Source organism: Cantharellus anzutake (assembly GCF_015039405.1).
Source record: "Cantharellus anzutake strain C23 chromosome Unknown EI90scaffold_80, whole genome shotgun sequence".
Lineage (NCBI taxonomy): Eukaryota > Fungi > Basidiomycota > Agaricomycetes > Cantharellales > Hydnaceae > Cantharellus > Cantharellus anzutake.
Genome location: NW_024067030.1, coordinates 1 through 137,557, shown reverse-complemented (window position 1 = coordinate 137,557; position 137,557 = coordinate 1). Strand labels below are relative to the sequence as shown.

The following is a 137,557-nucleotide window of genomic DNA, read 5'->3' as shown; positions in this document are numbered from 1 at the left end:
TCATGGTTCATGCCCCGTTTCTATATATAGTTGGGTAACTGCTCATGGCAGATTCCACAACTCGTCTGAAAGCGGCTATTGATGTCTTGGCAGACTCCCCCCCTCCTCGATCGGTTTATTATTCGATCTCTGAACTGCCGAGATTTCGGGATTTCTACAGGAAAAGGTGCCATCCAGACTGAAATGTGGGAGAACCAATGCTTTCGTCGTTTTCGTCTGAGATACGAACTACGAGGTTCACTTCAAACTTGAACGCCGCACGTCTGGCATCGCACCATTGGTAAAGAAAGGAACAAACATAAGCAGCCATCGTGGGCCAGCCTTCTCCTTTTTCCCAATCGGCGAAACTCCACAGACATTGTGCCCCTACCCTTCAGCGAAATATTCCCCGGCTGTTTCGCACGACGTCCCAGATACATCGACGGCTTACCGTCGGTGAACTCAGCCCCCTTCCGCCAGCAGTCTTCAGGAATGTCGCTCCATAGATGGTCATCGTCTTAATCCCCTCCGCTCGTGATTCCAACGTTGATCTATATAAGATTCTTCTCAGCCGTGTGCATCATTGCTTGCTGATGTCGTTCCTCTGAGGAATCGGGCCCAAAGTCTTCAAACAACATTTTGATGACGTACCTCTCAGCATCCCAATATCGCTTAACGACGTCGGCAATATCTTGCTAAATCAAAGATCTCGATCGATCATCGTGCTGAGTCAAAGTATCTCATCGTGATTGCCAACCAGCTTAGCGGGTGGAATCCTATGTATACAGTCTAGCGCCGAGCGGAATGCTGTGTAGCCATTATAAGGGGGTCAAAGTCGATCTGCTGCAGCGCAATTCTTCGCTGGCGGGTAGGCTGCAAATCTCTAACCCACGTTCAAAGATGCGAGCTTCGCGGGATTTCGTTTGGATTAGCAGTTGACCTATGACCGAAGGTCAACGACTCAGTACAGCAGTCACCCAAGATGACACGGGCTAATTAGACGGTAACAAGAAGTGAGCGGCAGAAAAGTAGACAGTTTATTGTTTGGGCTCGTAGCTCTCCAAAGGACACTGCGAGTGTCACTTCAGGTTCTAGTCCAAAGACTTGTAATATTTTGTCTCAAAAGAATATACATTTGCCTACCTTCCGATGCGACCCCAAGCTTTGGCGTTTGTTCATGAGGTCGTACACAAAGTTTTAAATCCCTTGGGAAACGAGTCGCTTCTAATAGTAAAAGGTCAGCAGGTACGTCTTGATTGAGTCATGTCACTAGATCATTGTTTCCTTCGTTTCCTGTGTTCCTTTCTTTTTCGGGTTCGCAAAACTCACATTCCGCGTTGTGTTCAGAATCACTCATGTACGCTTGATTTCTAGCTGAAGTACCAATATGCAAGAACAAACGCTGCCAGTAATGAGGGGTGACCGCTCTACATTCTCCGTTCTCGCAGTGGCGGTTGTACATATGTGCTGGTAAGCTGTATAACTGGCGCGAACCTACCACATAACTACCATGCTTTGTTTCTTAAACACCGTATACTTTTACCCTATTGGGATCTTCGCTTGTTGTACTTTATCTCAGTTTTCGCTGTAAATGATCCAAGTGATGTCGCTCCACATTAGGACCATAGATGAGACGCAGGGCTCCAGCCTCCACAGGGTATAGAGGATATAGGACTAGATTGAAATTGATAATGTACAATATCCGCTATCGGTTGGTACGCCCAATAGCCTTTGCAGTTTTTGCACCTTCAAGTTTGGGCAGTTTGAGCTCGCCTGTCCGTGAAGGTGGTTCCAAGAATCCGGCTTCGATCAGCCACGAGAGGTATTTGCCCATTAAAGCGTTATCAACTCCTTTTGGATCGCTGGGGTACCCAGCCGCTTTCCACAGCGCCAATGTATTTGTATCGTTGAGGTCTGGTCCTTTCGTGCTAGTGGGGAGGTCATCCAGGACAAAGTGAAGAAGTGGGAATAAAGCATTGTCTTGGGCTTCTAACACGTGCTGCTCCAATCTGCGACGCCATATGATGTATTCGCTCCGCTCAACCTTGTACCCATACAGGGCGAGTGAGCCCAGAACAGCGTTGAATCGGAGAGGAGGGCGAGCAGTGATATGAAAGACGTTGGCTCTACGATTGGCAGGAAGAACGAGCGCGGAGAGCGCGGTAGTTCGTGCGACATTGTCGACTGGTACCATGTTCACGGTGTTATTGATGTCTGGAATGAGGCCAAGCTGGATACAACCCTTCATAAGCCGCCAGATGAAATCGTCGGTATTGGTAACTATACGAAATGATGTTCAATGCTGACTGAGGACATATCATACATCAAACGTGCCTGCTGTTTCCGAGTCTCCGACAACATATCCTGGTCGAACAATGTTTACGGAGAGTCCACGCCTTGCAGCTTCCATGAGAAGTCTCTCTGCTACCCATTTGGATTGACCGTAGCCCACTTTAAGGCCCGTTCGAGCGCCCTCAAGGTCATCGTCTTCAGGGACACCAGGCGTTGCTGTATTTGCAAGCTCATCTGACAAACGAACAAAGTGTTGAACATCGATTGCCGATGTCGACGAGACAAACGAGACAAGTTTTTCTTTTCCAGTCGAAGCGAGTTCAATAATTGCCAGGGTGGAGAGGACATTCGCAGGACGTAGTTTGTGGTATGGGTAGATCCAGTGAACCTAGGTCGTAACTGTCAACGCGCCGCCAAGTTCGGACTTCTGAATACCCACCAAAGCACCATTATGTAGGAGGACATCAGTGGTATCGGCCACATTCTTCCAATCCCCCTCGCCAAGTCCCAATCGTTCTGAATCAAGATCCCCAGTAACGACTTGAAGCTTCCCGCTTGTGACCCATTTCTCGTCCCATACCCCACGATCGCTGCTGCTCTGTCGAATCCTACGCAGCGCATGCTCGCGTGTATTTGCACGTACCAAACAAATCACCTTCGCCACCTTTTCTCGCTCCATCAAGTCACGGAGGACGAACGCGCCAAGGAAACCAGTAGCTCCCGTGAGGAAGACCGAGACTGTACTGGGGAGGGTGGACAAAGATTGATACGATTGAGCAAGTCTATGAAGCAATAGGTCCAGATCAGCGCCATAGTTCGCCAAGGCAGTCCTCTCGTTGTCAGGTCGTCTGAAGGGCGTCGCGGCCCCAGATGAAGACCCATTGGGTTGTGCAAAACTGAAATCCGATTGGCGCAGCGAATCGATCTCGCAGGCTTGTCCCCTAATTGTAGGCTTCTCAAAAACCAAGCCCAGCGGCGCATCCACAACAAACGTTTTCCGAAGCTCGAAAATAAGTCGTGTTGCAAGTATCGAATGACCGCCGAGGTCGAAGAAACTTTCGTCCAGCGGAATGGAAGTGGGTGGAGATTTCAACAACTTGGACCATATTTCGTGAACGGTGTTCTCTGTCGGGGTCAGCTTGCGCGCGCTGCCAGCTGGAGATGTCTGAGCAGCAACCGCCTCAATGGTATCGGGGAACGGAAGAGCAGGTTTGTCGATTTTACCATTTGGATTTAATGGCATTCGACGAAGGGGGACGAATACTGAGGAATCCCTAGGGTAATAAGAATCAATCAATCGGAAAAGAGAGGACACTTGCCAGAAGGAATGCTGTAGACTGGGAGCTTCTTCTTGAGATGTTCACGGATGTCCTTGATGAGCTTTCTATATGGTCGGAAGGGCTGGATAAGACCACTTTGGACACCGTCAGCGTCTTCTGCTTCGCTCATCAATTCTCTCAACCCCTTGATATTCAAAGGCACAAAATAGCTGACAAGAACTTTCTCCTCGTCTTTGTCACGTCGAACCAGCGTCACGTTCTCGCGAACGAACGGGTGTTGGCTAAGATGGGTATCGATCTCCCCAAGTTCGATTCGGAAGCCACGAATCTTGACTTGATCGTCCGCCCGTCCGGTACACTCAACAAGACCATTTGGGTAGTATCTGCCAAGGTCTCCCGTTCTATACATTCGGTCGCGTATGCCCTTCCAATGTCTTGCTTCGGGTCCGGGTGGAGTCCCCTCCGTAGGACTCCTAATTGTATCCCTCCAACGAGAGGTGTCGCTCTGCGTGAACCAGTTCGTCACAAACTTTTGGGAGGTAGATTCTGCATCCAAATACCCTTCAGCTAGCCCGCCCGAGCGGACGTAAATCTCGCCGACCTCCCCTACCGCACAAGGCACATTACGGTCGTTACGATTAACAACGAGGAGTTGGACGTCAATCATGCCTTGCCCAGCAGGCATAATGTCCTTTTGAGTTGTCAGAAAAGTGCCATCTTCGGAGACGCTCGGTATTTCGAAATACGACACGGCTCGCTGGGTCTCGGTCGTTCCATACATATTAATGATGCGCACGTTACTCGCGAGACTCTGGAGACGATGACAATCTCGCTTGGTCAGAACATCACCAACAAAGAATGCGTGTCGAAGCGCTGGAATTTTGCGTGTCGCTTGTGCAGACAACAGTTGACCCATAGCTGGAGTTAGATGAGTCACTGTCACTCCGCTGTCGGCCATCCATTCCGCAAGACGGCCAGGGAAACCAATATCATCAGTTGTTGGTACATGCAACTCAGCACCAAAGAACAAAGGCGTGAACACTATCCGGGTGGATATAAGGAATATGCGGCTGTGGTAAATGAATAAACATACTATCTCGCTGAATCGGATCGTGGGCTATGCCACTTAGCATTGTGAACTTGGAGTCCGGGCCTAGACTGAATCTCTCCCCCATCCACGGGAAGAAATGAGTCAGGCTGTAGTGACGTCCTTTGACACCTTTGGGTATTCCTGTACTTCCGCTGGTGAAGGATAGCGTCCCAACGCTGTCAGGCCCAAGAATGACGGAGGGATCGACATCTGCGAGGTTTCGAGTTGACTGCAGCACATCGGCTAGTCCCTCGGATAATGAACCTCCCAGAATCTCCAAGTTCGGCGAAAATTCCAAGGCTGGAACTTCAACTTTAATCTCCAACTCCTCCGTCACAAATCGCCGAACTGAAGGATTGATTATCCCGGCACCTTTGAGGACAATAAGACCACGAGGTTTCGCTACGCGGAGGTAGATGGTTTGGCGTGATGGTGGATACGCAGGATCTAGGAGAGATTCAGTTCAAAATCCTTGATCCACCTCGTATCATCCATACCTATGACCGAGAAGGTGGCTCCGGCCTTCAATATGGCTATGACGGCAACCATCATCTCCGCGCTTCTGTAGGCATAAACCATAACCACATCTTCTCGCGTCACGCCTTCTTTTATTAAGTGGTGTGCCAGAATGTTTGACGCATGCAAAATATGCTGATATGTGTACACGGTACGCTGAAGTGGCGTATGGGCCAAGGCTGTTGTGATGTACTGGATGACACAGGTCTTGTCTGGATGCCTTCGGGCATTTCTAGAAAAGACATCGGTAATGGCACCTTTCCAACCACACCAGTTGAGGTCACCCGCAGGGTCGGGGAGTAATGTTTTTTGCACAGGCGTGAGTAAAGGGATGGATCCTACGGGGTTGAGAGGATCCTTCGCCACTGTACGAAGGAGCACAGACAATTGATCGAAGAGGAATGATATTCGGTCAGGAGTGAAAAGCAAAGAGTTGTACGCCGCTCGCAGTGAAATTGATGGTATTATGGATGAGTGCGAATTGGAAGGGGGACGGGTAATGATGATAGTAAGATCGGAAGTCACTTCGGTGGATTGAATGAAGGTCGACTGGTGCTCATCAGTATCATCGAAGAAGCGCACACGAAAGAGAGGCGCGGTGCCCTCCTTATCTGCAGAGAGTGCCTCAACAATACTCTCATAAGGCACTGAGTCGGCTTCTGCTTCCCTTTCGACGGCCTGAATTTTTCGGACGACCGCCCAGAAGGGATCGGTTGGCTCAATTGACCCACGAAGTAAGAGTGGATTGGGGGACTGGGCCGAAGAGGAGCCGATCAACAGATCGCTGTCTCCGGTATAGCGATGTAAAAGCACGAAAAATGCAGAAAGCAGTAGATGGAATGGCGTCGGCCGAATAAAGACGTCACCCGATTGTTCTTCGTGTTCATCCTCGTACAGCGCTAATTTGAGCAGGCCTATGGCACTTGCTTCATCCAGCTCCTTGGTTTGTACAGCTTCTATGAGTTTATGCGAAAGTGGACGGGGATAATCAGTGGGTAGCGCGATGGACGGGAGGTTCTGCAGTCGCGCAATGACCCGTGATAGCCGCGCCGAAATATCATCAGTCATTAGCGTTATAGTAGTTCCTGGGCAGTTTCTGTGGCCAAATATTTCGAGAGTGGCCGAAAAATGTGTTTACACAAGAAACCAAGCTGCGTCATTCTAAAGCACTGCCACCAATTCACCCTTTGGATCTATGACCATCGTGCTCTTGCCCACGCTGAAGCAGCCTCTATAGATAGATGCCCACTCCTTGCACACTTACAACGTTTGGGGAGTCTTTTCAGCTACTCCGTGTCTTTTTGTGGCCTCTGTATCCTCCACAACTGGTAGGGAGCTCTTGGTATTTTCTGTTTCGATGACCCACTGCATGGATACATCAATATCAATGATCCATGCGCCTGCGCCCAATGAGAAATCGATGTCGGATTTCTTGAGCCTGAATATCACAGTCTTCGCTTCCTGAAGAGACCCATCTTGGGTCCATTGGGGCATGTGGAATGTCGGAATGAACCAAAACCAACCCATCGGAACCTCATGTTGTCATGCATGAGTGGCCAGTTGGAAGGGGAAAGATGTTGATTTACCTGTCCCATATAAAGTTTGACCCGCAGTTCCCGACTTGCGTCAACTATGAACCCCTCGTCACTGACAGGTTTTTGGGAAAGACTTGCCCCTGTGGCATCTGAAATTGTCGATGTGGAATCATCAGTAGCATTGTCATAAGGACCTTCGTCTCGATTGTCGCTTTTCTCCCTCGAGTTCCTTTCAAGTTTCTTGGCCACTTCCACCCATTTGGACCAGGAAATGGGACGCAATGCATAAGCAAACGTTCGTACATCCTGTCAAAACCGGTCATTTAGGCGATAATTATGGGCCTTTGATGTACCTTCTCTCTCTCCTCGATGACGTCGCTTTTGGAAAGCAATCCAAACCGCCCGAAGCGACAGACCATCTTATCGTTATCCCACTTCGCATCGTCAAAAATTGAGCTAACACTTCGTTCCGCTTTGCTATCATCTGGGAGTGACTCCGTGCCTGGTTTCCGCCTGCCTATGTTGGCATCGCTTCTGGTGTACCTTTCCCATTTTTCTAACGTCTCGACGAAATGGTCATCGTAGCGAGTAACAGATACCCAAACATCGCCTCCACCCTTCTCAATCCCGCGCAGCTGCATAAATGGGTATTGGCAAGATTATATTCATCATAATTTCTTACAGCTCACTTTCTCATTCATGGTCTTTTCCAGCACCTTGCTGATAACCTTCACAGCAGTTGTTTTCATGCCTCCTAGATCCTCCATCCGAACGCGGATGGACTCTATCCGGACGTTCTGGGGAGTGCGGCACACGAACGTGGAGTCTTTACTCGGTGGTGCATCATTTGCGTACGTTTTTGTCCAAAACCCAGCAGGACCCGCATTCGACAGCATCTGGGACCAATAGAACAGGAAACGGCGTTGTGAAGGTATTGTCACGCCACGATGGGGCTTCTTATTTGGTAAGTCCCGAGGCCTCATTCGACGAGAGGAGTGAAGAGCGAGTACATTGTCGAAATAAGATGTGCTTGCGGATGCTTCATGCGGTTGCTTCGTGGGGTTTCAGAAGCGGGATTGGAAGGTAGCATTGGATCGGAAGGACTCACTAGCGGTCTCGGTGAAGATGCTAATTTAACAGCGCCCAGAAACGGATGGGGTAAATCATGACTGCTTGTCTGAACATGGTCGTTGCCATCCGCCCCCATCGTGGTCCTTTCTACTCCTTGGGATGGAATACTAAGCGGACTGATGGCGGTTGCCTCTGAAGGCGAGTTAATTTGATTAGACTTCTGCACAGAGAGAACACTGTAGTCATCGTCACTGAGTTCTGCCACCGTCTCCATCATTTCCTCAGCACGTAGCTTTGACCACTCTTGTTTTGACATGCTTCTCTCTAAACGAGGTGCCTTCGGAGGCTCCCCTAGCGAAAGGAGATAGGCACATGCAAGGGTTCCTGAACGTCCCTTCCCAGCTACCACGGGATAATGGTATTACTAGACATGCACGAGGCCCGGTATTTACTGTACCTTTACAATGCAGAACGACTACTCGTTTAGCATCACCTTCAAGCCAAACATCCATTTCTCGGGTGGCAAGAGCCATGATGGCAAGAGGAGGAGCATGGTGATCGGGGAATCTAACAACATCTCAATACTTTGCGACCTGTCCAATACGGGATACCATAACTGACGGGTATCGTGATACGTGACCTCTGAAAAATTCTGCAGGATACGAGTTCTCCTGAATCGGGCAGCTGCGAAGGTGTTTCAATTGTAAAAATATCAAAAGGGACTTCCACCGACGCTTACAAATTGAAAACCCAGTAGTCATGGCCATGTCTATGTTCTATAAATTTACGGGCGTCGTGCCTGTTGTTTCGGTAAAAGGCTTCCATGCCCTGAGCTGGTGGTCTGGGATCGGTGAAACATGATTAATTTCCAGTGTATGATGCGTATACCAGGGAACCCCATCACGATGACTCGGTCCTTAGAGGCAGTTGTTTTAGCTCAACGAAAGAATGCAGTGTTTCCCAAGCTCACAGTGACGTAGACAAGATCAAGCTCAATCTTGAGTTCTGCGGTGGGTGTATCCAAGTCGCATCATCGACTGCTGCCAGTGCTCTCAATATCACCACATACTTACCTTCGTCTTCAAATCGCGCTTTGGTGCCCGAGACTAGACGTCGTGCCCACCTCGGCATCCTTGTTGATACTCCCTTGTTGGCCGGGCCTGCGTGACGCTGTGACAGGTTGTCGGTTGATCTATATATATAGTTGGAATCAACCCCTGCCATTGAGTCCGCACCGGGCCGAGGCAGTCTGAACATAGAATCCCTTTCGAGAGATGGGTACCGCCTCGTAATGCAAATGTTGTGGACTGCATTTCACTAGTTTGTGCCCGGTTTGACTTGCTTGAATTTCGCGGGAATCTCAGGTAATCTCTCTATTTATGAAGGCTACTCCACAATTTCTTGCGAGGATACTTTGGGCCTAAACGCAATGAATGAACCGACGGCGCTCGTCGAGTACTGAATCATCACGAAAGTGAAGTCCGGTGAGGAGACACTTCCAGTGGTTTAAAAGGGAATGCACATTGATGGGGGTTCATACAACCGATTGAGTATATATACGATCACACTCGCAGTATGTGGCACGTTGAACATCGACAGCCCGTCTGGAGAAAAAGTCAGTGAAGACGTTTAAGCTGTTATCAAATGAACAAGAGAGGAGACGTAGGATGTAATGATTCCATTGCTCAGAAATACGCATCACAGTGAGGCTGAAAAGATAAGAACCCATTGTGAGTGAGCTCTCGATTAATGCGAGGAGCGATAGCATTGAGCAGGTTAGATGCGTTGGAACCATTGCGGCGGTACAACAAACCATCTTTCAAGGGAACAGGGAATACTTAGTGTTAGAAGTTGCAGCCCAACGCCACTGGTGGTCAAGGGAGTCACCCGGGCCGGACATTCACGCTTTGGGAAGGGGAGGGGCGCTTTGAGGCACAAACGGCGGCAACCTCTTAGACTCTTTGTCTTTGCGCTTTTGTTTTCAACTTGTTGTTTACCATTTATGTTTCACCTCAGTGGCGTAGAGTCATTACAAGATGTATATAAGGACCGGACTTGCGCTAGCAGCTGATACCTCACTAATTGAGGTATCGCGCTGCGCAGTTATCACACTTAGATCGCTCAGGTCAAAATGGAGTATTTAAACGGACGGTGGGCAGTGTGTGAACGCCCGCAGCTGCTCTTCCATGACCGTGGCAACGTCGATATTGGGCAGCTCCAGAATAGGTACACAGAGATACAACCAAGCTCGGTCTGCTCCTGCGAGATGTCAGTTCCTCGTGACCGAAGTGTGGGAACAAGAAAAGTCGCCTCATTAATTTGTCCTTGACGCGCGCGAATGGAGGTAGGTGAGGGTTTTGAACTACCTTAGTCAATGATTTGATTCTGAAGTAGCAGAAGGGGGGGATAGGCGTGTCCCTTCGGGCCCCTTTAGCGTATACAGTTAAGCATCGAGAGGGTGAGCCGACGGACCCCGAAAAATTGCAGGAATGGCAGAAGGAGCGCATTGAACGAAGGCTAAAGGATGAATATCAGTCCTCATTGAAGCGGCTGGGAGAATTGGGAAGTTGTTTATTTTCCTCAAGTCTCATGTTTGCCTGATGTGCATTCTCGCATGCAGATTCATGCGAGCATGGACTCAACGGCCAGGGTAGCAGACGTGCACGTCCAAGGCAACACCCGGACCCGTTCTTCATTCCTTGGTTATATTATAAATCCTCATTTGAAGAATACTACCTCGACACCAAAACCCGAAACCCTGGAAGACGTACTCAATCGTGTGCACCGAATTTCCGACACCTTAGAGAGGACAGACATTTTCCACAGCGTCAGAGTGACCCTAGAACGTAGTCGCTCCCCTTTAGCCGGGTCCAATGATGTAGATGTCACGTACAACGTCCGTGATAGACCGCGGATGTTCCTCAAAGGCTCGACGGAGACTGGGAATGGGGAAGGGAGCGCTGTGGGTGTTGGTGTGAACTCAGTTTATGCTGCTTCCTGATATTTCTCTTCACTTTCCGATGCATCTTCCTGTGTCATTCTAGACTGCAATGCCCGCATGCGCAATGCTTTCGGGGGTGCAGAGACATTGGAAGGCTCGATATCATATGGAACGCGAACACGCCAGGCTTTCCAAGTGCGGTTGGAGGCCCCTATTACTCCTACTCTGATGACAGAGGGGAGCTCAGCGCATTTAAGTTCGAACGGGACCAAACCTCATTTGCCAGTTCTCATGAGGGTGTAACTGGGTTTAAAGCTACATTAAGGGTAAGTACGATGCTCCTGTGGTCTGAAGAATATTCATATGCAAGGTGCTGCTTTATACATAGAGACCCACGGCTCTTGGTTTACACGAGTTATCCTATGAATTTTCCCGTCGGAGAATTAAAAATCTCACACCAGCTGCATCGATTAGGCAATTGCCATCTCCTGTACCCTTGACCTCATTGGGATCTGACCAATTTTTGACCAGTGTTCGTGAAGCTGCAGGGCCAACAGTAAAATCTTCCATATCACACATTCTCGTTCGGGACACAAGAGATGGCACAATAGCTAGTCCTGTGGGATCCTTCCTCAAGTGGACATCAGTACGTCTATCACTGCGTGGTTGACTTGACGATGTTAAGGAGTATTACGGAGCACAGGAGTTGGCTGGCGTTGGGGGTGGCGACGCATCGTTTGTGAAGACTGAAGTAGAAACCCACGTTTCGAGGCCACTTCCGTTCGTCTCGGGAACGGTGGGTGCCAATGTTAATTCTTTATCCTCGGGCAGCACTGAGGACATACTTTGTTGCCAGACAGTATCATTCGGTCTCCGCTCAGGGATTCTCGTGCCAACATTTGGGCGTAAATCACTGTTTTGTGATCGATTTTATTTGGGTGGTCCAACAAGCGTGCGAATGTTCAAGCAGAATGGACTTGGTCTTAAGGATAGAGGTAGGGCTTCATTCCGGAATGGGGTGTTTCATGATCTAATTCTAGGTTAACAGCCGACTCGTTGGGAGGGGAACTTTTCTGGTCTGCCGGGCTGAGCTTCATTAGTGATATTCCCCGAAAATCTCACTGGCCACTCAAATCGCATATTTTCTTCAACGCCGGTCGCCTTGACATGTTAGATCGATATCGAGGTGAGCTTCCATTGTAAAAATTTACGGAATTGATTTTGAGGGTTATCGTAGCGACCGATGCGGCCCTGCTGCGAGAATTCTTTGCAAGACCTTCAGTGTCAGCTGGAGTCGGTTTGATTTACCGGTTTGATCCCATACGATTGGAAGTCAACTTTGGCGTGCCATTGGTTGCTGCGAAGAGTGATTGGGCACGGAAAGGCGTCCAAGTTGGAATAGGATTGGAATTTTTATAGTGCATAGTCTGGATTTATCGCCTGATAGTATAGGTCCATACTTATTACAGATCACCCTTTTACAGATCACCCCGCGTAGTCGGTGCCTAATAAACAATTCCCCCCGGTGTTTGCGATTAGATGCTACTGGCGGCAAATATCCTGTTAAGCAGCGTTTGTTGACAATTGACGGTAGCTCACTTTCTGTTTGGCCAATGGTTATCGCGCCCGACATACCACTTCGCCTCCAAGATTCATTGCTACTGCTTCCCTCGCTTCCACCCATTGTCTATCTCCAACCTTTACGACGCCAATTTCACCCATCCCCAGGGGTTTGATGAAATTACTTCGTTCCCGCTGACCAGCCGCCGTATACCATGAGGATCCATAAATATACGTTTCGAAGGAGTGCTAACAAGAGACATAGATGAAAGGACAGGCCGGTCGCCACGATACTTCAGGAACGCCCAGATGCGACGATGCGGTTCTGTGACGAATGCCCATTCGGATGGAGAAGGCTCTGATGCAGTCCCCCTTGTAATAGATGACAGAAAGCCTATATATGAGCGATCACTGATTGTTCGTATTGATGGCTTCGGTGAATGCAAACCTTCGCGCAAGAGTATGCTCAGGATTGCTAGATTTTGGGTGGTGTGTGGGACAGCAATCTTAGCGCGCCGCATGCGGAAACCATTTTGGATTTGGGAGCACAGATCATGAGGGAGAGGCATTTTTAGCTCACGCTTTACCGCGTGCCGACGGCGATGTCCCACTATGCAATATACTGTGGAGGCTGCTTTGGCTTATGCCTGCTCTCAACTCACTCTGAGCACATGACTGCGGGAAAATATCCTTGTCTCTCACGTGGCAAATTTCTCGCGTTACAGGCCGACTACTTACTCTTATTCCCACTTCCTACCGCCGATTCCAAAATTGGCCATTTTGATTTCATTGAAAGAGATCTAGGACCAACCACCCCCGTGGACACGCGCCGAGAGTGCCATACACCTCTCCTATGTGTCATTACTTCACTTTATTTTCCTTCGTATCTTCCCAACCTCGATGCATCATCCACACATAGATATCAGATCCTCATCTCTGTCTCTCAAACAGCCCTCACCCGTGTCACCATGTGCCGATACATACTCTAAAATGGAATCCATTCATCCACCCATGCTCCTACATGGTCCCTGTTGGCCCGTTGCCCGTTGCGCCACTTCCACACCCCGGTATTTAACCCCCTCAGAGACATGGCAAAGAGAATTACTTGTGTTGCTCACCACTTTTTTTCGTTGTAAATAATTTAACCGTGGAGCGCAGCTACGAAGTCATAGAGGCTGGGGTGCTGCCTACAGCCCAGCAATCGCTGAATTTAATATTCCATAAGCGGATATATCCTCATGCACGAAATTCACGTTAAGAGGCAGCGAAGAACGAAAAGTAAATAGACATCAGGCCATCGGGTTGGTGGTGTACAACCGGCTGTGACGTCATTGCCAATCCCCACACAACGGCAATGATTCTTTTCCCTTGGCCTATTGCTTTGGAAGGGTCCTACAATCATTTGGGTTTGGTGGCTCAAAACTGAGACTCCGGAAAACATTGAAAGTCAAAACGTATGCGGTGTATCAGTACAGTATATCATCAAATTAGGGAGTCTGTATGCGTAGCCATGATACTGGAAATGACATCTGACAACATGCCTGAAGCGCGCCGCTCTCTGCCCTCGGAACCTGCAGTCAATTCCACAATTAATTAACAGAAAGAAATCCACTTAACAGACTACCCCTGAATGCTCCACAATAAAGATACAGAGATACAGAAGGGCCCCTCTTGGAACTATACTAATCGAGCAACCATCGCCATTCGTTCAAAATCGGCGAGGGAGACAGACTTGTCGGCAGACGTAGAAAAGGCGTCCAACATTTCAACAATCTGGTCATCTCTGTGTTAGGAAGCGGGGAGAACAGCAGGCTGGACGCACCTCCTCTGCTTTAAGCTTCTCATCGAGAAGCTCAGCGACGCGCTTAATGTCTTTAATCATGATTCTCTTCTTTGACAACTCATCCGAATCAACAGGAATGTCAGGAAAGAAGAGTCCAAAAGCTTTCCGGGCTTCCCCTTTTTGTCGAGCCGTCATGGGCTCCGAAGTGCCATCGGAGGAGGCGGAAGATGCTCTACGTGCGTGCCTGCGCGTCTTCCTTCGGGATTTGACTGAGGCCAAGAGGTCTGCCTCATAATCCGAATCGTCCTGTGCTACCTCATCCTCATCCTCTTCGTCCTCAATTAAAAAATCCCCATCTTTCTCGTCGCCTGCAATCGACTCGTCGGGCTGATCATCTTCGGCATCTCCGTCGTCTTCAAGTATGAAACCGCCACCATCATCCGATTCCCCAGCCATATCTACATCAGAGGCCTGACTGGGGCTTTGTTCGTGGGCGATAAGTAGCACAGCACAAACCTCGCGCCAGTCGTCGAGTTTCACACCGTGTTCCCCATTAGAGGAGTCTCCCCATCCGAAGGCGGCACTTCTGAAGGTGGCTAAGACATCTTCATCATCTGGCGGCAGGTCAAGTCTCTGCAGCTACAATGGGCGTTAGCTTAGCTATCGTAGTTAGTCACTCAGAATTACCGACCGCAGTTGGGATATCAGTGAGTCGAATGTACGGAGCTGGGGGCTTTACATCCGTACCGTTCTCGTGAGATTCTGTTCTGGATGAAGTAGGGTCATCAATGAGAAAACCTGCAGCCTCGTCTGCGTCTAGGAGGAAACCTCCTGCTTCCTCGTCAGGCATCGCCCTCATAGGAATATTTTGGGTTGTTTTGCGGCGCTTATATGGACGACCAGATTCCTCAGAGTCGTCAGACACGCGCTTATCCCTAGGCTACCACGCGTCAACAGTTGTGAATTTGAGCGCCAAAAGGACATGAGTCACCGTCGCATTTATTGCCTCGTCGAATACGCGATCGATTCGTTTCCTGAGTCTATGGGATAGTTGACTGTACTCTGAAGCCATCCCAAGCCCTCTGAACAGCGAGCGTGCCGTCCAAAGCGTTTGGAGTCAGTGTGTTTGTTTACATCACGTGTGACTATTTGTTGTTGTTTGTGTCAGGGAATAAAACTGGCTGTTGTTGCCTCCGCCGTTCAAGCCCACCATTTGTGTGTCCGACACCGACGACTGCTGTCTGCCACAGTCATCTAAGCGCCCCCTTTATATCATCTATATCCAGTATTACAGATTACCATGCAATCGGCAAGTCCTATCCTTATAAGAATCCGGCTTTGGCTCATGGGAACTGAACGGGCAGCGTCGAACACGCGCCAGTCGGCTTGTGGACGCAGAGGCTGTATCGTCGACACGCAGTGGCATCGCTCGTAGTGCCGCAACTAAACCTCGTACTGGTGCTGGCCTGTCAGGGACAGCCCATCCTAACATCGCCAAACCGTCACTAAGGAGCGCGTCATCCAAAGATACGAAGGAGGTTGTCCAAAAAGATGTTGAAAAGCCATCAACAACCGCATCTGCTCCTGCACCCTCTAAGCGAAAGCGAGAGGTCTCCGGCGATCCTACCGCGAAGAATGGCAAAACAAAACCAACGATTGTGACAGACAAGGAAAACCATTTACAAAAACATCCTACAGCCTATGTTGAAATCCCATCTCATTCTTCCAAAACACGTTCATCCTCTGCTATTTCTGCTCCTCCAGACCGCAAAATTGCTGCTTCTTCGACTACCGCTGGTCGCAGTAGAATACGGGTTTTAAAGGACGGGGTCAAGGATGAGAAAATTGACGAGCATCCTGATGAGGATGGTGCAATGATCATCGAGAAGGAAATAACTCAAGAGCGTGCTGCTCGTGGTAGTTCTTCGCGTATTCCTATGCCTGGTCACCCATCGGGGACAACCTCACGACGTGTCACAACATCAAAGCGCGTGGTCTCGACCTCACATCTTCGTCGTCCCGTTAAACTAGAAGAGCCAGAAGTAGAAGCTGTTGGGCGTATTGCCAAGAAACGCCGGACATCATCCGTTGGTCCCGATGATGCGGACCAGCCTCGACAAGGCCGTAGCTCATTGGAAGAGTCTGCACTTGCAAAGGAGACTGCTGCCATAGAGGAAGTCAAGTGGGAAGATCTTGACAAGGAGGACGAAGGGGATCCACTCATGGTTTCGGAGTATGTTGTGGACATCTTCCAGTACCTCTTGCAACTAGAGCAACAAACGATGCCCAACCCGAATTATATCGATACACAGAGAGACCTCGCTTGGAAGATGCGAGGCATCCTTATGGATTGGCTTATTCAAGTCCACGGCCGTTTTCGCCTTCTCCCTGAAACACTTTTTCTCGCCGTAAATATTGTCGACCGGTTCCTCAGCGCCAGGACTGTTTCCCTTGTTCGACTGCAGCTTGTTGGGATTACTGCTATCTTCATAGCAGCCAAGTACGAAGAAATCATGGCCCCTTCCCTCCACAACTTTATCTATTGTTCTGACTCTACGTATGAGGAGAAGGATATAATTGAGGCGGAAAAGTATATCCTGAAATCCCTAGACTGGAATCTCAGCTACCCCAACCCTATTCACTTCCTTCGACGAGCAAGCAAGGCAGATAATTATGACCTTCAAGTCCGCACGGTCGCCAAGTATCTGATCGAGATCTCTTGCGTAGACTGGCGTCTTCTGCCTTATCCTCCAAGCGCTATTGCCGCAGCTGGCATGTGGCTCGCGCGATTAATACTAGAGAAAGAAGAATGGGTATGTTCCTGCTTGTTGTATGCTATGACCTGTGCTCATTCCATTCCCAGACCCCCAATCTGGAGCATTATTCCGGCTATTCTGAAGAGGCACTTCTCCCAGGGGCCCAAATAATGCTAGCATACCTTCTTCGCGCTGTTCGACACGAATCTTTCTACAAGAAGTATGCAGCGAAGAAGTATATGAAGGTCAGCGCATACGTTCGGGACTGGGCATGGGCAAAGTTCGGCGCACATGAAGTGGACTATGACGAAGAGGGGGAAGCGCTGACAGGGATAGAGCCACACAAGAATATCGTCCCACAACCGGCATCGGTAACTCTCTTCGACGTTCTGCCTCGCCTGCGTGAGGAAGCAAGATTACGGAAAGAGGCTGAGAAAGCGGCGGAAGATGAGTTGGGTGTACTTCATGAAGAGGATGAAGAGTAGATTCGTTCTCTGTCGCCTCTCGTCCGCTTGACGCTATCCATCATTCTACCTGGGTCTTTGCTTTCAATTCACTCCCGATGCCCCCCTCCCCCATATACCCTCACCACTAACATCGCTCATGTTCATCAGCACTGAACCGAAAACCGTTTCACATGTCCTCTGGACTCTCAGCAGTTATGATATCTTATTCTTCCAACATCACAACACACACTACCTTTCCGCACAAAGTACTGCGATTCCAAGCGTTCATGTTTCGTTAAACCAATTCGTTTGTCTGAGTCCTTGCAAACACGATGTGTGATTCATTGCATCCCGGCTTCCCTAGGAGACGTCGTGGCCTTTCCCTTCATAAATTTTGTCGCATAACCTTCACCTTTATGATTCCGTTATCTTATTTCCTTAATTTTTCTTTTCTGTAGTGTTTCGACATGGTTATGAACGCCTCCAAACATTTGACGGACTAATGCAATCCCATTGGTTGGAACGAACGATTACCCGATTATGGCCAGGACGAGCAGAACTTAATACACATAAATGAGTTGATGGTCCAGATGAGCGATCATAGCGATTCGATAATTTCGCGGCACCAGGGATTGGCTTCAATTCTAGGCCTGTATTGATCGAAGATAGCACGCAATTGCTGAAGTTGCGCTGCGTTTTCATCGCCTTCAATAGCCTCACTCATGACGACGTCTTCGCCAGTTTGACCGGATTTTTGAGCTGTCCACGTCCGGAAGACCTCTTCAACAAGCTTGGCGCCCTCCTCCATTTCTTGACGCGAGTACTTGCTTGGTTCGAAGTGGGTGGTTTCTACAAGATCGCATTGAGCCGGCCTTTCGTGATCAGCATCGTAATTATACGTACCTCCGAAATCTTCTAATTCTTCTGCCTTGCGCTTCGCTAACTAGAAGGGAAGAGGGTCAAGAAAACACTGTGACAGGATGTAATGCCCAACCAACCTTCACCACATTTTCTGGGAAATTCGCCAATTCGGCAACGTGAATACCGAAACTTTGGTCGCAGACTCCTGGGGTACCAGTCAGGCCGAGACGTCCAAATATACACGGACAACGCACCTGGCTCCACCTTGTATAGGAGTGTGATGTCACGATCATGCTTGCTTTTAGCGCTGTCTCGGGCAGTGACGTGAGCTACAACGTGTAGATTTTGAACCTGAGGTGCTTCTTGAGCTAGGGCAGTGAGCTCGTGGAAGTGTGTGGCAAAAAGGCATAATGCATGTATTTCTGTGGTAATGTGCCTGTGATGCGTGTCAGCGGTGTAATTCAATATAAATCGATCAAGTGGACTAACTCCGATATCGCCCAAGCAAGACCAAACCCATCGTATGTGGAAGTCCCCCTGCCGAGTTCATCGATAATAATCAGAGAGTCCTGAGTAGCAGACTGTCATGGGTAGGATCGTCAGCTTCAGCACTCTATCGAGGAGAATAAGAAACACCTTCAAGATCGTAGCAGTTTCAAGCATTTCTGCCATGAAGGTGGATACACCTTTAAGTTGACTGTCGCCGGCCCCGACACGGCATAAAATCGAATCGAACACAGGTAGCTGTGCCTCTTCGCATGGCACGAAACACCCTATTTGTGCCATTAATGCGACCACTCCCACCTAGCTCAAAAGTTAGTACGAATATAATGCTGGGGGCTCCGCTTACCTGACGGATATAGGTTGACTTCCCTCCCATGTTTGGCCCAGTAATGATTAAGAAATCGCTTTTCCCTGAAATTGGGGTAAGCAAAATCCGACTATACGAGAAAATGAAAGCGAACCTTTCATCAGCGAGACATCATTCGGAATGAAACTAATCTCATCTTGTACTTCAAGACAAGGATGTCGGGCCTCCTTGAGGATGAGATCGCCTCCACCTAAAGCGTGTATATGTCCACTTTAATGACTACCGACAGTGAGTGGAAGTCACGTAGCTGACGCTTACCTTTATCCAGTACTGTAGGCTTGACATAGGGTGTCGGCGCAGACACGGATGCTTCCGCCATGCTATGAAAGTCCGATTGTTTGACAGCCTGCTCAACAATCCCACTTTACGTACCTGGCAATACAGTCTAGATCTGCCAAAAGATCATCTAGAGCTTCCAGAACAGGTGTGTATGTCGCTATACACATCAAAAAAGGGATTAACCTCGTGTTGAGTGAAGCAATGACGCAGGTCACTGACCAGCAATGCTGACAACTTCTTTAACAAGGCTGCTTTGCTCTTTCTGATACTCCTCACTGTAATCTCGGAACGATGATGCCACTTCTTTCATGGTTTTCGTTGTGAAGAAGGTCCCGGACTTTTGAGTGGTTAATTCGATATAGTTGCGATTGTTGTGGATTGCCTTGGCATCCTATAGAGGCCGGCCAATGCTGTTACAAGCCTAGTACGGGAAGGGGATAAAGCGAAACTCACTCCTTTCGACAGTCGGAAACAATAGCCCCAAGTTGGATTGTTCTCTAAATGCAGCTTCTTGTCAAGGTCGAGGTCCAAATCTTTCCCAACCCGTCGATGTTCCTTATCTAGGGCATCTCGAGCATTGGAAAGATGCTCGGTTAATTCTTGCAATCGCGCATTATATTCAGGCTTGATGACATAGTTGTGGCGATCAAGTTCCTCTAAATCAATGGTCTGCTCGACCATATCAGCATATCTCCCCAGCGTCTCCACATGTTCCTAATTGTGATATGTTATCAATACAGGGTGTAGCGTAGCGAGATGTCTGAAATGACCTTAAATTTCGTTGTATACCGTCCATCAATGAGTTCACGCCTGGCTGAATCGCAGGTTATAGCCCGGAGATTCTCTACGAGCCCATTGAGCTGGAAATGGCGAGCTGAGATGGGCCCAAGCATGGGAAAAAGAACACGCACCTTGAGTATTGCTTGGTATACTCGCACGACATCCTCCAACGAAGCAATAGATCGTTGAAATCGCTTGGTCAGGCGGCGCATGTCGGGCATAGGCTTTAAGAAGTCATCCTAGATTATCATTTCATGAGCTTCATCAAAAAAGGGGAAAGGCCACAAACTACACACCCGCAAGATGTGTCGCGAGTTGTTGTCCTGCACCAAAACTTCTACCAGGTCCTGACGTTTGACTGCAAACGCCATGACATTCATATGGCCATTGTCACTATTTGCCAATACGAGTGCTTACCCACCAATCTCATGAAGGTTTACAAGGGGCTGCTTGAGCCACTGGCCAAGAAGGCGAACACCCTGAGCAGTTTTACACCGATTCAATATACCGAAAAGAGTCATGTTCTTGCTCTGCCCCACTTCATGGGTGCTCGGCATGAGGTTGAGCGCGCGCAAAGCAGATGCATCCAAGCGCATATACTGAGATAGGTCGTGCCTCACCAGGGCGTACTGTGCATGATTTGAATCGTCGTGAGTGAGAGAGAGGTATGAGATGAGGGCCGCCGTGGCGCCCATTGCAACTTTTAAATCAAACTCAGCTAAAAGGGAATATCAGCTCCCTTCTCCCAAAATGCGAGAAACTCTATTACGTCGGGTAGCAGCAGAAGTTTCCCCTTTGAGTAGCCGGTTGAGATCCTGTTCAATGTTGTGAGTGGCAAATTCGGCTGTGGATATAGTCAGACGAAGAACAATGGATAGAAGCAGTTGTAGCAAACATGATTTTCTCTCGGTCATCACAATGCTGCAACGGTCTAATATAACACGCAGTTTCCCTAATTCTATGTCTTTCTCTTTTGGATCGGACTGGATCAAACACTCCTTCACTCCAAGTTGGATGAGGAGTGACTATGAGAAGTTGTTGGTTAGCTCACGATATAATGATGCAATGCCAAGCACCTACTTCGGTATTGGACAACAAATCATTGTCGACATACTCTGACACGCCAATTTGTCTCACGGTGGCATCCGCGAAAGCGACTCCGACATTATTAAGATTATCCTTCTTCGAGAGCTTGATCGACATGATGACGGGTGCGGACAGAATATCAGAATTAGCGAATAATAATTCTTCGACGTCTTGAAGATTTCCCGGGGAAGCCTATTCGACAGCAGAGATGCGGCAGTGGATCAAAATAATGCGAGGCACTGGCTGTACCTTCTTAGAGAGATCGAACTTCCCACTTTTCTTGCCACCTTCAGTAGTCCAAATTTCGATCTTGAGCTGTTTTGCGGTTAGTCCCTCGCGCAAAAACGACTTTGCTGCTGCCTGTGTCAGGTTTACGGTAGGGAGGGAGTCTGGTTGCCTTCCCCAGTACTTTATGACCGAATGAGTTCGGAACACATGAGTAGCAACATAAATTGCGTCCGGGCCATGCACGGTGTAGTAATCTCCCGACTGGAAATACACAGTTATGATGCGCCCAGTTTCAAGAGAGCCAAAAAATATTTGCCTGCCGCTCGAACAAACGTATGGTGTCCTCCCCTTTCTATGATGTTGCACTCATTAGAAAAGGCAAAAACACGCCAATAATCGCTTACTGAAGGTAATTTCTTGTAAAATGACACAAAACCAAGTTCGCTGGCGTCTTGAAGCGATTGTCACCAACCGTGAGCATATCAGCTCTCACAAAGAGTGCGGCCCACCTCCATTCTCCGCCTTCTCTTTGACTTGGTACATGTTGAGCAAGTGATGCGTGAAGCACGTCGCGTGAATTCGCGAATTCTGAATTCAAATGAGCCGGAAGCAAAGCGTGTACCCAAAGCCCTCGGTCGGTCTCGAGGCCCATTAATGTCCTGGCTCATGATGGCACATCTGTGGTTATTTGGCTTATCGCTCGCTTCTGCCTCTTTTGCTAGATCGATCTCAGCCGAAGGGAGATGGATAAAGGTCGCCCAGCACGGGGTGGATTCTCCGTCGTTCCCTCCATGTGCCCGGCAGTCCTATCTGGGTGCCTATGGACATCCCCTCCGACACGTCTTCGCAACAAGGCAGATGAAATGCCTCGATGAAGCGCAAGCAGACCTCGTAGCATACATAGAACCAAAAGACGAACCATTCACCCTCATATGGCTTCAGGATTCTGGAGTCGATGTCTCCATACGCCAAGCTTCTCCTTTGGAGGAATGGCTGTCAGACCCTGGTCTATACATTTGGACCAGGGCTCAGCTCCTCAAAATGCATGCTGGATTACACGATGAAACTCAGCATCCCATTGGGTCCGTTGGTCTGGATGTCGGCATCCGGTTGGAATGGTTTGCCCAGACACACGGGATTCTGTCCATAGACAATAATTTAATGGGCTACCTCGATACTCTCATTCCTCCATATGTCTCTGCAGTCGGCATGACTTCTCCTTTCAGCGAGGACGAGACTGGTCCATTCTTACCTGTTCCTCAGGCCTCGATCGAGCGTGTGCGAGCTCTGATTGAGGGCCTGAGGTTCAACCCTGATGTCGCCTCCATCCTTTCGACCCTTTCGGTCAAGGACATGACCGCGGACATCATGCATTTGACAGGGGAAGATGGTGGTGGAATTCTAACGCGGCATAGCTTCTCCGAAGGTGCATTGGTCGCTGCGGACTGGATTCAGAAGCAATTCGAAGAAACTGGTGCGATATGCCATCAGAAGTCCTTCCTGGTGGGATTTTCACCTAACATCATATGGTAAGCCTCTCCAGTTGATGTGGCAGATGTATTCCTACTGATTGTTACAACTCCCATGTAGCCGTTACGAGGGCACTGGAAACGGTACATCGCTCGTGCTCCTTTCCGCTCACTATGACTCTCGCGGCAGCTACGGTAGCACCCGTGCTCCAGGAGCCAACGACGATGGCAGCGGTGTAACACATCTTTTGGCTATTGCGAAGGCCATTAAATCGAACAAGATCAAGTTTAAATCCCCCGTCGAACTGGTCGCATTTTCCGGAGAAGAGCAAGGCCTCTTTGGTAGTCAAGCATATGCCAGTTAGTTGATTTTTTGGTTGTGATGACGGACGGAGGCGCTGACAATGTGCTGGCCTTTCAAGAGGAACTTCGTGAGCAGGGCGCAGATATCACACTGATGATTCAGGCGGATATGCTTGCGTATCACTCTCCAACTGAACCCATGCAGCTTGGTCTACCCGAATTGTACGTTCCCGCCGATCACAACACTTATGATCGTCTTTAACATTACTCTCAGCATCGGACTGCCGGAGGCGGCGTGGTTGTTATCCAACGTGTCGAAAATTTATAGTCCTGAATTGACAGTCGGGGTTACTAGTGTAAGCCGTGCATTCGGATATCTGGTAGGGGATCTAATATTGTGTATGTTGTCGTAGGCATGCTGTAGTGATCATCAATCATTCCACTTGGAGGGCTTCCCAGCCACTCAAGTGTTTGAGCGTGCTGGTCCAATTCTTGATCCCATGTATCACAATTCGGGTAAGTGCGTTGTACCTTTTTTTCTGGGTTTGAAGCCATCACTATTGACAGGTGATTTGAGTAAACGGGAAGGTTATGATCTCCAGCAAGTCAGGTCTATTGCCAAAGTTACGGTATGTAATGCTACTACTGGCTCTCGGCGATGAAGCACTTACGATCGATTTCACAATCACTGTTAGTTTTCAAGCGTCTTAGAAGCTGCAGGATTCGTCATCGATTCTTAAAGTACCGAAATCCCTCAGTGGGAGCTATAATCTATTTAATGTTCTCGCTACGGTACAAAGAATTTTGTCTGTTGAAGCCACAATAATTATAATTAATCAGCGAGCGTAAAGCGTCACACGTCAGCCTCACCTTAAAGCTGAGTGAGGACGAAAAGGTTTCTGTACTACAATGTAAAGGTCTCTATATAATATTACGAAGCCATAGAGTGCCTAGTAAAGGTCAAGACGCTGGTGGCACAGAATGTGAACGAATAGATATAAAAAATCAAGCCCCTAGAGGCTTTTCCGTGCCATTGAGTTTCAAACAACCGAGAAGATGAAGAAAATGACCTAGTAACTCAACTCGCTACCTAATCTGCGCACCAAAATATGACGAACACTGACGTTTTCTAGTCGCAAAGCTTGATTATCGGCATCAGCCGATCGTGAAGAGCAATGTTTCCTTCACTCCTCACACTCCCACCGTCCTCCATTGAGGTTCTGGATGCAGAAGAAGAGGTGCATAGAAATATGGCCACCTCAGGATGATTCCTGACGCTCGTAACGACAGGTCTTCAACTTGTATTCTTCCAGATTTTCCTCCACTCTGGGTTCTGCCGGTTTGGGAAGCTATGACTCGTTGCATGATGAGATATCTGTTAGGATTGACCTAAGGGCTTCGCCTCCCAAGGGGCTTCTTGAAACTCCCTCGCGAACGCCGAAGCTTAAATCCCGATCGGAAAACAGGCAAATGCATGTTTGCTTGAGACAAGACATCACAAGTCTTCGGACCAGAAGAGGTGATACTGGTAGCGTCCTTTGGAGAGCAAGGTAGCTTGAGCAATACACATGCCCGACGCGCCCCCTTACCGCGCATTTTCTTGTAGCATTGAACTTGCTCGTGTCATCTTGAGTGACTGCTATTGTCCGGTGATTGAAGGTAGCCGCTCATTTATCAATCCCACGAAGTTCCGTGAGGCACGCGTCCTGGAACTTGGGTCAGGGATTGGACTTCTTGGTTGCCTATTCGCCCCGCTAGTGAAGCATTACATTGTAACGGACTTGCCGGAAATGTTACCTCTCATTCAAAAAAACATGGACGAAAACGTGCCGAAAACTGATTCAAACCCTCCCCAAACCCGCGCACACAGACCAAAAAATCGACAACCTTTGGATGCTCAGGTCCCATCAGCGCCTAACTATAGTATTGCTGCCCTTGATTGGACAGACGTGGCAACCTCTGCACCGAGCAGCACCGCGCGGAAGCTCGTTCGCACTTCTGTCCTAGGATCTCCGTCGGAGCACATTGGCCTGATCATTGCCGTTGACACCCTTTACAATACGTCACTCGTATCTCCATTTCTTGCCACACTGGAAGAGTTTGCCAATGGACCCAGTACCAAGGCGGAGGGGGGCGTGCGAGAAAGCACAGCTGTCCTTGTTGTGTGTGAGCTCAGGGATGAGGACGTCATTCGTGTTTTCCTGGAAGGGTGGCTTTCACTCGGCGGTTGGAAGGTATGGCGGGTTGGTGATCATGCATCGCCAGATGCACGAGATACAAACAATGCTACCCTCGGATATGGGATTCCCTCAGAGGCTTTTTTCGATGGTCCCTTCGTTGCTTGGTTGGGCTGGAAAGCCTAGTTGTTACGTGTCTACTTATCGCGGAAGGTTTTAGGACCCTCACGATGAGCGATTTTTGGTCCCAGTGTAGACGTACCTCTGCTGCGAATGAGTCATCACACGCTGAATCATTTAGGTTGAACCGAGCTCCATGCTTCCGCCGATGGAGCTCATCAATTACAGAAGACCAAAGGGAGCAGAGCCATTGGTGCACTATCCAATGACCCCAATTGACTGCTATCATTGCGACGTTTATAGGCTAAACAACCGCTGGCGCTAGACATTACGCTAGTTTTCTTCGGCGGCCTAGCCTAATGAGTCATGATGACACACTTTGACTGAAGATCATGAAGCCGTGTATCATTGCCAATATATCCTTAGTCAGAGAAGACAGGAATTGTGACAGCTATGTTGTAAACGTCACTTCTGGACTTTGAGATCGATATATCGGAGGAACGGGTAATGATTCAGTGTGGCCGGAGCGAATCCCACGTAGATTTGTCGTTTGCCGTCAACAGAGTAATAAGTGGGGTTCGATCGGGGCGATACCAGGCATGAGTTAACGTTCCCGGGGACTCCGCTGCTAGCAGAAAGAACTCGATCATATCAAGTTCCAAAGGTGCGTCATCAATGTGCCCGAGGCGTGGTGCAGAACGACGGAGAAAATGTTTTGCCACCCTAGCTCCGAATAACATAGGGCGCATAGCGATAGTACTCCGAGAGTTTCCAATTTACACGGTCTTCCCCTAACTCCCCCAAGTTACCGATCAGCCGGAAGCAATGCAGTTGCGGCTGATTGGCTGGGGAGTCTGGTCTTCCCACGACGTACCCCCTCTAGAGATTAATCGTTTTGCTTGATCACGTTGACATTATATCCGAATGCCATTAAAGACGTTAGGACGAGATCCTGAAAGGGATAAAGGAGAATAATGCAATTCAGGAATTTTCATTTAAATTTTTTGAGTGGCGCATCTCAAATGAGCGATTCCGAGTGGAAGCTACCAGGTTGAGGAGCTTTGCAGTCACAGCTCACAGGTATCCATTGCCGTCGCCAACCTTTCCGTGGAACTCTTCTCTCGGTCCCAGAGTACAACCGTAGACTCTCTTCTGATAAGCCAGAGGTTCAAAATAAGAAGGTCATCTTATATGGTATTGGTATTGGCCTACATTGATATTATTCAGATTGGAGATATACAGGCTGATGGGTTCATATTAGTGCCCCTGTCACCCCCTTTGTCTTCTTAAACGCTGGTCTGAACGTCAAGGTCAATCGCAACACCATCCTCCCTTCGGCATCTTTTGCTCGCACAACGGATGGCACTGTCGTGGGTGTCGCAGGTACATCACCATCTTCTGGCATGACAAACACCCTACGAGCAGTTAAGAGTCGAGATAGAACGGAAGAGCCTCGGCCAGCCGAAGATGTAGTGGCTAAGCTAACGAACCACCGCGTACATGAGCATGCGGGGTCCCAAACTACCAATCGTCCAGGAAAAATATAATTCGTTTGCAGTTCTGATCAGGCGCCCACACCATACAAACCCCCACCAGAGCAACCGCGCCTCCTTGGCAGCGTGTTTCATTTTTACGGACCCCAGGTCTTCTACGATACCCCACAACCAATGCGCCCAACGCCAGGACGCACATGTTGTGTATGAGACGGCCAGCGAGAAGCCGCATGACGAAGATTATCCATTACAATTATGTAATTACTGGACCAATAAGAGGAAACATAGCGCCGGAGAAGAAAAGGCACTGGAACAAACATTATGGATGCACATGATGCCAGCAACGTCCAACAAACAAAGTCCAAGGAAAGAGGTATGTGCGATCAGATCTCAGGAGCGTCCATTCAAATAATCGAACAGGCGTGCAGGACCAAGGGGAAACGAAGTAAAATGGAATGTCTCGATCGAAATGCGCTCGCTCAAAGTCAAAAGGTATGCATATATCATGATACGAAGTCATAGAGGTTGGAGTCCTGCCTAATATCATGAAGGGCTGCAACTAAGTCCGATTTTCAAGTGCTCGGAAACCGCAGCCTCTTTAGCAACGAATCCCCCGGGCACGGAGTGGAGATGGCCATACGGACGACATGATAGATTCCTCCTATATGATGCAGTCAATAATAAAAGTATCAAACCTGAAGAATGCCAACAAATCGCTGTACTTCTTCGTATGTTTGTCAATGACATCGGAGTCGTCGTTTATAGAGAGCGACGCTGACTCTGCTCCATGAAATATCGTTTTTCCTGGTGGCGGCTTTGGTTAGCTTGAGTTGGGCGAGGTGGACCCTCGTAAGATTCCAAAGGATGGACGGGGCACTTTGGGTGCTCGTACATGGAACGAGACGGGGAGGAGTGGGGATGAGGGGGGATGAGGGTCGAGGTAGTCGGGGAACATGGCTGATTCCATCCCGTCATAATCTGCGGACCATTTGGCGTCTCGAACATGGTGAGCGTAGGACCCGGAGGCCCCCCGGGGGCAGGTATGTAGTCTCTTTTGCGGCGGTTCTGGAGGGGGGTGTTGGGGAGTGCGAATTGGGAGAAGGGTATGCTTGGCCCAAGTGGAGAGTGAGGGTCGTCATACAACATGGGAAGATACGGTGCTGTTGGTCTGATACGACCAAGAACGGACGCCGCTTCAGAGGAGCGTTGACGAATATATTGTTCTGCTGGCGGCTGCAGGGAGTCTGCGCGGTGATACTGGCTAGAGGACGCGGGTGCGCCCCATGAGCGATGCGCCTCACCATGAAGATGGTATTTCCCATCCGCATCTAAATCAGAGCGTTGTTGAGAACGAGGCAGTCCCGCGACATCTAACGCGCCTAATTCAAAACGTTGCAAATCAGTCACTCCACTCTGCCCATCGGTTCCGTAACTATCGTCTCCGGGAATGAGGCTATGGAGGAATGGCAGGGGCGAGAGTTGAGGGGGAAGGTTAATTCCTGAATCCTGCCCGGTAATGTGATCGCTAGCTGGATGAGAAACCACTACTTGCTGCGCCCCATGAAAAAATTCATGCTCTATTTGCGAGAAGAGCTCATGCACGTCGGGAGGCGACTGTCCCCCGTCACGTTGATAGGACCTCCCCACAGTCCAAGGTCGAATCAACGTCATGACCTTTGCTTCTGCACGAGCATCCTGAACGAGTAGTTGAATACCGCCAGCAGGAACCTGCTTTTACTTGCCAAACTTACAAGCCAATGGGGCTTCTCCTGTCCGTAGCCCTCCGGGCAGTGAAGTCGAAGTCTCTCACAATCAGCACAAGGCCCATCAAATAGGGGTGGTTTGCAGCGCTGAAGATGTGACAAGATTTTAAGTTACGGACATGAATATTGGCATAATAACCACCTTGCGGCGAAGCCTGCACAAGAGACAGCCGCTCCAGCCCCTCGTCACCCTGGTTTGCTTCACTTGAATCATGGTTGAGAACTCGACTGAGGTAAAAATCCGGGGAGCTGAGAAAGAAGGGAAAGAAGGTTGAAAAGGGATTCTGAAAAGCTTAAGTAAAAACAAATTAGGAACACGGCCGCGCGGCAGATCAAGCTAACAATTATTCAAAGCAGAGAAAGTATAAAACCGACCTTATGGGAGATGCGGCCTTAATGCTTCTGGGTAATTATGTAAAGGCATGGCACTCCAAATGATTCCTCTAGGCGCGTCGTTTGTGCACTAGATTCGACTCTGCTGCCCCGACTATGGAGATACTGCGCAGAGAATTTAAGGAATCTTCGGATCGGGTGATAATGGGAGGCTGAGGTCAGTTGACTCATATTCAAACAATGGAAGTCATCCAGAATAGCTGTACCAAAGCTGTGTATATGCTATGCATATGCTGTGCGTGCGTGTTTCGCAATCATTTTTCCTAGTTGAATGGGGAGTATGTCAACAAGAAACTGACGTTGGTATGGCAGCGATGGTCTCTGAACTGGCCTCAGAAACGAGCAACGCAGATTTAGATGCCAGCGGAGCGTAGTGCAGCCACTAGTATCGTCGAAGCCTTGAGCTGAACTTTCTGATCACGAAGATGACTCGTATCACGTTTTCTTGATTATTTCCCTTTCCCCGTATCTGAATTTGGCTTGTAATTCTTTCTAGGGGATGAGTGCTGCGACTCCTATCTTCAATCCAATGAATCACTTTGCCGGTGCTTGGGAACTTGCGCCTGATGGTCCGATGAAATCCCGAAATCCTGTCTTATGCCACTCGCAGCTACGTGCGGGGTCTATAAATTCGGGAAAACTGCCGTGTCTAGAGCCAAAGGCGGTTAGACACAAGAGTGGACCTCTCGAACAATTGTTAGCCCAAGCAAAAATCCGTGGCAGACCAGGATGCAATTTGCCCACAATTGACTACAGGGGTTGCGCTAGAAGGCGTAATGAAAAAACTCCCTTAAGTCAAAGGCGTGCCTATGATCATATTTGATTCCCCGGACACCCAACACTTGGTTGCAGTACCGAATGAGAATCAAACTTATCTCGCGGCTGCCAAAACACTTTTAGGGCATTCTCAATACAAAAAGCATGAAACGACGAGGGATCTGGCGCGAGACTACAACTCATCGCGGGGGGTCGGGAGCGTCCGAAAGTACATCTCAGTGCCTGTATATGTGGAGAACTTGAGAGGCATCGCAACCCATTTCCCGAAAAAATTGCAAGTTGATATATATTACCAAAAAAGGCAACCCATTCTATTCGCGCGGCTGGCGTTTGTGGCCACCGTGCTTATCGCACTCTATCACCTGAACGGCCCGGGCATCCAACTCACCCTCCCAAACCTGTAGTTTTGTGCAATGACGAATGGTCTACTATGACAGTCTTAGCCGGTTATCGCTCGCGGTCAAGTTAAGTAGATGCCTTCTTGAGCAATGCCGGGCCATCTCAGTTCTGTACATGGCCCCAAATTTGAAAGCATCCGTCTAGGAGTCATGGGACCCCCTGCTTCAGCTTCTACTCTTGGAATGACCCCCAACTCTCTTGTTCGGATCGCACAAAGTGAACGGCGATTGCGATTGCATGCGCAAATCTCCCATATACGTTTGCCCCATGGTTTTGTACACCTCCGTTGATGTGCAACCGTTACGTATTCATGAATTTCGATATCGGTTGTGGAACCAAGGCAATTCCCACTTCCACTTAGAATAGTCCATGTGGGCAGTTCCGGTGACCGGTTCGTCTGGGGAGGGGTGCCACGAGACACACCAGTGAACTGACTTACCTCCCCGCAATGGTTGTCTGGGCCGATAACGGTCCTTTGCACTTTTGTAGAATTCAACTATTCGCATAATGGTGCACTGTGCGACTTAGAGACCCGCCCCTGCATCAGGAAAGAGGAAACACCATCATTCAATTGGGCGCTTTCTTATGCAGTCGCCGACCGGAACTGTAAAGCTGGGATCTTCCTGGAGAACCAATTATTGGATTTTCCTATAGTGTAATGGCATGAGCATGAGCAGGGTCTGCCTTATTTACAGCATTATCAGGCCCACCGATGGAAAATCGACATCAGCACGATCCCCATGTCATGGCTTTGCGTTCTCCTGCCCGTAACCGAAGGAACTTAGCAACTGGCTGCAGTGGAATCACGATAAAGTGCATATTTCGTGGACTAGGCTCGGAGTTAGTCGAGACGTATGCACCTCACAATTCTCGCCCTCACTGGCTCAACTCGAGGTTTGCCTTTAACCTGAGGGGAGCATTTATAGACCTTAGTTGTTAGTCGAAGGAGTCCGCAGGAGCCTGTAGACGGCACTCCGCGGTATAGCTGTTGGAATCCGGGGGCGAGAATGTGATATCAATCACGAGGATCAGGTACGCTGTGGATTTAAGGAAATTTCCCCACTTCATTTATCTCTTCAGCGCCGAGGAACACTCGCTGACCACTATCATTACTTTCAAAATTCCTCGGCGCCGTCTTGCAATGCATCGCGAGTCTTCGACGACCCAACATCTTTTTCGCACTGAAGGCGCCAGAAAGAGCTTTCTCTCAGAATATAAAATGTCATCGTAATGTAGCGCATCGTTACTCATTTTGAAGACGGTCCACGCTAGTTGCCGTGAGTCTGCCTACCCACTACATGCCTTCCCGTCAAGATCAAGTGAGTCGATCTTTTTGGAAAATGCTCTTATCAAACCACAATTTTTTACTATCATCATCGCGAGGTTTATAGGTTAAACAGCCGCGTTGCCACTGGTGCTGGACTGAATAATTGACTGCACCGTGGAATTGCCGTGGAATTAAGTAAGTACATAATCCCACTAAGTAGGACTCAGGAATATGATTGATCGAGTCCGCGCACTGCATAATGAATCAATTTCCAATATAGGCTCGAGCGTCATCAGGGGACATCATGACCCTGTTGCAAAATGATCTTACTTATGTAAGCCTCATTTCTTGTGGAACGGCAATCACGTCCAACCCAGGACCCATAGTCTTGTCAACGGCAGAAGCGTCGATCAGGGACAATAATGATTGGACCAACCGGTTCCACGGGATCCGGGAGTTGCCGGCGGCTGTCAACCAATTCAATTGTGTTAAATTTCAATTCAATCCAAGACCGGTTGTGGATGACTTTCCTGCTAACGAGAAAGCAAAATTCGCTACTGGAGTACAGGACATTGCTTCGCCATTGTATCCCAAATAAAAGCAGGGTCGATACCTTTGCTTATTGCGCAGTTCATAACCAAGACTGCCATTTCTCCAGTGATGCCAGTACTTCATGTTAGGCCTCGACTCGGAGATTGGTGCGTTGGAATTGTTAGGACCGAATGACAGTCCCGGGATTTGGAACTCGGGCGGGCAATGGGTTTCACTTCTCACATTATAGTCATCTGTTACTGCTGGAGAAGCTTCCTCGCAGAAATCTTGACCACGAGAGGGTTGGAGGACTTACGGAAATAACAAATTGATGAGGGTGTTGAAATTCCAACATTCGGCCCGTCACCCGCAACGTGAAATTCCTTTGTGGTAAGCAGACAGTGGTCGACAAGAGAGAGTGGCATTGGTGCGCGAAGTAAGGTTGGGGCGTCCAGTACGTGCTTTTACCTATTTTCACATTTTCTCTCTGTTCGGACTCGGAGCAACACCCCACTAATGCGCGACACTCGTGCACAAAGAGGGCAGATCCCTCAGATCTCTCTGAGGTGAGAAGTGATTTGTCAATAACGATCATTCATGTATTAATTGGCGTAGAATCTATACGCCATAGCTTTAATAGTTCAAGAGAGAGGGAAGAAGCCGCGTAAGTCATTATATTGGACCAATGAACGCTTTCAGATGAGTTGCTCTGCCGATTATGTCTTGATCAGTTCGTAGCCGTAAAGATGAAATACCACGACGACGTGAGTCCCCACCCCTCCCGGTGCCTTAGCGTTGCATCCAGATAACGTTATGATCCTCCGTTCAAGATTTCGAGGGGAAAGAAGGGTTAATAAGCGGTCCGGTGCAACCATGAATTTTCTAGATCCTTTCAGTGGCGCATCGGATCCCATGCCAGTAGCGATGCTGAACGCAGCGAAGGGCTGCCACGCACTATATAATTCTGCGGCTGAGGAAAGCTCTTTGTAGTCGCAACTTGGTATTCATTGCCGGCCATATCCGGCTTCACTGCAAGACTCCTCCTCTGTTAGGACCCAAGAATGCCTCTGCTTTTGAGTCTCGTCCCCTGGTAACCAGTAGTTCGAAATGGAAGGTCGCCTGATTTTTCCACTCATGTTACTACCGGATCTGTTCGAATTCATCTTCATCACCGCACCACAAGCCACAACCTCAACCTCCCTCTCTGTCGCCTCCTCCCCCTGTTCGCATGGTGGACTTGCGCTTCTGGACTGTTACACTTCCGTGGTGTTCACTGTGTGCTTCAAGCGTCACACATGGCCCAAAATCAGCAGGACTTAAAGTTGCTTAGGGCGCCACTGGGGTTGGTGCCAGGCCAAGGGGCAGTTGCTCGGCTTACCAGTCACTGCGTAGCTTGGACGATGTGGGGACTCGATCCATCGATCATTCAAATAAGACATCCACTCACTCGAGGGTCCCATTGGGCGCTTGTGAGAGACCACACCATGCTCACAAACTCCCTCACCAATCACACCTGAACCATCATACCTCGCCTGGCACCTTCCTTGACCTATTTCATCTCTTACGAACTTGCAATGCTGCACAAACAACGCGGCTAATTGTTAGCACGTTTTATGCCGACACAGCGACACCGACTTCATCAGTGACACACAAGTGATAACTGGATCAAGATGGGGAGAAACGTAGTGCTAGGTAGGAGGAGGTTTACAGAAGTCAGACAAGGGGTAAACAACAAGTCCTTTTTCCGGAACAAACATTATGAATGATGCGGTAGTGTCTAATGAGGACAAGGTCGTACACCACGCGGGACCAAACTTGACAAATGGCGATTAAAATCAGAAGGAAATGAGTCAGAACGTCCTGATGGGAATCACGGTGCATTGGGTGCATTGGTTCGAAGTCCAAAGGTGAGCGTGTTGCTGTGAGGGTATTACAAGAGTTGTGACTGAGTCCGATGCCCGGACATCTGGATGTCTTTGGCAGTAACCGCGGTTAGCTTCTGGGTACCGTGTGGGGATAGCCATTTGGAAATATAGATCCTTTTTGTATCGTATGCTGAAGCCATGGACAGAGAGGTGATCCTACATGATCAGGGCATCAAACAAGGGGGCTCGTCCACCGACAATATGCTGTACAGCCTCGCACCTTCCTCGTCGATGATATCGAAGAAGTCGTGGTTTAGGAATGATACTGACTTTGGTTGGGGAAGTATCGCATTTGCCGGCGGCTGAGGCTTCGGTTCGCCTGCGTTGAGGGTCCAGGGCCAGCTTGTCCTTCCCGGTAGGGTTCTGGGGCGTGGGCAACATGGTTGGGAGGATATGTGAGCCCAGAACCCGACGCGGGGGAACAAGGGTAAGAGGCGAAATAGGGCGAAATAGTCGACATACCGGGAGTGGGGCCCGGGACGCTTACTGGGGAAGGCGCGTGGCGGCGTCCTTGAAGGGGTGGCTGCAGGAGCATGAATTGCGGGGACGGCGTTCCTATTGCGAAGTTAGAACCGCTGTGCGACGTAGAAGTTAGTCCCATTGAATCAGATGATCTGATATTATCAGGAGGGAGTGCCGCTTCAAAGGGGTGTTGTTGAACATAGTGTTCAGCCGGCGGCTGGAGGAAGGGGGGCGAGTGATGGTGTCGGGCCAAGGACACAGGTCAGTCAACGATCGCAGGCCCATGAGCTAACATCTTACCATCAGAACGGCGCCCCCATCCATGGCGAACCAAAGTGGAGCCGAGAAGAATCAGAGGCCCCTAGGACATCTAACGCGCCTAAATCAAGATGTAACATGCGAGTGGCTTCATTTTGTCCGTTGATTCTGTAATTATCGTCGACAGTAATGGGGGCACCGGTAGAGAATTGCGGTGACGGGAAGGCTGGCGCCAGTGAAATTGACCATGGAATGTGGTTAGTGCTGGGAGGAGAAACTGGTTGCTCTGGCGGTGCCATTTGTACACCTTCGAACTCCTGCTGCAGTCGCAAGAACAGGTCTTGCAGGTCGGGAGGCGATTGCTTTGTGGCACGCTGATACGATCGCCTCATCGTCCAGTCTCGAATGGTCGCCATGACCCTTTTTTTGGCACTTTCATCCTGAGAAAATAGCTGAGAACAGTAATGAATACCTGTTGCACTTTCTGCACTTACAAGCCAGACGGGCGTGCCGGGCCCATAGCACTGTGAACAGTGCAGTTGAAGTCGCCCACACTCACTACAAGGCCTGCCGGATTGGGGTTCGGGGCACCGCTGAACGTGTAACGAGGGTATGAGTCAAGACATGAGTATTGACACGAATTAGCCACCTTCCGCCGAATTTTGCACAATAGACAACCGTTCTTATCCGTCGTCACTCTGGTCCGATTGCTCCGAGCCATGATTGTGCCAACTGGAATGGGATACGACTTATGTAGGGAAAGAGAAGGAGAATGGATCAAGAGTGAGTTGAGAGGCGGTGCGCCCAAATGGAATTATATGGGATTCAACACCCGCGCGGCGGGCCAAATACTCATCCAAGTAGATTACGATCTAGAGGAGGGTAACCCCCCCACGTCGGAGACGTGGCCTAAATGCTTCCAGACAACTGACCATGTAAAAGTATGGCAATCTGGATGGCTTGTTTGAGCGGTATCATTTGCACACTAAGTTTGTAACAACTACGGAAGCATTAGCTATCGAAACCATGAAGCCCTTTGGATAAGTGGATGAGTACGCCTAAGGTCACGTTCTATATTCTAGTCATTCACAGCCTTGCCTTACAGGATTTCATGATTATCCGCCCTAGCTTAGGGGGATGTAATAACAGGAGGGTGGCCTCGGCGACAAGCAGCGCCGCCAATATAAGCGTTAACAGGAGTGTGGTGGAGTCGCTTGTAACGTCGAAACGAGGGTGAATTTCCTGATTGCAAGAGTCACGCCAGAGTTCTTTATTCTTTTCATCTTTTCCGCCTCCGGATCTGGCTCTGGGGTCTTTTGGGGGGAAATGAGAGTAGCTCGTAGTTTCAGCCTAATGAATTGATTTGCTGCTGCTTGAGGACTTACGCCGTGTTCCCAATGAAATTCCGAGATTCCTGTCTCATGTTACTCTCAGTCAACTGACGAGAATTTGTGCCCGCGAAGGCCGGATTCAAGCCTGTTAGAGACTAGACTGGCTCTCGAACAAAATATCAGCCTGAGCAAAAAATATCTCGCAGAAAGATGTAATGGGAGCGGCGAATTCACGCGCGTCGCTCACAACTAGCTACAGTGGTTGCACTAGCAGGCGCAGGTAAAACTGCCCCAAAATGGCGGCGCGCCCATGATAGCCTTTGATTCCCCGGACTGATCCAACACTCAGTTGCAGTTCCGAATGAGAATCAAACTCATGTTGCAGCCCCACCAGACACAACGTGGAGCGTTCGCCATGGAATGAGAGAATAGTGGAAAAATGACTACGATATCGCACAGACAATCGCGGTGGGTAGTTGCGGGTGTCCGAAGGGAATTCTCAGTCTTAGTAACTGGTAGTGCTGGTACTGGTATATGTAAATCAAGCCATCACGGTGTTGTAATTTCCAAATTGGTCGATCATTTCCATACATGGAAATGGATGTCAAAAAAGCTAAAGCGACTGTGCGCGCGCTTGCACCTAACAACGTGCTCAACGCACTCTATCACCTTAACAGCCTTCAGGTTCTACCAAGAACATCTGTGAGCGGTGGGGACGTCGACGGTACGCACAGCGTATACCTGAGTATCGCATATCGCTCGCGGTCACGTCAAATGGCATTTTCATAAATGCTGAGCCATTTCAATTCTCTACTGAAGGAAAAAACAGTCACCCAAAATTAAATTGGGGCACATAGCAGCCACAGGGGCCCTTCTTCGGCCTTTGAATGATTCCCGGTTCTCTGCCTATTCGGATCGCACGAAGAGAACAGCGACATATGCTTAGTGCAAATCTTTCCCATATTTCACCCCAGGGCTTCGTATTCCCTTCGTTTTCGGATCAGGGAATAAGTTCTGGTCCACTTCCGAGTGTGCACCGGCTATGACACGTTTGGGGGTGTTTGGACAGTGGGTAGCCTTGACGCCAGCCACACCCCTTCTCGGCTCATGGAATATGTGCAGCGGGAAACATCCCATGAACCAGTGGCGTAAAGTAATTTCACAGGGGCGAACCATTACGTGTTAGTGGATTTTGATATCAGTTGTGGAAGCAAGGCATATTTCCACATACACCCAGAATAGTCAAGACCACGGAGCAGCCCCAGTGATCAGTTCGGTTAGGGATGGGGGTCACCACGAGACCAAGAATTACATACCAGCAAACCCACTGGCCTGCACCAATGGCAACACTATCCCTTCGCACTTTTGCAGGAGTCAACTACCTGCGGAATGGTGCACTGTGCATCTTCAGCACCCACCACCGCGTCAGAGAAGAGAAAGCACCATCATCCGGTCGGTCGCTCTCAAATGCAGTCTCCGACTGAAACTAGAAAGCCTGGAAAAACAATCGCTGGGTCTTTCCGTAGTGCAACAAGACGACCTTCCCTCCAAATCTGCAAGCACTTGCTCATCAGCACTAGATGTCATGGTTTCGCGTTGAAAATGCCAAAGGAACCGAATGGCCACCGGGAATCACAGGAATAAACTTGTGCATATGTCATAGATCAGAAGTTGCTCGAGACGTTGGGCCTGATGGTAGACCAAGCGCTTCACCATTAGTCCCCTTGTACCTTTATTTTCCCCGTGGCCGAACTCCAGATTCTGATCTAAATCTTCGAGTTACAGCCTCAAAACAAATCTGTCCCAAGTACTACTGTAGGATGCAACAAATATGGCTGCGTGTATCTGGTCCGAGGGGTGCATTTCTGGACTTTGGTTATTGGCCCAGTGGCGGGGACTTGGCTGTGCGCTGACGAGGGGTCCTGTAGCTAGGCGGTGCCTCCGCAGCATTTGGGAATTGGACTAGATCGTGATAATAATCGTGAGCTTAAGTATGTAGGTAAACTCGCCAACTCATTTATCTTTCACGCCGCCAGCGCGCGCTGAGGGATATTCGCTTACGCTGCAACCAAAAATTTAAAAGATAAAATATGAGAAAGCTTTGGTGAGAAGATGGCTCAAATGCCCGGACCGCGATCTGGACCACAAGGCCGAACGTATGGGAGGCTAAATAAATCCAAGTACAAAAGCCCCCCCCCCACGCTCGGCCAACAAGGACTCGTACGGTGGGCGTGGGGAAACTGCAGCTCATGCGTCAGAGGGTCAGCAATCAATATTGGAAGTTCAGGCGGGCAGCTTGGCCAATCATTACCCTTCAAGCTTGACGTTGACGTGAGCATGCCTTGGAGGTGAGTGTTCGCGGACGTTCAGAAAGCGCGGCTCCAAGCCTGGACAACCAAGTGCCACTTAACATGAGAGCTTCGTTGCAAGTGTTGATAGATGCCAACATCCGCGATGACATGATCCGGTGCTCCGGTGTCACATCGAAGAAGGTTGGGACTGATCCACGAGCCCCCTGGGCGCGTACAGTTCTACTAAATAGGATTCCCCCCTGATCACTCCTTTCTACGAATATATGGTTGGTCACAAATTTGTGCTGTTGGTATCTTTCGGGGAGGGTCATTGTCATGCAGCTGGCCTAATCGATCATAGTGGACTCAGGGGTCATCAATGAATCGAATATATCACTATTTGCATCCAACGGGAATGAGAACCCCATAGCGACGGTTGAAGTGCATGCACCCTGACATGGCAGCCAGGTAGGTGCATGCATCTCCCCTCGCGATCGATTATGCATGGTGGTTGCACACTGGCATGGATCCAGTCTTAGATTCGTTTTGCGATTAATGTTGACAGATGAGTGAATGTCGGCCTACTATTGCGTGCAGGTTTCCGCAATACCTTTAATGGCCGGAGTCACCACCTGCACTGAATTCTGCTGCTTCGATGTCTGACTAGCTCTGCGATGAAATACCGACCAGTTGGCGTTCTGGTTCGGAGCGACATGCAAGGCAGTGGGCGTGCACCAGTGTGCTGGCCTGCCATGCTATGATATCAATATTATTTGCCGTGTCCTTGTATGCCTTTCTTTTATAATTCATTCCTGTGGTGGTGGAATTAACAGGGACAATTCAGGCACGAAGCGTAATATTTGCACTTCGCTGCGGGTAGCGGCCGGGACTTAGCTAGATCACAGCATTCCTGGATGATGCAATCAAGGCATCGTGAATCTCAAGCAGTGTATATGGCTGGAGACCGTGGTTCTAAGCAATAGCTGATGAAGAGATTATTATCTTCGGCACCTATGCTTGCTTCACATGATAAACGAGATGGCGGTGATCACCGGCGCCGCCCCCGTAGCGCCCATAGCCTTGTGATGCGCGCGTTCCCTTTGCGCGCGCATTGCTGCTTCAGCAGCCAGGTACACGCAGGCGCCCGGCGAGAAAGAGGCTTATTTCCGCGACAGCCCAGATATTAATCAAATGATTCTCACCTCCTATGTTGTGCCGCACTGGCTTCTAGCTACCAATCCTAAAAATACCTGACAGGTGTTAATTGCGACAGCGCACTCCTGTCTTTGATTGCTGCAACCGGACCGCCGGTCCATACCTCAAGACCCACCCGTGGGTGCGAATGAATCTTCTTTTCGTATCATGCCACTGCGCGCGCCTTGAAAGGCTGCAGGCAGGTTATCGATGGGGGAATGTCAGGAAAAGGATTTAGTCGTAATTTGTCATTTAGGTGGCTGCTTCCCACCTCCCGGAAGGGGAATATATAGACATCGAAGTTCTATGATGCTGAGTATTGATGCGGTGCACCACGGCGACACCTGTTCATGAGCTTTTTGCTGGCTTTCCGTACAAGATCCACAATTCAAGGTGGGACTCTTTCCAGGAGATTCTAGAAGTAATAGAAGCGGTAAGCGGATATCCTTCAATGCTGGCGGTATGAGTTGGCGAACTTACCTAAAGTCTACAACTCCACAATTGCTTTCGCGATCTACTTTCCACAGTACCAATACCGTAAATGCACCACCTGCACACACCTTCCAACCCTTTCATGGCGCGGGGCTGACATCAAGGTCCCTGGATGCTCTCAGATCAGATATGCGCAACCGAAATCCGTTCCATCAGTATTACTGGTCTGCGCCAAGGTGATTATGCTTGGAGGATGTAGCTCGCATGGCGATTTGTTCGGGGATTGAAACTCGATTTGAGCCACAGGAAGGGAGCCGTGAGGGTTATCGTGAAGCGGTTGGTTCATCGTCAGCTCCAGCGTCTTGAGCTATTCCTGATCTACGAAATACGTACATTGTCGTGATTTACCGGTGGCCAGTCGTCGAGTTCCTTTGCATAGTTCCAAGTAAAAAAAACTATGATGGGGGTCGTGTTGCTGACGCTCTTCCCGTTGATAAGCTTAGTGAATGCGGGCTTTCAGTCCTGATTAACAGGAGCTTCTAAGATGGGGGTCGTCCTGTCGCGCTGTGGAAAGGACCAGCGTTCCTTTCCCCGGTGATGCGCCCGGCTTCCTAGTTCCTGCCGGAGACTACATAAGAAAGCGATCGACTAGATGGTGGAGCCCCAAGCGCAGGGGCGGGCTCCCAAATGGCAGCGTTGTGAATGTGACTTACTCCCACGAACGTGGGAAGCGATGAAGCGATGGGTATTGCCGCCTGTTAGCCAATTGGAGGTTGGTAATGTGAGCTTCCTCCCAGCCGAGCCGCTCATCTCCGTAGCCCCTCTATACTAATCCAGGTGAGGGTGGAAATGTGCTGTATTTCTAATCCATTATTCCAGTTCACGTACACGTAACGTCACTACATTTCGCCTCCGAGTACTTATCCTTCAGGAACATTAATGATTCGTAGGGGTGCTTCTCGCTGCCCATGTCCCACGGGCCAAGAATGGCACAAAAAGAAGGGGATTTCGGCTGGTATCCGAACGACGAATGGTATGCTTTGTTAGGCCTTCCGAATTTCGATATCACGGATGAAGGGAAATACGAATTCGAACCCTGTGGCAATTATATGACACTATGGATAGAATGAAATCTCTGCTCTCTTTTCGCGACCCGAATGAGCAGAGAGCCTGGAACCACACAAGCCCAAAAGATCGAAGAGATGAGCCCCCTGTGACTGCTAGGTGGCAGGGGTCACCCGAATTTGGGTAGCTGTGCGATGGGCTATTTCCTCCGATCAGGAAATTGAAATGGCTTAGCATTTCCGAATTGCGCGGAATCGCGAGCGATACTCGGTTAACTTGAAGACCGTTGTGGGCGACGGATACCCATGGGCGTCGTTCAACGCTCTTTCCACTGGAAATGACATGTACGTGACGTCTGGGGAACTTGAAGACTCTCAAGAGGTGCAGTAAGCACGTAGCGCGAGCAACCGCTTTGAGATTGACACTTTTCCATAATAGATCGACCAATTTAAAATTACTTCATCGCAACCGTTCCTCACATATACTAGCACTGACAGTGAAATTTTTTTCACAGCTCCCCACCAACTTCGTTCGTTATTCCGTCGAATGCTCCTCCTCGCTTTTTTTCGCTATGATGTCTTTTTCCTTACGGAAAACGCTCCACATGTGTTTCGGTGGCCGCTTTATGAGTTTGACTCTCGTTCGGGGCTGCAGCTGGGTGTTGCTCAGTCTGGGGTGTCAAAGATTATCATGAAGGGGCTGCCACCTTGGGAGCAGTTTTCTACCGCGCTTGCCGATGCAAGCCTTGCAGACAAATTGTGAGCAATGGGCATGAATTCATCGCTGTTGTTTTTACCTGTCTGCGAGGTATTTCTGTTTGGGCTTACATTTTGTTCAAGAGCCCACTCTAGTTCCCAAAAGACTTGGCTCTAATTGGAGCAATTTCCCCCACGAGCCTGGACCGCCAGACTCTTCACTTAACTGTATAAGGCAGGAATTGTGATATTCCATTGGGAATACCGCGTGAGTGCTCAAGCACCAGCAGAACGATTCACTGAGTTGAATCCAGAAGTCACAAGCCTTTTCTTCCCCGCACAAAGGCTTCCTAGAGGGAGCCTGAGTGATCCTCGCAACGAGGAACTTCAGCCTCGCCTCGATATTACACACGGTTCTACTGGATGCCTCTTAAAACTCAGCTCGGCGGCGCTGCTTGACTCCGAGGTCAGTTTCTTTGTGGCAGTCTTTCACCGACATTGACCCCCCTTTACTTAATTGCAGGAGTGTTTCACAGAAGGCACCGCCCGGCTGTGCCCAGTGACCGTCCGAGCTTGAACGTGACCTGAATCGTGATTCATGAGAATCCGTGGTTATGCACCCAGTAATTGAAGGCCAAGGTCAAACCACCGCACGCACAGCACCTATCATCCATATAGCCTGAGTGGTGTCATGTCTTACATAGTAGTAAATTGGCCCAAAGCTTTGGGATCGTGTCTCATCTGTGGATTGCTTTCCCTCCCCTTGGTATAACTAACTGAGTATAATGTATCGAACTATTGCCGCCGGCTAGGCCCATATATGTCCCTTCAGACGCGCTCGTCTCAAAATCAGGTGTTCAACTTTTTACCCTCTCCCCGCATCGTCCCAAAACACGTCCCTCGACCACCATGATCCGGGGTCACGAAACTAGAAAGCGGACGAGAAGCAAGAGCGCCTGTCCACTTTGCCAAATTCGACGAAAAGTGCCACTTACTTTTCCCCTACACTCTCATTTTGTGGCTCACTTCTCTCCCTTTTCAGGGTTGCGTGCGAGCCGCAAGTGGTGGGCCCTGCAGCGAATGCTCAAAATTCAGGCTGTACTGTCCTGGGGACAGGCCACCCTGGCTTACCGTGAGTGGGGTAACAATTCTCGTCGGCTGTTCCTCAGCCATTAGTTCACTGGCAGCGGAATCATATCCAGGAGATTAAGAACATCACCAGCCCCTGGACTATGGAAAGGAAGTACCTGGATAAGACTGCATCGCCGCCCAACGTACAGCTGCTGCTATCACAAATGGAACAAAAACATCTGCTCGAACTAGCACAACGGGGAGAACAACAAGTAATGCCCCACCCCAACGACGTCCATGTTCCACAGACAACTATACCGATGCCGCCTATGCAATTTCGTCATTCTGATGTCCAGATTCCTGGTGATGATGATCGTGGGCCTGGTAATCGACGCCCGAGGGGCGGTAACGCTCAGTTTGCTTTAGGGACACCGGATGCCACGAGCGTCCCCCGTTCCTCTCGTGTGCCCTTTGGTTGGAGTATGGATGCGGCCCCGCCATTTGAAGATGAATTCTTTACCTCTGGTGAGGTCTAACTGCCAGCGCGCGGTTCACCGTTCTTGACTGACTAGACAACCCCTACATGTGTAGAACGGCCCTACCAACCGTTTTGGCAACCACCGGCTCCAGAAGCCCATGATCGACAACACGACCCTGAAGATCTCACTTCTGGAGGTGTGGAGCCATCGAACCCGTTCCCTCCTCATCCAGCCAGATCATACGGTGATCCCCAAATGGCTCCTGGATTAACGATGACATCCCTTAGCGCTCTCCCCTTACCTGCTCCCGGAAGCCACCAGCGCCATCATATACGCCACGCTGCTGCTCCGACAGAGTTTCAAGACCCCCCCGCCACAAATGGAATCCCAGGCCGCAGGGCTTTCAACCCACCTCCCGTGACGCAGCTGACCTGGCAATCCCCCTCTACGACCGCTCCTTTCCCTACTTGTCCTTTTTCTCCCGGCTCCACGCACACGCACCACTGGCACCAGTACCATTCTGTCCAGCCCCCGAGCCAAACAGCAACGTACAAGGAGGGTGAAGCTGGCCCTGGTCCTTCAACCCAAGCTAACCCCCGTCATCGGCGTCATGAACATTATCGTTATCTATGAACGTTACTACACTTTCATCATTGTCGAGGACATCCCTGATCTACTGTTTCGGTGGCTTCATCTCTATTTTACATTCGTTTGGCCGGTAGTCCCACTTTTTTCCGTACTCCAGTAAAGCTAACCGTAGTATACCGTCACTAAATCCTCGTTAGTTCTGGGCGCCCTGCATATCGAGCGTGACTCCGGCCCATGTAACTTCCCTTATTATGATTCCTGCTTCGGTTTTTGACTTAGGACTCCCAACGCGCCGCGATTCCTAACAGCCACTGCACTATTTTGATGAACGCTTCCCGATAGTGCGACTTGGTACGCTGTTGCGGCACTATCCATGATGATCTTTCATGGAAAAACTGTTCGGGGTTATGTTGTACACATTTTGTCCCACTACTTTCACTTATGTTACCCTTTCTTCATGTCCTCGGGCGCAATGAAACATCGGTATTCTTCAGCCTTTCAGCGGTAAAAACATTATGTAAAGTTTATAGGGGCTTCGAACGCCACTAGAGGTTGTCACATACCAGAGGTGGTGAGGGAACGACTTAGGGTCTGGTGTGGCCTGAGGACAGGGTGTAACCGTGCAATGATGCCGCATCGGCCTGGGATGGATGGGTTTGAACGATCGACGATCAAGACTCGACATTGCTCGAGATACGCCGCGATTACTGACTGCGTGGTCGTCTGGCTCTGGCCCGTCCATACTGTTTCTAGGAGAGATGTAAAGTTGCATTCATGCAGAAAACGCGGACGCAAAAGTGGGGTGCCTCTGACGGTGATGATCCGTTACGTGAACAAGAGAAAGGGGGTGGCTAAGAGCATGGAGTGGTGTTTGTACCAGCGCTGCCTGCATTGACGGCGCAGGAGGTTCGCGCAACATTATGAAAGCATCAGACCACCCTATCTCGGTGGCATGGGTGTGAGTTGGATTGGAAGAGGCATGCCCACCAGCAGAGGGTCATTTGAGGCAGGTGACTTTCCCCTTCGACGGAACCACTGACCTGCTGAGGAACGGGGAAAGCCGTGGTGCCCCTGGCCCGAACAGAGTAAAAGTCCCATAGAAGATGAGGTGGATACGGTAATGGTTGCATACTACCGATGACTACAAGGGGCATTCCATGAGATAGCTTCAATGGCACAGCGCCCCCGAAATGCTTCACTGCTTTTGGCATCCTTCAAGTTGCTTGGGATGTGCCACTTGAAAAAATCTAAGAAATGAAGGCTTCCCCGAGGTTGCACTGGAACGCTTATTTTCCTCCTCCCTTTACCCCTCTAAAATTCTAAAGCAAAAGTCGAGGCATCCGGATATAAAGCGAAGGTGAGCGTGGGAGGATGTAATGAATTGGAAGATGCTCCGGAAATTGTCGCCGTTTCTAGAATCCTATTTTCATGACTGCGTACTAGTCATAAGTAGTCCCAAACGATTATGGACCCTTTTGTCTGACGACCCTCCACTGGTGAATTTTAAGTTAAGTTTAAGTTTATCTGGAATACAGTCCTATAATCATTACTGCCTCGATCGATCTCCGCTTGTACTAATTCCGTGGTCTCGTGGCGGATGCCGCCCCAATGCATAATCCCGACGCCGCTCCCCGGGAAACTGGGCTCGGAATCCCAGGTGTGTCGTTTTGTGACGTATTTATTAAAATCCCGATGTCTCTTGGCACATAGCAGTTCATCAGTATGTATGTATCAGATTTTCTTTTCCGTGGGAAGTGGCCGAAGTGCTTTTAGTGCCAAAGGCGCCGCAAGCTCAGCTTGGCAAATTCCCAAAAAAAAAAAAAATTATTCACATCCGAAAACTTCAAAATCGCGCGAGGGAAGTCGGTGTCATGATAGGGCGCTTCCGTGGTGAGGTAGGCCGGGCTGGTGCCGCTTAACAATTTTTAGTCTAATCACATCTGCCCACGTTCAAAAACTGCAACTTCAAGCCCGGACTAGAATACATGACCTATCATTTATTGATAATGTCATTGTCGGATCGATTCGGATGAAGGTATGTGCTCTGGTGTACATGTTGGACTGGCGCTGATATCTTTTCGTCACACGAGCCGCCGCTGCAATACATGTCCGAACAGAACTTTCTCCTGATTTGCTCAACATCATTCGTTCCTTCCTGCAATTGGTTGGTCACGAGTTTGTGCTATTGGTAGGGGTTGCCAGTGATATATGCGCAACCGGGTTACAATTCGCGGGCTGAACCCCTACCACAACGCGCGCATGCGCGCCTAGAATTGTATCGCCCGAATCGCCCAATAGTACAGCAGCGGGTAATGGTATTCATGCACGCCAAACAAGCGGACCCGCCACAGCCCTTGTTCCTGCATGAGCCACCCGATTATGTCATCCATCATATTGTCTACCGTTTGCCACGTCCCATCGCATTGTCTCGCCCGTGCGTGAGACATGTGTTTTGACCCTTAGCCCAGAAAAAAAACTGTGTCGACGCGAAACAATATCGATGCATACATTGCTATAAGTACAACTCAGTAAAAATTTGGAAGAGGAACGCTCTCAGAAGAGTTTCCCCGCTTAGCAGATACCAAGGTCTACGTGCGAGGAATGTACCATCCCTAATGAAGCAACCCGATTTGACATTACTGTGATAACTCACCCCAGCACATTTGTCGCAGAAGTAGGATCGCTGACGTAATCTGTTCCGTCGTAGGCTGACGCGGAGATCCAAGGATGGAGAGGGATTGGAGGATGTGGTGGCGGAGGGCGGGATCTTCAACCAGAGTCTGACGAGCAATGGGAAATGAGCCCTGCCAGCTGCTGGAAGGGGTCGTCAGCGGGTGAAAGAAGTCTTGATTATGTCCGAGCGGGACGCCAGCTGGTTGCGGGCTGTAAAGAAGGGCGTCTCCCGGAGCCCGCCCCACAGGGAGGAATGAGAGCGGTGGGTTGCTAACAGATGTGACCTGGTGGTGATGCCCGCTAGAGCCTTCGTTGATACGGGGAACATCTGGGATGGAAGAAGCTTCGAAGTTGGAGTACGATGCGATAGAGCCAGGATTTGGTCCGAGGACTGAATGAGTGACTGAGCAGGACGCGATTGGGCTGTCTGGTTGCCCAAAGAACTGGACAACGCCAGGCGCAAACGTCGTACGTGAGTCGTTCTCAGAGGGACCAGGTGGAAGGGCGGACCGCAGCGGTTGCAGGGACGAGACAGACTCAGGGTCTAAGAAGGACGTATGCGAGGCGCCTGGCACAAGAGCAGAGAGAGCGCCGATCCCCACGAGTTGGCGGGGTCAATGATGTGTGGAAACTCGAATCCAGAACGAAGACTCACCCGTACCGGCTACCATGCCACTGGTTCGGGTGCGCGCAGGTGGCGGGTCAATCTGGTTCATCAGCGCTGTCCTGACCCAAGTGATGAACGCTTGGTTCTAGTGTCAGGCCAAAAGGATCAGTACACCAACGAAATCGAACATGCACACAGCGGCATGCCTTCGTCCATCCTGGCACTCTCTTGCCGTATCCTTGACATTTCCAGCCTTGCACGAGACAATTGCTACACAAGACTCCATCCTGCGCGGCCATTGGGCACACTGCGCGGGATATGCTAAGTTCAAGAAACTGAGAAGTGGTGTAGAAGTCTCACGTCTTCTGTTTATCCTGCACGGAAAGCATCCGCCGATGAAGGTGCGTCGTTTGGGAGGCATTTGAGGCACTCAGTGCGAACTAGAAAGCAACAGTGGGAAGTGTAGGCAGTCTGTGGATATCGAAATCGTTGTTGTATTGAGTGTCAGAAAAGGTATATGAATTATCTTCATAACTGAATGCCGTTCCCATGTAAAGCAATACGTCTCAAAGGCGCGCACGGAGACTCGTAAATGGTGCGCGTTGTCGGTGAAAAATGATAGACATCTTGGCCTGTCCAAGGGCCCATGGCTGTCATAGGGGAGTCAATTGCGCAGAACTTGACATGACTCGGAGTTTCGCAATCTCCCGCTCCAAGCGTGACTTGGAGCTCGTGACCGTTTTGAGTCATTGGAGAGAGCGCCAGAGCGAGACCGCGTGTTGTGTCTAGTGACTGCCACGGGCGCAATTATACCCGGATTCGATAGGTTTCCACTATACTCTCGAAAGTTACTAACGAGTAGTAGACGTTGACGGTAGACTATGTGGCGGCCCTTGAGGAGCATTCCTCGCTGATATCATGCACTTGTCCGGTCACCCAACGGTGTCGTTGTGCACTCGACGAAATCATCCTCACTCAGTGTTCCGATACACTAGGCCAAGTCACTGGTCATGATCGCTCTCAGTTTGGCGCCAACAGTGGATGTCAGACAATAGGTCACAGTGGCGAAGTCAAAGGCAACCACCTCGTAATGTGGAGGTGTGGAGAGGTGTATAACCCCATCCGTTTCTACGTCCAGGGTGAGGTGCCTCGGGCTCTGAGTTCTGAGATTGCTGGGGAAAAGTGATAGGAGGCAGGAGAACGCATAAGGTAAGAGATGGAACTCAGGAAGGGGACATGCCCCTTAGTTTACGCGGAGGGAAATCGAGCCCCATAGCGAGGGTTGAAGTGCATACCGGTCTACCTTGACTAACGAGGGTTGGTTGAGACAAAGGACGGGGAAAGGATCCGAAGGGAGATTTCGTGCGAGGCAAGGACTAGAGAAAGGGAGTTGGTTACTGATAGGTGGCGACATGTTGGATAAGTTGTGCAAAGTGGACACTTGCTTCCGAGCACTTCTCTCTCTCGAAATGAATACCCGGAAGTTTAGGAAATAATTGACCTTGAACCCTCAAAGCAAAGAAGCCATCCCATCTGTTGGTGTAGGTGTCCGCGCACTTCTCATGATTATGGTGGTTGCCCTGGCACACTGGTGCGGATCCAGGCCTAGATCCAGCTTACAATTGCCCTCATTGCGTCTATCTGCGAGATAGTGTTGTTTCGACTGACAATCTGTTCAAGAGCCCACTCTAATCTCCAATAGACCCGACCCTACGCTGAGCAACTACCTCCATGAGCCAAAATCGTCGAACTGTTCACTTGATACAGGACAAGATTTTCGATATTCCATTGAAAACGCAGCGCAAGTGCCATCACGTCAATCCATTAAGCCGAAGCTAAAGGTCAGTTTCTTCATGGCGGTTTTTCGCCATCATTGACCCCCTAACATGACTGCAAGAACACGGACGCTTGGTTGTGCCCTTTGACTACTTGAACTCACTTGAGGATTTGAATCAACGTGATCACCTGGCTGCAGAAAGTGTCATTTATTTTCCCCAACACTCTTCGCCGCCTCATCCCCAAGCACTGCCAGCGGCCATCATATGATGAAACCTGCATTGCATGTTCAAGATTCAAGCTTCTCTGTCTAGGACGAGCCAATTCCAGCGTTCCGTAAGTAGGGAAGGTTTAGATTCTGATCAACAGTTTCACTTCAGAAGAATCACGCCAATGAAGTTATGGATCTCATCAGGACCTGGACAAGTGCCAGGATGGTACTGAGTTGCCACCCTGAATATATGTTGTAAACTGAGGAAGCCTACTGCTAGCACCCCTGCGACTCGATCACATGGAGATCTTACACTAGCACGCGGTTCGGTTTGGCCACACCAAATGTTACGGGAATCCCTCATTCCTCTCGGATGCCCTTGGGTCGCAGTGGGCATGGGGGCCCTGCCATTCGAATGTGAACCCTTGCCTATGAGACATTCCCACATATGCAGAACGACTGTACCAACCTTTGGTAGCATCGGAATCCCATAGCGGACAGCATGGCCCTGAAGAAGTTTCCCGGAGGGGTAAGCCATCGAACCCCTCTTCTCGATACAATGACCCCTGAGTCATGGATGACTTCCTCCCCCGCTCCGTACCTACGCCGTCATATAGGCAATGCACCTACTCTGACGGAGCGTCAAAGCATGAGGCGGCGCGGTGAAACCAATGATGACAAGCGTGGCATCCATAGACCGCGACACTGTTTCCTGAGGGGAGTTCTTGAAGGCCCTGGTCCGGCATCGCCCTCGTATGTCACTGCGGTTGGGAGGCCGGATAGAGTGTTGCTTATGGTGTATGTGCGTGGAGCCGAATGGAGAGGAAGGAGAGTAGGAACGGGATCGTTGGTTCGACCGCGTCGCGAGTTGTGGAATAACAGCCGCGAGGCCAGCCATTTTCGGTTGCAGCCGAGGAAGGTGTACGCAATCGCTTGGCTCGCATTCCATTTCTTCATATATAATATATTCCGTCAAGAGTTTGCCTGTCAACAAACCCTGATCTTTGATTCCAGCACGTCGAATGTGATTACGACTTCCATGTAACTTCCTTATCCCAATTTGCAGACGCGGAACTTTTGAATCCAACGCGTGACGCGTGACCGGTTTGTTGGTTCAGTTGGAAGACACCGCTTCCGAGGTGCTTCGTGTCGCAATCCTTGACACTATTCCTGCGTTGATATCATCGGAGTGTTCTCCGCAAGACTCTCATTCATGGCCTTATGGTACAGGTAGTTGAATGAAATTAAACGTCAATGTTATATATTGAACAAACATAGGTTTCTCATCGACTCGTAGGCGAGTGCAGCCACGCACTTCGCTCGCAATTATCCACATGCACACTAGTGCAGATGCATCGAAAAACTGCCCAAGGGAAGCGGCCCCATGACCTTCGTTCCTGTCCCAACACCCTGTGGGCAGTTGCGAACGAGAATCAAACTCATGTTTCCTCTCACAGTGGGAAGTACATCGCAGTAAAAAAAAAAACACCGGGAAGCCCTGGTGAACGCGCGAGAAGCGAGCAGTACCTGTATGCTAAGAAGCATGAGATGAGCGCTGATAAGACCATGGTATTTCGCCAAACGGACAACTTGGAGAACTTACTCCAGGTATATGAACAAGGATCACGACGTACCTGTCTATCGATCGCACGACGATCCACCACCCGATGGGGGAAATTCTGGTGGCCTGTCTCTCAGGTAACCCTGAAGCATAGTATAGCACATGTGGCGGCTTGTGGAGTGCAGCCGATCGCAAAGTGAAAGAGAGTGGTGACTTTAGGATGGGGAACGGTGAAAGAAAAGTGCTCAGTCCCAAGTCTCCACTCGGGACAAACAAAAATAAACGATGCAGAAGGGAAATCGTCAGATGTTTTGGTCACATTAAACAACCCCTTCCTATCAATAGACCTCATTAACATCTCCCTGCGGTTGTAATGTGCACTTGAAGGTGGCTCAGAAGCTCTCTATCTGGTTGTGCCATCCATTTGAGCGCCGGGCGTTAAAATTGTGGATCTTAATGCTGCCGCCAGGAGATCGAATATGATGGGGCATCCAGCAACGTTGGGTTGGGTAAAACGACTGCATGGGATTAACATTCAAGACCTATGTACAAATTGCTCAAACTGGCGTGGCAGCAGAGGGACTTTGGCGGAGCTGTTGCCTGGGACTCATCGATGAACTCATTCCAGGATACCGGATTCGAATGATGGACGATCAGGCGCATTAACATAAATCTGTTTCTCGCATCCCCGGTGCATATAAATCACACCGAGTATGAGATACATGGATGCATCGGAGTGTGAAGGAGAAACAGTAGTTGCGAGGAGCGTGCAATTAATTATCGACAAGTTGTAGGTAAGAGCAAAGCTGAGCAGCTTAGCTCTAATAATGAAGGGGGCATCGCGACCCGAAAATTTAAGTTAGCCTTTCGATTGCCAAAGATGAATTAAGTAGGCTTCGATAACGCATTTACATTCAGGCAGAAAGCAATAAACAAGGTGACAAGAGATCATAGGTGGTCACCAGCACTCCTCCAAGTACCGAAAAAAATGAAGAAAAATCCGGCTTGATACAAGAATAGGCCATACTGGTATTATAAAAATATGCTGGAAATGTACAAGAAACTGTGCAAACCATATGTTGTCACCGATTCCGACATTCCAGTTATGGGCTAGCACCGCTGCGCGGCATGGGCCGAGGAGAAGCGTTCGGACGAGGCGAGGAAGGGAGTGATGGTCCAGGAAGCAATTGACTCCGAGCCCGTTCCGTGCGTATGTGTAAACCGCGAGTGGCAGCAACAGCAGCGGAGTGTGTCGTCCGCACCTTGGTTGGTGTGCCACTGATCAAATTTGTGATTTCGATGGAAGGTCTATAGGAGTTAGGGTTCGGAGTATCGGGGGACGAGGTTATGACCAGACCAGGCGCGTTGTCGGCGGGTTCGTCAATGTCATCGGAACCTAAAACGGATTGGGTGGCATCGGTTTCCGTGCCACTATCCTCTTGGATGATTGACTCTGGCTCCTCATCAGAGTCGCCTTCGTCCGCTGCTGTGGGGGGATTCAGAACGGAGCCCTGAGGAATAAGGATTGCAACACATACCAGTAAGAGTACGACCTGCTAAGCCAAGTAAGCGATCTGCGGAGCTTTCGGCGTAGTTCAGAGAATTACGCTTGCTTGGGTGAATCGCAGTAGACTGATCTCTCAGTCGTGGCACTACTTCTAAAGTTTCTAGTGGACCAGAAGGTTCATTGAACCCAGTCTCGACGAAGTCGCCATCAACGTTGAACACACGCTGAAACTCGGAGAGCATTAGAGAAAGCACGCCGGCTGGGACTTGGAGAGTTGGGCTTAGAATTATTCCCACGTTTCTCATAGTCATCCTATTCACTGTCGCATGTTGAACAATAAGAATAAGGTGTGCTATGACGGCCCGAAGAAGACAATAGTTTGGGAAAGGAAGCATAGCCACAAGCGTCTGCAAGTCGGCTATCTTTTCCTCCTCTTCCGCAAAATCTGCAGACGGGAAGAAGTTGAGCCTTTAGCGGAGCGTAATTTCAGACAACTATACCTACCGACGTTGCGGAGGAAGCGGAAGTGGAGTTGATGGGAGAGGATTGTTCCAGGTATCTCTCTGATATAGGTTTTGAGTAATCCGGAAATAGCATGAAGATCATAAAATTCGTCCTGGGTCATTAAATCAATGTCACCCTCTGCCGGCGAGGAGATTCGGAGATGAGTGAATGATGATTCATTACTTGTGTATAACTGACACAACACCCACCAGCATTAAAACGCTCTTTCAACGACTTCATGGCGGCTGAGCTGCCGCTCAGTCGATAGATACCTTCCTCTTGTTCGGCATGTTGGGCCTCAAGATACTGTATGCACCGGAAAGCAACAGCCGGAAGGTTTGCGATCTGGGACACGGCCAGGGCATCAGGAAGAACGACACCAAAAACGGCACGTGGAGCAACTTGAGGCTGCAACGACCCGTGTATACCCTTCGTCAGTCTTGTGAAAATGCCAGACTTGACTTTGCGTTCCCTCTCGTTATTTGTTTCGCCAGCAGCTGAGTCCTTTACACCAAAGCTATACCCTGGAGGTATGGGCATGCCGTTAGATGGCCCCGATATCGATATTACCTTTCCCTTAGAGCTAGTTGTGGTTGTGACGCCGCTGTCAAGAGACAGGTCTCTTGAACCACCAAGCGATGACTTGGAGCCAGACATGGCAGGGTTATAAGAGGCTACTCGAGGTCGTGGAGCGGATGGGTTCGGGCGGTTGTCAGCCATGTCAGGATAATGTCCCAGTTCTGAGCTTGCTCGTGGTATCTGCCCATTTTGGGAAAGATGGTCTAAGCTTGTTGGCATCGAACTCGAGAAAGGAACACTGCTGCCATTTCCTTTACCCATTATCTTCCGAACCACGGTATTGCTGTCAGGTACAGGCATAGCGGTAGCAGGGAGATCAACGCTAGAACCATTCCCCATTTCGCGGACATTATTCATGTCATCTCGTGAGGCGGCACGGCGGGCAGTGGGTTTCGCAGTGGGTAGGTCAGTAGGAGACACAACAGAAGAGCTCGTCGAACTGCGAGTTGTTGCAGGTCTTTGCATGAGGCCGGTATTGACAGACGTCGGTTGCGGCGCTGTGTTCAGCCGATCATCCTCCACGGCCACTGCCATAGACAGGGCATCGATCCAACATTCTCGATCTGTATCGCTTTCACCACACAAGACATGTCGGACAGAACTGCTGGACTGTTTCTTCCCCTCGATAATAAGGAATGCATGCCTAAACGCGTTATCGTCATCTGAAGGTATCCCTGAGCGCTGCTGCTGACGGCCGATCTGGGCGCCTCCCAGATAAATAGACCCAAGGTGTTGGCCACCGCGCTAAAAGACGTAAAACTTAGTGTGACGCTGCACTGAGTTATCACACTACCTACGCTTTCGTAATATTCAAGTGTGGCGCCTTGAAGGACGAAGTACCTTGTTTTCCAGCGCAGAAACCTGAAGAGAATCGCTTGGGATGTAAAGGAGCACTTGCATCTGAATCACTTACCCGCCGAAGTTCTTTCCACGCTTAGTGAGATAGCCTTCCTTGTGACCAAGAACGTGAACGGGAGCCCTCTCAGGTCGAACGATACCAGTGCTGAAAAACATGCAAATATCATCCTTCCTGCGAAAGCCGGCGCTAACCAGAGTTTGGAAATAGACCTCCAAGGCAGCCTGGATCGTACCAGTTGGAACATAAGTCTTCGTTTCGATAAGGAATATACCCACCTTCCTCTGGTCAACTTTGGCGGGAGCATTGTCTTTGAACAGTCTATTTTCTGGCAAAGCGCCCATTTTCTTACTCTGAGTCTTCCCTACAGCCGCCCGGATTCTCGCATCGAGTGTCAGCACGTCGCTGTAAAGCTTCTCAACTTTCCAGGGCTCTTTCCCCTTCGGTGCGACAAAAATGATGAATGACACGACCTCCTTCCCTCGGTCATTGGGTCGAATCGTGGATCCTTCTACCTTGATGACCGTGCTCCCCACTTCCTCAGGGAGGAGCTTGGCGGCCTTGTATTCGAACCGGTTCTGTTCGGGAGTAAGTGCTGGAGTTGGCTCAGGAGGTGATACCGGTACTTCGGGAACGGACTCCACGATCGGTGCTGCATTAGGGTATGTGTCAAGGGTATCTGAGGATGGCTGAGCTTTCACCGTGTCGATAACATTAGAGGGACCTGCAAGCCTCCCTAACTCATCAGCTTGGGGGTCTTGGGGATCGACTCGGGGGTGGCGTATCAGCTGATCATGGGAGAGATCGTTGGTTGGTTGAGATGAGGTGATCGTGGGTCTGGGAAACGGGATCAAGGTAGGACCTTCAACTCTGCTCTCAGTCTCCTCTTCAGGGTGTGAATCTAGTTTGCCGCTTCTCTGTCCAGTAATGCTTGTTGTTTGCTCTTGTTTCACACTAGATCCAAATCTAAAGAAAAAGTTGGGATAAGTTGATGACGTGGTCGGGGAAGCAGGCGTAAATGAAATATACCGCGTGGGTTCATCAGGGAAGGTAATTCGGCTCTCACGAGAGGGCCTTCTCCCACCATTATCAGGAGCGGTTAGCATAAGATTGATCGGAGTAGTAGCTGTAGGTACGCCTTTTCCCGAAGTTCCGGGGCCGAGAGGAGAGTGCACATCGCTAGGTGACTGGTTTGGTCTTGGTGTTGGTTCACTTGAGCTTTTTGAGGGCGTCAGTATAACAGGAACTGGAGGCCGGTCCGAAACCTCTGAGACCACTTGAGGAGGTGTCCTGGGAGGCTTAAGGTTCGTGCGGTCATTCTTTGCTGGGGGAGGAGCGGCAGTGGATTGAGGAAATAGTCTTAGTTCGGAGGGATTATTCTCTGCGGAGTCCCGGGTGGCAACGTCCGACGTAATTCGAGCAGGGGAACGGGAAGACGGGGCGAGAGCTGAGAGGGACTCTATTGGCTCTTCTTTGGTGGTAGACGAAGACGCTGAGGCATCTACGGAATTTGCAATTAGGGTTGTTGCTGGAACGTGGGCTGATGGATCGGCACCTGGATCGGACTGATGCTTTTCACCAGAGTCAGGCTTTTCGTTATCTTGTCGTGTGGCTAAGCTATCATCGCTGGACGCCCGATAGTCGGCAGGAAGTTGGCGGCGCTCATCTTTGAATCCCTCGAGTATGCTCAACAGTCGATCCCGTTCCGCACGAATGCGATCAAGATCTTTTTTAAACAATACGGCAGTAGACTTTGTCTTTTCGAGGTGCTTCCACAGCAAAGCATTCTCATTTTGGAGTGAATTACGCTCAGACACGAGCTTTTCAAGTGCCGTTTGATGAGAGCCATTTGCCACAGCAAGAGCGGACTCCACGGTGATTGCTTGCGAGGAAACTGTCCTATGGCTACTCGGTGATCCCTGAGCAGCAGCTAGGCTAGAGCTGCTGGCCTGTGCAGCGACAGTGCGCGTGGAGGGCGTAGATGCCATGTTCGTATATGTGCGATTGGCTTGTGGTGTGGACTGTTCGGCTGCACCTGAGCCACGCCTCCCCTCGGCTGGCGAGGCAGTAGAAGGGGGCATATGCAGGTAGTAAGCTGTAGCTGGAGACGAAGCGATGTGGACGCAAAGATGATCTGTCAAGGCTAATTACTTAATCCAAACGCGGATTAATGGCAACGTACAAACAATCTCTGCGATGCCCTTGATCTAACTGACACCTAAACACAAGTCAAAGCCGCGCCCGACGCGCAGGGGAATGGAAAGAATTTGGGGAGTCGCTCGTGAACGCTGTGGTTGTGCGAAGATGGCTTGAATTTGGATCCGAAAACGCGTTGCTGTTGGCGCGAACACAGTGACTGCCGCGCCTCCGATGTTCTAACCGCCGCCTTCTGCAGCGCTTAAGGATCACTCCGTAGTGAAGAGGCCAGTGTATGTCCGTTGCGTGCTGTTTCCGGGAAAGGCGTTTTCTTAAGGTCAAGGTTACTTGATTGTTGAGAGACCGAAGCTTTCTCCGAGGTCAGTTCGATCAGTTTTTTTGGCACTGTACATGTGTCTATATCCGAAAAGCTGTTGCTATCATCATGTTGGGCCTACTATCCAGTTGTTAATTCCTATCTCGGAACCCACTCTTCGCTCTGTCTCTGATTAATTTTTTATCATGGCTGGCATCAAACCCTGCAACTGTGGCTTAAATCTTTGGTCGCTGGTTACTGGCAAATTTTCAATGGATCTTCCTTGCATCAATACACACAATATTGATGTACATCCACACGATTGTAAACTCTCATATAGCGTCGTCTCCGGGCTGCACATGTGCAGTTGTCCTTCTCAAACGCTTTTATCCAGCTGCTGTAGATGTGTTGCCAAAAAATTTTTGGTGTGTTATTCTCTGAAATCTGGCCTTCACTTCTGGCATCATAGGGCTCTTGCGAAATGTACATAGTGGGTATACACGCGGATGACAGCCTAGGCAAGTTACCGGCCTCTACATATGACAGTCATAACTTGCATCTCCTTGCTCAAATCGCCATGACGACCTTCAAGACTTAACCTTGTGACGTCGATGATGGCAGTTCCTATGTTCAGTTTCTCATTGGTCAACGAGGTCTCTAGCTGTATTGTAGCGCAAGTTGTCCAAATTAGATTTGTTATATTGTTATATATACAATATAACATATATATCGTGATCTGCCTGGTTGCCAGAACGTGGTAGCAACGGAGGGCCTTCGGTTCAGACATTTTATCTGGAATCTGAGCTGTTTATGTCAACATAATCCATCTGCGGGGGCTCTTGATCAGTGCTTCGTGTCGGTCGATCTGCTCAGTATCTCCACAAGCTTCTCTGACGATGACTGGACTCAGGGCTCCATTAAGTCGATCGAATGTCTCTTCCTCTTTGGATGAGTGATTTAATGTTGCAGTGCAACATTAACCTGGAGATGTCGGTTGAGCAATGCATGTTGATCAACTAAACTTCGGTGGTGATGGCTCCATCCACCCCCCCAAACGTTGGTCTCAGGGCTCTTCATGCGTCCCCTGAGTCCTGTCAGGCCAAATCGAGGCTGTGCATGACCAACCCCTCAACGAGTCTACGCTCGCACTGATGTATCAAGTCATTCTGGCTAACTTCTGGGGCCTCAGGTCTTCATTGCAGTTTTCAAACAATTCAATGCATGCACCGATGATCTTTGCTACATTAATTGCTGCCTGCAACAAAACACCCTCTCGGCATACAGGTCTGCACAGCCGCATTGATCGATAAAGTCCACGCGGTTGCTGTCAGGCAGAATATTACATCTCCCCTGTTCCCTCCATCTGCAAAGGTACACTCGACAATTAAAGGCACTAGCGTTTAGGCCAAAGATTTCCGCAGCCTTTCCGCCGTCGGAAATATAAGCACCATGCAATCCCAGCTCTTTCTGCGATGGAAAATCGATGTCTGTTTATCCGATAGGAGAAATGTCGATGAAAGATTGATGCATGCTGCTGCTTACTAGTACTAGTAGGGGTGCGCGCATTCTTTCACGCGTTCTTGAGATGTAGGATGTAAGTGGCTTGCCGGCAGCTTGGTTCTCGGGCCTGGCCTCCTGTGGCATATGCACATATGCTTCGACCTTAGGCTTTGCGGAAGCTTTGACTCTGATGCGTACGTCATTGGAATGCGAGAAATAGTTCATTCTCGCTTCCGTGCGTGACCCGTTCATGTGGTGCCTCTTTGGAGTTAGGCGTCTTTCAGTCCGACCATCCGATATATGATTCCGCCCACCCTGAATGACCCCAGCTTCGAAGTAGAAGCCCTTTGCTTAGGGTGTCAACACATTGGTTCAATAGATCCTTAACCGCACCTTCCAGGCCGCTGGACTTGAACACGGTGGCGGGGACATTTGCAGCAAGATGAGCCCTTGCAGCATCTTATTTTACTTTCACTCGTCTTTCGCGGTTCTCTGCCACCCTGGATTCTCTGCTTCTGCACTCAGCAGTCTGGATGTTCAAATTATATCCCCTCGATTTATTTGGCCGTTCTGGAGTTTATTAGTCACCAGGCTTCGTAAGGCTGTTCCTGCACTGACAGACTTGAGGCACCCTGTTGCCGGCATTCCCGTGGCAGTTTTGGTTATTTTTATGTATTTCATTTGGCAGTCTAACGAAGACGACTTTTAAGTCATGCCTTAGTTGTATTGTGGCGGAGTTGACCGAATTTATCGTGTCTTGAACGCCACGCCTACGAGCTATCCCGCACCCCGCACCTGCCGCGGTTCGTGGTTCTTGTTCTAAATGAGAACCCTTGGTTCTTTTAGGGTTGATAAGAAGCAGCAATGGTCAGGCATTGTACTAGGTTCTGCTTCGCGTGGGGTAAGATTCTACATTAAAACCCTGACCGCTTTGTGCTCGCATGGTATAGAGAAGCTGCTTCCAATACTAATGCCATCACTGGATCAATATTGCTTAAATTGATCTCTCCAAATATCGTGGCCCACCGGAAATTCTACTGGTCAAGTGCGCTCCTGCGATTGTCCAAGGCTCTCAAACTAACATTAGGTCATTTTCACCGTCAGCTAGTTCTCCTTTGTTCACTCTCTTTTATCGGTTTTCTGTCCAAGCACGCTCACAGTCCTCCACAGTCCGGCTAATGGTAATTGGTGTGCTCTGGTCGATACTAACGAGCACCACCAACAAGATAACCCTGGGACTAGGTTTTATGGTTTGGAGCCTTGGCCTGCACGAGGCTCCGCCGCCGCCGCCGCAATGGGCCATAAAGGAGAAACGTCTGTACCTTTCCTCCCCATCCCTGGCATGTTATTCGCTCCTCAAGTTTTTAAAGTTCTGATCACTTTGAATGGCCCTTCTCTGTATCGATTGCGGGGGATTACAAGCGGGCTACATACAGGGTCCATGGGCCAATCAACTGCCGCCATTGCGAAGGATATTTGTGAGTGCCTCGTCCTGGGATTAAGCATATAATTACCACGAGCCCTGATTTTTCCATAAATTAATCATTTCTATACTTCCAACACACTGTTATAGTTGCACCTACGCCAATCACACAAGACCGTACGGGAAAGGCGCTACAGTGGGTGCCTCAACACCATCCGAGGACAATCAACCGGGGGGTTCAAACGCACACGCTCCAGATCAACTGACCGAGCAGTCAGGTAGAGGCTGCCACTGTTACGAATGAACCCCAACCGTCAAATGGCGTTAGCGTAAATTGTTGCAAGCGCCTCCGATTGCATAGGCATGTAGCCAATTTTCCCGCGAATCGGACATTTCCATCCTTCCAACGCGCCTATGTAAATCAAACAAGGCCCACACCCAACAAAGGCAGGGGCCCGGGCCCCGGGCTGGGCTGTGCGAAGCTGGAGGACAAATGGGGACGTTCATGGGCTGTGACTTCGCTTGTCGGGACATCCGTAATTTCACATCTATCGGATGCAGCAGTGTTCCGGAGGCTGGATTAGTCTGTTCGGTCATCAATCACGGGTTGCATACATCGATTGAAGAAAAACTCACCGAATCTGGATGGTTTGGAACCCTATAGCGCTATCTTCATGTTAGAATTCTCGTGATTTGTCGCAGCTCGTACATTGAAAGAAATCCTGTGCATGGCCCAACGATATCCTGTGCTTGTCCCTTATTAGGCGCGGTGAGTGACCCACATTCCTTATCGGAGAGGCACCACCTACTCTTATCTCTCATCGACTCTCTTGTAACGACAACAGTGTTACCACCACTTTTCACGTCTATACCTGATAGACACCAGCACAACCCCCCGAGCCAACTCAACCCGTGCCTCTTTGAGCGCTCGAGCATTCCCTGGTCACCATGCCCTCTCATACCCCTACCGCGCCCCGTAGGGGCACCGTAATGACGGAGGGCACCTTTCACGCTATGGCTGACGCCGAGAACCCCCCATCTTTGGCCGTCTCGGACGTCTATCAGGCACTGATCGATGAATCGGCAGGATTAGCTCCTCTAAGGGATGCTGAAGTATCCGAGGTTTTTTGTTACCTCCGCAATAGCGTAAGTTGGGGATGAATATCGAGTGGGGACCTCTGTATCACTGACGACATGATTAAGTCGAAAGGCCGTGAATACTATCTGATGTTAAACATGCGGCTACTTTCGTCATACAGCCAAGCACGTGGAGCGAGCACCGTCGTATGGGCCTGCGCTGAGAGGGCCCCGAGACGTAGTATTATTAGCGTCATTCCAAGGGGGTATGTGGTTTGGGACAACATCAAGTTCTCATATCATTTCGCGGCACTCTGGGAAGTGGACCGTGTCCCCGTCGTGATGCTCAACTGCAACAACGTCAAGTTCATTCATGCTGCCCATGTATTCAGCATTATCCATGATCACTCTCAGCGCTACCACCCAACAAGCTTTAACTGCTGGTGGTTTGCAGTAGGTGCATCCTCCCTTTCTGTCCTTGCGAGGAAACATCTGACTGGGTATACCATGCAGTTAGCATCAGCGCCCTACATCATTTGAGTCATAACAATTTGATCCAGTTCCCTGACGAGAATCACATCAACGCCGCTGCAAAATTAAAAGTCGTACGTGACACGAAGGAAGTAACGAAGCGAGTGATGCTCGAGTTCTTCTCCACGTGGAACGTTTGGAGCGCTACCGATCTCGGCAACGAAGCAACGTGGGAGCCTCGTCGTCCAATAGTGGAACTTCTTCCCTGGCGCCCTCGTCAACACATTCCGACTCGACCGGCTCTATTGCTTCAACCCGTTCTGTCCACTTTGCCTGAATCTGCTCTGGATGAATTCACTCTGACTGAATCCGCTCTGACTGAATCCGCTCCACCTCCGTCTGATTCCACTCTGCCCCAAACCACGCCCGGTGCGCTCTCCAATACCGGTACGTCGCCTTATCTAGTATCCCCTTCGATTCAGCCAGTGGCTCAACCTCAACCCGCCCTGGGATCCTTTGAGACAGATTCCGGGAATGCTCACGATGCTATTGAGCCAATCAATGATGATGCTATGTCCTCTCCTATCCTTGCCAAGCCTTGCAGCTCTGTGGTGACAGGGAACACCTTCCGCGCCATGGCTGAGTCCAATCAACCCCCATCTCTTGCAGTTTCAGACGTCCACCAGGCACTCATTGATGAGTCGGCTGGATTAGCTTTTCTCAGGGATGCCGAAGTGACCGATGTTATTTGTTACCACCGCGATGGCGTGAGTCGAGAACCGATATGCGATGGAGTTCATCTCGCTGACGATAATTAAGCCGGGGGGGCATGATTATCTTATGTTAAGCATCCGGCTAGGCCAAGGCGTCATTGTGTTGGCACGGGCTGAGAGGGTTCCGAGCACGCAAGAACGCGGGAACATCGGAATCACCCCGAGGGGCTCGGCGGCATGCGATAATATCAAGTTCTCATATTCTCCCTCCGCTATTCGGGGCCCTGAAGATACCCTGATCATGATGCTCCGTTGCCACAACGTCAAATTCGTCCACTGCACCCAGTTATTTAGCATCATCCACGATCGTTCCCCGGGATATTATGCGAAAAGCTTCAACTGCTGGTGGTTTGCTGCAGGTGCGTCTTCGCTTCACTTGCAGTGGAAAAACATGTGTTAAACACCCTATGCAGTTAGCATCGGTGCTCTGCGTCATTTAGACCATAGGAATGATTGGTTCAAGTTTCCCAGCAAGGATTGGATTAATGCCGCTGTAAGAATCGTGGGCAGCGATACGAAGGAAGTAACGAACAATGTGGCCCACGAGTTTCTCCGAAAAGTTGTCGATCTGAGCAATAAAGCCACTTGGGAGCATAGTCGTGATCCTCCCTCGGGAAGAGAGTTTCTGCTTCGACCCCCTCCTCAACCCGACCCTCTCCCTCATCCCACCTCAATGCCTCAACCTACACTTATACCTCAGCATCAGCCCACTCTGCCAAGCAGCCTTCCGCCATCTTCCCCATCGACGGAAATTCATTCCAATCATGACTCTGTCTATCCACCGCCTATCATAGTATCAAGAGACCTCGGAATCGATCTGGTGCAGGATGTTGTGGTGACCCATGATATCGAGGTTTATAAAGTATTAGTCGTTGGGCATAAGTCTGCCGTCTCTTCAGGGGAGTTATTGCGGGTCTTGGAGACAATATGGAGGGGTAATCGAGCACAGCTCAAGGACGGGGTTTTGTTATTCTTGCACACATGGGTGTTGTTGGGATTCCTTGACGGTTCATTCACCTCGGAGGTCCTGAGACTTGTGGACGAGTTCTCGGGCAGTCCATCATTTAGTGGTCGTCGAGAGATATGGCAGATTCAGAATGCCCTGACCGAATCGGCCCTGACAAGACCCACACCTCCTTTCCCTGTGAGGAAGCGACCCTTGGCAATCAATGGATCCGGGCCGATCATTGCGTCCGGCGCTTCAGGGAAACAAAAGATCAAGGGGAAGACTATTGGCGAAATGGACTCGAATGATCTCCTTGGGTTAGCAAAGGCTTTGCTTGAGAGGGAGGTAGACAATCTCGAACATCTTACCATGCCTCGTGCTGTCAAATTGCTGATAGACTGGCGAAACGATCCAGAAGCATCGGACTCGATACTATTCTCTCCCTTGGCAAAACAGGTAATTAAGGAGTTTGCTGATGCATTTGGTCTCAAACGATCTGAGAATCATTCTACATTCAGATCCAAGACTGGGTCAATGAGGAGTGCCTGAATAAAAACCACAAGGTTCGGCAGAAGGCATTCCAGTCGTTCTACCTTCTGGCATGCGTAAGTGGTTCCCCTGAATGCTTCCGCTGAGAACACCCTAATATTTTCCTGTGCAGGAATGCGAAAAGCTAGGGGATTTTGCTAGTTCCCATGCTATCGCCCGCACCCTTTGCGGGAAGTACCTTAAGAAATTCGAACTTATTCAGGCTCATGCTGTAAATTTAGTGGGAGGTTCAGAAAGGCTGCAGGACGCACTGCAACGCCTTTCCGAACCCTCGGGGACAGTCCTAGCAACAATTCCTCCGATAGGTTCGTCAACGACACGTCCCTAGCGATGTGTGCTAAAAGACCATCTAGACTACCGATTGCGACGACTTCTACCATTGTTCCACGCCATCCGGGATGATGTTGCCACGGTTAACTGGGAGGCTTGCAAGTTGTTCTATCAAAGTTTGGTGCAGGAGCTTCGACAACCCGTTCTTCCACCTCCGGGAGCCAACATTGATGAGTCTTATCATGAAGTCCTTCACGAAAGGATGTATGAAGCGTTTTTGCATCGTTCTAACCACCAGAGTCTCAGTGAACACCTCTCCGCACATGAGGGCCGCGAGATGGAGCAGATGAGAGCTTGGGAGCATAATCATGATCCTACCTCGGGAACAGAGGTTCTGCTTCGACCGTTTCAACCCAATCTTCTGCCCCATCCCATCCCAACGCCTCAACCCACTCTCATGCCTCAGCCCACTCTTGTGCTTCAACCTCAACTTACTCCGGATTTCTTTGAGACAGGATCCGGATTGAATGCTCTAGATGCTATCCAGCCAATCAAGGATGATGGGGTTACCAGCTTGACGGAGCATACCTTCCATGCCATGGCTGACTCCACACAGCCCCAATCGCTTGCAATTTCAGACCTTCATCAAGCACTCATCGATGAGCCAGCTGAATTAGCGTTTCTTAGGGATGCTGAAGTGACCGATGTTATTTTATACCACCGTGATGGCATAAGTCAGGAACAGATATCTGGTGGACCTTGTCTCACTGATAACATAACTAGTATGGCAGCCCATGATTATCTCATGCTACGCATGCGGCTAGGTTCAGGCAGCATCGTGTGGGCACGGGCTGAGAGGGTCCCAAGCATGCAAGAACCTGGAACTATCCAAGACATCGCATGTGACATTATCACGTTCTCATATCATGCCCACGCAATTCGGGGCCCTGAAGATGGCCCCGTCATGACTCTTCGTTGTAGCAGTCTCAACTTTGTCCTCTCCACCCTGTTGTTCAGCATCATCCACCGTCATTCTCAGGAGTATCACACAACAAGCTTGTGGTTTGCCGCAGGTTCGTCCTTCGCTTCATTCATATGAAAACATGTATTAGACACATCACACAGTTAGCATCGGTACTCTGCACCATTTAGACGAGGGGAATGATTGGATCGGGTTTCCTAGCAAGGTTTGGATCGGAGCCGCTGCGAGGGTCATCAACGGCAGTGCAAAGGAAGTAACGAAAAATGTGACGCACACATTTCTTTCCCTGTGCAACGTCCGAAAAGTTGTGGATCTGAGCAACGAAGCAACCTGGGGGCATTGTCATGATCTTTCCCCGAGAACAGAGTTTCTACCTCAACCTCCTCAACCGCAACCCACTCTAGGTTCCCCCGAGACGGAATCCAGACGGAATCCAGATGCTATTGATTCAATCGAGAATACCGACACAGGTCTCCTACCCCTTCCCTTCTTTGAGACGGAATCCAGATGGGATGTCCAAGATGCTGAGCCAATCGGGGATGACGAGAGCATCAACACGGATCAGCCCTTTCTCAAGCGGACCTCCACTACCTTTTCTGTTTTCACCAACTTCTCCACCATCTCTGACTTTTCAACTTTTACCCAAGGTTCGGTTCTATCAACCCGGAGTGCTGGGGAGATATTCTTACTCAAAGATCTTTGCGAGAAAGTCATTGAAAAGCACCTATCGCTTCAATCAGCCAGGATTGTCAGCACATCCTGCTATTCTCAGTATCGGGCCATTCTCCTACATCGTTTCCTTATCTTAGAGCTACGACGTCCCGGGAAATGGGATGTATGGCTGCGAATCGAACGGAGAGCTGGACTGGGTCCTCTCTCACTTGCACGACAACTCGGCAAATCTCGTGCCAGAGATACAGTGAGAGCTCGTTGTCAAACTGTTGCTGAACATTCCTTTGACACGCCTACAGGCTCAGCTCTCAGCAAGTAAGGAAGTCCTCGCAGGAGCGGCACAACAAGAAAACATTCAAGAATTTAAAAGACCACCCTCTCTCGCCGAATTTGGTGATTATCTTCGAATCATCTGTGAAGAGCTGTTGGAGTATACAATTTGGCAGGTATGATGCTGCGTTGATATCACTTATGAAGCATGCTCATACCACGATCGCTTCAGGAAAACTGTTGGATGTTCTGTTCACTGCTGCAAGAGCATCTCGGAGGCTCAGGAAGCGGGCACTACACATCCGGATGCCCAGTTGCTCCCAACATGGCGTCCACTGTCCGAGACAGAATATCAGAGCGAGTGGCAGCCCATGTATCATCCAATGCAGTATAGTGAATTCGGAGGCTGTTAGTAATCCAGGGGGGGATCATGACAGTGCTGCCACATGCATTGCCAGGTTCAGCTGGGTGCCTAGGTTTTTTCCGTTGCCTCTTTTATAACTGTCAGTGTGATTTCTACAAAGGTCCCAACCCGTCGGCAGCAACCCCTGAGCAATGCGAAGCCAAGTTTGTTTGGTTGCTATATTTCTCCTCACAATGTGTACCGGCCGGAGGCTTAGATATTCACTACCACCACACGCAGGACATCTTGGAGTGAATGGATGGCTCCTCACCCGCCACTCAATTAGAAAGGCGCAATTTGCACTTTCGCGTTCTGTATCGACACCCTTGATTGCTTCCCAGAACAAGACGTTCTTCCCGACTCCTTAATCCTCAACTCCAATATCGTAGACTCACCTTTCAGATTCGGTCGATAATCTCCCAGCGTGCTACCTTTCCCACGTTGCGGGAATTCGCTGCTGACCTTGCATGCTTGTTCATATGCAATGTTTGCTTTTTCATCAGCGTTGTAGCGCAGTTGGCTAAATTTATTTCCCTATTGTAATCTATTTTCAGTGATGACTAATGAGCAAAGAATTTCCTGGCAGTGTCGATGCATCGAAGCGCAGACGAAGTATTGAACAACTTACACACACTCTGACTTCCTCAGTGCAAACAAAGAGTGGGCAACGCTTAGTCATGGAAGCTGGCAATTCATCTTTGGCAGGACAGTCAGTGGAAAAGAGTGCGACTTCTTCGGAAGCGACCAGTTTGGTACGACCAACAATAATGATCTAATCTCCCTATGGCCGGCGTTACGAGCGCAAGTGCTAAAGAGGCAATATGGTCCCTTGAACGGCGCCAAACTTGATAACCCGCACTCGCAATGCAAAGAGGCACTACCAATGACCATGCCCTCTTTAAAAGTCAATGCCATTTGAATAACAGTTCCGCGCTCATCAAACGCAGAACTCCTTTTGAATAGCCGAGGTGGGAAGCGCCCAACGAAAGCTGCCATCGCGAAGTTGAGGATGTTAACGGAATGCTGAGGCTCCCACCCTATTCAGGGCCAAGTGTTTATTCCAATATATAACTCGCAGAGTGGGAATGGGACGGAAAGTAACCTTGCAAGCGAACATCCCAGGAGATTAGAAACGTTCATTGCTGAATTCGTGGTCAAATGGTTGTGAGTCTTAAGCTTTCTGGGGGTGGAAAGGAACATATCGGAGAAAGTGAGTGCGTGGTGCAAGGCACGCGATCTGGTTTTGAGTTACTTTATGAGATGTTCGTGATCGCCAAGAGACATAAATCCAGTCTACAGAGTCAAATTCGCTGCCAGTTACGAGGCCGAGTCTAGGGACAGCTCTGCTTTCCAATACCAAGGAGTCAGTTCGCGGCGCCTTCTGGCGCTGAACATAATTGCACATTTATATCTGCCGACCGGGATTGGCAGTTCCAACATGGTTCAGTTCACAGTTCGAACCGGTTCTCTGAGAACCATGGCACTAGGCAGGACCCAGCCTCTTACCATGGCACCCCTAGACGCGATGGGTCTATACTAATAGAGGCTGGTAACCTGCCTAGCGATGGGTGCCTTAACACCATCCGAGCGTTTGTTTGTTTGTTTTATTCTGGATATTTAACCTGCAGAGCTTCAGGCTGCTCACAAGAGCGCCAAGGGCAGGGGTCTCGAGAAAAATACACGCAAATAAAGTCAAAATAACAGATAAGTCCGATCTGAGAACACTCGTCCTTCTTCGTCCGAATGAAACCCAAACCATATTCCCCTGGTGAGTCGTCACTTACAGATGTTCGGATATTGTGTTACCGGTGCCAAGATGGGAGGGGTTCCGCTTCACAAGCGGACGTTATCTTTCGGGTTTACTCCGTTGTCTCCTAAGTAGTGTTTTTCTTTTCATATGCCCCGCTCTCATTTAAGAATCCTGCCACTCGCTTGATCCCCTCTTCCTTCCCCAGGAGGTCTGCAAGGTTCAGAATCCCGTCTTTGTCTCGCAGGACGTCTCAGTGGTCGGAGTACAGAGGGCATTCCATGAGGATGTGCTCTCGTGTCTCGATGGGTGTGCCGCAGCGGCAGCTTGGGTCTTCGCTAGGTAGGAATCGCTGGTAGTATTGGCCTAGGAAAGCATGTAGTTGGACCAGGCGGCTGAAAGTTTTGCGGCTGAGAGTCCTAAAGTGTTTGGAAGGGGAGATTTGTGGCCCGATGCCATTGCAAAGGTAGTATTCTGAACGTCTGAATTGGACAGGGTCGGTGTTCCAACGTTGGGTCCACTCAGTTTTAAGTCGACGTTTGTTAATGTTCCGCATGAATGCTGCCGATGATTCAAAAGGGTAGTCGGAGGGGAGGAGTGTACCTTCTTTCGCCAGTGAGTCGGCAAGGTCATTCCCTTTGATGTTTTCGTGTCCTGGTACCCATTTGATTTCAATTCGGCAGAGGGGACGTTCATCGAGTATCTTCAGAATGACTTCGCGGAAGCGTAGGGTTTGGTGGATGTCTAGCCCAGGAGAGGTTGCCAGAATACGTTGCAGTGCGCCAGTGTTGTCTGAGTAGAATGACAGTGATAGGTCGCCCTCCTTGGGGACGTTGTTGTCGAGCCAAGAGACGAGGAATTCTGAGCCTTGCGCGAGACCCTCCATCTCTGCGTCATAGACCTCTACCCTCGCTCCCGTCCCTCCTTTTCCCTTGAGAATAACGTTGCCGCATTGGTAGGCTGCGAACCCGTATCCCGATCTTCGGACACCCTGGTCAATCGCAAGTGATCCGTCAGTATACAGATTAATGTGAGACTCATCCAAATTCCTTCTCTTTAGTTCCTTTTTATGCTCCTTCGCCCATAACTTCCTTGCGGATATGCCTGGTTCGTTTTCTGGCACTTCAACTCGGAGTCTGTCGTTCAGGTCGTCGATAGTCCTTGCCCATGGTGGTTCTGGCCATAAGGTTGTTGGTTCCATTTCTGAATCGATTTCTTTTGCCATTCTCCATATTTGAGTACAGTTCTAAATACTCTGGAAAATTCAAACCCACACGCTCCAGATTAACTGACTGAACAGTCAGGTAGAGGCTACCACTGTCACTTTGATTACGAATGAACCGACCGTCAAATTTCCAGCGCAATTAATTAAGCATGTAACTTACAGAGAGCACATTCTCCAGCCAATTTTTCCGCAAATCGAACATTTCCATCCTCCCAACACACTGTATAGTTGCACCTACATAAACCAAACAGGGCCTACAGCCGTAATGTGTCCATAAATGTGGCAGGGGGCTGGGCTGGGCTGGGCTGGGCTGTGCGAAGCAGGACAAATGGACGGGTTCATGGTAATCGGGCTGTGACTTCGCTTGTGGTGCTTTATTTATCAACACAAAATCCCCTTCTAACGAAGCAACGACATCCGTAGTTTCACATGTCCAGAATGGCTGCAGCAATGATCCGGAGGCTCAATTAGTCGGTTCGATCATCGATCACGAGTTGTGACTGCATGTCGGTTGAAGAAAAGGTCACACCGAACTTGTATGACTGGCCTAGAACTCTATAGCGCTGTATGTCACAGCTCGGACATTCAAAGAAACACATATTTGACGAGTCTTTGCATAATCCTGTGCATAGCCCAACGATATCCTATGCCTGTCCCTTATTAGGCGCGGAGAGGCACCTCTTCTCATCGATCCTCTTGTACGATTAGACAACAGTGTTACCACCACTATACCTGATAAACACCAGCATAACCCCCGAGCTAACCCAACCCGTGCCCATGTGGGCGCTCAAGCATTCCCAGGCCACCATGCCTTCTCATGCCCCTGCCAGGCACCGTAGGGGCTCCGTAATGACGGAGGACACCTTCCACGCTATGGCTAGCGCCGAGCAGCCCCCATCCGTTGCAGTCTCGGACGTCTATCAGGCACTCATCGATGAATCGGCAGGATTAGCTCCTCTCAGGGATGCTGAAGTAGCCGAGGTTTTTTGTTACAACCGCAATGGCGTAAGTTGGGGATGAATATCCAGTGGACCTCGCTGACGACATGATCAAGGCGGGAGGCCATGAATATCTGATGTTAAACATACGGCTACCTTCGTCACACAGCCAAGTGGCTCGGAGCACCGTTGTATGGGCACGCGCTGAGAGGGTCCCGAGCACCCAAGAACGCAGTGTTTTCGGAGTCATGTGGAGGGGGTCAGTGGCTTTGGACAACATCAAGTTCTCGTATCACGCCCCCACAATTCGGGGGCGGGAGGATGTCCCCGTCGTGATGTTTCACTGCAACAACGTCAAGTTCATCCATGCTGCCCACTTGTTTAGCATCATCCACCATCACTCTCAGGACTACTACACAGCCAGCTTTAACTGCTGGTGGTTTGCCACAGGTGCGTCCTTCCTTTCTTTTCCTGCGGAGAAACATCTGGCTAGATATACCATGCAGTTACCATCGGCGGTCTACGTCAGTTGGACAAGAATAATGATTCGATCCAGTTCCCTAACAAGAGTTACATTAAAGCTGCTGCAAAAATCCTGGGCGACAAGACGAAGGAGGTGACGAAGAAAGTGACCCACGAGTTCCTCTCCGAATGGAACGTTCGGAGCGCTGCCGATCTTGGCGATGAAGCAACGTGGGAGCCTCGTCGTGATCATCCCCCAAGAGTGGAATTTCTTCCACCGGGTGTTCAGCCCGCTCTGCCCCAATCCACTTCCCCCCTGACCACTTCGCCTCAATCCTTCCTTCCCCGATCCGTTCTGACCCTACCCACGCCAGTTGCCCCTTACTATACCAGCGCGTCGCCTCATCCTCATCCGGGATCCCCTCCGATGACCAACCATCACGACCCACAATCTTCTACAGCCATCCACGAAGTTAGTGTGAGTTTAATTAACGTGCTTTGGCACCTTCTCATTCTTTGTTACAGGGGGGCACAGTTACAGGCTCTGCGATTATGGACTCGCCAGGCTCCATCCGGAGCACCCTGGCTCTGCCGCCTGAGTCGACAGAAACTCACTCCGATCATGGCTCTATTCATCCACCCCTTATCACAGAATCAACGTCTCCTACCACGGCACCAAGAAACCCTGAAACCGTCAACCTGGTGCAGCGCATCGTGACGACCCATAGGATCGATGATTACAATATATTAATTGTTGGACATCAGTCCGCCATTCCTTCGAGGGAGTTGTTCTGGATCTTGAAGACAATCTTCAGGGATGCGGATGGTGATGATCAAGCGCGCATCAGGGAGGGGGTTCTGAAATTTTTGCATATGTGGGTGTTGAGCGGACTCCTCGACGTTTCCGTCTATTCGGAGGTCGAGCGTTTTGCGGAGAAACACTTAGCCAACGCCAACTCCTCGTTGTCTCGCCATTGTCGAGAGATTCAAGCTGCACTGCAAAGACCAAAACCTCCCACTGCAAGGCACCGAGCCGAAACATTGAACGGATCCGTCTTCACTACTGCTTCGTCCGCTTCAAGTGGCCAACGGAAAACCAAAAAGAGGACCATCGTGGAAATGAAGCCGAAAGATCTTACCGAGTTAGCAAGGGCTCTGTTCGAAGTGGAAAAGGACAATTGGGGATATCTTACCATAGCCTCTGTTGTCGAGTCCCTGTCAGCAAGATGGGACGAACAAATGACGCTGGACTCTAAGCCATTCTCTCCCTTGGCTGAAAAGGTAATTTGGGGTTTTCCGAGATTCTTAACCTTGACACCGTCCCGTACTCAGATACAGGACTGGGTTATTGAGGAATGCCTGGATAAACAACGTGAGGTTCGACAGCGGGCATTCTATGCATTCTACCTCCTGGCATGTGTAAGCAGCGCCTGTCCACACTTCCTCCAACAAGACGCCCCACTAATATCTCTCTGAGTAGCAGTGCAAGGAGATGGGCAATTATGCAAGTTCTCAAGCCATCGCCCGCGCTTTATGCGGCAGATACCTCACTAAATTTGAGTACATTCAAGGTGTTGCAGCGAAGAAATTGGGAGACCGGAAACGTCCAGGAGAGGAACTGCAACGCCTCGCTGAGTCTTGGGATGGGGTTCTGGCCAAGATTCCTCCACTAGGTTCGTCAATGACTCGCCGTCTTCGTGTGCTAAAAGATCGTCTAGATTATCAATTGCGGGCCCTCCTGCCAGCGTTCCGCGCGATCCGAGGCGATGGGGGTGCGATCGACTGGAAAGCTTGCACATGGTTTCACGACCAATTGAACCAGGTGCTTCAACAACCCGTTCCTAAAACCCTTCAGGATGCCAAGGCCCATGAGTCTTTTCGTGAATTCCTTCACAAAGGGATGCTCAATGCCCAGTGGAACCGTGATAGCCACGAGGCTCGGAGTGCGGACCTTTCATCAAGGGAGCCTCAGGAGATACCACAGATGCAAGTCAGAGGTGGATGGTGATAACCAAAGTTATGATATCCCATCATCCTACTGCTGCAACTTGTTGTACAACACTTTCAACTCGGTCTGGCCTGCTCAGTCTAAAAGCTCGGAACATAATATTCAGATTCGACTTTACGAAGAATATCCTAGTCTATCACTGCTGATCTTTTCTCCTGATGATCTCATTTTTTGATCTGTTTCGGTCTAAGGGTTCTTGGTTTTGGTCCTTTTTTTTCTTTTTTTCTTTTCCAATTACGACTTGATAACTCAATCTATGTATACCACTCCCCGCATGTAGCCAAGACTCAGTATAACGCGCGCGAAGAACAATGCCATCCCCATGCCGCCTGCAGACACCTCGCGCCTTCACTGAGTATACCGCGCCAAGGCCTTATTTGCTGATAACACCCTGTCGGGCGTCCATCCATGCAGGATTGGGAATGCAATCCGGATAGTAGGCCTCCAGAAACTATCATCTGGGAGGTCGACTTAACTGACTGAGCGGCGCAGGCTGCGACTGACGAGGTGATTACGAACGAACCGGCCGTTAAATTGCCATATATTGCGCAGCGCAATCGAGGGGGTTACATGCATCGAGATATAATGAAATCACCAGATTTACAGTAAGATGAAGTGAATGACAATCTTTCAGATGTCACGATTCCAAGCATTACTTTCGATTTACATCAGCAAATTGCATGCTATACCTAGGGTCGTGTGTATTTGCAGTACATAGTGGTGATTGGTGGGTAGGATGATGAGATTTGTTGCGCAGTTACAGTAGTATTCCCCGTCCATGGTTTACATGCAGGCAGAGCTTGTGAGACTTCTGTTTGCAGAACAAGGCCAAATTCGCATCATGAGAAATAGCTACAAAGCCAGAAATGATGGAGTAGTGTGCCATGTATGGCGTGCTCAACAAACTAAACATGTGGTATATAGCGGGATATACTTATACTCGCATGAACTAGCACAGCATGCGCTGGTCAAAGGCCGCCCCCTGGGGAAAGCTGGCCCACTGTGTGTCCACAACTACGGAGATTATGGAGATGCTTCGATCAATGGTGATCGATATGTCCATGCGCAACCAACTCAGCCATTCAGTTTGAGCGGCCTGGTTATATAAGTAGGATTCGGGGTAATGAGATTTCCCGGATCGTCTGGCACTCTCAGGCTACCTTCCAGAGTGCAGTGTATTGCTCTGAGCATGGCCCGACCATATTCTATGTTCATTCCCTCTTAGATGGTCGCAGGCACATCGCTGATCGGGGTCAATTTCATATCAAAGGACTTTCCCATAGCCGAAATAGGCACTGCAAACCGCACTGCTTGTCGAACCGACTTCACTCATCTTCTTGCTGACCTTCATAAGTGACAGAGAGGACCAATTTGTGTTATCGCCTGTCGCATCTACACCTGATTGTCACTACTACAGAACAATTCAAGCCTCATTCAGAGCTCCGGGCGCTTAAGCGCTCGCTCCCCACTATGTCCTCTCCTATCGTTGCCAAGCCTCGCAATGGCTCTGTGATGGCAGGGAACACCTTCCACGCCATGGCTGACTCCAACCAGCCCCCATCTCTTGCAGTTTCAGACGTCCACCAGGCACTCATCGATGAGTCGGCTGGATTAGCGTTTCTCAGGGATGCTGAAGTGACTGACGTTCTTTGTTACCACCGCGATGGCGTGAGTCGAGAACTGATATGCGATAGAGTTCATCTTGCTGACGATATTTAAGACGGGGGGCCATGATTATCTCATGTTAAGCATCCGGCTAGGCCAAGGCGCCATTGTGCTGGCACGGGCTGAGAGGGTTCCGAGCACGCAAGAACGCGGGATTATCGGAATCGTTCTGAAGGGCTCGGCGGCATGGGATAATATCAAGTTCTCATATTATCCCTCCGCTATTCGGGGCCCTGGAGATATCCCGATCATGATGCTCCGTTGCCACAACGTCAAATTCGTCCACTGCACCCAGTTGTTTAGCATCATCCATGGTCACTCCCAGGAATATCATGCGAAAAGTTTCAACTGCTGGTGGTTCGCTGCAGGTGCGTCTTCGTTTCATTTGTGTGAGAACGTGTGTTGACACCGCATACAGTTAGCATTGGTGCTCTGCGTCATTTAGACCATAGGAATGATTGGTTCAAGTTTCCCAGCAAGGATTGGATCAAAGCCGCTGTAAGAATCGTGGGCAGTGGTACGAAGGAAGTAACGAAGAATGTGACGCGCGAGTTTCTCTCCCTGTGCAATGTCCGAAAAGTTGTCGATCTGAGCAATGAAGCTACTTGGGAGCATAGCCGTGATCCTCCCTCGGGAACAGAGTTTCTGCTTCGACCCCCTCCTCAACCCGACCTTCCACCTCATCCCATCCCAATGCCTCAGCCCACCCTTATGCCTCAGCGTCAGGCCAGTCTCGTGCCTCAGCCCACTCTTATGCCTCAACCTCAATTCACTCTGCCTCCAAGCCCTCTTTCCCAATCCCCACCCGCCACCCACAACCACGGTTATGGCGGCCCGCCTCACCCAGTATCCCAGTCCACTTATCCAGAACCCAACTATCATGGTCCTCAATCCCCTACGATTATCCACGGAGGGAACGTGAGTTTACTTTGTCCAGTGCGCGTTAGCACCTTTTTATTCCAGGTTATTAGGGAACCACAGTTACGGACTCGGCGATTACGGACTCACCGCGGTCTCTGCCAAGCAGCCTTCCGCCATCTTCCCCATCGACGGAAACTCATTCCGATCATGGCTCTGTTTATCCACCGCATATCACAGTATCGAGAGGCCTCGGAATCGATCTGGTGCAGGATGTCGTGGTAACCCATGATATCGAGGTGTATAAGGTATTAATCGTTGGGCATAAGTCTGCCATCTCTTCGGGGGAGTTATTGCGGATCTTGAAGACAATATGGAGGGAACCAAGTGGCAAGAATCAAGCGCGGCTCCAGGACGGGGTTTTGAGATTCTTGCACACATGGGTGTTGTTGGGATTCCTTGACGTTTCATTCACCTCGGAGGCACTGAGGCTTGTGGACGAGTACTCAGGCAGTCCGTCATTTAGCGGTCGTCGAGAGATATGGCAGATTCAGAATGCCCTGACCGAAGCGGCCCTGGCAAGACCGACACCTCTTTCCCCTGTGAGGGAGCGAACCATGACAATCAATGGATCCGGGTCGAGCGTTGCGTCTGGCGCTTCAGGAAGACAACGAAAGATCAAGGGGAAGACCATTGGCGAAATGGACTCGAATGATCTCCTTGGGTTAGCAAAGGCTCTGCTTGAGAAGGAAGCAGACAATATCGAGCATCTTACTATGCCCCATGCTGTCAAATCGCTGATAAGCTGGCGAAACCATCCAGAAGCGTCGGACTCGATACTATTCTCTCCCTTGGCAGAACAGGTAATTAAAGACTTTGCTGAAGCCTTTGGTTTCAAACGATCTGAGAATCTTTGTACATCCAGATACAAGACTGGGTCCATGAGGAGTGCCTGAATAAACGCCACGAGGTTCGGCAGAAGGCGTTCCAATCGTTCTACCTTATGGCATGCGTAAGTTATTCCCCTGAATGCATCCGCAGCTGAGAATCCCCTAATAATAATATTTTTCTGAGCAGGAATGCGAAAAACTAGGAAATTTCGCTAGTTCCCATGCTATCGCCCGCGCCCTTTGCGGGAAGTACTTTGAGGGATTCGAACTTATTCGGGGTCGTGCTGCAAAATCAGCGGGAGATGCAGAAAGGCTACAGAAAGCACTGCAACACCTTTCCAAACCCCCGGACGGAGTCCTGGCGACAATTCCTCCGATAGGTTTGTCAACAAGACGTCCCTAGCAACGTGTGCTAAATGACCATCTAGATTACCGATTGCGACGACTTCTACCATTGTTCGACGCCATCCGGGATGATGTTGCTACGATCAACTGGGAGGCTTGCAGGTTGTTCTATCAAAGTTTGGTGCAGGTGCTTCGACAACCCGTTCTTCCTTCTCCCGAAGCCAACGTCCATGAGTCTTACCATAAATTCCTTCGCGCAAGGATGTACGAAGCGTCCTTGCATCGTTCTGACCACCAGAGTCTCAGTGAACACCTCTCCGCAAATGAGAACCGCGAGATGCAGGACATGAGAAATAGAGCTGGGTTCTGACAACCGAGTTATGGTGCTTCGCTACGTTGCCCCTGCCCTCACCGCCCCTCAAATGGTCTCAACATGGTCCGGCCTGCTTGGATGTGAAAACTAATTTCTGAGTCCCAGTTCATTATGCGATGTTGCAATTGTATCCCGGTGTTCTCCATTTCATCTCACTACTATCTTTCTTGGCTTTGAGGGTTCTGAGCTTTCCTTTCCATTTTTATCACGACGTTCCTGAATACCGTCCCCGTGTAATTCTATGTATGTTGCCGAACCTATGTATAACCAAGTTTCATGAAATTGTGCTGAATGAGAAGGCAGATTGTTCAAGTTTGTCCTGAGGGCAGACGTACATCCACCTGCTGTGAAATTCAGGAGAAGTTGGGGCACATATGCGTCCATGCATAGCAGCTGTAAGTTGGGTGGCGACGAACATGATGAAGCTCGGTTTACTATCACTATCAGGCCAAGATATATAAACATGTAGTCCGCGGAATCAGCGAAGTGGGTTAGTGAGAGTGCGGCTGTTTTCCCCCATCGTATGGTGGCCCTCAAGCACCAAACCTAATCCCTGAATAAGCAAGCGAAGTACTTATGTCTCATGCGACCGAGGCATAATGTTCCGCGCGGTGATGCTCCCGATGATTGGCGGCAGTCAAGGTAAGACACACAAGCCGACCTCGTTTGGCGGATGGCTTAATGAATCCCTAATCACCTGTCATTACTCCATTGGACTCGGAGTCAGCCAACTCCGCTGTATTACGTCCAGGAACACGTGACGGGGGTTTTGACAAGATCGTCCTTCGCCTCTCGGTTGCTGAACAGTCCCCCTTGTGCTAGTTAAGTGGCGTGCGGTGGCGTTTCTGAGGTGTTGCTCCTTCTAGGGGTTGTCAGGGAGATATTGAAAGGAACCATCACTCAGTTGCCGGCAAGTTGTCGAAGTGATGATCAATTGCTGGTGGCTGATTCCGAAATGCGTTTCCTTGTCCAGTGTCCACCACAACCACGTCGCTGGCTCGACATTGGACCCTTAGGTCTTTGATTGGCTGACTTTGCAGTATTATTCCGTCTAAATTGCGAACTCGTACGTGTCAAGATAGGTTGGCCGACTACGCACTGACAGGTTTTACGTCCAACGTCCTAGGTAAACGCGTCACACTCAAAACCTCCGTGTTTGCCCTCTTCTGGTTTTAGGTGCCAACCATGGCCCTCCTTTTCTTACTACTGGCAAGCCCATCGATCGCAGAGCCACTGCCGATGATTGCGCGACGCCAAGTACCTCCGACCGATAGTTCTGGCATCCTGAGTTCCACGGTTCCAACCCTCACTACCCCACTGAGCACTGATTCTTCACAAACCAGCACAACCATCCTTAGTGACACAACTGAGTTTTCGACAGTAACCCCCTCTCCGAGTCCCACAGACACACCAACGGAGAGCTCCACAATTCAGTCAGAGTCATCCATAACTTCTGCGGCCGAATCTCAAACTCCCACATCACCTATCCCGCCAACCTTCACCCCCCCAAGAGAATCAAAACACAGAGATAATAGTGGTGCCATAGCGGGTGGAGTCATCGGGGGGCTCCTCGCTTTCGCGGTGCTCGTCGGCATATTTTTCTTTTTCGCAAGAAGGCGCCGATTCTCTCCAGGGCGGACACGCGGGTTCGGCCGTGGCCCCAGCTTTCCTCCATCTCCTCGCCTTAATCGTCCATGGCAGTCCGACATTTACGAAGGATCCGCTCTTGATTCGGCCAAACCACACAGACTCGACTCCATAAACGGTGGAGATCCTTTTCGAGCTGCCAGTCTGCGTGGTGCCGATGACAGACTTCGAGCTTCAAAAGAGTTTGCGGCAGGAACAGCAGTTAGTGTAGGAGGCAGTAAACGAAATACCCGCTCATCTTCCAAAAGCAACGTTCTGAATGTTGTTCCTGGGACGGCGTATGATCTCAATGTCTTCCGCAATCAGGCCGATGAGCGGGGACACGCTGATCCCTCTCGTTCGCAAACTTCCTTCCACTCGGTCCCGGGAGAAGACTCTTCAAATCCAGCCGGGGCGAATGGCGTTACCAGGAATCATTCTCTTAAACGTAAACCTGCTCCAACCTACAATGAAGAAGAGGAGTCCGGCCCCCCTAGGAGTCCTAATTCCAGTAAGCCACCTGTTGCTGGGACGCGTATGGGCCGCGTGAGGTCACACTCTCAGGCGAGTTCAAATTCACGGCGTGGAGTGGAAATTAGTGGCAATGGAGACATGGAACTCAACCACAAGGGCAGTGGCCAGTTCTACGGGGAAAAGGAAGGACCAGTGCATTATCTCGTGCCAGATTTACCTTCATCGAACATGATCTGAGATTGACGTTAAGAGTGATAGGTGCTTTTCCACACCCTCCGCAACCTTCTTGGCAAGATTGCCCACCCTTGCATTAAGGATTCCTCAATCTCTTCATAATTCCATATTTCGGATTTATCTCCATCGTCCATGAAATCTGTAATTGCTACTTTCCGTTCACTTCGCTTACCTCCGAATCTTTGTGTAATGGTGACTGTACATTCGTGTTGTACTGAACACTTTGATCATTAGCTGGCGTATCATGAGTCTCGTGTCTTGCTCCTGTATTTATTTTGCGGGCATTATGTATCGATGGATTCCTCCCTAGTCTACACGTCATATCTCGCCATGCAGCATCAGTCGTCGGGATACAACCTACATATCGTCCGATCTGAACGTACGCGTACGTTGCATGCTGTCGGTGTCGATATGCCGGTCGGTTGAGGGCCTGGCATGAAGGCAGTACATTGTGGCGATAAACTGATGCGGCCGACGCCAGGTGAATTACATAAGTATAGGTAAGACCCACGTTGACCGTGGTAACATTTCTATTGCTTCCGAGGACACTTCGAACCGATCTTTTTATTAAACCTTCATTTGATTATGTTCACGAAATTTGCTTCCTCTTTGGCCAAAGATGCCACGACTCAAGGTATGTATGTAAATGGTCTAAACAGTTTCTCTGCATGCTCGTCCCTCTGCCCGACGTTGAGTGTCCGCCACTGAGTGCTGCAGAGCCAACGTTCCGACTCGTAACAAGTTCGAAATTATGCAGGCTCTGTCAGAAGTGAAAGGGAGACAGCAAAGACTACTGAATTGATTTGCCATCTATTGCTTGCTCCAGGGAGGTGCCTATGCATTCTGACAGTCATGGAAGTTGTCCGGAGATTTCCGCGTACCCCCTCACCGATTGATTTCTTTTTTTTGGTGGAACCTCCTGTAGCTTTCGCAGTGTAATTCCTCATATGGGGCGTTGTGTGTAGGTGCTGTGGCCCTGGTGATCGGAAAGGATGGTTAGTGTCTCGTTGATTGGTCGTGATTCCATATCAAAGGACGTTCCCACAGCTTAAATAGGTACTTGGGCACTGCACTGCTCGTCAAATTTACCTTTGCTCATTTTCGCAAGTAACAGAGAGGACCAATTTGTGCACCCTTCGCATCTTGACACTACTGCAGAACAATTCAAACCTCACGCAGAACCTCGGGCACTTAAGCGCTCACTCCTCCTATGTCCTCTTCTATCCATGCCGGGCCCCGCAGAGGTTCTGTGATGACGAGGAACACATTCTACGCTATGGCTGAATCCACGCAACCCCCATCGCTTGCAGTTTCAGACGTTCATCAGGCACTCATCGACGAGTCCGCTGGATTAGCGTTTCTCAGGGATGCCGAAGTGACCGATGTTTTTTGTTACCATCGCGATGGCGTAAGTCAAGGACTGGTATCCACTAAAGTTCATCTCGCTGATGACATAATTAAGACGGGCGGCCATGATTATCTTATGTTAAGCATCCGACTAAGCCAAGGCACCATCGTGTGGGCACGGGCTGAGAGGGTTCCGAGCACGCAGGAACGCGGGATTATTGGAATTCTTCTGAACGGCTCGGCGGCATGCGATAATGTCAAGTTCTCGTATCACGCCTCCGCTATTCGGGGCCCCGAAGATACCCCAATCATGATGCTCCGTTGCAACAACGTCAAGTTCGTCCACTCCACCCTGTTGTTCAGCATCATCCACGATCGTTCCCCGGAATATTATACGAAAAGCTTCAACTGCTGGTGGTTTGCTGCAGGTGCGTCTTCGCTTCACTTGCAGTGGAAGAACATGTGTTGAACACCCTATGCAGTTAGCATTGGTGCTCTGCGTCATTTAGACCAAGGGAATGATTGGATCAAGTTTCCCAGCAAGGATTGGATTAAAGCCGCTGCAAAAGTCATGGGCAGCGGTACGAAGGAAGTAACGAAGAATGTGACACATGAATTTCTCTCACTGTGCAATGTCCGAAAAGCTGTGGATCTGAGCAATGAAGCGACCTGGGGGCATAGTACGTCGGGGACAGAGTCTCTGCTTCAACCCTCTCCTCAACCCAATCCTCCGCCCCGTCCCACCTTAATGCCTCAACGCACACTTATGCCCCAACCCCAGAATCCTCTTTCCCAATCCCCACCCAGCATCATCTATAACCATGGGTATGGCGGTACGCCTCACCCAGTATCCCAGCCCACTTATCAAGAACCCAACTATTATGGTGCTCAGGCTATCTACGGAGTGAACGTGAGTTTACTTTTCCCAATGTGCATCAACACCTTTTCACTCCTGGTTGTTAGGGAATGAAAGTTATGGACTCGGCGATTACGGACTCGCCGCGATCTATGTCGAGCACCCTTCCGCCATTGATGGAAACTCATTCCGAGCATGGCCCTGATTATCCACCTATCACCGTGCCGAGAGGCCTTGGAATCGCCAATTTGGACGCCGTGGTGTCCCATGAGTTTTTGCTTCAATCCCCTCCTCAACCCAACCCTCTGCCCCATCCCACCTCGGTGCCTCGACCCACATATATGCCGCAGCCTAAACCCACACTTAGTATGCCTCAACCTCAACTCACTTTGCCCCTTTCCCAATCCCAACCTGGCACCATCTACAACTATGGGTATGGCGGCACGCCTCGCCAGTATCCCAGTCCACTTATCTAGAACCTAACTCTCATGATCCTCAGGCCATCCACGGAATGACCCTGGGTTCCTTTTTATTCCTGGTTATTTGTAGTACTAAAGTGCACGGGAGGCGGCACTCATTCCATCTATCTCTTTCTTTATCCCACGTCCCCTGCACACTCGGGCTCTAATGCCTTCAACTGATCACGCTGTACCTGCCATCGGCTTTTTCGCATGCTAATTATCTTCACAGTTTCAGATTCGGAGTTTCATCAGAGAGGCGTGTGAGCCACACCTGGTCTCGCGCACCTATAATGGAGCATGGTCAGCAGCACGAGTTATTTCGCGATATGTAGGAGTCAGAACTGAGTGAATTGAAGGGTAAGTGTGTGAGTTTCACTGCGTCCATCAGTCATAGATCCTCCTTTTTTGAGAGAATATTCTTATTGTGCGCAATAAAACATGATCCCATACGGGAAGCGGGTCTTACAGCAGTGAATGGGAGCGAGAGTTGGATTGGTAAAAGACAACTCGAAGCCTGACGGAAAAGCTCTTTCCGGTAGTGTCGCCGGACCACTAATGAGCGAAATGACGCCAGAATATCGAGTTCTACGTATCCTTCAACCGTATCTGAGCTTCATGTGCGTCTGCCTTTAGCATACAGCTGAGAATGAAGACCGGCCCTCCTGATCTTCACACGTTCGTCCTGCCCAGCCCCGCGCACGTGGTTACAAATGAGTTTTGGCCATCCGCGAGCTACATACACGGAGTTATTCAAGCCGCAATGAGAAAGAAAGGAAGAACCAAAGCACAGAGCCTTCAAATAAAAGGAAATCGTAGTGGGACGAGGAAGCGCAGTGATACAATGAGGATATTGCCTCATGAACTGAAATTTAGAGACGACATCTCTTAGTTTCGATAGTTGAGCAGACATGAACCGTTGAAAACAAGAAACCATAATTCCGTGGCAGAGCAACGAGGCACAGCAAAAAAAAAAACCTCGGTTGTCAAGCTCTCCCGCGGGCTTCAGCCGCTGAAAGGTCTTCACTTAGATGCCGGTGTCTGGTGCGGCTCGATTCTGCTGCGTGCATCCTTTCGCGAAAGAATTGATGACAGGATTCAGGTGCCCTGGGTTCCTGAGAGGCGGGGAGGGGCTGTCCAAGCTCCAGATTCAAAGACCGATGAAACTCCTTGCAAGCGTCCCAGTCTACCGTGCCTCCATCATCCCGAATTGCACGGAACGCTGGTAGAAGGGCTCGTAATCGAGAGTCTAGACCATCTATTAGCACATAATACTAATGGTGAGTCGTCGACAAACCTAATGGAGGAATTGCCACCTGGATATCTTTCGGAGGCTTGGAAAAAAGGCGCTGGAGTGCTGCGCTCAGCTTCTCTGGACCTCCTGCTTCACTCGCTGCACGATCACGAATATGGTTGAATCTCCTAAGGAATCTTCCAGATAAACCGCGGGCGATAGCCTGAGAGCTTGCAAAATTTCTCATCCTCTCACATTCCTGCCCAGGAAAAATACTAAGGGGATCTCTTGTGGTAAAATGTAACAGGCGAAACTCACACATGCCAGAAGGTATAGTGCGCAGAATGCCTTCTGTCGAACTTCAGGATTCGCATCCAGACATTCCTCATTCACCCAATCATGTATCTGATCAAAGGACAACTTTCAGCTTCTTTGGGACCAAATGGGTTGGTAAACTCCATACCTTTCCTGCCAAGGGGGAGAATGGCTTAGAATCCCACGCATCTGGATCGTCTCGCCAGGCTGTCAGCGATTTGACGGCACGAAACATTGTAAGATCTTTCCAATTGTCTGTTTCCATCTCGAACAGAGCCCTTGCGAGCCCCAGGAGGTCTTCCGACTCCATTTCGCCAATGGTCCTCTCGATTCTTTGTTGATTATTTGAGGCAGTCAAACCAGCGCTGGACACAGAGGGAGTCGTTGTTTCGGACTGGTGCTCTGTAGCAGGAGGAGGTGTCGGTTCTGCCAGGGCCGCTTGAATCTGTAGCACGTCGTCACGATGGCTGAATGGTGGGCGATTCACATATTGAAGAACTTCCGGGTGAAGGGAAGTATCGAGGAATCCGATCGACACCCAGGTGTGCAAAAATTTCAGAACTCTGTCCTCGAGCTGCGCCCGACCATCTCCAGTCAAACCTCTGACCATTTTCTTCACGACCCGCAGCAACTCCCTCGGAGGGGTGACAGACTCATGTCCAACAATCAATACTTTATAATTGTCGATATCGTCAGTCGCCACGACGCGTCGCACCAGCTCGGGGAACGCAAGGTCTCTTGGTAGGTTAATAGAACCATTACTGGGATAAGATCCCGTCGATCGAGGTGAGCCAAAGGCACTTGAAACAGATCGTGACACGTCCGTAATCGCAGGGCCAGTGACTGAGGTCCCCTGGTACAGCAGGGAAGGGAAGGTGTTAAGATATGCCTGGTAAATACTAAATACTGGTAAATTAAACTTACATTCACTCCACGAACAGTGGGGTAGACATGATTGTTGGATAGTGGAGGCGACGTGTTGCCAGACCCTTTAGGGGAGAGAGAAGTAGTTGGGGATAGGGTTAGAAGAGGTTGAGACAGTGTGGACTGAGGAGAAGCGGGTTCATGCAGAGGCTCTGTTTGGGAGGTAGGTTCGCGATAAGGCCCCCACACTGCTTCATTGCTGAGATCAACAACTTCATGGACGTCCCAAAACGAGAGAGCCTCGCGCGTCACTTTCCTCGTCACTTCTTTCGTACTACTGCCCACAGCAGCTCGAATCCATTCCCTGTTGGGGGAGCTGGTCCAATCACTGTTGCCGTCTAAATGACGCAGAACACCGACGCTAACTACCTAAGGTGGTAAATCACGTATGTAACACGAAAGAAGGGAAAGGAATGCACCTGCGGCAAACCACGAGGAGTTGAGGCTCGTTGCATGATACTCTTGAGAGTGAGTATGAATGATGCCAAACAAATAAACGGCTTGGATGAGCCTAACGCTGTTACAACGGAGCATCATGATGAGGTCGTCTCCCGGACCCCGAATTACGGGGGCGGAATACGAGAACTTGATGTTATCGCAAGCCGCAGGAGCCCGTCGCACGATTCCGAAAAACGCACGTTCTTGTGTGCCAGGGACCCTCTCGGCGCGAGCGCATACGACGTTGTGCGCGCCGGTTTGCTGGGGTAACCGTACATTCAACATCAGATAATAATGGCTCCCTGACTTGAACACATCATCAGCGAGGTGGGAGTCCATCGGAGATCTACACTTGACTTACACCTTCGGAGTGGTAACAAATAACATCGGACACTTCAGCATCCTTGAGAAATGCTAATCCGGCCGACTCATCGTTTAGTGCATGGTAAATGTCTGAAACTGCAAAAGATGGGGGCTGTTGGGAGTCAGCCATGGCATGGAAAGTGTGTTCCGTCATCACCGCGCCTCTACGAGGCCCGGTAGAGACGAGGGAGGACATAATAGCTTAAGCGCCCAAGGTGCAAGTGCGAAATATAGGCTCCTGTACTAATGTCAATGAGGTGTAGACGTGAAGGGTGAGAGCACAAAGGTGGTGTCACTGTTGTCTGCTCGCGCCAGAGCGCCAGTAAGATGATGATGATGGGTGAAGACAATCCGATTAAGCAGATGTTAAAGGGGTAGTGCCAATTTTGGCTATGGAAATATCCTTTGGTATGAGATTGACCTCCGATGAGCAAATATAACTCATACTCAGCGCACCCAGGCACGAAGCCGCGCAGATAATGCCTTGTACTACGCCGGACGGAGTAAATCATATCCAGACATTTTTACCCACATGGAAAATTGGGCCGGTTCAGGAACGAAGTAAATGGGGCCCTGTACACAACTGCTTAGGCACTAGAATCACCTGGATCGGCGTCATCCTTCACAATAAAGAATTACTCCTGTGGCAGGACAATCGATGCGAATTTGTTTCCAGCCCAGCGGGCCATTGTTCCTTTGTTAGGACCAGATGATGAGCAGGAGAATAAGTGCAAGTTCGGTACATCCCAGCGACAACAATTCAACATCGCTTGGACAATTTCACTATTGGATGCCCCACCAGTTTCTAGTGACAATTCAGGTTGTCCGTCCAGTCACGGGGCTTGCCTGTCAGGATATTCCCGAAACCAGGTTCCCTCCAAACTCTACAGCTCCGACAAGCTAGGTGCAAGCCGGCTAAGATCTTCCATGTTTGAGTGTTGATTGTTATGAGAACGCACATCGAAGGCTCGTGCATATTCCCGCCCGGTCAAAGTACCAAGTTTTTAAGGTGAAAGGACCAAAATATCCCCCAAAATGAAGTACAATCCATTACAATATACTATCCATTTGAGTCGTATTTCGGTGCAGAATTTGTGCCCCATTTACAACAGCACGCAAAAAAAAGACATCTAATTTGGCGTTGAATATATTTGGACATCTCAAGTGTGTTGACGATTTAGGAAAATAATGAGCGCTGGTTGCCACACACAGCCTAAAACAGAAATCATTTGTTACTGACCCGCTGCCATATTTGGGTCATCACCAGACCCCGGCGGTTGACCCAAATCGGGCGCGCGGATTTTTTGGTACTCCGCACCAATATTTATCGAACTTCGGCAGTAGAATGCCTGATGACTGGACTTTTAAAATCTCATTGAGTAACCATCAAGGTGGACAAAACGGTTTAACGGTAGGCAGTAGGCACTTGGATTCGGTGAATATGAGCACCCGGAAACAAGACCCCAATCGTAAGACTACTGAGATGATATACAGGATACTGCGTAGGTCCGCGGATGGCACGGCTGAGTAGTCGCGAAGGGGGAATATGGCGGACTTTGAAATCGGGAAATGTGAGGCAGAAGTTCGGCACCCGTGTTGCCAAATCTATGCAAAATTGCTTCAAATATCCTAGGGTAAAACTCGCCGGCTCCTATCACAAAAAACAGCTCCAAAAGTAGATATCATGGTGATTGTGACTCGTGGTCATTTAGTTCTTGTGCGCCAGTTGACAGTCAGGTGCACAGACTAGACATATTATGTGCAGTAAGTGATGATTCGATGCATGGCTTGGATCAGGAGTCGGCCTCTTTGAACAGTTTTCTCAAAACTTCACCACTCAGAGGTCCTGTTACACATTCGACAATCTCAGCCTGAAGAGTGCCTTGCGAACTGCCGAGTTAAGGGGCACACTTACGACTGCTCTCCGGAGACTGTTGTCCCATATATGAAGCAAGCGGAGGTGCAGAGAGATCCCCTCTAGGAACGCTATCCAATGAAGAATCGAAGCTAGCGCCCAACCCTACGGGCGTCGATACCGAGTGGGTAAGGCCGAACCTTGAAGCAGAGTTCATGAAGGGGAGAGATGTGCGGGCGTTGGTAATGCCTTTTCGAGTGGGGGTGTCATATATGGACGTGGCGGTGGATGAGGCCAGGGACGAGGAGAGGTAAGGGGACACTATGGACTTGGAGAGTGGGGAAGTGGGTTGGGATTGCTGGAGTAGGGAAAGATTAGCCGACTGAAAGGGAGCATTGATAATAAAGCGTACGGAGGTGGTGAGGAATCGAAGGCTTGAACCCCGTGGCTTGCGGATAGAACCTGTACGCGCGGCGCTAGCTGACGGAGGGATTGATTCAGGCGGTGGGGTACGGTTAATGACAAATATAGCTTCAACAATATTCCATAGGATTATAAAAAGGGAAACGTTTTCTGGCGGGTACAAGAACTTGAGAGTCGGTCACAAGATGAGAATATAGATAAACGCACCAAACCAACTAAAGACTTTCAAGACGCCCCGCGTCGACGAAATGCCCCCAATGACAAGCACAACTGACTCTTTGAGAAACCCGTATAGAGAAGATTGCCACCAGACGATGGCATACGCGCATAACGCGAAGACGTTAGAACGCAATCTGACTTTGGCAGTGCCGACTTTGGGTAAGTGGGGTATAAATGTATAGGGAAAAGCTCTTGAAGGCGTATTAGGGGTTCGTGGCGGAGGACTGGGAAGTCCCTGTGAAGGCGTAGAAGGTGCCATCTTAATGTTCTGCGCGTTGATGCGTGGAAATCGTGACTGGGAATCGAAGCAGATCAATGCAGCGGAAATTTCCGATCAACACAAACACAGGACCAGTTGTCCAATAGAATCAACACCATGAGTCGATTCGTGCGACCTTCGAAGTACCGGTGAGTAGAATTCTCTGTTGTAGTAATCATGCTGGAAGGGTTATTCTAGACACGTATTCGGCCAGCCAGCAAAAAAGGAGAATTCGATCGAAAATGTCAAGGTCACAACCAGTGCCTGGGACACGAACCTCATCAGCGCCTCTGGCGTACGTTCTTTCTTCCTAGATACTTATGAAGCATCTTATTACATTTTATAGTCTTACCTCAGCTTGAACTGGGCGTCTTCCGGAGGAGGAGCCTTCGCGATCCTCCCTTTGCCTTCACCATTCGGACCTATACCCTTCGGCATTCCCTACAAACTCCCTGACATAATACCTCTTGCTCGAGGACATACCGCCCCTGTTCTTGATACTGATTGGTCCCCTTTCCAAGACAATGTTGTGGCGAGCGGAGGCGAAGACGGTAAAATCTTGGTCTATAAAGTTGAATCGCGTGAATTCGAAGGTTGGGGTGGAGATAAATGGCAACCTGTCGATTTCGAACCTGTCGCCCGAATTGCTGGCTCGGCTCGAAAGATAGGACAAGTTCAGTTTCACCCCACTGCTGCGCATGTCCTGGCCGCCACATCGGGTGATTATATTGTCAAGCTTTGGGATCTTGGTTCCCCAGAAGAGCCGAGGTCAACTCTCACTGGGCATCAAGACACGATCCAAGGTCTTGCCTTTAATACGACTGGAACCTTACTTGCTACCACCTGTCGTGATCGTAAGATACGTTTGTTCGACCCTCGTGTTGGTGGAGAGGCGGTCCGAATCACCGATGGGCATAGCGGTATCAAAGGTTCACGCATTGTTTGGATGGGAGACAAAGATAGGCTTGCTACTACCGGCTTCAGCAAGATGTCTGATCGGCAATTATCAATTTGGGAACCCGGATCCCTGAATAATGTGACGACAACTATCATTGATCAATCTGCTGGCGTAGTGATGCCGTTCTGGAGTGACAATGGGGTCATATTCTTGGGTAAGTAGGGTCGTGTGCTACAATCCTTCTTGCTCAGTTGGTCATGTTATTGTAGCCGGAAAGGGGTACGTGATTTAGATCGGCGAGTCCAAGCATACGGAATTGACAAGTGCTCACAACACACAGTGACGGAAACATTAGGCATGTGCTGTGAACCCACCGGCACATATTAAAGTTGCTTACCATCGATTCAGGTTTTACGAGTATGAGTCAGATGCTTTGCATCCTCTGTCGGAACACAAGTCTTCTGATCCCCAACGTGGAATGTGCTTCTTGCCGAGGAGAGCCTTAAGTGTCTCAGAATGCGAGATTGCTCGTGCATACAAAGTCACTGGCTCGATTATCGAGCCAATTGCCTTCATCGTGCCACGCAAGGTTCGTCTTCCAGTGTGCTTTTGTTAGACTGCTAGTTGAGGTCTACGTCATCGGCAGTCGGACACCTTCCAGTCCGATATCTTTCCCCCCGCAGCGTCCGACGAGCCTGCATTAACCGCCGCCCAATTCTTTTCTGGTAAAACTGCCCAGCCAAAGCTGGTTGATCTCAACTCCGGTGAGATCACATCTTCGTCAGCCGCCGTAGCCACTACGCCTTCTCCATTCTCGGCTCCAACCCAAAGCATCCCTAATCCTCCTACGAGGACCTATACTGCACTGGCACCTGTATCCGTACCTGCCCCTGAACCTTCGCCTCTCACACAAGGGAGATTTGTTGATGCTGCTCCAAGCCCTGTTGTCGCTACTTCTGTCTACCCGACGAGCTTTTCCCTGCACCCCCCAGCTCCTATCCCGCGTGACGAGCCCTCTCCCGTACGGACAAGTGGTGATGTGAGTTTCCTGAACACATGTTTTACGCAACCATCGTATATCGGTTTTCATATTTATAGGATACTCACCTGGCCGAGAACGCACAACTCAGAACCGATCTACGCGAGGCCAAAGCACAGATTCGCAATTTAGAACTTCAAGTAGAGACTCTTAAAGCCAATGCAGCCAGAGCCGCCAAAACCCTGCAATTTGGCCTGGAATGAGCGCTATGTTAGAATGATGCTTGTATATGTTCAATACTCCCATGCCCCTATTGAGCCTGTAACTTGTTGTGCGTTTTAATGCCAGGTAGACGCCTCGCGTCTATTTCGGCAACTGCCGCTGAGTTTGACAGGGGAGTCGATTTCATCTAGTTCGGTCCCGCTTCCGATTCCCACAACGAGGAGTGATCTTTGACATGATGCTGTTGGAGGCTTTAAAGGAGCGCCTTGCCAAAAGCGAGGCTGCGAGCGAGGAACGGAAAAGTGAGGTTGAAAGCGCTGCGTGAGTTTACTGACGTTATCCTTGTCGCTTTTCGGACTCTGCACTGCAGGCTGACGGTTATCCCTTCTTCGGATAGTCAAAGCCAACTGGGAAAGTGGGAATCCAGGATATTCAGTCTTAATAGTGAGATAGCCGCCGTGGAGAAAACACTTGAGGCTCTCAAAACCGAATTGGCCTATGCCCAAGCGGCTCTCAACAGAGTCCGTAACGCGAAGACTCCCACGTGTCGCATGCCAGACACCGTTCTCTCCATGATATTTAGCAAGTGTGGCAGCTCATTCAAATACATCGCTCCCCAAGCCGTTTTCGTCAAGAGTATCTGTGCGGTTTGCCACCATTGGCGAACTGTTGCCCTCAATACGCCAACGCTTTGGTGCGACATAGTTATGGATGCCGGTGCGCTTACGCCTCGTGTACGGGCCTATCTCGAACGATCGAAGAATACGCCTCTATTTTTTCAACTTCATGCGGAGAATGTGGAAAAACTCTGGAGTGCCCAGCATTACAAACGGTGGTTCGATTCGCTTGCTCCTCACCTCTTGCGATGCAACATTTTTTGCTTGTTCACGAGTAGTCACGAGACGGCGCAGAAGATATTCCCTCTCAAAGTGCCGATGCCTGAATTATGGCAGATCGCATGGGATGGCCAGGATCCAACTCGCTCAGATCCGTCACCACCCCCTTCTCCAACGTCCATCACCCTCGTAGACGACAGCGTGGGCGCGGAAATCACGGCATTGGATTTGAATGCACTGCATGCTCCGGTGCAAATTCAATATGACGAGAAGATCACCTCCAAGCTGAAGCATCTTCGTTTGCGAGATTTTGCGGGTACTCCTCACAAGGATGTTGTGGACCTAGTAGCACGATGCCCAAACTTGAAGACACTCAATTGGGTGAACGACCTTGGGGAGGGGGATTCAGCTTCGAGGGACTTGACGGCTCTGACTTCGACCTCCCTGCAAGTTGTTAGGCTTAGCCTTGCACAAAGCGGTACTCCAGATGCACCACTGTACAACAATATGTCGTTCCCTGCTCTTAGGAACCTTGTCATTGTTGCAGGCAGTGGCTCAAGCGTGTGGGCAGATCCAATCATAGTAGTCGATTCGGAGACAAAGAAACCCCGTTTCCCAGAGTTGGTAACGGTCTGGTTGTCGCACCGCGTATTCTCTCCTTCTGCCATCGCGGATTTTCTTATTGCACACCCTTCCGTCGAAGCCCTCGGTTCAAGGCTGGATTGGTCTACACCAGGAGTGTTCCATATGCTGTGCGGGCCGGTCTCGCTTTCGCCATGGAAAGAGCAGTTCCCCAAGCTGAAGTACTTTTATGTCATGAAGGCCAGCGCAGATGTCTACTACCCAGACGGCGCAAATCAGACGAAGGAGTGTGTACAGGCCATGGTAACAGCCATCACTGGTCTTATCAATGCATATGGCGGATACGAGCAGGCAAAAGAAGACGAATTGCTCATTCAGCTGAACGATGAGTCATGGGGAAGTTCGGATGCAACTCCGGACACATCATACGAAAAGCTCAAGGAGACGTTCCCAGAGGTCATCAAACTGAGCCACGATGAAAATTGTGTCCCCAATTACTTCCAGCCCAAGTTGTTGATGTGGTGATGGGTGGTTTTCCAGTAAATATTTTAGGGTAAAGAGAAATTTTGCTTGTCTAGATATCTGTGTAGCATACACTCCCCTCTCCACTCCTAAATAGCCCCCCTTGATTTCCCTCTAATGTATCTATACCTTTCTTGTGTATCACTAGTTACCCTCCTAATCCTCAAGTCCCAAATAATGAGATGATTCACTTGCCTTATAGGGAAGTCACGCGCGCAAAGTTCCAAGCACGATTCTATTATTATTCCACCTCAGTGCCATTTTGCTGGCACTCTACACATCCATTTGGTGGGTCTGGCATGCTTTGACGATACCCAACTCGCTATTCAATGGCCTCCTCTTTTGGGCAGCATTTAGCCAACTTCAACCATGGGCATCCTTGGGTGGCTCTACCTGTTTGCCAGACATCCTGACGATGTTCGGACGTTGGTGCAATATAAGTTGTGGTACGAGCCTAAGCGAGATATTACGAATCCCGCCGAGTGGGAGGCAACAGGTTATAACAGGAAAGATATGAAGAGATGTTGGGAATTCTTGGACATGACCAGCCGTAGTTTCGCGTCTGTCATCAAGGAGTTGGATGGTGACTTGGCTCGTGCAGTGAGTAGCATCCTGGTATATGAGACCCTTTTATTTGGACCCTAACTCGCCTGACTACCCGAGACTGCACTATTTTACTTGGCCCTCAGAGGTCTTGACACAGTTGAAGACGACATGACCATTTCAGACGAAATCAAGCAACCTCTTCTTCGCTCATTTCACGAAAAGCTCCAAACTCCTGACTGGTGCTTTGGGGGAAGTGGCCCCAACGAAAAAGATCGGCAATTATTGGTCGAGTTCAATGTTGTTATCGCCGAGATTGCACTTGTGCAGCCCGAAGTCCGTGAGGTCATCGTTGACATCACGCACAAAATGGAGAATGGTATGGCCGACTACGCTCACAAGGCCGTCATGTCACCCACCGGAACGTACATTGATGACATTGAGGAGTTTGATTTATATTGTCACTACGTTGCTGGCCTCGTCGGTGAGGGTCTATCACGGCTTTTTGCCGCCACGGGCAAGGAAAAATCCTACATAGCAAACGAGCTGGTCCTTTCCAACTCGATGGGCCTTCTTCTCCAAAAAGTGAATATCCTTCGTGATATCCGGGAAGATATCGATGATTCGAGATTCTTTTGGCCGAAGTCCATATGGGAGAGTCACGGGTTCAAGCATCCAGCAGAGCTCCGGGATTTGGACAAACGTCAAGAAGCTATCTGGGTGCTCAGTGCCATGACACTCGATGCTCTTCGGCATTCCGTGGATGCGCTCGATTACCTCGCTCTTCTTAGAAATCAAAGTGTATTTAACTTCTGTGCGATCCCCGCTTCCATGGCCATGGCTACCCTTGCTCTCTGCTTCATGAATCCCACTGTCTTTGACAGGAACATAAAAATACGGAAGGCGCAAGCCGTCAACGTATGGAAATTGGCTTGGCTATATATCTCTGCTGAACAACTTTGTTATAGCTGATCATGAAGTCGACCAATCCACGAGACGTTGCTTACATGTTCCGTGATTACGCGCGCGAATTACACGCGAAACTTGTCCCTGCTGACCCATACTTTGTCAAAATTAGTATTGCATGCGGAAAGGTAAAGGTCCACATTTCCATCTATTTCATCCTTTGGCGACTGAGGAGTGTTATTTTCGCCCCTCGCAGATCGAGCAGTGGTGCGAACAACACTACCCGTCTTTCATTGTCCTCCGCACGGCCCAAGGTGGCCGATCCAGTGTGTCCGACAGAGCCACCGGTGACGCCCGGATGCGAGCTGTTGAACGCCACGAGAAGCTTCTTGCAGCCAAAGCCAGTGAGAGAGGTGAGGTGCCTCCAGCGCCCCGACAAGCTGATGACGACCAGAATGTTCCAATTGAGTTCTTCCTCTATGTGGGGCTTGGAATGGCTATTGTATTTGGGTTCTGCGCAGGTATCATTGTGTTGGTTACGAGATATACGAATTAAGTTCGCTTAGATCCAAGGGCTGCCGTCAGAGTTTTTATCTAGTTCCAATAGATTTCCTCATCTGTGGTCACCCTCGGTGTGCACTGTGAAGGGATATTATTATTATCAAGTTGAACGGGGGTGCACAACAAGTGGCAACACGCAAATTACATATTAACCCAAGGTGAACAGTTAGAGAGAAAAAGATGAAGGTAAAACAGCGCAATACGAAATACAGAAATGTATCATTGGGATGAAGAGCTCATCGCCTTCTTTTATTACCTATAAAGCGTTATGTTTGAACAAGGGATCTAGACAGCTGGGTAACTCCTACCTTTGACTTGCTTCCGATATTTCTTATTCGCCGGCTCCTCATCCTCATCCCCATCTTCATCCTCCTCGTCCTCTTCTTCGTCCTCCGACACATTCACGTTTTTGCGAGGCCGGCCTCGTTTCCTAGGCGCGGAAGATTGACTCTCACTATCGATGCTATCCGTGGAGTTAACTCCGCGGCTATCGGAATCTGCCTCACACTCCGCGCAAAACCATTCCCCGTCGGGCACGGTGCTCAAGGGTGGATCAAGACAGTGGAGGTGATACGGGTTCTCACACTGCCAATCACAGACACGTAAGCCATAAAGCAGCAAACTGTTCAATATCCCCACCTTTTCACACTCTAGGAGGTCTGACCCATCTCCTTCATTCTTGCGGCATACTTGGCAATCTTCAGAGGGCTCGACCTCGGGATATCTGTCCAAGTCACTGAGAGCTTGATTGGGTCGTGCAAGGAAAAATGATGTGTGCGCTCCCGCGGCAATCCTGAACGAAATAATAGTAGGGAATGGGTTCGGCACATTCCAGTCATGCGACTTACTGGAAAACGTCAATGCCTTTGAGAGTTGTGATCTCCACTGGCTTTGTGGCGCTCTTCGGTTGGCCATCGCCTAACCCCAGCTCGCAGTTATTTGCGCCCTGGCCCCAGCCTCACGATCACGTTCAGTGACCAACCCACGGTACGCGCACAAATAGACATACCGATGGTCATGACACAGCCGTCTTCACTAGGAGTGAAACAGAAGTGGGTGACCCCGCCACATGCACCGCCCAGGATCCGACATCCCCTATAACAAGGTGAGATAAAGTCATGTGCGGGCCCTGAAAAGCGGAACTCACATTATATCTTGGAGAAGTCTGAAATTGGAATACGGTTGCCCTGAGGATCCTGGAAATGGGAAAATTATGAGCCCACCATGCTCAATGCAACGCGATACTTCTTACCATCTCCTGATGTCTTCCACTTCCCGGCCAGCCAATATATCCCTTGACGGTCCACCACGACAGAGCTCGTCGGACCGGCCATAACTTGCTCGCCCCTCAACACAAGTTCTTGACTAAACTAAACTCACATCAAAATGAAGCCAATGCTCCTTAAAGCGTGTGGAGATAGTAACCTTGGGCACTGGGACAGGAACCAGCTGGTCTTTCGGATTTCCAAGCCCCGTTCTGCAATAACCTCCAGTTCCCCACACGTAGACATTCCTGTCGGATTATTGCCGTATCGCCAGGAGGCCAATAATGGTATTGATATCGTAAGCGTGCTGCTCACCCACATGAATTGACTCACCCATCTTCGGCCAAAGCAATGCTGTGCTGCTGCCCAGAAGCGATCTGGACTATTTTCTTTCCCTCGAAGGCTTTAATTCGGACTGGTCGATCGAATTCAGTCAAGTTGCGTCACGGTCACGATCATCGCCTACGACATGCGTCCAAATGTATGGGCGGTGTGAAATACCTACTGGGTTCGTGCTCTACATCGAAGGCAGTTTTGTTCCCGGTGCTGATGTGCTCGCCAGTACGGCCGTTCCCGAGCTGGCCCATTTCCGCCGAACCGAAACTATAAACTAGAAGTTGATGGGAATAAGTGAATCGGACGAAACCTTCATTTAGCAACATGACGAGGGAAGCGATGGTATCGGGCTCGATGCCCACCTTTTCCAGATTCGGTAAGTACGATCGAAAACGTGATTCCAGCAGATGCCGCAACAACTTTATCGGGAGGAGTTGTTTTAAGCCAGGGTCCCGAAACTTTTTTGAAGCTTGTAACCTCCGGCCGGGGAGGATGACCACACTGTTTTGGCGTGTCAATTCTTCGATCACGAGGGAAGGCGAATCAATCCAGGACTAGCATACCTGCCCTAATGTATTAATTCCAGCCGTCCACAGATCTCCGGCATCGTCAATCAGAAGCGTGTGAGCCCTTCCACATGCAGCATTAATGAATTTGATTGAGTTCTTGGAAGCTCCACATTGCACTGGCCGGAGTCGTCGTGGTGTTTGTTCTGAAGTTATGGCGGACGTCGAAGACGGAAGCCCAAGGCAGGATGAAGCATTGCGCCCAAAAAGAAAAGCGGTCCCATAGATATCCAGAACTACTGCATGACATGCGCTATGCGATGTGTGAATAGAGACAGCCCTTATATTGGCCAAAGAACGAAGAATACAAGGTTGGAGAATATCTGGGCTATTGCAGCAACAAAGTTTCAAAAACCATCAGTAACGGAGGGACTGTCTGGGACTAGTTTGGCACGCACAACTCGGATTCTGCTTTTGCGGCAGATGCTCCAGCTTTCCTTGACCTGCCCAAATTTGCCCTAACAATATTCAGAATCATAATTGACAATATATCGGAGCCGTAACACAGCCGCATACCAGTCGATACCACCACAAATCAGGACTAGAGTCAATAGATGTCAGGATTATGTCAGAACTGTAATATATGGAGCCTCCAATATGACGGTAACAAAATGCGATCACCTCTTCCCCAGGCTGGCTTTTCTGTGGTTGGCGCAGAGTTGGTCGCACCACCTAAAGCCATTCCAATCGGTTGTAACTATCCCGGAGATGTTGAAGGTAATAAATCCCAAGGATTCTGAGATTAGTCTGTTGGTTGTCGGTCTCTGTTTTGACGTTGAAATGATCGGGAGTTGCCGAGGAACCTGGCACCTGATTTAGACTCCAGGCGGCGAGACTCTCAGAAGTTCCTCCACTCAGGACCGATATAAGCGGTCATATTATAATGTGACCGGTTTAATATTCTAGAAGCGATCCTCTGTTCGGTGCCAAGATATTAAGTGTTATTGCATCGAGCCTGAACACGAGCTACCCACTGGCATTCCCTATCGTTCCAGCGCAGGTACGTCCATACATGTTGCATGGGTCTTCCCCTGCATCACCTGGCCTCTCATATTCCTTGTGACTTGTTCGGGGTCAGCTGGAATTACCGATCACGCTCTGAATTGATTTGGCGCACTTATCGTTCAAGCCATGCATTCGAGAGATCCGACATATCTATTGGGTCGGAGCGTATCGTGAGAGCGGCAGATTCCCATGCGAAACACACTTGCTATATCATTGGGAATGGCTAGTTGGGAACTCTCGCAACCAGAAATGACTCTAAAACTTGTCCTAGACGCAGCTAAATGCTCTGAGGGACAAGAATTCATTAGTAAAGTAGCCATCGTGTTATGGTGGTAGTCACCCGATTACTTCCAAGTACTCAGGACCTCAGAGTCGCCCTGGTTCTCTAATGACTTCCTGTAGGAACGTAAAGCGCATATCAATTACAGACCCACATATATTACGGTGCCGGCGATCTAACAGACAACCGCAGACTGTTTTGTCATACCGCAAGGTGCAAGCTTCTTCAATTGCTATTCAAGAGGGAAAGGGAGAGGTGTGCTTGCGTTGGGCTCACGGCTTCGTTACTAGCCCAGGTTCTTTCTCCTCGTCAAATTGCTAGGGCTCGTGTGTAACCTTGACAAGATGATTGCTGCGACGATAACTGCTTGTCAACCGCTTCTATCAGATATTCGTGTTGGACGATGTTTTGTTCGGCCACCAAACGGTTTCCGCTGCTTTCAGAGCTTTGATGATACCTTCTACATCTGTAGATAGGGAGTAATCGGATTATCTTCAATCCCTTGGACCGGGTAAGGGAAATTGGAAGTTCCTGTGCCATCGTATATATCCCATGAGTACGCGGGAAACACCTCCGGAAGGCAACGCTCCAGTTGTCATGGCATGCCGCAGCGATAAGAGTTTCGTCCCTGGGGGTCAAGGAGACTGACCTCTCCTGGTACCCAACCCGCCAAATTACATCCTTTCGTTGCGTTTGTGGCGTATAAAGTATGATCCTTTTCGGGCGGCCGCATTGATTTTCTGTGACCCATTTCCATGCACCCGTCCTGGTTAATTGTATCAAGGACATGTCAAAGAACTGTAGGTCGGAGTCTTAATCCGGCCCTTTTGCCTCTACGGAAGCTGTTCAAGGTCCCGGAGGGGGCTTCCAAGCTATTGGATTTCTTCCAGTGGCCCTCGTATTCCGTTTAATTTCAGTCTTCGCCTATGCTATTGAAACTTTCTCTTTGGTGCACATGAAGTACCGCGCTGGAAACAATCCGCAGTACCAGTGTAGGGTATGAATGAGGAAGGTTACAAATGGGGGGCTTCGAGTTAATGGATCAGGGATTTGAAAAATTAAAAGCACAGCTGCCAATGCCGCTGGCACCTCCTAAATCACGGTAGTATACCGCAGTAGGTATTCGCAAAACTGGACTCGACAGGGGCTTGATGACTCCGATGTGGCTTAACTAGATGTACTCATATGACAAAATACAGATGTACAAGTGTCCCGTCTAAGCGGATGATGGGCTTGTCCGGCTCTGGTGAGAGGCAGCACGCACCCTACTAGGGGTCTCGCCCAAGACAACAACGCGGCAAACGCAGTGATTCCAGCCAACCATGTCTCTCACACACAACTTCCACGCTGCCAGTGTTCATTCCACCCTGATCACAACACCACCATCTTCCATATCACCAGGCGATGCATGCCGTTCTGGACGCGCTCATCGAGTACGGATACAAAGCCGAGTACATGCCAAATCGTGATGACCCACAACACAAGACTTAAATATACAAGAGCTCGGGAACAATCACAGTTTGTTCGCCAAAGGGGAAAACCGTGGTCTGAGGTTGTGGAAGAAAGACTTGATGACCTCAGTGGTATCCTGATATTTCCTCAACATATTAGAAAGTCGCGTAGGAGAGATTGACATTGACATACGTCAGTTTGGAGTGTCGCAGCATTCCACACCGCAACATAGTCAAGATTCTCAGAAACACTAAAGCTTAACTGTGAGTAGATGATGACGACCACATGCCCAGGTATTTGACACACACGCATGGTCACGAGAATGTAGGAGGACATGTTTCGTCCCTACCATTGCAACCGGCGATTTCGACGCGATTTCCCTCGCCGTTGCCAAGGCGGCATCTACGTACAGAAGGACAAATCGCTTAGTTGTACGACATCATCAACTCGAAGAATCTGAACCTACCAAAAACTTCTTGCTTCCCACCAGGCACCACCTTCGAAACGAAACCAACCCGCTCAGCCTCGCTGGCCGCGAATATTCCAGCGGAGATTGCTGCTTCACGGGTAAAACTGTCGTTTCCTACAATCTTCGGGAAACGCGCCAGGGTGCCGACGTCTGCCATACCCATATCTACTTCCTAAATCTTTCAGTCGATCATGCCCACAAGTGAAGAAAGGGAGTCCTGTACCTTGATGCTGAATGTTGCATTTTCTGACGCATATCGAACATCACATGCACTTAATATGTCGATGCCTATTCCGAAGGCGACGCCATGAACAGCGGCTATGACTGGAACACGACAATTCTCGATAGCATCTATGGCCCTTTGAAATTCCTGGAGGTGGATTGTCGGGGGATGCCATCAACAGGAACAAAAGACGAGGAACTTACATATAACATCGGTTTGAATCGAAGCGCCGTCCGAGCAACATCACTGGCACCCTCTGCAAAGAATTTCGATACAACGTCCTTTACTGAAAAGCGATAATGAGGTTCGAGTACCTGCCGGGAATCCCGGACAATTTATCGGGTACTAACAATCCAGTCCACCCGTAAAGGCACGCTCCGAGGAGGCAAGTATCACGACCCTCACTTCGGGATCCAGGCTTAGTTTATCGAATATTTTCGGAATTTCTTGCCACATTCTACTCAGATATGTCGAAATATTGTAGAATGAACTGACCACCACGACAACTCACTCAGTGTTGATGGCATTGACTGGAGGACTATAGAGGATAGATGGATATGTTATCGAAGATTCACACTGCCAATGATCAGTTTCCGCACCGCGAAAAAGTAACGACGGCGACAACCCCATCGAAGGCAACCTTGATATGTTTTCCACTCGAAGATTTCGACATATGTATAGTATAGCGCTTGTAATTGCCGCCGGTGGAGATTCAGCCTGCCAGCTGGGTGTTGGGGAACACACACAAGCGTGACCTTTAACGATGATCACGCCAAGCTCGAGCCGGCTGGAATCGGGGCCCCGGGGTTTGCCACTGATAGTGTCCGTGTCTACTCTTGCCATACTGTACTGGCTGCTGTCAATGGATCCTCTCCCGTGTGTCGTAGAAAAGGACACCCCACCCGCTAACAGGGGTTCATTACCATAGCCCTGCTGTCGCAGTTGGCGATGCGCATCCTGTAGCTGGGAGTTGACCCAAGGTGTGGACGCCCACAGACTTTGCGTAACCCCCGGGGCTGGTGCGCAGCATGGGGCAGGCGTACACTAGGGAGGGTTCCCAACCAGTGTTTGGGAGCAATTCGAGGCGGGGAGGATGGTACAAGAGCCTTGAGGATGGCTTTGAGAATCGGTCGTCTACTGCAGGGTTGAGTGCAGGCAGCGTGACGAGACTTGCAATTTACAAAGCTCCGGAGGGATTCTGCGTCATGATCGTGTCCTTTCGAGAATTCTCTGGGAACAATCGAAGAGGGACGCGAAACTTGGGAGTTAGGCAGATACCGCCACGCGTCTGCTGTTGCAGCACGAATTATGGGATAATTTAATCCTCTGTATCTTCCAGATGTTGGAACCAACGGGGGGGAAAGCACAGTAGGGGCTGCTGAAAGTATGTGTGGTCATGGGGTGTTGATGCCTCACTCCCCCTTTCGTCGAGAACTTGGGGAAATGGGAGACGATGGATGCGGTCCGCACACAAAGGGTGTGTCTGGATGGCGCTGGGTCAAACTGGGTAACTAATCGACCGGCTCAACGAGTTTGAGTGTCACCCATGGGTTACCTCTTGGTAACACGCAAAATGTTTCGATATACACACTTCGTTATAGACGTTACGGTCTTCAGAGTCTGGCGGGTAATACGCTTATTGTTGGCTTGTATGATTCCACTGGAAGCCAGCCAGCGTATCATGTTTCGAAATACCAAATCTCTGAAGACTCAACTTTCCAGCCCGCGACTCAGGAAGGATATCACGCCGGCAGGCCAACTCCTCGCACTCCATCCTCGTTCTTTAAGCGGTATGGGAGACTGAGGGCAGTCACGTCTGCTCACTGAAATATTTAAATGCAAAATGTCCCCCCTCCCCCCAAAAAAAAAGAATCGTGATAGGAAATCCGTCACTAGCCATTGGATCCAATGAGCCGTGCGAATGTCACCCTACTGGAACAAGACGCTAGAAAGGCACACGGTAGAAAGAGATCTCGACAGATACTTAGTGCTGCCTAATAGTCTTGCTGAATGTACCAGACAAGCAGATGGTCAATTCAAGGTTTGTGGCCCTTCGAATCCAGCTTGGAAATATCAGCACCCATCTCAGTCAACGTCTATTTGTTCACGGGACTGTGACGCTGATTTGGGGGAGGATGATGAGAAGACGGCTATTACTAGATTACAGGTGAGCATTGCCGACCCACCATCTCATCATTATCGAGACCTATGGGGCATGGGCAAGGATAGGGAGGGCCTATTTGGTGATACCTAGCTCGGCAGATCAGAACTGGTCTCACAAAACTCAATTGATATGTGGATAGTATGTCGTTGGTTAATCCGTTTGTTTATCTATGATTGTTCAGAGACAGAGAATAAAGATGATGGACCCGTCCTGGGAGTCAATTAAATGAGACGGAATAATAAATAGAGCAAGTGTGGTGGTGGGTGTAAGGGAACGAACGTTGTGAGCAGGCGCGCGTGCGGGTTATAACAGAATTCCAAGGCACAATGTCGAGTCCAAAAGCGGGCCACCGGGAAAGAGGGGAATAAGCAATGTAAATGAACGCGGGTTTAACGAGAGGAAAGTAAAGGAGCGACACATGTAGGTATAGGTAATAGATTCTAAATCAATATCAGGGTGGTTGTGGAGATAATTTGGACTAAATGTCTTCATCCCCTTTTCTGATTCAACCATCACGTTCCGTTCGTGAGACTAAGCAAGCCCGTTGCACAACCTCCAATTCTACTCCACACACACAGGAAGCATTTGTTTTACTTCCTGTGAATGCCAATCAAGGTCATGGCGCGAAGTGCGCCATCACGAAAGACGCGGGCAGGCCAGAAACCGACGAAGCCGATGAAGGATACAAGACTGAATGCCCGGATGATGCGAGAAGAGAGACTGGCTGTCTGAACTGTAACAACATTAGATGCAGATGCAGAGGGTGAAGAGGCGGCCTCGACGTCGTGGTTAGGCGGAGAAGAGTAGTTGGACGAGGAAGGACTGGGACAACGAGAATTAAGGGATGGTAGATCATTGCAACGAGAAAACTGCTCTTGAGCGGTTCCAACGACATTCACATTCCAGGAAGAAATCTTGGAGGGAGTAACTGAACGCTTTGCTTTTGGTTTGGTTTTGGAAGCTTGCTTCTTTGGAGATACTTTCTCGCTGGGGTAAGAGAATGCCGTAGGGAGAATCTCTATCCCTCGTGATAGAGGTGAAGTAGGGGTAGGTATGTCATCCGGGACGACAATCGTTACTTCGCCAATAGCTGGAGCAGCAGGTTCGGCGATGGAAACAACAACCTCGATTGGTGGAGAACCAGCTTCGTCGTCGGTAAGAACACTTCCGACAAGCGAAGAGGGGTGAGTTTCTCCGATGATATCCATGGTTCCTGACTCAGGAGCAGTTTTCTCCGCAATCTACATAAAGGGAAACAGATGCAGCAGTTGCAATCAGCCTCATATAATCATGAAAGATTGGGGTTTTTTTACACACTTCTTCTACACTGACTCCTGTAAGGAACTGGGGACAGGGGATGTAGTTCGCGTACTTGACAAAAGCATCAAAGAAGCTCCCCTCAGAGCCATCAATTTCTGTTCGCGCTTCGGTATCCCTCAGCTCGTAAGCAAGAAGACACTCGCACTCCGTCCAGTACCTTTTCCTCCTAATACCAGTAATGCCGTTCGCGATATCATCTTTTGCGTACGAGAGAAGGACAACGCGCCAACCATTTTCGATGCGAGCGAGTTGTGATCTGCGAGCTTCGTAAATGGGTGTTCCAGGGTAGTCTTCGAAGAGTGACGAAGACGCGGCGAGTTTAGTGAGGTTCGCCTTTAGAGTGAGTGTCCAGTCATCAGGTGAGGGTGAGGTTGGGACGTTGGGTGACGCGACTGAGGAAGTCATGGGTGGTTGGCAGTTATGATCTGCGTAAAGAAAATATTGGACGCGAATACTTAACGAGGGACGTGAATTCGAAAAAAATGAATTGGACAGGGGAAGCGACCAGAACAACGAAAAGCAAATGAGATCAGGGTCCGTTATGTAATCGTCTCTGGAGATGCTCGCTCTTTGCTTGTTTCAAAGTTGAAAATGAAATGCCTGAATTACATAGACGCCATCGCTACTATATAATCCGGAACTGTCAACAAATGTACACGGCGCTTATCCTGACATGTATTCAATACCAGGCAAGAGATCTCACGCTGCAGCATAAATTCTCCAATTCATATTCCGCATGTCCCCCATGCAGCTTTATGCTACGGTGAGCAACTCAAAACCTTTGCCTGGAGCCTGAACACGTGACAAATATTGATGGTGATGAACAGTTCGAAATGGAAGCCAACGCATGTCATGCCGACCAGATGAGGGCCCACAATTCAAAAAATTCAGGCACATCCTGAGTTGTTGCGGACAGTCCCACCATACTCATGGGGAAACCGAAGGGCATCCTCAGGCTGGCAGAGTTCATCAAGAAATCACGTAAAAAGGAACGGGCGCCACGCCGCATCACCCGAGGGAGGAGAACGCGGAGCCACGTGGAAGAGGCAGAGTTTCATAGGGGAGCGTAAACGCCGTAGATACTCCGTCACCCGACCACACCAACCGGGTCACCCTTACCATATTATTATTGACGAACAACAACAACACCCAAACGCATGTCACTAATCCCAACTGGTGATGACCCATACGGCCAAGTTCGAATGAGATAGAACCTCGAGCAACCGCAGCAATTTGAATGAGGATCGTTCGTTAGCTGGGTTAATTTTGAACCAAGGCGAGACCGTGCGTGCGTGCGTGCGTTCCGCTAATCCAGACGTCGGAGAGCTCGAGGAATAACTTCAGACCCAAGCCATCCAATGCCAAAATAAACAATCATCTTCACAATCACTGACGAATGAGAGAGAGAGAGAGAGAGAGAGAGAAAATCACACAGAGTCATTTTATAATTGAACGTTTAGTGTTCCAGGCAAAGGGGCACACACACACCTTCATGTGGTTTGAAAGGAGCTATTTTCTGGGGTTGTACGAGTGATTGTGATCGGGAGGAGGCTTTTAGCGTGTCAGGCGATGATAGAAGTGATCCCGAAGGATGGAGTGATGGGATATCGACCGCAGAAGGAACGGGATCCACAAAGGGCTTGGAATCTTGTCCACTACCACCACCACCACCACCACCACCACCCCCACCGCTGAGGAAGTCCTTGGAGTCGCCTACATCTGGCCGCGGAAAAATCCATAGGATGATTGGTGGCAGGATGATCTTCATGACCACTCGCCACACGAACAGGCATCCTACACCCAAAATAACCTTCAGTATACTGAAAGTCATGAGCCGGACGACGGTGCGAGGCGTAAGGGTATGTACGCTGGTATGATGGAGTCGATATGGCGACACCCCGACTTGGACTGAGGTCCATCGACCAACGAGAGCGCCGATGAGTGCGGAAAGGCACGCGATCGCATCGTCAAAGCACAAGCAAAGGTCTATCGTGGAAGGATGATGACTCAATGCAAAGACCCCTTAAAATAACGCCCGTCAACACAGGGTCACCAAACTTATGTCTGAGAGGATCTTGAACACATACAAACAGAAATAAGGGTGGTAGGCACTAGGAAAAAAAGCCGTGAACGTCGTCGCTAGATAGCCAAAAAAAAACAAAACCGGCAATCTCACCCTCGGATCCTCCGTGAACTAGAGTAGCCTCGAGCCATCCGCCATATCGTACGTGAACGAGGTGTGTGACAGTACCAAGTGCAAACCCAGCTAAGCAATCAGTCACGGTATGCATGCCACAATAAACCCGTCCTCCCATAACGCTAAAGCAATACACAAGCAATAGGAAACTGGAGGCGAAGTTTTGAAGAGCGCCAAGTTCTTGTTGGGATATCAACGCGAAAAGGTATAAAGTGGCCGATACGCAGTTAGCGGTATGCGTCGAGGGGAATCCATATTCTAGGTGACGCATATCAGCTGCTATAGTTAGTATTACACTCACTCTTTGGGAGTGAAAAAATAAGTACCTATTCGGATGACAGGTGGTGAATAAGGCCTAGGAACTGCAAAGAAATCCTTAACGACAGACGACAGATACCCTCCCATGCACAAAACAAACAGAAGACTTATGAAGAGAATTAAAATAAGCACATTCCTGTGGGGGGGGCCAGCAAGCCATTCCTCACCCTCTTCCAGATTCCGGATACCCAAAAAAGAAGAGCAATGGTATCGTCGCGACAAAGAATGTAGTGGTCCCGAGAAGAGCCGAGTAGTGAAAATAGACATCAAGGAATGGCGACGTTACACGCCTCTAACGACCAAAGATAATTTTCAAAGGATGATAAGGGTCGACCATGAATGCTCAACAACGAGCAGGAACGGCTACCTGCCAATCGCTGATGAGGACACTTTCGTGCTTAACCCTCCGTAATAGGAACCTCCGTATGGCCACTGTCCATCTCAGCATGCCCGCTTCATAAGCTTTAGCATCAAACTGCGTCCCAGGAGTCATGGCATGCCAAGATATTGTTGTCGAAGATGGTCGAGCGCTTGATCCCGGTGCCCGGAATACGCCGAAACTGGCCCTTCGCGGTTTGGAGCAAAGATAACAAAATGCTCAGTACAATTTGACATACGACAACCTAGATTCTATGGATAGACTGTGGTTCTGAAGGGGAAGGGTGCGTGCGACGTTATGGTTTGATCAGAGGAAATGTGCGAGAATCTGGTACTCGATTGTCGGATAGCTTCTGCTTACACTACGGATTGGGGCCTTACTTCTATCCTTTTTTGCTGTGGCTTAAGTGGCGGCGTATGGACTCACATCTAATTTGACATGGGACTGCGGCGGGCAACAGAGTCCGACTCCCTGACTCACAGTCCGGCAGGTGCTACTACGATGCAGAGGGCCTCTCCGACCGCCCCGAATTAAGCAATGCATATGCCAGATTTTACCCACAAATGAATCTGTGCGCCTTTAGATGGGATATACCAAGTTTCATTGTGCTGTCTCATTCTCCACTTAATTTCAGATCGGAAACTTGATTGGGGTCCCGTTCGCACGAGCAAGCATCGCTGACTCTTGAACGAGTGGGGTCAAGTCTTGAAGTACACTTTACGCGGACTCTTCATCCTCTCGCAAGCCGTGGAAAAGGAAAGGAATATGGGAGAACAGGGAAAGAACGGATCAAAACGAAAATGAAATCTCCACGCAGTCCACGATAGGGCGTGCGTTTGTCAATGCAGAACTCCGACACTACAGGAAGAGAAGGGCTCAAGAGGTTTCCCCATTCACAATTAATAGCAAGGGTCGTGGGGACGAATCTAGATACTGAGCGTGAAAAATCCCGATGGAAACCCTCGTAACAACGATGAACACCAATCACAACTGATCATGATGGAGCCCCAGAGGGAATACTTCGGCGGGGAATTTCCTCCGCCGTGAATAGTCTATTTCACACATTGTACAAACGTATAATCGAGACTGGAACGTCCATAGATAAGAGCTAGGGAGCTTCTAATGCTGGTGAAAGGCTCAGGATAGTACTGCCACAACGGACGTAGACTACAACCAAGAGATGGTATTCGGGAAGAATCCTGATATTCCATGCATGCTTCAGCTAGTGGCGGATCAAAAGTTTGAAGTGAAAGCTGGATCGGACTGGGGCCATATTATATCAATCGTTTCTCCAATTAATTACCATCAGTTTCGGTCCGCGCGGAACTCTCTCAGCACAATCGATCCCATCATAGGAGGCCCGTTACGTTTGCGAACTTATGCCATGCCAGTAGGAACCCATTCCCGTCGCGCTTGCGCCACTTTAAAAAAAATAACGCTCGCCCCGAGATAACGTCCGTCTAAAATTATGGTAGTTCCAAGCGAACAACCCCGTTCCCTCCGCAATGAACGATCAATGGCTGCTCTTGGATCGCAAATAACGATTTTACATACAGGTTCTGGATTCAGATGGTATGCATGTTATTTTCTGATCCGGGGAAGTCAACAACTTTATCATTATTCGAGACCTGGCTACAGAAAAGACATCGTGATGTGTGATCTATTCATGTCGCCCAGCTTCGAATTTAGAACATATACGGAGTTGCCAGCTCCTCCTCATTTGGTTGGTGAATGTGTCGACTTCACTCACACAAGTCTTGCGGCTCGGACTCCAACCCTTATATCGGTTGTTTGATGCAATGTGTGAGAGAGCCTGGTTACGTGAATGCCAATGCGTCCGTAATATGCTATTCAAAAGTCGCGCAGTTCATGTCTTTCAACATATCTCCACCGTCCGAGGGATTGAGCTCCTTGAAAAATAAACTCTACAGCTCCTAGCAACCCCGCCACTCAGGGCGATATCGCTGAGATAAAATAGCCCTGTATATCGTAAGTTACCCCACGTCCGTGCATTGTATATGCCATCTGCATAACCACAGCAATCACAAGATGGGCATAAGAGTCCAGGTATTCATCATACGCACCTTTGCACAATCTTCCTTCATTCCTCCACCTATAGCGCCCAAGCCACCTCAAAAAACCCTCCCTACCCCGTTACACCTCCAACAAGTCTCGTTATCAAAGAAGAGAAATCCCCTCAAATACCCCTCCCCGTCACACGCACTGCACAACGTTCCACCGATCCTAGGATCGCCAGGTCCAACAACCAACGCACCAGATGGAGGCTGTCCTCCAGACACGAACGTCATCGTCGGTCCGTTTGGATGAGGGCCAAAACTTTGAGGAGCGTACTGGGAGTTTCGAGCTTGAAGTGCTGGATTAGGCATCCATTGGGGTTGTGATTGCAGTGGAGCTTGAGATGGAGTTTGAGATGGAGATGTAAATTTTGGTAGAGGGCGTTGATAGTTTGGAGGTGGGTTCTTCCAATCTGTCTGAAGGTAGGGTCCGGAGTATGGTTTCCCGTATTTTTGCCAACACTGTAAATCGATAAGAGGGAAGCAAAATAGGAAATGTTTTAGGATAGTTAAGTTTATGTGGATGGGATGAGAGGCGAGATCGGGGGATCGGTGATGTGCGTCGGGGTATGGACGATATACGAGAGAGAGAGAAATTAAGTAACGTTTGATTGAGCCAAACCAAACCTAGAAGTACCTTTCTACATGGGTGACCGGGATCCAAGTTTTTATACCCAATGTTATGACCTTCAAAGGAAAAGAACGAAAACAGAGCCGTCGGAGCGAATTTCAAGAAAGGAGTTGAGTAAGGACGTACATTTATGACATTCGTGTCCGTTTGGATAAACTAGTATTCTTCCAGCATTCAAGAGAGGATGACCGCCTGCAGGAGTGGACGTCGGATTTCCATCGTCATGGCGGCCCGAAGCTGGAGGCGGCGGGGGGTTATGTGGGGGTGCGTATCTACCTGGAGCCACGGCCGCCGGGGTCCCGTTAGGATCCCTTCGACTCGGAAGGGGAGGTGGTATTCTCGAGGTGTCTTGTGGAATGGTAGGTCTGGGAGCCGATCCTGGGTACGGACCTAGGGTTGGTGAAAGAGGTGGCCCTGTTGGATGTGGGTTTAAGGCTGGATGACGAGGTGGGGGTCGGGTTGAAGCATGTACGGCGGGTGATGGTCCAGTCTCAGAGCCATGAGTGTCTTGTCGTTGCAAGGGTTGTTGTGGTTGCTGAACAAGTAGTGGAGAAGGGGTACGCTGGAACGGGCGTAATGGCCCGTCAGAGCCGTGGGTGTCTTGTCGTTGTAGTAAGGGTTGTTGTGGTTGCTGAACAAGTAGCGGAGGTGGGGCACGCTGGAATGGGCGTAATGGCCCATATTGGACTGTGGCTTCTCCTTCCCATCGATTAGGTGCGGCGGTATACGGAGGTGGAGGCGGGACTTGTTGGTTCTGAGCTTCCTCTATTTCGTCCAACGAATTGGTCGTATGAGAGGGATTTATCGCCTGAGATGACGTGTTCCCTGATTGGCTGTCGTCTGATAGGGAGGGCGTGGGAGTTGTCCCGGGTATGGAGACTGTAGCTGGGATGCTTATCGGTCGACTTGAGGACGGAGGGGGCGGTGGGCCTGGAGGCGGAGCATATCTAGTAGCACCTTGGGCCTCCGATGAAGCTGAGGTTGGTTCGGGAGATGAGTTTTGATCTCTGAATGGATTGATGTGATGGCTTGAACTTGAAGTCTTGCTCGCCGACATGGATTGGTGTGGGTCCAAGGTCAGATCACGTGTTCTCCAATCGGTACATAATTTAAATGAATCGAATTGAACGGACAACGCCAATAATATTGATTACGGTGGCTGGCGAAATAGCCTCACGATCATTGCACTCATTGTATCATGAAGAACTCGACAAAACGCTATCACTTCACAAGGGTGCTCGCATCCCATCAGTCGTTCAAAGTTGTTGATCAATCGGAAAAGTTCGGACGAACAAATTCGGCAGATCACGTGCAGATGCAGGTTCAGTAAGGAGTGCCGAGAGCCTTACGTCCGCAGCAGTCTTGAACTCCCCATGGGACGCAGGAAGATTGAGATACAACCCATCCTGGTGAGGCGCTCCGTGTTCTAGAGGCGCGGTGGTAGACTAATATGCGATTGGGTCAGCACGACAGGAACCGGAGCGTGACCTTCCTCAAGGTAAGCGAAAGTCACTTCTATCGTAGTCGGCGGGTGCGTCTGGATGGGCCTAGACGATGTCGTCGTCTCCTCTCGCATCCTGCAAGATGCCTGGAAGATACGCCACTCAGGGCCATTGCGGGGTTTCCCAAGGAAGAATCCGACCCTGATCTATTTTCTGTCGCCTATTGGTCTTGGCATGATGCTAAAGTTGGCACACATAGCGCAAGAATGGTTTGTTCAAGAAAGCGTTCGAGCTCGGTGTCTTATGCTCCGTCGATGTTGTCGTCGTCGTCTTTGGTGAGTGCTGCAATGTCTCACACGTCCCTTATCGCTCAGCTTGCCCATCCATTCATCCATTTCTGCTTCTCTAGGGCACAACCAAAAATTATACGAGTACTCATCTGCGGCTAATGGCAGTACGTCTCGAATACTAGAGAGGCGGAGAAACGTAAGTCTTATACCTTTTAACGTCTCAAAGACTTGCCGGCACATTAACGCCCCGTTCGATCATCAAGTACACAGGCGAAAAGGAATCAAAGGGTCCACAGGACTTTGGTGGGGACAAAGGCGATCCCGAGGATGATAGCGATGAAACCCCACCGCAGCCATCAGCAAGTAAAAACGTTCAGAAAACTGTTTCGTCCTCCAATGCAAAGTCCCAAACCATGAAGCCGACGAGAGGACGATCACGTTCTCCACACGAGCACGAACATAGCGACGGTCGCTCCTCATTCGAGTCATCCCCTCCCCTCCCTACTATCAGACGATCAACTGGTGAGTGTGGCGGCTTTTCCATCCATCCATCCATTCTTTCTTCCTTAACTTAGCTGGTCCTCTTGGTCCAGGAGCGTCAACAACACGGCCTCCCACATACAAACTAAATGGCCCCGATGTCCACCACTCAAATGGCTTCAACGGATTAAATTTTTTCCCTGCTAATCACCTCCAGAATCTTCCTCAAGGGGGTCCAGCCGACCTTCAGCATACGCTCGCTCAATTACTCGCGACGAATCCTTACCTGGCATCTCAACTGGCTCAGCTTCCATCTATTATGAATATAGGCATGGGAGCGAATCATCCTGCGTTAGGAGGATTCAGCGGATCATTCCCTCCTGCCGGCGCACCAGGGAATGCATTAGGTGGTTTACCCCCGTTCGCTGTTCCAGGTTTACACCCACTTTATTCGACTCCATTACTTGCGAATTTCCTTCATCATCAACTACAGCAACAGCAACAACAGCAGCAACAGCAACAGCAGCAACAGCAGCAACAGCAGCAACAGCAGCAACAGCAACAGCAATCTGGCTCGAGTCCTAACCCCAGCGGCATTGCTGGCGTCGGACCGAATGTTGGCTTTCCAGCACAGCAGGGGCAGGCAGGAACTGGTGGTTTATCTTTACATTCTTTGATGGGAGATAGTTCGAGTACGACTTCGAACCTGATGAACGCCCTTGGAATCCCTCTCACCAATCTACCCGCCAATCAACAACGGCATCAACAACCATCAGCATCCCATCATGTTGCGACTGCTAGTACGCCCGGGTCTGTTACTTCAGGTGGAGGTACGCCATCTATTTGGCGTCCCCACACGAAACGCGATTCAGGAGAGAGAGACGACGACGACGAACCACTTCGATTTCCTGATCTTGCTCCTGGTGCTTCTACTTCTGGAACTGGTTCTAATGCGATTAACTCTTTGTCGTCGGCATCCACTGCGAGTCAGGGAACAACGTGGCTAGAATTCTTAAATGCCATAAGCAACAGCACAATCGTCCAATCTTCTACAAACGCACCTGATACAGTTCCCCCATCTTCGACGCATTCCTCATCGAACTTGAACCCCAACATAAACCCAAATCTAAACCCGAACCCGCTTAGAAGTTCTACACCGACCGTATCAACCTCATCGTTCTTACAACCTCCAGGCGCGGGAGCTTCTTCTGGCACGGGATTATCTAATCTGTCCAACCTGCCGGGGCTTAGCGGTTTGGGTTTGGGAGGTTTGGGGGGGTTTGGGTTTAGTCATCTAGGGAGCGGTGCAGGTGGGACGGGTGTGATGGGGATGGGATTGGGATTTGGAGGTGAAGATAGACCTCATAAGAGAATGAAAATCGACCCGGGATTGGGACAGTTAGATTTAGATGGTTCCTTTTATCAGCCTCCTCAATACCAACACCAGTCACCTCTGTATGGGGGACAAGGGCAGGTGCACGGAGGACAGCATCACCAATCCGTTCACCCTCACACCCATCCTCAACAAGCGCCTCCCCCACCTCCCCCACATCATGCTTCGCACCGTGAGAGAGGAGATACGAGGGAAAGTATGAGCGGTGCAAGTGTTTTGGCGAGTCCACCTGAGGCTGAGCTGGACGCTGAGGCTGATGGGAGTCAAGCAGGTGGGGAACATGCGGGCCATGCGAGGGGTGTCGGGGAGAGGTATGAGGCGAGTGAGTAGGCAATGCATGTTCTAGTTCGGGAGATGGAATAGGGTCAAGGGGATAGGAGCGTATTTATTGCACCTTTTCTGAGTGATGCGTGGCAAGTTTGCCTGCTTTTCAGTCTTTTCTTAGGGTCACTGATTGCGCGCTCTCTTATAGATCTCTTTCTGCTTTGTCTCTGTAACAGTGAGATTCCACATAGCTTGTTTTCTTGTATTTTGCCCAGCTAGTATCGTGTTCTTCCGTTCATTCGAGTTCGTGTTGTTCTGGCATTGTTTCAATCTTCGAGTTTGGGTTATCCGTCTGCTGGTTCCACGCTGCATAGTATTGGGCAATGTTGCTATTTGCGTAATTAGTGCTGGTGACTGTTTCGTTGCCTCTGCTCTCTTGTACTTGATCTGGAAGAATAGCCATTGGCGAATTGGATTTAATTTTGGGGGTCAAAGAGTGTCAGTGTGTGCTGAGGCCGCCGTCAGTCAAGTTATCGCAATAGCGCCCTTCCTGATTTCGTCTCGAGGTTTGTTGGCTCAGAGCTAGGGGATGATGCGTTGGGGTTTGGTTAGATGATCATAGCGGGGCACGTTGCGGATCTCCAAATGCGTTCTGCGGACTAACCAAGTAATGTGATTTTGGTCCATATGGAACTCGCTTTCGGGCCCCCATGGATTTGTCTAAGATTTGCACCAGGTGTCCGAGACTCCAAATGTGTGTAGCCAATTTTCCGTTTCAATTTTTTTCGGCCATCCCCAAATGCGTCCAACACGAAGACCTGGATCTCTGAAGCCGTGAACAAAATACTTGATGAACGTATCTATGTTTATTTAACTATAACATGGTTGGGGCTAGAATGGTTCTGCGGTTTCGATTCGGTTCGGTTGGAACCGGTTCGCAATACCCCTCCCAACTTAGAGAACCAGAACTGAACCGGATTGGAATCAAATCAGAACCAAACCACGGTTCGGTTCCAGTATGATTCGGTTCACGGTTCGGTCCCGGTTCGAACCTGAGAACCGCGGCACCCCTAGTCTCAACTGCACCCAGTGCAAGCGTCATGTTAAGCGAAATAGACTTTGCACCACTGCTTTCGTGTTCTCTGGCCTAGGAACGCCCCATTTTCGACGAGTCAATCACTCCATAATCACACGCGCCCCAAACAGCAATTGAGGTTGTCGGAAAACCGGCTCAAACTGTCAATGTGCACGTGGGACTTGGAATGCTCGACGACAGAGCTGATTCTCGCACACTTGCCCATAGCTGCCATCACGATGTGTCGGGCGTGGAATCAGCCTCCCACTATACAATGCTGGCTTGGACGAAACTAATATCGACAAACGTAGTGTCAAGGGGTGGAAGGCTAGGAAGGCTCCAATTGGGAGCCCTTTGAACCCAGGGAAACTTGACGACTGGAAAGACAACTGAAAGTTCTGAAAATTGCAGTTCGGCGAGTTGGCGGGTGGTCATCGCGTGCGGGATGGTAAAGCGAGGTAGGCTGCTACCTTATCGATTCGTTCCGCTGCCCTTCCGACTGGCGTTTACGATTGTTCCCCGTTAGTGCTGGTTCGCGCCCGGTTTGTACGGGTTGATAAGCCCATCCTATGGGCGTGGACGAGTGATAAACCAGCTGCAGGAAAACAAATAACAAAGAGTGCAATGCAGCAATTGTTGTAACTTCTCACTGGTATATCGGTAGAACACACGCCTGTCAAATTACTGGTACGCGTGGGAGCTGGGTTCGACTCCCAGGTGGGAAGCTTTTTGTTGTCCAACACACTTGTTCTTCAAAAGCATAACCTGCATTGTGCAACAGCATCCTTTGACGCCTTCCCTGAACCTCCCAATTACTTGTGCTTTTGTCCTGCTGAAGCGAGACGGAAATTGTTCCCACTTTTTGTTTTTCAAATTTCCAGGATACAAATATGCATTTGAGCACTTCTCCAGTGCCAACGGCATCTGCAGTACTGACACTTCCTGTGATGTCTCATTGAAGTAGTAGGTTTGCTACGAGACATGAGCTCTTTTCGGCAAGACGCCCCCATTTCGCCTCGACTGGCCGATTTGAGAAACCATGAGGCTGACGTAAGCAGGTGACTTTCAGCCCCTCACCTAACAAACGGTGCAGAGGTTTGCAAACAGCCTGCCACAGCCTGCCCCAAGTAGAGTACGTAACACCTAGTTTTTCAGATCGTTGACGCCTGATTACAACGCTTTAGTGTCAGCGCACACGATGGAGAATCCGGACGCAAACGTTGGGCTAGCCAGCGCGGATGCTGATCAAGCCAAGGTCGCATCCGGCCAGCCGCCCTTGGCTCCGCCTGAGCACGCTGTCATTCACGCCCTCGTTGAGACTCAGCATACCCATTATCCTCCCCATCCAGGCAATCATATACCGTTTCTCAGTGTTGAAGAAGCGGCTGATCAGTCCACACTCCCACAAGCCGATGATGGCAATGTTCAAGACGCTGGATTCCCATCGCATCCTCCTCCACCCCCTCCCCCGGCCAAATCGCGAAGGAACAAGCACCCTGATGAAGAAGGAAAGCCAAAGATGAAGCGGATCTTTCAGGCGTGTAGTAAGTGCCGCGAACGTAAAGCCAAGGTTAGTCTTAGATGTCTATTGTTCGTCATTTGCTCATGCAAGATCTATGTGTTGTGTGTACAGTGTGATGGAATGCGTCCAACGTGCTCTAGTTGTATCACTAGGGGTCTACAATGTGAATACGCCTCTGAGCGTAAAATGAGAGGTCCAAGCAAGAAGCGTCTACGTGAAGACGGCACGGTGCCTCCACCCAAACGTCGTAAGCCTGCTCAAGGTGCCGAAGCAGGCCAGAATCCCGATGGGACTCAAGTGCCGGATCCTTACGTAGGGATGCAGGATCCTTCGGTCCCCCCTGGTTATGTCGTGGATCACTACGAAGACCCAAGTCATTTTGGCTTCCAAGCGCCATACCCTGGACAACCCTACCCCTCCGGTCCTGACGGTCAGCATCTCGGATATTCTGCAATGCCCCCACCACCCGACGGTCCTCCTGGGCCCATCGATATGAACGGTGCTGCGTATCCGGGTCAGCCGCAGTACGACCCTGCCGTCTATGGTCATCCTCCCACATATCCACCTCAATATCAGGCGTATGCGTACCCACCTGATGGCTCTGTGGCATTCCAACAAGGACCTGTCTCTCCTGGGCGTGCTGCAGGTCAGGAGCGCCCACCTGAGGCGTCATCCTCTCAGCCAGCCTCAGCTCCAAACCCAGCTAATCCTCCTTTCCTCTCCCGTGAAGATTTCGCCGTGATAATGGATCGATATCTCAATTCCCTTTCACGCAAAAATCGCGAGAAGGCTCTGCTTACTCAGGCAGTGTACAACGACGTTCTTACTCTTCTTAAGGCTGGAAAGGCTGCAGAGGAGTTTCCAGATGGGACGACAACAGAGACGGATGGAAACACTGTCCCTGTCGGTGATCAACACGTAGATATTGACCCCTCACTCGACACGCCACAATTCCGTTTCTGGGTCCGGAAGATGTTTGCGCTGCAGCATATGAACGATGTCGAAGTGGTAACTCATAATGGAAAACCCGTGGCGGTTCAGGAGCAGTTGTACGAAATCTTAACCCATTGTCACATTCAGACGAATCATGGAGGACGTGACAAGACGGCTCATATGGTCAATGAGCATTATGTAAGCCCTCCTACTCTTCAACGTCATTGTATTCTCATCCTTGTGCTCAGAGTTGGATCCCGAAGGTCTTCATTGAGACGTTCGTAAAGTCGTGCCCTGGTTGTCCGCGCAGGTTCAAGAAAGTGGAGGCGGCTGGTTCCAAAAGTCCCCACACTCTTCAAGTCGAAGCTCCAGTTGTCCCCGATGAATCTGCGCCAACAGAACACGTTGAGATAGCAAATGCGGAGCCCGTCACACACATTGAAAGCGGGGAGGTTTTTCAACAAGTCGGCGTCGCCCCGGAAAGCGAGCCTGCCGCACATCCTACCGTGCAAGTTAAGCAGGAGCGGAAAGGGAAGTCCCGGGCGAAAGCAACTTGATTTTCTGGAGTCTGTCCTCGTACCTCGCGTCTCGTTCAGCTCGCCCTCGGACTCTTGTTCTTGAGATGATCATGACTGTCTTTCGATTCTTTCTCATTATTGTTATCTCTTTCCGATTTGCCTCAGCGGTATTCGAAAAGTAATCGATACATGCATATGAAGTGTATTATTCTCGCCTGCATCTGTGTACTACCTCCTAGATGACTGCAATGGTTATCTTCTTGCCCTGACTCCATCTGTCGCGGCAGCCATCATGACGTAACTTGACTGCAGCTGGATCTTGTCTGTGCTGCATTGACACTGGCGGAGCGGAACCGGTAGATTTGGATTTCGCATGTAATTAAGACTTTGCATGCCCGGCGAGGGCTTCAACCCACAACCGTCTCAACCAGACTCGTACCCAGTTGTCGTCGCCTGTAGGTTTAGAATTTTGGTCGTATACATCAAGCATCTGCTGAAATGGTCGGCGTGCAGGGTACTATAGGGTTGCTGGAGACTGGAACAACCTTAGCAACCTGTCAAAATTTCCAGCCACTCTGCTGGTTGACAAACTGGCCCCACGTCGCGGCCAATGCACGCTTCTACACATGCCGTGTTTCCAAAAGGGGCAAAGCCAATTCGAGGGAAGTGTCAGGCCCTCGAGCCAGCTAGTCACCGTTCATGCGACACCATGCACGGACCCTTGGGCTTGGCCGGATTGCACTGCTTGACTGAACAAACTCGGGTAGCATTCTCAAGTGCTCCTAGGGGGGTCAAGCTTTGTCATTTTCGGTTGGTCCGCACTCGTCCGTCACCATCAGGCACCCAGATTTGGCTCGATCACTGCACAGCATTCAAATAACACGCTATGGCTATTGGAAGAATAGTAGGCATTCGCCACGTCGGCCTCAGTTGTATTACATGCATGCATGGATTACACTTGGGAGTTAGGACCCCTGCCTACTCATGAGTCCTAGCTCAATCGAAACAAACAGATGGTCCCTTCCCCCACACGAATTGTAAAAAGGAGCCCGGAAGCTAGGCATACAGTTTCGTGTACGGACAGGAGCATGGGCTCCGGATCGAGGATCCAAATAGGGTTAGGATCTGTATATTCGAAAGGGAACTCAAACTCGTTTTGGAATACGCGAATATCATTCGATATCGCTTGTCCGAACACCGTCCTCTTCGGAAGATCAACATCATAATGGAATAGAACGTCGTCAGGGAAAAGCCAAACCCCAGGTTGGGCATGCCGTGAGGGGCGACCATGGTGCGTGTTGTGCTCCCGGATAATTGAGGATTGACGTACAATGACGGGGGATGTGAACCCTCCCACTTGGCCAGAATTTCTAGGAGGGAGATCAAGGATGAAGAGTGCAAAGTGATTTCCGCTCTCCTTCTCCAGTTGCAGCGCATGCAGAGTGGATGAAAACGACGCTGACATCCTTGACCCAGTTACCCTGGTGACAGATCCCCTTTCCTTTTGAAAATCAAGATCAAAGAATTCCGGCTCGAAGTCCCACTGCCGGATAGGGAGTGATGTGCTTCCAAAACGACCAATGATGTTGTATCTGCAGAGCTTCCACCCGCGGAGGGTATATAAATCATCGTCAAAGATCCATAGGAAATGTTCCTTTGGGAAAAAGTTAAGATCGCATGGGGAATGAAAAGTGATTTAAGACACACATCCGCATCCAGATCGAGTGAGAACCAAGCATCATTCGCCCAGTCCCAGACAACGAAACGAGGCCAATATGGGATTACGACATATGTTCCGTCAAAATACCCTAGACCTGCATATCTGGTCCTTTGATCCTTATCACCAAATATCTGCGAGGTGGTCAAGCCCCAACTTTGACAAATCTCATAACAGGACCATCAGAATTCTGAACACATTCCAGGCGAACTACATCGTGAGTCCAACTGTTAGAAGACGACGGTGAGCGAATCATGCGGGTAGTCCCATGAATAAAAACACATGACATACGATGTGTGAAGTCGGCCAACACTGCAAAGGACGGAGAATGTTATGTAGCTCCTATGACCGTGTTCCACGCCGAATTGAAAATAGCACCCATTGAGATTTGATGAAGGCAACATGAAACGTGCCACGGGATTCAAGACCCTCTCGGTTCTAGTGTCCTTCAGGTCCCAGCAAAGCAGCTCGCACGCGCTGCCTTCAGCCTTCCCTAGACCAACGACATACCGTCCACCAGGAAGACACCTGGAGTTCCGTAAGGAAGGGCCACCCAATTCGAATTCGCGTTCGCGAGAGATTTCGATCGTTCCGCGCAACAAGTTAGCACGAAAGCGATATGGATGGAGTGAGAAATTTCGGAGATCTTTCATTGACATTTCGTCAAGAGGAATGGGTGCGGTCAATACGGATTCCTGTGTCATAAGCCGGCGCGCTTCACGGTTCCATATATAGCGATCGTTCATGAGTATGTCATACAGCCATTTCGATGTCTCCCAACAAGACAGAATGTCAGTACAGAACGTGCGGCACACATCTGACGGTGTGGGAGAGATACCATTGATAGCTTAAGGAGGCCCAAAGGCTCAAGCCAAGCGGTAACCAGGTGCCAGACATCCAAAGGGACTTTTGACACAGCGTGTCCCGATTGCGAAGCACCCAGCTCATTGTCTTCGGACATCGATTTCGAAAACGGGAACGAGCGGCAAGAGACACCAACCCAAGATGTTACAGACACCAATGCCGAGGTCACTGGAGTCTGGCGTGATAGGGGTCGGCTTCCACATATATATTGGTGTATTGACACCGAGGGTGTCCGTCGTCCGCTTTTGTCGCGAACGAATGTTCCTTCCCTGCATTTCGAGAAAAGATTCGTAATGGTGCTTTTGGATGATCGAGACCTTGTTCCAAACATTCGCACTTGGAACAGCTGAGTTCAGTGTGTCACCATGTTCCAGCAGACTCGACGATGATAACGGACGGTGTGGATCTGGAAGACACAGATGCTCCGTAGTGTTCAGGAACAAGAGAGGTTGACCCATGCTTTCAGCATATCGTAGATCCATATCAGCGGTTGGGCCATCTCATCCTTTTCTCGCCTGGGCTCCCCGGGCGATGTACGTCCGTATTTGCTGCACCAATCAGAACCCTTGATGCTTGGCTAGAATGTCCTTGCGTTCTAAGCTTTCCTACCAACCATTCGGTCGAGCCTTCGAGGCTGACCACTATTGTTTGCTGTGGAGAACGGGAGTCAAGGGTATATCGGAAAAATTCCGGAGTCTTGAACGTCATGGGCTGCAAAGTACTCTCACGAAATCCCATCCTAAGTATCGGTTTGGAAGTGATATTTGGAGGTATCGTCTGGCTAATAAGTTCAAGCCAACCACGTCGATGAACAGTTTTCCTTTCTAGTATTCGAAAGTACATCTCCAAAACCTTTTATCTCACTTGGCATGCGGCTGGGCCCCCCAGCACACCACATACCAGGCATACTTACAAGGAAGCCAGTATGGGGCGCCGTGATATGCACGGGGATACCTCATGTGGAACATTGTGGACAGGTGACCTGTTGGGGCACTGATTGATTGACATTTCACCGGTTCTCATCCTTTGGAGGATCCCGAGCAAACTATTCCTTGCCGTCGATCTGCTACAGGATGACTTGCTTCTTCGTTCTTACTGTCGCGATCCGGAATCATTCTTAGCGGATTATCGGTATGAAAGTGCACATTCAGGGGCTAGGTGAGTTGATAGTTGTGTCGGACTGGACCTTTATTAGTGAAAGGCCGTGACGGTGGCGTCGCTCGGAGACATAACAGTTGTCCCCCGACCCTTAGTAATCTATTATCCAAAGACCATGACACATCAGCAAACGGGACCGACGCGACAAGTCAAATTATATACATATGGAAGCTCTATCGTTGCCCTGACGTTGGCTATTGAATATTTACAATGATTCAAATTTCCCTGCACATACTTCTCGTACGTGATGCGACCGCCCAAAGTTTCGTCGTCGGAACTTCTGAAGCCGGAGAGGTTGAATCCAAGTAGTATCAAGTAGGACCGCATCGGTGGTCGGTTCCCAATTAAGAATTTCCTTCGAGGGCGAACGTCAGGACATTGTAGATTAGGAGAAAACGATCCTGATCTCGACCGTTGAACGGGAACACGTTTAGCAAGGTGGATGTCGTGAGCATATGGCTGAGTGAATTTGAAATCGGGGTCTCGAGCTTCCCACGGTATCAAGTTGAAGAGACGCATGAGTTGGATAGGATCTGATCATACATTTCTAGGGTTGCCTCCTAGAACTGGTGGCTTTTTGAGATGCATTCGGCTACTTTTTGTAAAACAAGAGGCGGTTATTCCGAACGGAAATCTGCAAAGCCGACTCAAATATGGCTCTCTTTTTGACGGTTTTGACATGGGTTCTACTGGTGTAGCAGGAAGTCCAGGTGTCAAGGAAGGAGACACTGGTCTAGGTACGCGCGTTTGACTCGGCATAGAATTGATCTTTATATTCTTGGTGTATGGTGGTATGTGTTTTTTGACATTAGGAGAGGAGAGCGGCCCGATCCTGTTCAGAGTTTCAATAGCAGAAAGTTAATGGACAAAGAAGAGGTTGAGGGTTGGGAGCGCTAGGCTCATTGTTCTGTAGTCTGGGACAGACGAAGCAGGTAGCCCGTGCCACATGTAAAAATGCCTGAGGCAGGAAAATTTCCAGGGCAGGCGGCCCCCTGGAAGTTGAAACACGCTCGGACTATTGGGTCGATCGGAGAGCTGAAGATCCCAGCCAAGCGTCAGGGTACCCCAGCCACTGTTTGACCAAAAACGTATTGGCTGACTCATCAGACTCGTAACCAAATGTTAATGGCTGTTTATCGTGTCGTGTCAGCGATAAACAATCACAAACATCTGAGTTGACGCATCGATCAACGGTCTTAGTTGTGGCTTGGGGTTGATTTGGGTTGGTTGGATCTAGCTGACCATGCAAGGTGACATGATTCTGATTTGACACCCTTCGCACCCATCGTGATTACACTGGATATGCCGTCTGTGTATGATCTAATCGGTGCGTACGTTGGCTAATTTTATGCAGGATTGCCCCCCAGGCTCTCGTCGCGGCAGCTGTCCATGAACTTCCACGGACATGGTTCTGTGTCATATCAAATGTGCATAATATGGATGGAACAGTATCGATTCACAGATTATATCTACGTTCAGAAAATGGATTACATACCCGGTGGGCGAAGGCAAGGAATATATGAGAAACATGATACACAAGTCACAACTAGCACGAAATTATAACACAGTACAATGTCTATACTAATAGAGGCTGGTAACCTGCCTAAATACAATGCGCCAATAACAAATAAGTATTTGGAGAGGCAGCAAAAAGTGAGATTGGGAGCATATCATCAACCAGGTAACGTGAATAAGCGTAAGAATTGGAAGGTGGAAGCTGGCATCTTTCCCGAGTCATGAGCGGATGGGATATGAAACACAAGGTCCATGAAGCGATGTACACGGAAACGTGAGGCATCTGTCGAAAGCACAATCCCGAAAAGCGCCGACATGCCAAATTCAACTGGAGCCAGCACCTCGACCATCCATCAGCATCTCCTTCAACCATTGAACCTTCTCCTCACCCCTTCGACATCGTGCCCTGAGTTCATCACGCTCCTTCTGAAGTTCGGCCACTTGAGCCTCGAGCGAGCGGACATATTCCAACTTTCGCTGCCGACTCCTACGTGCCGCAATAGTATTAAGTCGTCGCTTGCGGGCTTCGGGGGAATCAGCCGCTGGGACGATGCTTCCGTCCTCCGCAGTGATCAGATACTGTTGGTCGTCAGATTCCACAGATCCACCCCTAACCATCCTGTCGTCCGAGTCACCCTCATACAATTGGTTATGCTGCGGCAACAGAGAGGGAGTTTGCGCTTGGAGAGGGTAGGAGTCAATATCGGATGTGATGCTGCCTCTTTTCTGCGGAGTCAGAGAGGAGCCTTTGTGTGTGAAGGGCTTAGGGGGAGGTATATAGTGGGTTGGGGTGTTGATCAGAGTCATGCTATTCACAGAGTTGGGCGAATACCCAGTGGCCTCTTTCCGCAACTTCCTAGAGGGTTCCACGAAAGCTCCCATTCCAGGTAATTCGCGAGATCCACATGCGTCAACCTGGGGGGTGGGCTGCAATGTGCGCGGGGAAACAGGAATGCTATCTGGTATTGCAGAGTGGTAGTTGGGCGGCTCAGTCATACTGTTGGCAGCTCTGCGAGGTGGCGGGGGGGATGGGTGAGATAGGGGCCCAACGATGTTATCGATATCCATAAACTTAGAGTTGCGAGCAGGCTTTCGTGGGGCAAGGACCGGCGACAACTGCAGAGATGAATTTTTCAGAGCGTCTGCGCAGATATGGGGGAGAGGGCCGGGTGTTCAGTAAAGTGCCACGGACTGGATGTTGGGAGGAACTGGTCCTTTATACATTATCAAGGCTGCATTGATCGGGCAGAGCGACGGAAGATCAGTTGAACGGAATTGATTCTTGATAACGGAGTCGCTTAATCGAACGCTGTGCCACCAGAAATTGTCTCAACACAATATTCTTTTGCCTTGCAAGCTGTGGTTAAGCTCCTAAGTTATCCTGGGGGAGGGTGCGCTGCATAGCCCAAGCCCTAGGCTGGAAAAGCAGAGGTGCGAGTTCTGTACAGACGGTGCGACGAACTTGCAGGAGATTCTGACCCGAAGGCGCACGCAAGAAGGATGGAGCGTGAGAAATGCACAGCCCAAGCGCCGATCAGCTGTGATAATCTAAACCAGATTGACTAGATATGAATCAATAACACGGAGCAGTGTGCGAAGATCGGAGCGCCAATAGTCCCAGTGCCGTAGAGCGTGTCGTCCCAATCTAGCCGGGGACGTTTGTGGAGGACAGGTTGTCCAAATAATCAGAATACTCGGGAATAAGCATCACAATCGTGATGATCAGTCGTCGATAGTTGGTGAATATGCCATACCCCCTAAGCGCAACAGAATGAACAAACGAAGGGCATGAGATACCGTTAAGTTATAAGCTTGAGGATACTCAAGGGCTCAAGTCGAGCAGGCACTTGGCTGGATCCCCTAGGTAATGTATTTCCGCTTCAACTCAGAATTGTGTTCCACATCTGTCCTTATATTAATTGCAAGGCATCGAAACGGTTTTGCCTCGCACTAGGCAACTGGGATTTTAATGCCACACGCAGTTTAAAAGGTGCAGGAATGCGAGATGATGGGGAAGCCGGACCCGTTAAAGAGAAGCTAGGCCTCGTTGTCACGGCAGTGCGGCTCTTTACACCGTAGCGTACATGAGATACATGATGAGTTTTCTGGTTTGATCCTCGAGTCCGGTGATGTCAGGTGAAGCCGGGATGCTCGTGACCATGTTGTCGGGTGTTGGCGTCGACCGACCTTCTAACTTTGGGACACTCAACGAATGAGCTCGTCAATGTCCGCTGTCTTTCGCTTTGTTTACTTCCTAGTATTATAGGCTGAGAGATGCACATTGGATCTTTAGACGAGACCATCGAAACCTCAGTCCATTCCGAAGAACGCTTGTGCCCAAGACGAGCTCAATCGGATTCCACGCCGCCGTCTTCCAATAACAGCCGAACACGTTCACTTAAATCGCGACCTAATTACCCTGACTCGTGTCTCACAGACTGTGAGGCCATATTTCTGGTGTGGCGTCCGGTGGTACTTCCAACGCGTCGAGCCATATCAGAACATGCCGACACAAACGACCCTTCCCCGAATTGTTTCACGGACCAAGGTGCATTCTCTGCCCTTTCTCTATACACAAGTGTTTTTGTTTGACCTATTGAATGCCTAGAACGCCAGAAATCCTTATTCTTCTCCCGTTAACTTGTCAGGAAACAGCTCGATCTCTTCCTCCTCCACCCTCGTCGATCCCCCATTGACAAAGAAAGTGCCTAAGGAGTTGCCGGGCATGAAAGAACCTCCTTTAAAGCGGCCGAGAGCTTCGTCATCCGTGCCGTCTACTGGACTCAAGAAGCCCAAACCTCCATCCAGGCACTCAACACAGTCCCAAACCGTCATGCAGGCAAGGCCACCGAAGGACTTTTTAGCTAAAAGAATCAGAGCCGAGTCGTCAGATTCAGTACTTGATAACGCATCCTTCAACACCCCAAATCCAAGGGCACGAAAGCATGCCCGCCGCGCGTCACCTTTCACCCCATCAAAATCCACGGAAGTTCCCTTCATGACATTAGGAAATCGTCAATTATCTACGCCTAGACGAATGTCGCCTCCAGTGATCGACCTTACGGTCTCGTCTTCTCCTGAAAGCCCATCGGAAGATCCAATGCTACTGGTTGGTCGCACCACTCGGAATGGAAAGGGGCATGATGTCGGGGAATCGTTCGGTGTTAGTGTTGGCGAACGCCATCGTCCACGGAACCCCTTCACCCCCCTATCGAAGGAACTGAAAAGGGAGTCTCCGTCACCTTCTCTAGTCTCTTCTCGGCTATCGAATGCCCCACCTCCAAAGGATTCATCCGGAAACCACTCTGACGCAGGAAGCAATGAACAGAATGATGCTGACGTTGGCTATCTAGATGAGAACTATGGTTTCATCGGCGATGTTTTCGAGGTACCCACACATCGAGGCTCTCCTAGTCCTGAAACACTGTATGAGCGCAGTTTCACGAAGCTCGGCCAGCGCAAGCCCACCCCACGCCGCCTTGTTCTAGAAGGCGAGGGAGATTTATCTGCTATGGCCAAAACTATCTATTACGAGCATGATGACGATCAAGTCGAGGCGCCTTCTCCTTCACCAACCTCCAGACGACGAAACCGTGCTCGTTCCTCCCCTGACGCCGTGACTCGAGGCTCACCCCGCTCATACCCTCGTATTTTGGATGGTTTGAATGAGGATGTACAAAATCAGGACAGCAATGATATCGAGCAGCGGCCCGTCGACGAGGCGGAATCAGATAAGTCCGGGTATGTCCATGATCCCATAGGTTTTGAAGTCCTCGAAGAAGAAACACCGGACAACAGTGAAGAAAGTGCTCATGATCGGAAGGAGAGACCTGATCAGGAGAAATCACCTCTGATCCCTCCACCTCCCTCTTCCACGCCCCCCTTGCTGGGGGATCGGTCGCGGGTTCAGGCTCCTACCAAGGAAGAAGACGAGGATGACCCTTGGGGAAAATCCCTCGACGAGAGGCAGCCAGAACTGGAAGCAACAATCACGGCACGCTTTGATCCTTCGGAAGAATCCCCAGTTAGCCAAGTACGCTTCAGCCGCGGTCTTGAAAATAGGTTTCGCGGTAACCAGATACCATTTTCGTCCTCACCGATACAATCAGTCTCAACTCAGATGGATTCTCCTAGTTTTGATCGCATTCAAGTTGAACAAACAGTAACATACGATTCTATGGAAGACGATAGCACCCTCGATTCCCTCATTCTTCAAAGTCAACATTTTGGCGAGAAAATATCTGAGTCACACCAGACACCGAGCCCCCCAAAGGAGAATGTCATATCTCAACAGCCTAAACAAATAGTCCAAACTCCTTCATCTCCACGGCTTCGTGCGGCTCAGGTCCGAAGCGAAACTCCCCGTGTCGATCGTATACCGGCCGGTTCACCGTCTCCATCTCTCCCGCTGGTTCCTATTACATACCCAGAATTCGATGAGGCTAGACCTCGTGTCGTGGATAACTCGACTGGTGCCTTCAAGATCCCAAGCATACGAATAGGAGATCATGATGTGGAGCTGGAAGATGGAACTGAGGGAGAGGGAGAGGAGCAAGATGACACCCCCATTGTCGAGGTGTCCAGTCTGGATCCTAAAGCAGCGGCGCGGGCGGCTATGATTCTAAAGATGGTATGCAATGAGAGCCCTACATTCTCACTTTCTTGGGACTGAGTCCCTCCTCCCCCAGCACCATGATTACGTCCTGGAAGATCAACAAGGTCTAACAAAAGGCCACCTTGGGAGAGCTCGAAGTCGTCAACGCACCTCTCCACGTTATTCTCCGTATGGGACCTCACGGTCTAGATCAAGATCACGGCCCCGTTCACAGGATCCTAATTCATCCATGGTATCTCTACCTGAACTCCTTCAAGAGGCCGAGGAAGAGGTACTGAGTCTAAGCATGACCATGAGTCCCAAGAAGTCTAAACCGACTTTGCCGCGCACTTATTATCCTGGTTCGAAACAATCACGAGGATCCAAATCCTCGTCCGTTCCACCCCGACTTCTCGGCCCGCCAAAAGGTTGGTGCAAAGATGACTGGAAGAACATGGAACGTGCATTTGTTAAAGAACGCAAGATCATAGCTGGGCGCAACGGGTTTGAGTCGAGCAGCCAAGTAGCTCCCATGGATGTTGACCTCGGTGATGTCGTCGATCGATTTGTCTCGAGCAATGAGTTTTCTGCACGAATTCGTGTTGGACCGGATTTTGAACGGTACGAATCATCAAGATGCTTTCTTTCCTAACTTGCATTGAATGCTTTTGTTAAGGGAGACTTTACTGCTTCGCGCCGCTGCTCTCCAGAGACGTCTTATGAAACCTATTACCAATAACCGATATGAGACGCCAATAACCCTTTCAAGCCTCAAGGTCCCTGAGACGCCGTCAACGTTCGGAGATGACTTTGACTATGATCGTTCATCACCACAAAGCTCACTAAAGCGCTCCACCTCAGTTCAATCTTTGCCACCTTCTCTTCAAGCGCCGCATTATGCACATTTGCACAATGAGGCTGGCACGTCTCGTAATACCACAAGAGGTGGTCATCCTCTACCGTCGTTGCCCCCATCGCGAAATGTCTCAAAGAGCACACCAATTGTAGCTCCCGCTATCGCGGAGGAGCGGGAGCCAGCTTCGCCTTCCATTACGTCGCGCCTTCTTAACTATGTGGGATTTAAGCAAAGTTCTGCCACACCCCACCCTTCAAACCCAGGGACTCAATTATCATCGGATGGCTTCAAAGTGCCCAGGGAGCCGGTGTTCCTGCCCACCCCTGCGAGTCTTAGCACTGGTCCCCAAATGGTGCAGGTGCAATACAATGGACCCATCACGCTACCGGAACCCCTCAGGAGAGCGTCAAATGCCCCGATGAGGGATCCTTCTGTCCGACTTTCCAAAGAATATGAGGAGTATCCCGAATTGCGACATATTGATCCTTCACCTCCAAGTACGACATCGCCTCCTGGTATCCGTCTCCGCAGCGTTGGCTCTAGTGGATCCGTCAAAGACCTTGTGAAAGGATTTGAGGATCTAACGCAGAAGTTTGAAGACCAAGTGAGGAGCACCCCCAGGCTGCCCCGAGGAGCGTCCTTACCGATTCTAGTCGGCCGACCCCGAGCAACGAGTACCTCGCAATTTTCCGTCAAGTCGTCCTCGTCTACCGAGTGGACTGGGAGTTTTGATATGAATAATTCATTTGATCAACCTGGTAACTCGAGTATTGAAGATACATTCGACCAATCGCGAGAGAGGCGAGATGAGCCGCTAAATCTCCCCGCCTCATCGAAGAGAGCAACCGATGAAGACGCTTTACCAATTCCTAAGCAGAAGCGCGTACCCGAAACCGCACCACCCAAGAAGCGACTATCATTCCTTTCATCTTGGATTTCATCTTGATGGCCTGCCGGTACATCTTGTTTCTTTGCCTTTTATTGACATCGTTCCTTTATCTGTTCCAATTTTGTGTATCATTGTTACAATAATGGATCATAGCTGCATAGGAATTCAGCTTCCGTAGTTTATAGCGGGAATCGAATCCGGTTCTTGTCAGTCAACTATCTCAGTCTCAGCGTAATCGACTTTCAAATCTCGGCCCCAGCGTCTACCATAGGGGTGTACAGCCCATGCTGTTCGCCAAGGATATAGGTGAGTGTCATGCGTTCGAAAATGCCAGTTGGGCCGCCATCGTCCAGTTCCAGCTAATCAAATATTTCAGAGATCGCTTCACTTGAAGCAATGTTTATGGATGAATTAGAGATGTACTCACCAGAGATATCACATCTTCAAGGCTAAAATGAGAAGGACATCAGAACCGTCTAGCAGTCTCAAAAAGAAATGTGGAAGTGCTGACAGATGTGCTTGACCCACACTCATGCCCTGGAAGCCACTGTATTCTACTGAAACAATGTGCACATGAAATTGGTCTAGAAAATGAATAAATGCTCAAAATCAACAAGTCCCTCATTTGTCGAGGGGACTCAGCTCACAGTATGATGGCTGATAATGAATGTAGAATCGAAGTCCTCCTTTTGGGACGCCCCATTTCTCCGATGCCACCCGTGTAGCTTCTTGCCTTATGCGTTCTAGCATAGGCACATGTTCCTTGCGCAAATCACGAAGGGATCGAATGAGAGCCGACCTTGCAATCGCCAAGAGATAGAGCGATCCAAGGCTTTTACGATCCCATTTCATGTCCGGGAGAAGTACAAATCCATGGATAGGAGAAGGATCTTCGAACAAGATATCCTCGGTTTCGGTTATATGGTCTAGTATATTTTGAACCCTATGTGGGAAATGGTCCATCAGATCAGTCGGGCCTGGATTCCTTATGTGCACCAGGGTGATTACCATTGTGTTCGGGATTTTGGAAATGCGTCAATAAAGGGTTTCGTCACCTTCTCATATAATTTAGGCGTCTCGCTGATCATAGCATGTTTCTGAGAGCTATACTAGGCGCATGAATGGTACCAGGCTTGGTAAGTGACGAAGGATTCATCGTTGGCCCCTACCTTGCGGATGTGCACGTCGGTGGCTGGGGAAATTACACTGATCTTGACGTCTGCATCCAAATATGTCCCGTCGGCACTCCTTATCCATCCTAACATCCAGGCGTACTAATTCTAACATGGGCTATTGGAGCTGCGCTACTGGAAACGGACTCACGATGTCATTGACTTCTGTTAACTGAATTTTCGAAATTGCAGGAATGATTGAAGATGCATTGTTTGGATCAAAGGCCGTCTTCTGCAAGTTGACGATTGACTGTACGGGCTCGCTGTCAGGATCTGACGATGGCAACTTGCCAAGAAGAGAGATTGACTTGAAGACGGTATCTTCAAATGTATCGGCGCATCAAGAGAGGAAATTGAAGGCATATCGGCGGCAATCCACAATACCGTCGTTGAGCACCCTAGTCAGCGTGAACTGTTTCAAGTGTTCCAACTCAAAAGCGCCCATCGTCTAAAGTCCGGAACCTTCCGAGAGAATCTGCTTATAAATTGCTTTTTTCAAGCCAATTTTTCTTTCACATCTTCCTAGTGCCTCTGGGCCCGCGCTACCATCCAAGTTGAAGCTGGGATACGGAAATCCAGCCCCCTCCGGTTTCATGATTTGGTGTGTTAAAATCGCCCCTTCTTTCCTCTTTCCTATCGACGTCTCCCATGATGAGGGACCATAACCTGGTCCGTCCGTGTTTCTGAGTAGAGGCTTAAGACACCTCGCTAGATCTTTGAAGAAACAAATACACCTGCTGATTTATCACAACCCTCTGGCTTTTTTGACCCATCTGCTGTATCTATTGTCTGACTCATTTTTTTAGATGCTTTTTAACCCTCAAAGTTACATGTTTATAAACCACATATTTACATAGCCGTCAAATGTCAGTATAATGTAAGAGTCTAATATCAATAAGTGGATGCGTATATAGAAAATGAGGTGTTCAGTGAGGAAAGAAAAGTCCTCATAAATCAGTGCAGAATGAGAGAAAATTGGAGCGTGAACAAAAACAAAAGGCAGGGAACTGGGGGAATGGTAGTCATCAAGGTCATCAGGAAATGTTGAACGAATCATGTGTCCTGCCGCAAAACAAGTGTCTTATTGTGTCCCAGTAATCAAAACATTCTCCATCCACCGGGGCTTGGCATCCCAGGACTCCGGAAAAAGTTTGTCCGTTGGAAGAGCGTGCTACTCCCCATAGGCGTGCTCGGGGCATCACTCAGTCGCGCAAACTCCTCCGCCACATCAGAACTAGGATCATAAGGATCAGGACCATCATCATCGGCGCCGTCACCGTCATCGTGACCTTTACGTCCCGTAAGACGCGCTGAAGAAGTCGGAGTTCGGAAAGGGGATGGAGGAAGGAGCGAGCGTTTGAAATTCGAGAAAGAGGCTGATTGAGGGGATAGATGAGATCGATGCATAAGCGGCGTTCGAGCTGGGGAGAAGCCGAACATATCTCTCAAGCTTCGTTCACCTGGGGAGATTTTTGGTGTTGAATGCGAATTAGAATCTCGTTGGGCTCGTTCCTCACTGGATTCGCCATCGTGGATGGGTTTGCCCCCCCGCACTTTCGGTGGAGGGGTCAGGAACGTGTGCTGTCGGTGACTATTGTCAGTTGAACCTCCGGGCACCTTGCGTGGAGGAGGGGTTGTCGGTCGGACGAAAGGTGTCATAGGCGCTTTGTGAGAGTTGAGAACAAGATCATGAGATGAATTGCTCTTCCACCCCATAGGGGTTTTTGGTTTCGAAGGGGCAGCAGGTGACGGGATTGACTTGTTCGCTTTGTATTCCAGAGCGCGATAAATCATTTCGGTGGCTGACCGAACTGACGATAACCTTCCAGCCTTAATATTGGTTGTTGGCGATAGCGGTGGCGAATCAGGCGGAGCCGGCCGCTGTCATGTGTGTTAGACGCTCAGCGTGTCTCATGCATCAAGAAACTCACCATCCTTGGCCCTGACTCTGGCGAGTCATCATCCATACACGGTTTCTTCGCATTAAGCTCAAAGCTAGGCTGTAATCTAGGAGGAGCAGTGTTCTCATCAATGGCATTCCGATGTGTCTCTGCCTCCATGATGAGTAAACTTCCATGTGATTGCGTCCCTCGATTGCGTCCCTCTGAAAGTTGGATACCACTAGCATTGGATGCAAGGGCTAGCTTCTGATTCTCTGGTGTTTGGATAGGTGGACTCGATGAGCTGGCATTCGGAGTCAGAGGAGGCGGTTGAGCCAATCCACCAAGAGTTTGCTGACCCTCATTGTCACTGCCGCCTTGCCTATCCACAGTGCCAGCTCCACTATCACCACAAAGCCCCAACTCCAACTCCTTTGGGAGTGCCAGATCCTCATCGACGATGTCTACCCCAAAACCCTCATCATCGCTGCTCTGGGCCCCATCCGACATGAAGTCGTTCGGTAACTCGATATCATCCCCTCCATACATGCTCGAGGCGCTTGTGCATGCACTACTCCCACTCCGACACCGTTCAATTTGTTCACTTACAGCTTGGAACTGGGCAAGCAAAGCCTTCGCACTCACAGCATCATCCTCGTCACTGTCATACTCCCCCTCAGGTTCTAGCTCCTGCAGGAATGTTGATGGACTGGAGATAGGTGAACTGGAAGGAAGTGGTGATGAGGGTAATGCCGGCGATGAAGGGAGCGATGAGGGGGGCAGAGGTGAGGAATCCAGCAACGGCGACGCGGGAAGCGTCGATGAGGAAGGAACCATTGGGGAGGAAGGTGACGACGATGGCACAGGGGATTCACCTCCCCCTATACGAAACCCCAAGGGTCGGTTCTTGGACCGTGATGAACGGAATCTACCCTTATCCACAGCAGGCGGTGTTTTCTTTTGTCGTGCGATCGTTGGAGGTACATGAATAGGACTTGAAGAAGGTAGGTGCCCAGGTGTGGATTCTATAGTGGGTTTTGTAGGTGTAGTCTTGGTGGGTGTGTGTGGAAGGAACGTGGACAGGTGTTTGAGGTTTAAACTCGCAGGAGGGAATCCAGGTGGCGTCGGCGTGATTGTTGTAGTTGCTGAAGGGGCCTTCGGCAGGACGGATTTCGAGGCTTTGGTGGAACCGGTTTTTGGGACAGGTGGAAGTGTGGCTGGTGGTAACGCAGGATCAGCTGTTGACGTCGATGTCGTGGCCGAAGAGGATGCCGCAGGAGAAGATCGGTTATCCTTGGAAGAGTTCGGACTGGGCGGACTGTTTGTGACGATGGATCCAGGCATGGGAGCTGTTGTTATCATATGTGGGTTGCCGGGGACAGGAACCTGGAGCGGTGCGTAGGTGTAAAGCTGCGAGACGACACCATGAAGAAGCGGGCCAGGTGGCACAGCGTAATAGAATAACTGGGGAAACTTCAAATCAGTCGGACCAGTCGCTGCTGCCACAACAGCCCCTGGCTGTAAGACCGCGGGATAACCAGCAGCCGTGTAGAATGTTTGTGGTGAAACGTGTGACGTAGCCGTTGGTGGGCTCAACTTGGGCTTCTTCGACGACTCTGCCTGAGAAAACCTCAGATCAGCTGCTTCTTGCAGTTTCCGTTTCCGATTGTGGGCTACGCTGCCCTTGCGGATATAGTTCCCATCAGCAAAACATTCCAAATCTTCCTCTTTTATGGCCCACAAACTTCCTTTGCCGCGCTTGAACGTACTTCGCTCAGTTTTATAGAAGGAGCCGTTCAGTGAAAGATTATGTCGAATCGAGTTCCTCCACCCGGGCGCATCCTTTTTGTAGTAAGGATAAGCCATCGAAATGTACTGGTAGATTTGGTTCAAAGAAAGTTTCTGCTGTTTAGATGCAAGGATCGCCTGCCCGATGAGGGCGGCGTAAGACCATGGTGGCTTCTCAGTGGAGCGGGGGCCAAGAGGTAAGGTGAAGGGGCTTTCCCCATCCTCGTCTGACTCTGCGTCAGCCTCACGACTGGCGCTCGTATCATCAGGTTCTCGGGTTGATATGGGGATAGTTGTCAAGGAGGAAGGGGTAGAAATAATGGAAGTAGAGTGACTGGCGGAGCTGCCAGCGATTGGTGCAGCTGGGGACAATGTGGATGCCGTGGGAGCGGACGAAGCAGATGAAGTCGAAGTATATACAAGACGTATTTTCTTAGGTCCATTGGAGGAGGAGATGGGGCCTTGTACGACTGTGTAGGGGGAGACGCGAGGCCGGGGACCGGAGGATGACGTGGGTTGCGAAGGTTTCAAAGTGCCCTTGGGTTTGGGCTTTAGTGCATAAACACGCGTCGTCGACGCGTAAAACAATTCGTCAACCGTTCAGAGGTGTTACGAAGAGCTAACACGACCTACCTGTGACGTGTCGCCATAAAATGAGGATGTTGGGATCGACGCGTCAGATGAAGCCTGAGAGGTCGAAACGCGTAGAGAGCGCTTGCGAGTGTGTGGTGAAGACTTGGCTGGCCGAGTCTCTCCATTAGAGGTGTCGTCGACCTGCTCCAACACGCCGGAAGTCATCTTGGGAGGGGAGGCCACCTTGTTGGGGGTCACTCGAGACCGAAGTACTCTGGATGAACCCGCCAGGGAGGGAGTTGTCTGTGTGCTTATACCTGCTCTTCGACGCGTCCTGGAAGAAGGGGTATGGGGTGAGGCGTTGCTGCTGTTGGACTGCATTGCCGAGGTGGCAACGGTCGATTGAGATGCAGTCTCAGCAGCGGTTTCGATGGTTGATTCTGCGGTAGACGCAGAGGTAGATGTAGTGGATGGGTCTTCTAGCGATGGAAAGGTGGTTTTAGAGAGGAATTCGCGCATTTCTTGTGTATGCCTAGCCAGCTCTTCTGGTGTCATGTGGAGAGATGCGAGTGCCTGAGACCGAGGCGAATTCGTCGCCATTTCGCTCAGGAGTGTAAGAGCGTCCGACATTGTGGCGCAAAACTTGCAGCAGTGACTCCAACAACTTACTGCCTCGTATTGCGCCAATGATCAAATGGAACGCAGACGCCGTGGCGGAGAGCGAACAAGTCAGCAACGAGACAATTGACGAAACTAACGCGGCAATACCCGAGGACTATGATGTTCACGCCTTCATCGATCCCAAGCCATTAATGTCGACAGGTGTATCATCGATATAACAAAGCAGCTCGTACACTACTAAAGTATTACAACCCACCCAAGAAAAATATCCACACAAAAAGCAGTCCAATGATTACACAACCAGGGCAATAAATCACTCTAAGACCCACCGCGGCTCATCACGCCGCTGGTGCACCAGCAGCCTTGGCAGCCGCTCTCCGTCTCTTAACAGCCCGTCTAATTTCACCAAGATCGTGGTCTATTTCCCCCTCCTTCGACCCGATAATGCCGGCGATCGCCTTACCAAGCGTCAGCTGCGGCTCTTTACCACTAGTACGGTTGAGGCGCGGCTTCCGGCCGGCGCCGGCGCCGGAAGAGTTATGTGAAGATGAAAAGATAGTGGAATTGAGGGAAAGGGGGAAAGGTGAAGCAAGATCATCGGGTGACAAGCCATATGGAATAGGCGCTGAGAGTACGAAAGGCGGTTTTGGCGTCGTTGAGCCTACCGGCCGGGACAAAACACTTGCAGTTGCCTCTAGCGATGATTCTGGTTCGCGTAGTAAGCCAAAGAATGAGATGACAGAGTTCGGGATGAGCTTACCAACGACGACTGTCCCGTCACCGTCCTTCTCTTCTCTTGCTCTCCTCCGGCGCTCCTCAAGTCCCTCCATGACCCTTTCTCGTAAACGTGTTTTGCTTCTTCTGAATTCTTCCTCGATTTGGTTGACCTCGGCCCTCCATAGGTTTTGGATACTATCAAGTGCATATTGACTCTCTAGCGAGATTGCATCAAGTAATGCTGCTCGTTCGAGGGCAATTGGGTATAAGCGAATGGCGTAGAAAGGTGAAGTGCTGGGTGATTGATGGAGTCGTCTAGAGAGGTTTGCGAGGGAATTGAGACCCGACGTATATACACTGGAGGGAAGTAAGATATAAGCGACACTGTAAAACAGAAGGAGGGAGATATTGAAAAGAAATGAGCACGCACTCGTCACGTCGTTCGAAAATGTCGCGCGAGTATTTTGCTACCCGGTCTGCAACTTCTCGTTTTATCTTGGACGTCCGCTTCGGATCCGGTTCCGCTGTCCCAGCACGCTGCTTATGGACCCCTCCCCCATTCCTATCCTGAATCTTGCTCGACCTACTGGACATAACTGCATACCGACTGCTCGAACCGCCATAACCAGATCTGTCCACATCCATGGGCTGAGCATAATCTCGTGTCAGGGGCACCCCATTGCTCTGTTGTTGAGCAGTATACCGACTTGACTTGGAAGATACACCGTTAACGCTGCCATTACGCTGTCGATCAATATATTCGCGACCCGCAGGATTCATGGACGGCGAGTCATCGTCCATCATGGAAGAAGGTACTTCCCGCTCGCGTGGGCCCCGGGAGGGGACATATACATCTGTGTAAGGGTCATCTATCGATGGTTGGTGTGCCCGTGACGGGTGTAAAGAGTGGAGGGAAGAAGATTGTGGTGGCATGGCATGGGTAGAGCGGGGCTCGGAGCGATGGGGTGATACTTGGCGACGTGAGAAGGGGAGTGTAGCATCATAGATTGGGTTGGGATGGTGACGATGGCTTTGTGGATGGTGTGACGGTTGGCGGTAGTCGATATCGTGTGCAGGAGCGAGGGGATGTGAACCCCCACCTCCCGTTGTCCGAGGCTTTCGCCGTGGGTTGTGGGAAGACGTGGGGGGCACTGGAAGTGGCGGCGGCGGTGGTGGGTATTCTGTGGGGTTTATGTCGCTAAACTCAAAGATGCCTGGCTGAGGCGGCATGGCTGCCTGTGCCTTCGAGGTTTGAAGACAGGATTAATTGCGCTTTTCCGTCCGACTTTGTACACACGTGATGAGAAATGGCCCTGGGAAATTCAACTTTCAACACGTGCTACAACTTCGAAATAATGGCCGCCAAGATGAACATATCACTAATACCACGTAGTGTTTTCGGGTGTGTTCTTGCGGTTAAATCCTCCCTGCCGTAGTTCTTTGAGATGTTTGAGATGGTCACTGGAATGGTGCTACGCTCGCTAGGCCACATGGCCCCTTGGAAATCCGCTTTCCTCCGGCTCAAATTTTCTCAAGAACTCTTTACTGTAGAGCCTGCTCCGGCTCAACGGATTCTCACGGCTTCAGAATCCAGCGGCCTCGAGCCGACGCGTCTATCCTGCTGTCACATCCTCTCCCCCAGTTCCCCTTTCCTCATCCTCACGCAGTGATTTACTATTCCAATAGTCACGATTCGAAGACTTTAGCAGAAGCTGGGATCTTGCCTGTTAGAATTCTTGGTATTATGGCGTACGCTATGACCCACTCACGTTTGGTGATGTTGAGTCGTGTGGCGTCTTAGATTTTCGCCTATTGCCTTTCTTGGTGACATCGGTGCCAAAGTCAGTGCGCATTCATAGTGCCTGACTATAAAAACCTAATTTTTGGAACAACCCAACCTTCCCTCAGTTCACGTACAATGGGAATGAGGTGAGTTGGTTATCTCTTGTCTATCTCGCACAAATGATCAAATACTTGTACACCAGCGATCAACTCGCTAGGTGATTATTGTCCAATCCATTCTAATTCACGTACAACGGGACTGAGCGATAAACTCGCTAGTCTTCTATTTTGTCTATATTGCCTAGCTAGATTCGAAGTACACAGTCGAATTGCCACTGCACCGGACCATCAATCCGAAATGGCAATAGCATCCTCCAACTGGAATATTTGCAATTGTATCACAAAATTGATATTCGAGCAGAAGAACGCCCGTCAGTGAACTAGAGTCATTTCAACAATTCTAACTGGTGAAATTCTGCGGCTCTCTGGTTCCGGTCTGAGTAATGCGCTCGCGCACCGGACACAAAGCCAACTTAACATCCAGTCACTCAAAAAGCCAGCCCACCCTCACGACAGTTCGGAGGTTCCTTCTCATACTTTAACCCCCCCCCCCCCATGACGCCGCTGAGCACATCTACGGTGGTTACGTGGCTGGCAATACTCAACGTGATGTTTGTCCCCGCTGAACAGCTTCGGCTGGTTTTCCAGGCAACTGATTCATCTTCATCCTCTCTTGTCTCGTCCAAATAGACTCTTTGGAATCATTACCATCCAAACGTACCTGTACTTCAGACGATTCAAACCAGACCCTCTACTGATTAAGGGAACAGTGGCGTTCTTAATGTAAGTGTTCGGTCGGCTGCGGGAAGACTGATCGCTCTTAATGGTTCAATGCACACTTTCTCTCGGTTGTTCTCAGTCTTCTGCAAGCATTCCAGACGTGAGCACACTCCGACGCTGTCTTTCCATTCTTTGAATTGTGAGCCCTGGTCAGAGGGTGTTCTTTGTATGTCATCCACGCCAGGATTATCTGCAACTTTGGAGTCCCGATTTTTCGCTCTGACTGGTATTCCTCTGCTTATATTCAAGTTTCACCGTCACTCACCTTGTATGTGCAGGGCCTCAGCCATCCATCAAACGATCACAGTTAGGGTTCCTGTCACTCCAATGAAGATATCTCTTCACACATATGCCGATGCAGGTTACTTGTGCAGCGATTGTCCAAATGTATTATGCATGTCGTTTCTACCGATGTGAGTAAATCCTGACATTACCCTCAACAACTGGTACTTGATATCGCATTCCAGTGAGTCGTTCAACCTGGCTCTCGATCCTTGTGGTATGTTCATA

General features: G+C 49.8%; 22 protein-coding genes and 1 non-coding gene across 23 annotated transcripts; 10 read left to right on the top strand and 13 right to left on the bottom strand.

Annotated features, from left to right (window-relative positions):
• Nucleotides 1-59,218: 59,218 nt before the first annotated feature.
• EI90DRAFT_3079517 (uncharacterized protein) lies at nt 59,219-59,477 on the top strand. The gene has a single exon (XM_039061841.1). It carries the CDS (start codon nt 59,242-59,244, stop codon nt 59,437-59,439), a length of 198 nt encoding a protein of 65 aa, XP_038910560.1. The 5' UTR covers nt 59,219-59,241; the 3' UTR covers nt 59,440-59,477.
• Nucleotides 59,478-87,552: 28,075 nt separating this feature from the next.
• EI90DRAFT_3157961 (microtubule binding protein) lies at nt 87,553-89,575 on the top strand (the record flags this gene model as incomplete). Its single annotated transcript, XM_039066155.1, has 8 exons — nt 87,553-87,584; nt 87,634-87,730; nt 87,782-88,547; nt 88,603-88,612; nt 88,674-88,688; nt 88,742-88,922; nt 88,980-89,372; nt 89,432-89,575. 8 exons carry the CDS (start codon nt 87,553-87,555, stop codon nt 89,573-89,575), a joined length of 1,638 nt encoding a protein of 545 aa, XP_038910559.1.
• Nucleotides 89,576-89,931: 356 nt separating this feature from the next.
• Nucleotides 89,932-91,642, top strand: EI90DRAFT_3079485 (uncharacterized protein). Its single transcript, XM_039061840.1, has one exon. The coding sequence runs from the start codon at nt 90,086-90,088 to the stop codon at nt 91,475-91,477; it is 1,392 nt and encodes a 463-aa protein (XP_038910558.1). The 5' UTR covers nt 89,932-90,085; the 3' UTR covers nt 91,478-91,642.
• Nucleotides 91,643-91,684: 42 nt separating this feature from the next.
• On the top strand, nt 91,685-93,549 carry EI90DRAFT_3079484 (squalene synthase). Its single transcript, XM_039061839.1, has 5 exons — nt 91,685-91,762; nt 91,825-92,074; nt 92,138-92,935; nt 92,986-93,111; nt 93,180-93,549. The coding sequence occupies exons 2-5, from the start codon at nt 91,844-91,846 to the stop codon at nt 93,477-93,479; spliced, it is 1,455 nt and encodes a 484-aa protein (XP_038910557.1). The 5' UTR covers nt 91,685-91,762; nt 91,825-91,843; the 3' UTR covers nt 93,480-93,549.
• Nucleotides 93,550-93,562: 13 nt separating this feature from the next.
• Nucleotides 93,563-96,526, bottom strand: EI90DRAFT_3157958 (regulator of chromosome condensation 1/beta-lactamase-inhibitor protein II). Its single transcript, XM_039066154.1, has 15 exons — nt 96,273-96,526; nt 96,168-96,192; nt 96,050-96,109; nt 95,649-95,979; nt 95,448-95,586; nt 95,255-95,359; nt 95,083-95,164; nt 94,910-94,997; nt 94,737-94,854; nt 94,632-94,680; nt 94,494-94,579; nt 94,333-94,441; nt 94,124-94,277; nt 93,793-94,069; nt 93,563-93,740 (listed from the first exon to the last, which is right to left on the bottom strand). Exons 1-15 carry the CDS (start codon nt 96,331-96,333, stop codon nt 93,721-93,723), a joined length of 1,704 nt encoding a protein of 567 aa, XP_038910556.1. The 5' UTR covers nt 96,334-96,526; the 3' UTR covers nt 93,563-93,720.
• A 1,542-nt stretch (nt 96,527-98,068) lies between these two features.
• Nucleotides 98,069-99,537, bottom strand: EI90DRAFT_3079476 (ClpP/crotonase-like domain-containing protein; the record flags this gene model as incomplete). The annotated part of the gene is made up of 7 exons (XM_039061838.1): nt 98,069-98,524; nt 98,581-98,638; nt 98,697-98,790; nt 98,855-99,029; nt 99,081-99,227; nt 99,284-99,366; nt 99,431-99,537. Coding segments are annotated over 7 exons (739 nt in total), but the record flags the coding sequence as incomplete, so codon positions are not given.
• Nucleotides 99,538-100,108: 571 nt separating this feature from the next.
• On the top strand, nt 100,109-101,334 carry EI90DRAFT_3020341 (uncharacterized protein; the record flags this gene model as incomplete). The annotated part of the gene is made up of 5 exons (XM_039057501.1): nt 100,109-100,366; nt 100,420-100,448; nt 100,682-100,870; nt 101,100-101,121; nt 101,248-101,334. The coding sequence occupies 5 exons, from the start codon at nt 100,109-100,111 to the stop codon at nt 101,332-101,334; spliced, it is 585 nt and encodes a 194-aa protein (XP_038910554.1).
• Nucleotides 101,335-101,834: 500 nt separating this feature from the next.
• Nucleotides 101,835-102,969, bottom strand: EI90DRAFT_3131723 (uncharacterized protein; the record flags this gene model as incomplete). The annotated part of the gene is made up of 2 exons (XM_039064417.1): nt 101,835-102,485; nt 102,562-102,969. The coding sequence occupies 2 exons, from the start codon at nt 102,967-102,969 to the stop codon at nt 101,835-101,837; spliced, it is 1,059 nt and encodes a 352-aa protein (XP_038910553.1).
• Nucleotides 102,970-104,020: 1,051 nt separating this feature from the next.
• On the bottom strand, nt 104,021-105,572 carry EI90DRAFT_2938762 (PAP2 superfamily-domain-containing protein; the record flags this gene model as incomplete). Its single annotated transcript, XM_039055206.1, has 5 exons — nt 104,021-104,586; nt 104,729-105,040; nt 105,088-105,185; nt 105,247-105,371; nt 105,447-105,572. 5 exons carry the CDS (start codon nt 105,570-105,572, stop codon nt 104,021-104,023), a joined length of 1,227 nt encoding a protein of 408 aa, XP_038910552.1.
• A 2,018-nt stretch (nt 105,573-107,590) lies between these two features.
• Nucleotides 107,591-108,621, bottom strand: EI90DRAFT_2938855 (uncharacterized protein; the record flags this gene model as incomplete). Its single annotated transcript, XM_039055207.1, has 3 exons — nt 107,591-107,995; nt 108,171-108,220; nt 108,291-108,621. Coding segments are annotated over 3 exons (786 nt in total), but the record flags the coding sequence as incomplete, so codon positions are not given.
• A 692-nt stretch (nt 108,622-109,313) lies between these two features.
• On the top strand, nt 109,314-110,417 carry EI90DRAFT_2574070 (uncharacterized protein). Its single transcript, XM_039053263.1, has 5 exons — nt 109,314-109,573; nt 109,630-109,662; nt 109,866-109,941; nt 110,016-110,092; nt 110,167-110,417. The coding sequence occupies exons 1-5, from the start codon at nt 109,538-109,540 to the stop codon at nt 110,311-110,313; spliced, it is 369 nt and encodes a 122-aa protein (XP_038910550.1). The 5' UTR covers nt 109,314-109,537; the 3' UTR covers nt 110,314-110,417.
• Nucleotides 110,276-112,528, top strand: EI90DRAFT_3079459 (uncharacterized protein; the record flags this gene model as incomplete). The annotated part of the gene is made up of 3 exons (XM_039061837.1): nt 110,276-110,421; nt 110,490-112,182; nt 112,242-112,528. Coding segments are annotated over exons 1-2 (1,718 nt in total), but the record flags the coding sequence as incomplete, so codon positions are not given.
• A 1,223-nt stretch (nt 112,529-113,751) lies between these two features.
• EI90DRAFT_t235 lies at nt 113,752-113,833 on the top strand. The gene has a single exon. It is a non-coding gene; the product is annotated as a tRNA-Asp (tRNA).
• A 948-nt stretch (nt 113,834-114,781) lies between these two features.
• Nucleotides 114,782-116,381, top strand: EI90DRAFT_3079455 (uncharacterized protein). The gene is made up of 2 exons (XM_039061836.1): nt 114,782-115,761; nt 115,812-116,381. The coding sequence occupies exons 1-2, from the start codon at nt 114,817-114,819 to the stop codon at nt 116,118-116,120; spliced, it is 1,254 nt and encodes a 417-aa protein (XP_038910548.1). The 5' UTR covers nt 114,782-114,816; the 3' UTR covers nt 116,121-116,381.
• A 580-nt stretch (nt 116,382-116,961) lies between these two features.
• EI90DRAFT_3079452 (uncharacterized protein) lies at nt 116,962-117,990 on the bottom strand. Its single transcript, XM_039061835.1, has 3 exons — nt 117,956-117,990; nt 117,789-117,932; nt 116,962-117,735 (listed from the first exon to the last, which is right to left on the bottom strand). The coding sequence occupies exons 1-3, from the start codon at nt 117,968-117,970 to the stop codon at nt 117,073-117,075; spliced, it is 822 nt and encodes a 273-aa protein (XP_038910547.1). The 5' UTR covers nt 117,971-117,990; the 3' UTR covers nt 116,962-117,072.
• On the bottom strand, nt 117,719-119,118 carry EI90DRAFT_2574318 (uncharacterized protein). Its single transcript, XM_039053264.1, has 4 exons — nt 118,637-119,118; nt 118,090-118,571; nt 117,789-118,025; nt 117,719-117,735 (listed from the first exon to the last, which is right to left on the bottom strand). The coding sequence occupies exons 1-3, from the start codon at nt 118,991-118,993 to the stop codon at nt 117,944-117,946; spliced, it is 921 nt and encodes a 306-aa protein (XP_038910546.1). The 5' UTR covers nt 118,994-119,118; the 3' UTR covers nt 117,719-117,735; nt 117,789-117,943.
• On the bottom strand, nt 118,912-119,609 carry EI90DRAFT_3079448 (uncharacterized protein). The gene is made up of 3 exons (XM_039061834.1): nt 119,491-119,609; nt 119,076-119,432; nt 118,912-119,017 (listed from the first exon to the last, which is right to left on the bottom strand). Exons 1-2 carry the CDS (start codon nt 119,567-119,569, stop codon nt 119,146-119,148), a joined length of 366 nt encoding a protein of 121 aa, XP_038910545.1. The 5' UTR covers nt 119,570-119,609; the 3' UTR covers nt 118,912-119,017; nt 119,076-119,145.
• A 244-nt stretch (nt 119,610-119,853) lies between these two features.
• Nucleotides 119,854-120,339, bottom strand: EI90DRAFT_3131717 (uncharacterized protein; the record flags this gene model as incomplete). Its single annotated transcript, XM_039064416.1, has 3 exons — nt 119,854-119,919; nt 119,983-120,004; nt 120,056-120,339. 3 exons carry the CDS (start codon nt 120,337-120,339, stop codon nt 119,854-119,856), a joined length of 372 nt encoding a protein of 123 aa, XP_038910544.1.
• Nucleotides 120,340-121,659: 1,320 nt separating this feature from the next.
• EI90DRAFT_3020335 (uncharacterized protein) lies at nt 121,660-122,403 on the bottom strand (the record flags this gene model as incomplete). Its single annotated transcript, XM_039057500.1, has 1 exon — nt 121,660-122,403. One exon carries the CDS (start codon nt 122,401-122,403, stop codon nt 121,660-121,662), a length of 744 nt encoding a protein of 247 aa, XP_038910543.1.
• Nucleotides 122,404-123,838: 1,435 nt separating this feature from the next.
• On the top strand, nt 123,839-127,731 carry EI90DRAFT_3131715 (uncharacterized protein; the record flags this gene model as incomplete). The annotated part of the gene is made up of 4 exons (XM_039064415.1): nt 123,839-123,883; nt 123,944-125,965; nt 126,024-126,550; nt 126,606-127,731. The coding sequence occupies 4 exons, from the start codon at nt 123,839-123,841 to the stop codon at nt 127,729-127,731; spliced, it is 3,720 nt and encodes a 1,239-aa protein (XP_038910542.1).
• On the bottom strand, nt 127,681-129,304 carry EI90DRAFT_2977947 (scavenger mRNA decapping enzyme). The gene is made up of 8 exons (XM_039055925.1): nt 129,231-129,304; nt 128,998-129,167; nt 128,844-128,948; nt 128,683-128,783; nt 128,322-128,617; nt 128,186-128,258; nt 128,102-128,123; nt 127,681-128,033 (listed from the first exon to the last, which is right to left on the bottom strand). The coding sequence occupies exons 1-8, from the start codon at nt 129,289-129,291 to the stop codon at nt 127,917-127,919; spliced, it is 945 nt and encodes a 314-aa protein (XP_038910541.1). The 5' UTR covers nt 129,292-129,304; the 3' UTR covers nt 127,681-127,916.
• Nucleotides 129,305-132,385: 3,081 nt separating this feature from the next.
• On the bottom strand, nt 132,386-132,703 carry EI90DRAFT_2806969 (fork head domain-containing protein; the record flags this gene model as incomplete). The annotated part of the gene is made up of 1 exon (XM_039053524.1): nt 132,386-132,703. A coding segment is annotated over one exon (318 nt), but the record flags the coding sequence as incomplete, so codon positions are not given.
• Nucleotides 132,704-133,890: 1,187 nt separating this feature from the next.
• On the bottom strand, nt 133,891-135,736 carry EI90DRAFT_3079435 (uncharacterized protein). The gene is made up of 3 exons (XM_039061833.1): nt 134,856-135,736; nt 134,469-134,782; nt 133,891-134,414 (listed from the first exon to the last, which is right to left on the bottom strand). The coding sequence occupies exons 1-3, from the start codon at nt 135,653-135,655 to the stop codon at nt 134,047-134,049; spliced, it is 1,482 nt and encodes a 493-aa protein (XP_038910539.1). The 5' UTR covers nt 135,656-135,736; the 3' UTR covers nt 133,891-134,046.
• Between the last annotated feature and the right edge of the window lie 1,821 nt (nt 135,737-137,557).

Excerpts from the sequence above, each read along its gene's own strand:
- EI90DRAFT_3079517 (XM_039061841.1), top strand. The coding sequence starts at position 59,242 with ATGGTAATTGGTGTGCTCTGGTCGATACTAACGAGCACCACCAACAAG.
- EI90DRAFT_3079485 (XM_039061840.1), top strand. The coding sequence starts at position 90,086 with ATGCCAGACACCGTTCTCTCCATGATATTTAGCAAGTGTGGCAGCTCA.
- EI90DRAFT_3079484 (XM_039061839.1), top strand. The coding sequence starts at position 91,844 with ATGGGCATCCTTGGGTGGCTCTACCTGTTTGCCAGACATCCTGACGAT. Across the intron at positions 92,075-92,137 it reads ATGGTGACTTGGCTCGTGCA|ACTGCACTATTTTACTTGGC; the intron begins GTGAGTAGCATC and ends TGACTACCCGAG. Across the intron at positions 93,112-93,179 it reads TTAGTATTGCATGCGGAAAG|ATCGAGCAGTGGTGCGAACA; the intron begins GTAAAGGTCCAC and ends CGCCCCTCGCAG.
- EI90DRAFT_3157958 (XM_039066154.1), bottom strand. The coding sequence starts at position 96,333 with ATGGCTTTAGGTGGTGCGACCAACTCTGCGCCAACCACAGAAAAGCCA. Across the intron at positions 96,110-96,167 it reads ATTTGTGGTGGTATCGACTG|GGCAAATTTGGGCAGGTCAA; the intron begins GTATGCGGCTGT and ends GAATATTGTTAG. Across the intron at positions 95,165-95,254 it reads CGATGTAGAGCACGAACCCA|TCCGAATTAAAGCCTTCGAG; the intron begins GTAGGTATTTCA and ends TCGATCGACCAG.
- EI90DRAFT_2574070 (XM_039053263.1), top strand. The coding sequence starts at position 109,538 with ATGGGACGCAGGAAGATTGAGATACAACCCATCCTG. Across the intron at positions 109,574-109,629 it reads TTGAGATACAACCCATCCTG|CACGACAGGAACCGGAGCGT; the intron begins GTGAGGCGCTCC and ends CGATTGGGTCAG. Across the intron at positions 109,663-109,865 it reads GGAGCGTGACCTTCCTCAAG|CGCAAGAATGGTTTGTTCAA; the intron begins GTAAGCGAAAGT and ends TGGCACACATAG.
- EI90DRAFT_3079455 (XM_039061836.1), top strand. The coding sequence starts at position 114,817 with ATGAGAGGTCCAAGCAAGAAGCGTCTACGTGAAGACGGCACGGTGCCT. Across the intron at positions 115,762-115,811 it reads ATATGGTCAATGAGCATTAT|AGTTGGATCCCGAAGGTCTT; the intron begins GTAAGCCCTCCT and ends CCTTGTGCTCAG.
- EI90DRAFT_3079452 (XM_039061835.1), bottom strand. Across the intron at positions 117,736-117,788 it reads CACTCGATCTGGATGCGGAT|GAACATTTCCTATGGATCTT; the intron begins GTGTGTCTTAAA and ends TTTTTCCCAAAG.
- EI90DRAFT_2574318 (XM_039053264.1), bottom strand. The coding sequence starts at position 118,993 with ATGTTTGGAACAAGGTCTCGATCATCCAAAAGCACCATTACGAATCTT. Across the intron at positions 118,572-118,636 it reads GCCTCCTTAAGCTATCAATG|ACATCGAAATGGCTGTATGA; the intron begins GTATCTCTCCCA and ends TCTTGTTGGGAG. Across the intron at positions 118,026-118,089 it reads GTTGGCCGACTTCACACATC|TTGGACTCACGATGTAGTTC; the intron begins GTATGTCATGTG and ends GTCTTCTAACAG.
- EI90DRAFT_3079448 (XM_039061834.1), bottom strand. The coding sequence starts at position 119,569 with ATGCCTGGTATGTGGTGTGCTGGGGGGCCCAGCCGCATGCCAAGTGAG. Across the intron at positions 119,433-119,490 it reads TGGAGATGTACTTTCGAATA|CTCCAAATATCACTTCCAAA; the intron begins CTAGAAAGGAAA and ends GCCAGACGATAC.
- EI90DRAFT_2977947 (XM_039055925.1), bottom strand. The coding sequence starts at position 129,291 with ATGGGCGCTTTTGAGTTGGAACACTTGAAACAGTTCACGCTGACTAGG. Across the intron at positions 129,168-129,230 it reads GACTAGGGTGCTCAACGACG|ATACCGTCTTCAAGTCAATC; the intron begins GTATTGTGGATT and ends ATACATTTGAAG. Across the intron at positions 128,618-128,682 it reads CCAAAATCCCGAACACAATG|GGTTCAAAATATACTAGACC; the intron begins GTAATCACCCTG and ends TTTCCCACATAG.
- EI90DRAFT_3079435 (XM_039061833.1), bottom strand. The coding sequence starts at position 135,655 with ATGCCGCCTCAGCCAGGCATCTTTGAGTTTAGCGACATAAACCCCACA. Across the intron at positions 134,783-134,855 it reads ATTTTCGAACGACGTGACGA|TGTATATACGTCGGGTCTCA; the intron begins GTGCGTGCTCAT and ends ACTTCCCTCCAG. Across the intron at positions 134,415-134,468 it reads TGACGGGACAGTCGTCGTTG|AATCATCGCTAGAGGCAACT; the intron begins GTAAGCTCATCC and ends TACGCGAACCAG.